This window comes from Chrysemys picta, chromosome 10 (assembly GCF_011386835.1).
Source record: "Chrysemys picta bellii isolate R12L10 chromosome 10, ASM1138683v2, whole genome shotgun sequence".
NCBI classification, from domain to species: Eukaryota; Metazoa; Chordata; order Testudines; family Emydidae; genus Chrysemys; species Chrysemys picta.
The window spans coordinates 5,338,818-5,479,128 of record NC_088800.1 but is presented as its reverse complement, the minus strand read 5'-3'; the positions used below and the strand labels follow the sequence as shown (position 1 = coordinate 5,479,128).

The 140,311-nt window shown below is 43.0% G+C and overlaps 1 long non-coding RNA gene across 1 annotated transcript; it reads left to right on the top strand.

Moving 5' to 3' along the window:
• Positions 1 to 52,633: 52,633 nt before the first annotated feature.
• On the top strand, positions 52,634 to 88,121 carry LOC135973835 (uncharacterized). The gene is made up of 3 exons (XR_010590874.1): positions 52,634 to 53,184; positions 84,122 to 84,396; positions 87,970 to 88,121. It is a non-coding gene; the product is annotated as an uncharacterized LOC135973835 (long non-coding RNA).
• The last annotated feature ends 52,190 nt before the right edge of the window (positions 88,122 to 140,311 follow it).

The following is a 140,311-nucleotide window of genomic DNA, read 5'->3' as shown; positions in this document are numbered from 1 at the left end:
AGCAGGAGACTCACATTTGGGGGTTAATCTTGCTCCAGGGATGGAGAAGGCCAAACACATCGTGACGTTAATATAATCTAGTGATGAGGTGGCTGCAAGGGGCACAGGTCCACCAGCCAGTCCACAACGGGGCTTTTAAGGCCACCTCTGAGAAGGTCACTTACTCCATCCTGTCAGTCAGAGGGTATATTGACATCAGGTGTATGTGTGTATTTATGGGATTCACCCAGCTCTCTATAAATATATACCTACTTTCAATAGTGGTTAGGACATACCCGTTTGTGAAGGTGCATGTATTAATTCTATACAGTGACAGTAAAATATTGCTCTTGAGCCCAGTGTTTCTTGCATTACCCCCTTGGATTTTTGGTAGAGCTGACTGAGTGTTGTGAGGAAGCAGCAGGGAGAATAGTGGAGCATGTGTGATGTCAGGAAGGTTGTTGCATTGGTGTTGGGGTAATAGTTTGTGCTGTTTTAGGGAAGCTGGTCTTTTTGGTGTCCGCCTAGATGTTACAATGGTTTGGATTGTATATAATGGCATCATATATTTGTAATTGGCTGATTCTTATTTTGGGCTAATAATTCACCTGGAGCTAGGGACAGGCACTAAATCAAAATCAATACCTTTTTCTTTTCCTGAGGTGACCACATCAAAGACAGCTGCAATGGTTCAAAAATAGTTTTTAAGGTTGTGAATGTTTGTCAAATTCTGAAAAGTATGCACCTACCTAGCTGCCATGAGTGTGCAGTGACACTTTAAATGTTATAAAATAAACACACTACTCAATATTATATACGAGAAATACATTTTTAGACAAACATTTGTGATTTCACAACATCCTTCCTGGACTGAATCAATTATCTTTTATAAAGAATTAAGTGCCTGTTAGAGCTACTTTTTGTTCTATTTTTTTAATATAAGCTTTTCCAACTACAGCAATGGAAGCAGCTAGTTTATCAATGCCAAACTATAAGTAGTAAGTCCATTTAGTTTAGACAATAGGACTATTTTAATTCCTAAAACACTCATCCATTTCCTGTACTGTAGGCTTGTAAAAATGATCTCCTAGCTTGTGTAGCATGCACAAGCTGTGACACCCTACCTAGGTAAACTCATTCACTGCATTACTTTTCTGCTGTTTTTGACTTACCTGTCCCTCTTCCTTTTCCATATGTTCTGACTGGGAGAGTCCTCCAAACTGCCAGAAATTTACCAGAGCATTTAGAATAAATTTACCTTCACAGAATAATCACATAGAATTCATCCAATTGCCACAAAACACTAGGAGAAACATCTAGTTGAAAACAGTGTTCTGTTGATTTAAAGCCACAACAAAACAGAACAATCCTTCTCTATTCAAAATCAATGATGCAGAAAAAGATTTAGCTTAACCAGACAAATCTTTTTGCAAAGGAGATTTTACTTTGTAAGCAAAGTTAATTTTATTAGAGTGATCATCACCTAACTGTACATGCCCCTGAGTTGGGGAGGTCTATGCAAGCATCTTTATACTGAACTATATTTGGTATCTGACTATAGGATTGTCACGTGGCCATGCGTTTCCTTTCATACTGAGTCATTTTGTTCAAGAATTTCAGAGGGCAGTCTTAAGAGCGTATATACTTCACTTTTTTCCCTGGCCACTGGATAGACCTGGGTTCTATTCCAGGCTCTGTTACTGACCTGCTGGGTAACGTTAACTTCACTTTTCTGTGACTCAGTTTTCCTATCTGTAAAATGGGGTTAATGGTACTGATCTTTTCTGTAAAACACTTTGAGATCTGCTGATGAAAGTGCTATATAAGAGCTAGGAATTATTATTGTTATTATGTCATTAGAAGTCTTCCTATCTTATTTGATAATATGCTCAGAAGAGGATGCCTTCTGCTGTCATTGGAACCCCCTGAAACTAAAGGGAATTGGGTGTAGAATTAGGTTGCTATGAAGATCTCAGTGTCAACTCTCAAGGTCCAAATACTGGCTTCTCCATCCATGTGTACAGTAGAAGAGTGGATCCTGCTTACAACTGCTGAGCCCTTCTCCCGACTCCACCAAATCCTTCAAAGTAAAAGGCCCTACCACAAAAAAACAAGTTTGCTTCTGCAATGTCAGCTCGATAGCTCAGATATTGCTGATATCATGGGCCTGCTTTTTGAGAAGTAATTCAATCACCTGAGACCCTGCCTCCAGAACAAAATAGCAGGAATAATAGATATCTGGAAAATACTAACATAATAGTTAACCTTTTCTTTATGTTGGAAAACAGCTAGCTCCTTCCCAGAATAATTGCATCTCTTCTTTTCCATTTGATTAGGTGCTCTTGTAATTATACCTGGGGGGGGATCTAGCATACATTAATAAACCAAGGCTTTATGCCTCATATTCAGCACCTTTGTCATATCATAAAATAGAAATTCAGGTGAGGGCCTTTTCCTGTGACTGTATCCCTTAGATATGTGAGTTAACCATGTTGGTGCTTTAGCAATTAATATTAAAACAGATTCTGCAGAAGGGTATTTTCCAGTTATGCATTTGCAGTATCTTTGGTTCTGTTTACAAAGTTCTGTAGAAACTGCCATACTTTTATTAATGAGAATTTGAAAGAAGACACCTTTATGGAAACTGTACATAGAAGCGATATTGATAAGTCACAAGCTAAATAAAGGATATAACCATCAGGAGTATAATCCCTCTACCTTTAAAGTACAGAAGGACAATCTATGGTAATTATAGTTCTATCAGCACACTATCAATTCACTCCTTCATAAGAACGGCCATATTGGATCAGACGAAAGGTCCATCTAGCCAAGTATCCTGTCTTCCGACAGTGGCCAATGCCAGGTGCCCCAGAGGGAATGAACAGAACAGATAATCATCAAGTGATCCATCCCCTGTCGCCCATTCCCAGCTTCTGGCAAACAGAGGCTAGGGACACCATCCCTGTCAATCTTGGCTAATTGCCATTGATGGACCTATCCTCCATGAACTTATCTAGTTCTTTTTTGAACCATACAATCATACAAATCTAGAGAGTCAGACAATGAAGGATTTTATGAATCCCACTACCAGCATTGCTGTAAACTATTAGTAACCAAAATGTAATGTTTATTCCAGGGATCCAACTCCAGATCCCCACTGTGATTTGAAAGGTTGATGCAGGTCTTCCTGCCTCTTCATTCCACTGTTCATAGGATATGTCACCTTTCACTTTCATGTGTTATGCCGATATTATAATCACAACATTAGCAACTGCATTGTCATTGTGGATCAACTATCTCCATCTTGCTTTCAGTCTCCAAAGTGCATCCTCCACCACCATTCTGCACCCGCTGAGTTACGAGATTGGGCTCCCATTGTGCCAGGAGCTGTACATACACAGAGAGAAAGACGGTCCTTGCCCCAGCAATTTAACAATCTAAAGAGACAAGACAGAAAAAGGGTCAGAGGGCAGAGGCTGCTCAAGACAATCTCCTGCCCTAGGCAGAACTTCAATGTGGCATCCCCCTCCTACCTCCTAGAACAGAGGTTCTCTCATGGAAGGGCATGTCCCCCTTGGGGAGTACATCAGACTTTCAGGAAGGGGCGAAGGGAGCTTTCTGATAGTTTGGTGGTTATGGTAGAAGTGGGGGCGGGGCAAGCCCCAGGTTGCAGCAAACCACTCTGGTTTGGTGTGGCCACCCCTCCTTTATGATAACGGGGGGCAGCTGGACTACACTTTTACAAGAAGTGTTGCAATCTGGTGCCCCACAGCATTGCTCAGTTTTGGTGTGGCTGCCCCCTGCTGCCGTAGGCAGAGTCTGCCACCCTAGGCAGCTGCCTAGTTTGCCTATAGCTAAAGTGTCCCCTGGGGAAGGGAAACAGACTTGCCCAAAGTCTCACAGTAGGTCATTGGCAGAACTGGGACTAGAGCTAATTTCTCCTGACTCCTAGTTCAGTGCCTAAACTACAGCTGAACTGATGTCTCTTGAGGTTTGTATAGTCTGTAAAATGGTTTTGTTAGGTGTGGGCAAAAGAAGGTTTGCAGGGTCACCCAGAATCACAATGGGGATGAAGATACAATGAATCTTAATGCTGCTCTCTGGGACTAGAAGATTCCCCACTGTCCACTCCTGCAAAGTCTAGAGTTTTTGAAAATGTCATTGTGCACTTTGCCTGGCCACCCTATGTATGTGCCTGGGGTCCTGCCACAGAGACTCTAAGGATACATCTGCACTGCAGATGGGGTGTACTTTCGGGCTCAGATAGACGTACCCTAAGGCTGTATCGCTACTGAATAGTTCCCTTTTTTAGGGGTTGGAAGTCCCAACTATTTAAATCCCACAATGAGCTCCGGCATGTTGGCTGTCTTCATCACATGCAACATGCTGCTTTTGCTATGCACACCTCCATGACAACAGCACCCGCTGTGGACTTCCTGACCACAAGCTGGTGCCCAAGTGACTAGTACCTCTCTGGGGTAGCCAATGTCAACAGGGCAAACACTGCTTTTCTTTCCATAGGGAGCAGTGATCTCATTCTGGTGGCCTGGCAGTGTAGCATTAGTGGAAGCTCACCTCATGTGTACAATTAAGTCTCCTTTCTCATGCAAGAGCTATGGAGCCCCTGAAGCTCATCCCAGGATTTGTAAACAAATTGGTCCTGCAGCCTTGGTTCTCACCCAAAAGCAGCAGTCTACCTCAGTGAACGTCATACTCCAGGACGGCATGGGACAACTTCTCAGGAGGTGAGCAAAAGCTGTTAGCTTATGGTCTTTGTCTCCAACTGTCTAAAGGCCCGCCTCACCACAGCTTCCTCAGATCCCTCCTGGCTCTTCTCAAAAGAAATCTTCTTGCTGAGTAAGGACAAAGAGGGGAGCAATTGTCTCCTCTGCCTGTTGAGAAAAGGTCTAGAAAATGGTACCAGCACCCAGCGACAAATGGGACCTTCTTCCCATTCTCCCACAGTTCCACAGGGCTCTATGAAGGATCAAAGAAGGCCTTTTTAAGCTATTCCAGAAACCACTGCATCAGGGAGCTGTGCTGGTAACAGGGATAGCTGTGCATGGTAATGCAGCTGCAATCATTGGTGCTCTGTGACTTCTGTTTATTACGCTGATCATAACTGTCTGCCTGATTATTACCTTGTGTTCCCCCATCTGGCTGAATCCTGTTGTCTTCTACCTAGATTGTGAGTGCAATGGAGCAGGGGTGGTCTTTTCATTATATTGGTATATGGTGTTTAGCACAGTAATACCTGGCCCTTATGTAGCACTTTTTTATCAGTAGATCTCGTAGCACTTGAGAAAGGGAGATCAACATTATTATCCCCTTCTTACAGAGAGGAAAACTGAGGCATGGAGCAGGAAAGTGACTTGGCCAAGGTCACCCAGCAGGCCAGCAGCAGAGCCTGGAATAATAGCCCGGTGTGCTAAGTCCCAGTCCAGTGCTCTATCCCCTAGGACACACTGCCTCTTCAATGGGACCCTGATCTTCACTGAGGCTTCAAGGTGCTACTCGGATGCAAATAAATAATAACCATTAGTAATAAAGTGTAGAGTCAGGGTAAAACTGCAACCAAAATATTCTGGCTATCACTGGTTCAATTTCCAGTGGGTCTGTTCTCTAGAGTATAAATGGTACCACATGACATAACCCCCAATGCCATTGTCAATGAATATTTTGTATGATGGCCTGACCCAAAGGTCACTGAAGTCAACGTTAAATGCTTTCTGCTGCGAGCTAACTCTTTTACTATGGACTTCAGGGGAGTTGTATGAGGCTACCTGAGAGCCAACATTTGGCCCATGGATTCTGGTGTAAAGATCATTTTCCAGTCCCAGCGCTTTGTCTGTGTCACCTCTCTCTTTGAATCTCTTCACAGGCTCCCTCTTCTCTCGTGTATGTAGCTACTTGTCTTCACTTCCAAGGTCCTTCGCTATCTATCCCCACCATCCCTATCATCTCTCATTTAGTATTGAAAGGTTGACTCCCACCTCCGATTGGCTCATGTCAGCCTCCATTGCCCACCTTTTAAATTTTCAGACTTCATGATTTCTCCCATGCTGCCGCTCGTGCCTGGGACAAGTTTCCTGTAAACATCCACAAAACTAACGCGTTATCTTTCTTCAAACCCCTCCTTCAAACATTCCTTTGCCACGAGGCTTTCAAAAACATTGGTATCAGGCTGCTTGTGTGCTGAGAGGCAGCCTACCATGCTGACCATATTTTCTCATTGTTTCCTTGTACAGTACTCCCCTGTCAGTCTGTCTATATCCATCCATCTCTTGTCTTGTACTTAGACTGTAAGCTCTCTTGGGGCAGGGGCTGCCTTTTTTTGTTCTGTGTTTCTACAGTGCCTAGCACAATGGAGTCCTGGTCCATGACTGGGAGTATGATAAGCAGATCTGCAGGAAGTAAAAAATGGTTGGCTAATGTTTAGGTTCCGAATCTGGTGGGAAAGCCCCCCCCCCCCCCCAGCCATTCTTAACTCTAAATTTGTGAATAATCCCAACTGAGTTCGTTGGGATTGCTTGTGTGAGAGAAATTATGAACATCTTTAAGTGGTTGCAGGATTGGGGCAACTCTGAAAGGGATGTCAAATGGCCAGGAAACACTGCTTGTTGGGGCTGAAAACTCATGCTTTTGGACAGTAGTTGCTGTTCACAGGGTATTTCAGGGTCTGTTCTTTCCTTTGGTATCCTGCAGAACTGGGTATTTAAATAATTAGAAATTAAATTTGTTTTTTTAAAGAATTTGTAATTCTTTGGCGGGAGGTGAGGGGGTATCAGACACTCGTTCCTTATTGCAAACAGATCTCCATGGGCAGATGTGAAGATTTGCTTTAGCCTAATGCTTCATGAAATTTTAGTATTCGTGTAGAGTCATACCCTGGAGCAAAGGGCCCTTGCAAAAGCAGCAAGGCTGCAAAGGGGGGAACCTTGGGTAGTGTACTACCTGTGCAGAAAGGGTTCTGGGCCAGCAGATGTTGGGACAGCGGGGTACTCACCGCACCACTTCCTACAGTTGGCACAGAGGGGCTGTGGTGACTCCTGTTCCATACTGGCATTGTGTATGGGGAGTGACTCATGCCCATGGAGCATGTTATGAGCTAGAAAATGGTGGGTTTTTAACTTTGCAGCCACAAAATCTGTAAGTAAATTCTCTTTATTGCTCTGTCTTGTATTTCTGAAACTGTGATTGGCTCCCTCTAGGACTAATTTCATAGGAGAAAATTAATGTAAAAATTTGTCATCTGGTTGATGAAACCTGGAATAAACCATAATATTGTACGTTTATATACTGCCTGTCATCCTGGAGGTGCTCAAAGTGCACTGAAACTATGTACATACAGCATACAGTGCCCCTGAAATGCAGCCACCTCTGGAGTGGAAGGCAGTGACCATGACCATGCCACTCACAGCATGTTGCAAAACGGGGGAGAGATGACGACTCCTGATCAATCTTATTATTTTATAATTATTTATACTATGTCATATATATGGTGGTTTATTAGCAGATAAAGACAAATACCCTGGCCTTAGGCACTTACAAATCCAAAGGTCAGTCTGCACCAGAAAAATTCAGTGTTGACAGCAATTATTAATATCAGTCAAGCTTTTGACACACTTCGTGTCCACACAAAGACATGAGCGGTGAAGTGGTGCACAAGAGTCACCAGTGCTCTCGCAGTTGCACTTGACTGTAGGAAGTTCCACTGGTTGGATTTGGGTCTGTGAGCAGCTGAGGGACTATAAGGCTGTTCTCACCTCTGTCTGGCTCCCCCAACTCTCTAATTCAGGGGTTGGCAGCACTCTGGTGGGCCGGGCCGGATTGTTTATCTGCCGCGTCTGCAGGTTCGGCCGATCGCGGCTCTCACTGGCCACGGTTCGCCGTTCCAGGCCAATGGGGGCAGCGGAAGCGGCGCGGGCCGAGGGATGTACTGGCTGCCGCTTTCCACCGCCCCCATTGGCCTGGAACGGCGAACCGCGGCCAGTGGGAGCCGTGATTGGCCAAACCTGCGGACGCGGCAGGTAAACAAACCGGCCAGGCCCGCCAGGGTGCTTACCCTGGTGAGCCGCGTGCCCAAAGGTTGCCGACCCCTGCTCTAATTCATCCCCTAACATAGGTAGATCATAAGTAAAACATCCCTGTAACATAGGTAAAATGGACTAAATCCCTGGCAGCATGGCACTCTAAAGGCTTTACTAGTATTCATGTGGGGTGACCTGCATAAGCCACTATTGAATAATTTATTATTTATATTGCAGTTTGTCCTCAAGGCCCCAACCAAGATCAGGGTCACATTGTGCTAGGCACTGTATAAACACATTGTAAGAAACAGTCCTTGCCCCTAGGAGCTTGCAATGGAAGTAGACAAGACAATGGGATTGCCAGGTGTCCAGTTTTTGACCGGAACGTCCGGTTGAAAAGGGAACCTGGGTGCGTCCGGTCAGCACAGCTGACTGGATGCTAAAAATCCGGTTGGCCGCAGTAACTGGCCTCTGCCACTGGGGGGTGGGAAGAGCAGCAGCTGTGGCTGGAGCCACATGAAGGAGCTGCTCTCTGCTCAGCTGCTGCAACCTGACAGAGCAGTGGCTGGTTTCCAGACCGGGCTCCGAGAGGTAGGTGCCACCACTGGGGGGGGGAGGGGTGTGTGTCTTGTCCACACCCCCCTTCTGCCCCACCATGCCCCAATTGCCCTGGCCCTCGCTATGGGGACTGACCCATCCCTGCCCCCTTGCTCCAGTGACCAATATCTGTCTTGCCCCCCCCAAAAATCCAATTTGATTCAAAGCAAAACTGATTTTTTTTGGGGTGGGGAGGGTCTCATTGAAATGAAAAGAATGAAAAAAAAATTCAGGTTGAACTAAACAGTTTGTTCAACTTGAAACAAAACAAAAAAACTGGTTTTTCATTTTGGGTCATTTTTGGGTGTTTTTCAACCCCTTTAAAAAAAATAGCTAAATTTCTAACCAAAACATTGTTTGGAGGCAGAAAGTCGTAATGTTTAGTTTCAAACTGATGAAATAAACCGTTATGTCTTTCTATCTTTTTGTCCATTTTTTCCAGCTCAATTTGCCAAATTCGACCTGAACTGGTAAATAGTTCTGGTGTCTCAAAAATGCATTTTTTTGTCAAATTTACTATTGCATCAAAAAAAAATGTGCTCAGCTCTAACAGAAATGCGGCCACACCAAACCACTTTTATCTCTGACTGTCCAAAAGATCATGCTCTACTTCCATCTCTGTATGTTGCTCTTTATCTGGACCCCTGCTGACCTGTTCTGATCTCAAGATATTTTTTCTTGGTTTCATTGTGTAAAACTCAGTTTTTAAAATAAAACTATTAGGGGTTAAACCACCTCAACTTAAGTAATGATGGGTCATTTACGTTACCGCTAGCGATTTGTCATTTTTTCCCCTTACTGTGTTTGCAACAATTTTGAAAAATGTAACAAAAATACAGCAAGACTATGTAATCATTTTAAAAGTATTTTATTTTATTGGTGAGTTAAAAGTATGTTAAAAATATTTACCCAGTGGAGTCCATCCAAAAATGTCCTGTGATGGATGTGAAGTAATATATTGGAAAGTAAATGATCTGATTGACTTCCTGCAGAATGCTGTGAAGTCAGGGGAAAGTCATGACTGTCTCCCATTCTAGGTTTGTCCATGAGGTACTTGTCTAGGACTCAGACAGGGCATTTGGGCTGCACAGACATTTAAAAATTGAGGTGCTGGACTATAGCTGTTCCAGTGTGCCTCTCATGTGCACGTGAGTGTGCGCGCACACACACTGCTGTGTGAGGCCACCAACTTTTCATTCGCTCATGCACTGAAACACTTTTTTTACTTTCCCTTTTGTTTCAAAACACTTTATCTCCAGATAAGCACCCAAAAATGGAGGCATCCAAAATTAGTGCATTTTTTAATTTAAATTTTAAAAAAATTGTGGCCATAATAACCTGCCCAGGTCAGTGACTGCATAGAACCCAGTATGCCTAATTCCCAGGCCCTTGTGCTAACCACTAGACTACACTCCCTTATTAGAATGAGGAACAAAACCCAGCATTCCTGATTCTTAGTCCCTTGCACTAGCGGCTGAGTTATATTCCCTCTTTGACCTTGGTTAGGCCCCTTTTATCTCTGTGATTTCCTTATGATTATACAGCACACAAAATGGCATGTAAGTGTTCCAAATGTGTGGTCTCAGCTTCTGCAACAGCCCTGACATATTTGAGATGTTTCTAAAACCCCACTTATAATTGCTCCTTTGAACAAGAGTGAGCGTCTGAGAGCACGACTGTAATTGGATCTGGAATAACATTTTTGTGTGTCACAAAATTACCACGTTTGTATCCTACTATCTCTTTTAGGAGGCATTTTACCTAACACAGAGCTGTGCCAGTGGTTTAGATTTGCTGGTAAGAAAAAGAACTCTGGAAGCAATTTAAATGATGATGTCTTGCTTCCCAGTAAATCATGTTGCTTTGACTTGAAGCACTTGGAGGAGCCTAGGTGTTAATTTAAAAAAGATGTTCTGAACCATTACTTGTGGCCCAGTGTATTCTAACAAAGGAAATGGGTATTTTATAAATGTGGGGGATGCATTTTATTGCCTTAAAAAAAATGGTTGAGAGAGAGCGCTGAAGGCTCATTCCTGTCTAAAGAACCGGTAGGCCTCGTTGTTTTGCTGATGCATGTCAGATTTACACACATGGTAGTGATCGCTCTAGAGCAAGAGCTAACCATTTTTTGGAACTCTTGTAGCTAAATGGTGATTTTTTTTCATGGTGGGTGATATGTCTTTAAGTAATGACCTGTGATGGCAACAAGTACACATTCATTTGAACTGGTAAGAGTTGTCTGAGATAAGTGGAGTTTGTTACCTCTGGTGTTTGAACTGTGAGATGAGAGAAAGATCAGTAGTGACACAAGGCTCAGTTCATATTCACCTCGCAAATTTCTAAACGATAATGAAAGCTAATGGCATAGTAATATTTTATGTCATCTGTAGCATTAAATATGTTTATTGTATTTCCAGCCTATTTTTTTTTAAGCTGGACTACTTATGAAGGACCAACTTATTTGGGAGTTTGCCATCTTTTTGCAGAAGTAGATTGTAATGACTGGGGAGGGTATGGGAAAATCTGCAAAGTCTGTTTCGGCTTCACTTTCAACTTCATTTTAGTTAAACTGAACATTTAAGGGCATATTTTCAAACAGGCTCTACACTGTGTCTGTGAAAAAACATGCTTTTATGTATACAGAGAGGTGCACAAATTCCTTCTTCTGCTACCCATACTGGGCTTCCAGCGGATTGCACCTAATAATAATACTTTGCACTGGTTCATTGACATTTTCAAAGCTTCCTAACAGATTTTTGATTTTAGTAGGTGATATTAAAAATCTGTCCTATAAAATATGGCAGATGATGGGTACTATATATATTACAGAGTGCAATTAAGAAGGCATACTAAACATTTGCCCTTAAAAATCTAATTTGACTTTTTCCCCGCTGATGGTTTTATACTAGCCATTGCTCTGATTTTGATATAAATGTTGAGAAACTGCTGAATTCACCAATTTGAATTTGCTTTTGTTGAAGTCCAATCCCATACTCTACCATCATCTGTTTGTGATCATACAAAAGATCCTAATGAATCCGGAATGAGAGAAAATGAAGTGATTTGATCAACTACAAAATACTAAGAATAACTTTGGCTGTTTTCCCATCACTGATTATGAGTGTGAAAAGGAAGACATAGCTAGGAATGTTTTGGTGGGCACCCCACAGGTGCTGGAACAAGGGGTGCTGCCGCACCCCCTGCCTTGAAGTGGGTTCCATAATATCCAGGGTTTACAGTTTGGTTCAATGGCTCTCAGCACCTCCACTATAAAAATTGTTCCAGCCCCCCGCCTACATTGTCCCCAATAACAACAACAATAATAATAATTAATAATAAAGTACTAATTTCTTAAATCTGTGAGCAGTGTATACAAACGAATCTAAATGCAAATCTGGCAATGATTTATAACTTATGCAGTAGCTCTGGCTTTGATGAGGTTGACTCAAATCATCCATATAAAATTCAGATTCTTCCCTTTATAGATACTCAATGTAGCTAATCAAAAACGCAGATTTGGTGCTTAGTATTTGTGGCTGTCCTATCTAAAAATCAATTTTATACTATATCACCCTACACATCTTAGCTTCTGAGTTATCCTCTTTCATAATGTAACATTACTATCTTTCATAATGAGATGTTGTGCAGGCCATCTGATATCTGGACAGCAACCATAAGCAGCACGGGGAAAATGTAATGCCTTGATAGTTAATGGTATTGGGCTAAATCTTGCTCCCACTGCAGTTACTAGGAATTTTTTCTTCAATGGGAAGTTTGGGCCCTTTAAAGTGTTCAGTTTTATTCCATTACGAGATAGCATTGTGTAGTGATTAAAGAAGCAGCCAGGGAATCAGGATTCTAATCCTTTCTGCAGCCCAGTGTCTCCCACAAGTCTTGATGTGTGGGCTGCTCCTGGAAGCAGATCAGCTTTTTGATGCAGCTTTTCTGGCCACGCCTCCCTTTGCTCCCGCTTGTGGCCAGATTCTCTGCCTCTGTGCTAGCATGGGGATGGTGTTTCAATGCTCCTGCCTTTTCATCTGCCTAAGGCTTTTTTAAAATTATTCTTAATCTTGGGGCAGTGGAGAGCAGCATTCTCGCTCCCTAGCCTCCCCTGCCCCGGGTCAGTTTTTAGTCAGGTGCTGGAACCCACCTGGAGCCTCAGCTGCAGTGCCTCCCTGTTGGCTCCTTTGCGCCTTTTAGGTATGGCAGAGCAGCCTAAACGGCACCGAACAAAATCCAAACTGAGCTCCATCTGTGAGACCGCCTGTGAGTTGTGCTCAGCCTGCACCCAGCCTTCCTTCCCTAACTCTGTTCGATACCGGTGCTATGAGTTGGACAGGCACATGGGACTCCCTCCCAGCAGAGCAGCCACAACTCCAACATGGGAAAATGGACCAGGAGTCTCTGGGCAGAGCAGCGAGAGGCTCCAAGGACAAGGAGGATCCCAAGGAGTCCCTGGAGAACAGACAGAGCAGATTGGGTCCTGAGTGCCCTGGAAAGAGAAGCAGCTCCCCCCAATTCCCAAGTCAGCCAGGAGGGCCCTGGAAGCATTTCCCTTCCCCACTCCCTGGGGGGAATGGGACCCAGCAGATGAGGACTCAAACAGATCTCCTGAGAGGACTTCAACGGAGTTGCTCCAGAGCTGGTACAGTAAGTGAGCAAAAAAGGGAAAGAAAAAGCATAAAAGATCGAGGCGATATGAATCATCTCATTCCTCCTCAAGCCTCCCTCTTCCAGAGAGGATGGTGAATTGTTGGGCCCTGACTCCGATCAGGACCAGGGAAAGATTCAGCAAAGGTTTTTTTCCTCTGAGGAATTTGAGGCCATGTGCAACAAGGTTGTATCCACTATTCAGATTCAGCTTGAACAAACCCCAGATCTTCAGAGCAATTTCTCCCCTCCGAATTCTCCCCCGAGGCTGCAATTCCCTTACACTCCTCCTTGGAGGAAATAATCAGGGATGAATGGGATACAACAGAGAAGGGCAAGCACATTAACAAAAATGCCCTTAGGTTCTCACAGACTTTAAGGTTAGAAGGGACCATTATGATCATCTAGTCTGACATCCTGCACAACGCAGGCCACAGAATCTCACCCATCCACTCCTGTAATAACCCCCTAACCTATGTCTGAGCTATTGAAGTCCTCAAATCATGGTTTAAAAACTTCAAAGTGCAGAGAATCCTCCAGCAAGTGACCCATGCCCCACGCTGCAGAGGAAGGCGAAAAACCCCCAAGGCCTCTGCCAATCTGCCCTGGAGGAAAATTCCTTCCCGACCCCAAATATGGCAATCAGCTAAATCCTGAGCATGTGGGCAAGACTCACCAGCCAGACACCCAGGAAAGAATTCTCTGTAGTTACTCAGATCCCACCCCATCTAGCATCCCATCACAGGCCATTGGGCATATTTACTGCTAACAGTCAAAGGTCAGTTAATTGCCAAAATTAGGCTATCCCATTATACCATCCCCTCCATAAACTTATCAAGCTTAGTCTTGAAGCCAGATATGTCTTTTGCCCCCACTGCTCCCCTTGGAAGCCTGTTCTAGAACTTCACTCCTCTGATAGTTAGAAACCTTTGTCTAATTTCAAGTCTAAACTTCCTGTTCTATAAGGTCCAGGAACCAAAGGACCCGATTACTGAGATACTAAAGGTTGATGCTGTTCTAGCATTCCTGGCAAGAGTGTTATCTCCTCAGAAGGGGAGTTCTGTCCTACAGACCCTACGAATAGAAAAATTGAGGCCACTCTCAAAAAAGACTTTGAGGCCTCCTTAGCCTCCCTCGGGGCACCCCTAGCAGCTTCTTGCTTTGTGAGAGCACCTCTCTCCTTTCTGGAAGATCTCAGAGCCCTTCAGGGTAGAGATCACCCTGCCTTCAGCTGTATTTTAAAGAATGTTTCCCTGGCAATCGTGTTCATTGCTGACACCTCAATAGATGCAATGAGATTCTCAGCCAAAGTAATGGGAGCCTTGCTTTTTGACAGCTAGACAAGGTAGTGTCGAACAACGCTGCAAAATCTAAACAGACCCTCTCAATGCCACATCATGCCTTTAAGAGACAGTACAGACTTGGCTTCAGATAAAGGCACTCCTTTCAGTCTTCATCCTTGCAGAAATGCCAATGAAGGGACAGCAGGTTCTCCAAAGGAAAGCTATGGAACTGTGGCTTGGGAGAAAAGTCCAGAGGGAGCCCTGCCACTCTCAAAGCCTCTTTATGACAAAGATTGCAGAGGTCTCCACGGAGAGCTGAAGCTAGGGAGCAGGATTTCCCATTTCCTGGAGGAATGGGTTGTATTGACCATGGGCCAGTGGGTCAAGGTTACTCCCTTGAGTTATGGGCTCTGCTCTGTTCATTTTCCATCCAGTCCTCAGTCTTGAATGACCCCCTACAGCGCAATGTAATCCAGAACAAGATTTCTCACCTCCTGAATATGGGAGTAATAGAGAGCTGAGCATTCCTGCAGAAGAAGGATTCTCAGGGTTCTAGTCCATCTTCTTTTTCATTCAGAAGCGTACAGGGGGAATCCGAACCATTCTAGATCTCAAAAGGCTCAACAAGTAGATGAAGAGCACGAAGTTCCAGATGGACACCTAACCTCTGCAGTGACATTTATGTTCAAGGGGGATTTTCTGACATAAGTGGACCTGGCAGATGCATACTACCTCCATGTGTCCTGATCAGACCCTGCCATCACAGATATCTTCCTGCCTATGGCAGGCAGCATTATTAATACTGAATGCTCCCGTTCAGCTTGTTCTTGGCCCGTGGGTCTTTACAAAGATGGTGGTGGTAATCATAGCCAGACTCAGGTCAGAGGGGATCCACCTGTACCCCTTCCTGGATGACCTCCTAATCAGAGCTCCACCCTCAGCAGCAGCACACAGAGCTACATTCCTGATTTTGAATCACCTGTCAGCACATGGCTTTACTATCAATGTCAAGAAAAGTGCCTTGATTCCGTCCACCCAAATAACTCAGTTGGACATCACATAGCCACCTCAATAGCAAGGATCTTCCCATCTCTAGAGAGGTTCCAGAAGATTCAGAACCTCCTTGCATTGTTTTGGAACTGCAAGAGGCCCACTGTAGCACTGAGCATTCAGAGGCTAGGCCTTCTAGTATCATGCATAGGGATCTCTCCCTGGGCGAAATCACACATCAGGCGCTTTCCAGGCTTCATCTTAAAGGTATGGTACCACTCCCCAGAATGCATGAAAGATCAAGTGAGAGTTCCAGCGCAGGTGGCCAACTCCTTAAAATGGCAGCCAGCCCAGGGCAATGTCCATCGAGGCACCCAGACCTATGAGGACAGATGCCCTATCACACACATGGCCCCAGGGCCTCCTCTATGGCATTTCAAACCATTGATGTGAATGTCAACGTTTTATGACTTTAGCCCATTGCAATTGTGATCAGGGCCTAGAGACCTGCCCTTTTATGACTTGAAGATTTAAAATGTCTTGATTCTCTCTCTCTCTCTCTTAGTTAAAAAAGAAGGAGCGAGACAAACAACATTGGTGTGGATAAGAAAATGCACTTATTATGATAAAACAGATCAGAGTTGAGATTAATAAATCTCAGAAAAGCATGAAGAGAGGTAATTACAGACTCTTTAAGATTACTGTCTTAAGTTCCTCCAATTGTTGGCACTAGGATGATTACATTGTATACCTTGTCCCATGCACTGGTGAGTTGAATATCCATGTGTGATTTCTCGGAGATATCAGACACAAAAATGACTAGTACCAACTGCTGGTAAGTTCTGTTTTCCTAGCCTGTCTATGAACATACTTGGAAAATTCCAACAGTGTTGTGCTGTGTGATCCAAAAATCCTCCTTCTGCAGCTCGAGCCTAATATAACTTTTATATTCACTCAAACCACCTATGGCAAATGTTACATCACCATTGCTTCCAAAGACTTCAGGCATAGAGGCAACGTGACGCTGACTTCTGCTTCCCTGTGTGTTACAAGTTTATAATCCTGTGGCTTGATGGAGAGCATCAATTGCTGGATTTATATACATTATTCTCAGTTAGGCCAAGGAACTTTGTACTTTGCCAATATTTGAATGTGAAGTTTAAATAATTTCATTTCAATGGGAGTTAAGTGCCCAAATACCTTTGAGGATCTTGCCCTGATCTTTGTTTTCCCATCTTTAAAATGGAGTTAATAATATAGTCCTCACTACGTCACAAAGGCATTGTGCAGCTTAACTGCAAAGTGCGTTGAGATCCTCACATGGAAGGGGCTAAGTATTGAGTATCCCATACAATATATTGTTTGGGGTAGGAGCCATCTTTTTGTTCTGCACAGCACAGTGGGGTCGTGGTCCATGACTGGGGTCCCTAGCTGCTACTGCAGTATAAATAAATAATAATAATTAATAACTAATAAATATGCATGGTATTGTGCAGTGGAAGGAGGTGCCAAAATGGGCAATGTTTTCAACCCCAAATGGTTTACAATCGACAGACACACAAAAATCAGGAGCAATATAAAAGTCCGTAAATTTGAACAGGCCCAATTGGACAACTCGGTTTCAGGCATTAATATAGCACGACTTGGAGCACTATGAAGGAAATTTGCTGTCACTCTTGGGTCCAAGGGTTCATCAAATATTGCTCATTCCCTCCTCTTAGTGGCTAATTCTTGGAATTGACTCTTTCAAAGTGCTGCTTGCTGTTGAGGATGGAGTGTTTATGAGAGGTAAACAAAGCTGTAATGTGGAAGTGAAGATGAATTGATCATACTGGGGGAAACCGTATCATGGTATGAAATGATGGGTGAGGGAGGCTAAACCTTATAAACTCTGCATGGAGTAGCCGTGATTTCTGAGTGTCTGCCTTAGGCATATGAGGCCTCATCCAAACTCTGTTAGAATCAATGGGCTTTGGATCGGTCTTATAATGTGTTCTTTTCAGGGAGTGTGCAGGAGGAAGAGATTGTGATTTGGACAGTACGGTCTAATACACTCAGGACAAATAAGAGGCCTTGTCTAGACTAGGGAAAGTTGCACTGGTATAACTTCAGGAGTGAATTTAAACTGATATCGTTAAATCAGTGCAAAAGGCTATTTGGACACTCTTATTCTGGTTAAGAACAGCTTATGTCCAAATCAACTTAAACTAAATCAAAATAAGTTGCTCTTAATCTAACTAACTGATTTTAAAAGACAGTTCAAGTTATCCGGGTGCAACTTTCTCGTGTAGTCACATCTTAAGAAAAAGTTGGGCTTTTTTTTTTTTTTTTTAAATAAAAGGTTGCTAAGTGGTGCTTAAAATTGTGTTACCTAATTTTTTTTTTAACACATCATTTGCCTGGTGTAAACAAAACCAAAAAGAATGTGAGCTGCACTTGTCGATGAAATACTCCAATGTGAAATAAGCCCAGCTAAACTCATTTGGAAAAAAAAATACATTCTTTACAACTAGATCTGTCAGTTATGCCCAAAGCACAAATTCCAGAGTATATTTGTAATAATAATAATAATAATAACAATGACACTAAAGACCCCAAATATGCCAAATTTCCAGACCTGTGGATATAAACTTTATGCAGTGTGCATTTTTCTTTCAGCGCTCATCTCTCCATTGAAGATGTTATCAGTGAGAAGTAGCTTGAGACAGGAGATGTCGACCAGAAGGACATAACGGGGGTGCCAATAAAGTAAGTAATGTTAGGTTTTCTTGGCATGAAGGTACTTAAGAATGCTTGATAGGTTTTAAAGAAACTTTTCTCTATCAGGTTGAAGATTCCAGAAGAGAAGCCCTTTGACTGATAGCCCAGTTCAAAAATAGAAAGGTTATTGTAAATTGTCTTGTTTGCAAGAAGAATGATGACATGGATCATAAATTGTTCAAGCTTATTTTTAATTTTGCTGATGGTTGAATGTTGGGTGACTGGTTTGAAAAAGAGCCCTAACAATCTGCTATTTTTATAGGTTTCTTGTTATGAAGTTTCTGTAAACTGGTGACAGAATGTCATCTCAATACCTTTGGGGGTCTCTGTGACATGCAAAATGCTGAATATTTTTAAAATTGCTGAATTAAGGCAGACTTTTCCAAATAGATGCTTGCTAACGATGACCTAATTTATACCCGATTGGACCAAGTTCCATGGCTCCAAGGTAGGCCTTGCACCTGAGTTGTTTGAAGGCCTTCAAACCATAAGAATCAAGGATAGGGTAGAGAAACTTTGCCCTTTGAGCCAGCCAAACCAGTGGAGGGAAGAGTTACTTTCCAGAATCTCCATGACTGATCACCTTGGGGAGAGGAAGTCATGACATCAATAACCAGGCCACTCTAGCCTTTGACCGATCTCTTTCTGCTCTCTAAGGAGATCTGCTCGCAAGAAGCAATGTGCCAGCAGAACATGCATGGTTCTTTGCCTGCAGTTCCAGTTTTTACTGTCTGAGAGTCCAGAAGCATTTGCAACCCCCCATTTTTTAAAGTATCTTATTTGTCTTTTTTTCTGTTTTTGCCTTGTTTTCAGTAGCTGGGGGAACACTAGGATACTACAGTGGTGAGTGTCACAGGAAACCCCACAAGGAAATCAGTAATTCTGTATTCAGTTCAGCACTTAAATTAGACACAATAATTGAGGCATAAGGCCATACATTGAATGATGAGGCAAAAAGAAATATTGAAAAGCTAACCATTCATTAAGCTCTGTCCATCCTGTGCATCCGGCATTTCCCAACTTTTGAGTGTGTGGGTTTTTAACCTTAACATATGCTTTTTGTTTGGTTTTGGTTTTTAACGTAGCTAAGTTGCATCTAATAGTATTTTAAAATATACTCTTGCTAATATCGTTCATCCACTTAGACTCAAAGACTGCTCTTTAAACTGAGGCAGAAATGACAACTTCCACCTTAAAAGGACCATTTTACTCATTGTGGAGGAAAAGCTCATAGCTGCCATCTTCCCTCATCTCTGATCATAAAACTCCAGCTGTCAGTCAAAGATCAACAAATCTTCTAAAATGGACAGGCGTCCCAAGGAAAACTGAATCTCCTCCAAAGCAACTGTGTCTGAGCAATGACATCACTCCACAAACATCTTAATCTTGGCTAGTCCAACCACACTTCGTCTATAACTAAGAGTAGAGCCAGTACATATGGACTTTTGTTATCGCTCCCTCGTAGCGAATATGTCTGCTAAAAAGACCCACTGAAAGTTGGTAGTTCTAAAAATTAACTGACTTTGACAGTTGTCCCATACTGAAGGACTTACTAGGAGGATTCTTGCTGTGTAGTTTTGTCCTTCAGCCAATTCTTGCTGCAATGTAGCTAATAATAATATAAAGCAGGCCTATGATGTGACAAACTCTCCCATTCTCAAGTAGCTTGATATGAGTAGATCTTCCCCGGCACAGTACTAACATTTAATCTTTATTGCATTGAGCTCACTAAAACTCACAGTGCATAAAGTTAACCATGTGCGTGGTTGGGGCCTTAGACGGTACTTCTTATCTTCAAAGTATTTTACAGGCAGTTAATGAAAGCAGCACGATCAGCTATCCACTGGGAATCAGGACTTTGGGATCTATATTCCTGCCTTTGCCACTGACCTGCTCTATAAACTTGCGCAAGTATTTTCATCTCTCTGTCTCAGTTTTCCCATCTGTGACATGGGGGTAATGATACTGACCAGCTTTTGTTAAGTGTTTTAAGATCTACAGATGAAAAGTGATATGTAAGAGCCAAGTATTATTTATTAGTAATTATGGAGATATCCCATCTCCTAGAACTGGAAGGGACCTTGAAAGGTCATCAATCTATATACATTCTTGTACCATGCTCATCACCACAGTTCTGAGCGCCTATTCTGTGAGCATATTAATTCTCATAACACTGCTTGGACAAAGTTTAGTACAGTTTATATATTGGGTTAAACCCCCTTCAAGTGCTGCCCTTTATTCAGGTTAAATGTAAGAAACAATAGTGGTCTCCAAAACAAAGCCAAGGCCGCTGAGGAATTCTAAGGACTATGCGGAGGGGTGTTTGCTGAGTATTCTTTTTTGGGGAGAGAGATTTGTTTGTGTCGGGAGGATAGACACAGAACAAGGGGAGACGTACTAGCCGCCGCTTCCAGCAGCTCCCATTGGCCTGGAGCAGCGAATCACGGCCAGTGGGAGCTGCGATTGGCCGGACCTGCAGATGGGGCAGGTCCACCACCGGCCTGGCCCGCCAGGGGCTTTCCCTACACAAGCGGTGGCCCCAGTTTGAGAAACACTGCTATAGAGGGCTTTTGAGTCAAAGTGCTGGTCCTGTGAGCAAGGGAGCTGCCTCCTGATTTTGTTTGTTTGTTTGTTTCCTCCTGTGTTTGGGGAAACAGGACTTTGTATATTCTTTGTAACTGAACAAGATTGAATCAGTGTACCTGCCTCAATTGTCAATATCTCTTCTCAAGTGGAATAACTAGCAGGACCCAAAACTTTGACTAGCCACTTGAGTCAAAAGGGGTAGCAGTACTATTATCCCCATTTTACTGATGGGGAAACTGAGGCACAAAGCGGGGACATGGCTTATCTAGGGCTATATAGGGAGATAGTGCAGCAGAATGGGATTAGAACTCAAGCCCCAAATACTCTAAACTACTACTTTCCACTCCTGAATAATGTCTCTTGGAGGGTAGAAGTAACCCTCCTCCCATCTCTCCCTATCGGAGTAATATTTTGAATCTGACTTCTAGCTTCCTGAAGTGGTTTTCATCTTGTCCTCCTAGAAGAACTTTAAATTTTTTGAATGATCATTTTCAGCTCCATATAATTTCAGATGTATAACAACCCCCCTTGTATTTACACAGTGCAGCAAAACATACCTCTAAGGAGAAAACATTGCTTCAATGTGACTATTGGTCTTTAATGACTATTAGAAGCCTTATAACTTGTGCCTTGCATTTTAGAGCTCTGATTTCAAGCTTAATGTGGTCAGGAAATATAAAAATACATTTATTTATGTCATCTACTAAAAATCTCAACCTATTTTACAGCTCGTCTAACCCAATCTGTGTTTATGTTGGAGATGAATGATCGGTCTGTAGCTGTCTGTATTTCTAGCCAGACTGAATGGAATGATTCTGCAGCAGAACTATAATTTTTTTTTTATTTACCGCATGTGGCAGCTATTTCCTTCCTCCCAGAACCCACTGCATAGTTCTCAAGGGCATTACAGCTGTTTGACTTCTAACAAGCTGTGTACGCGGAGTGATATGATTTATTAAACTTTGCTTGGTCATCAAAATGCTGGAAAATACTTCACTCCTGCAAATAGCTGTTTACAGTTGCGGAGTTGGACTTGCCTCACTATTCAGACTCCTTAAAGGCCATACATCAGCAACCGCCCCCGGCTGACGTTTGTGCGCACTTCATTTGTGTTTAATCTTTTGGCCATATGCTTTGTAAATAATTTCTCCATGTATATTTATGGCACCAAGAACATAATATAGGATGGGGCCCAAATCTGTTCCCACTGAAGTCAGTGGCACAGGATCAGACCTGGGACGTTTTCCAGTAGTTAAAAGCATTTTAAAGTCTGAATTTCAGACGTGTTCAGTGGCCTCAGCTCCCCGTTGAAATCAACCAGTATTGGGAGCTACACACCTTTGAAAATCAAGCTCTTAAGTCTTCTCCCAAACCATGCTATGGAATATATTCAGGATGCAACATTCTTCTCTATTAAACAGTACAAAACAAAGTGAAATAACTCCGTTAAATCTGAGCAGATTAACAGGGACGATGTGTCATGACTTCTGCTCAACATTGACCCTGGGAGTTTGATTATTTAAGAGCCCCTCTACCAGTTGTCTCTTTGTACAGTAGTACTCAGCATACTCATTCCTGTTTTACTCTACACCATCATCTATTGCTTGAGCCAAACCCCACTGGGAGATTTTCCAATTATATCAATGGGTATTGGCCTGTAGTCAATAGGAAGTTTTGAAGGAGAAGAAAGCTTTGAGATCTTGATGCAATATGCTCCTAGTTCCAGGAGCTAGCCCATTTATTGGCCATGCATCTCACTTTGTTTTACCCCATGTCTGATGGACCTATAGTTTCTGTGTCATTTTGTCTTATTCTTGTGTGAAGTCAAAACTAAGGAAAAGATTGACAGTGCTGGAGACTAAAGTCTCTGCTTAGCCACATAACTGATGACGCCTGGGCAACTGTGGAACAAGTTTCCCCTTCACTGCTTTGCCACTGCATCTCAGTCCTGACCTAGAAATAAGAAAGAGAGGTCCTCAGACTCCATGCTCTCTATTCTCCTCCGTCTCTTGTGCTTGGCCTCTCTTCTGAGTATTCCAATGAAATTGCCAATTGGTGCCAACTGTGGTGGTGGTTTCAATGATGGAGATACTTGTCCATGTTGAATTGGACGGAGACTTAATCTGAGCTGCATTTAAACTGGCAACATAGAGATGAAAATCTCCATATATCATTACTAATCCATTGAGTTATCCAGGTCTCTAATATAACAGTCTGGCAGTGTTTGTCTGAAAACTCACCCTGTTAGCCGTTGATTATTATTGACTCACTGTTGCAGATGGCCCCTTATTTGGTTATAAGGGACCTGGGAGTGGCTTTCTAGAGAGAGGACCTAGGGTATGAGCTGAGAGTTTTGGGGTAGGAACCCTGGGAGTAAGCTGGGTTTTGTGTTGCTTTATTTTTGTGATCCTCTTGCAAATGAAACAAAACGCCAGGATAGGGAGTAAGTTTTGAGCTGCTACAACTTGTATGGATTGTGTATGGAGCAGGTTGGGGAAGCCACCTGCTCCCACTCAAAGAGTTATGCTCATAGGTATATTTATACAATATATGCCTATTTATATCTTCCTGTTAAGACTAATTCATGCAGTGAGCTGAGATCATTGACCTCCTTGTGTGCTGGAATACAGACCTTATGCTGGTAATCATTTGCCTGAGAAAGTTGTTTTAAAAGTACCATGAATAGAGGAAAATTTGTGTCCTCAAGATGTAGGAAAGATTAAAAAAAAAACGAAGGTTTTTCTGGACCAGTTTTTGTGCTGGACCAGGTATAATGATACAGAATCTTGTATAGTCTCTCCTTTACACTGTGACTTTGACTAATTTAATGGCTATGGATATATAACAAATGTCTACTACACGCTCTCCATCATGCCATTCCATTGGTTGGCCATTCAGTCCTGAGCGGGGTTAAAATGTACCTTTAATTATTTCTTCTTTCCTCTCCTCCCTACAGTATAATTCAATCTGAAGCTTTGGAGGCATATTCACTTGGGCAGTATCCAGTGCTGCAACTGTTTGGTTTTGCTGGGTGCTTTGCAGTGTCAGACTGAATCTGAACGGGATTAATGACAAATATATTTTTGATATGTCCCATTTTAATATCGCCTGGGATTCCTTTTCTTTTATTGAAAAACAACAAACACCTTTCAGCTAGAGATGAGTTAACTGGTTCCAATGAAAATCCTCCAGTGACCGGCATGTTTGCCTGCAGCTCAAACCAAACCAAACAGGCTTGAGGACTGAAGAAGTTGAAATAACGTTTTAATAAAGAATTTTCCTTTTCACCTGCCCCACAGTTCCTGGTTCCAGCCGGCATTAGAAACAGATTTGTCAAAGGGCCCCTCTTAATCAATTCCAAGCCCCAGTTTGCAATCTCAGGTGGTAGTTGCCTATGTGACGTGAGTTTGATGGTCTAGATCCTAGTGGATGAATGTCCACTTTACAAAAAACAACCCTGCAAGTGGCATGAATTCATAGATTTCCATGCAAGAAGGAACCACCATGGTCATCTAGTCTGACCTCCTGCAAAATGCAGGCCATTGAGTCTCAGACAATGAGTTCTGCAGTAAGGGAACTGTTCTTTCTTACTGCATAAGCGAACGTTATTAAGCCCAATCACTTGTGGTTGAACTTGAGAATGTTTAGAAATGTTCAGTCTGGGTTTTGTTGACCTTGTTGGAAGTCTCTCTGGAGATGGGGAGATGGGACCTGGAGACCAAACCCCTGTCTCACCCTGAGAGTTGGTCCCTCTAGGTCAGAGTTGAGGCTTCTTGGTAGTGGAGTGGGTGGGAGGGGAAGCTTGCACTATTGCTCTTTGTGCTATAACTGCAATGTGGATTGAGAATTTGATCCAAAAGCCATTGAAGTCAATGAGATCTTTCCATTAATGTAAACAGGCTTTGGATTAGACCGAAATAGTGGACTTCAGTCTGCAGGGCTGCACATTTCACCAGTACTGAATGAAACACCTTACGTAGGAAAGACCATATATTTTTATTTTCATGAGCACAAAGAACTCTTGTGTTCTTTTCCTTAATAGATGCTTTGCAGGATGAGATTTCTCTGTTTAACTGAAGTGAGGTGCTTGAATAGACCGGATCAGATGGGCTCCAGCCCCCTCACTTATCCTCCAGCCTTTTACTTGTGCTTTATTCTTGTTTTTCATTCACTGGGTCTGTTTTGGGATGAAATAATATACACAGAGCTCTCCATTGAGCTTTCTAATACCAAACAAAACAGGTTAGATTCCTCAAAGCCCACAGAATGATGGTTTTTTTTGTTTAATTTCTTAGAACAGATACATTTTTGTAAATCCAAGAGTCACCATCATTACCAAGACCTCCTCTGCAAGGAGCAAGCCCTTTTGGCACAAATACACGTAACCTTTTTGTTACTGCTAATTTCATATCCTGTGTAGGTGGACAATGAATACTAATGTAGTGTAAATAATTTCCTTTTCAAAGCAAAGGCGCCCTGATTAAAAACATACCATCCAAGAATTTAGGGCCTGGTCCAACTCCCACTGAACTCAGTACCAGTTTTGCCATTGACTTCAGTGGGTGAAGGATCAGTCTCATATTTCCAAAATAGACTTTCACAAACAGCTGGAGTTATTTCGGAAGTCTAGGGTTGGCTATAAAATCAGCAGTGGAGGCTTGTGCATGATGCTGCACTAAAAGGCTTGGCCAAAAATCACAGAGTAGGGAAAGAGCAGAACTAAACATCTTTAAATAGGACAATCCCGGGATGAAGGATTTAGAAGTGTGTCAGAATAATGTGGTATGGGGCCAGCGGAAGGCATTAAGAGCCCTCTTTTGTTAATATAAGCAGGGGAGGGCTATTGTAAAGCTAGGAAGCTGGTGGTCAGAAGAGTTGTGGCGCTTCCACTAATTTCTTGGATTTTACATGCTCTGCGATGTGAACCAGGCCATTCCTGTCATCTCTATAACTCCCTGGTAAATGATTTGTTCAGATAATTAAAGGCTGCATCTCAAAGGACCAAGCTCCCTATTTTCTCGCCTGCAGAGAAAGTTGTAGGTGTCTCTTCCCTGGTTGCTTTCTTTGCACTGATCTTCCCTGTGTGTGGATTTTCTTTAGGGATCATGAAAGATCCAGGATTTGCTAGAAAGCTCGACTTACCCACCAAGAAGGGACAGCATGAGCAGTACAAACTTCCCCACTGCTTCCTAGTCCATGTGCCTCAGCCCTGACCCGGAGGAACCACTCCTGGAGGTGAGAGAATCGTTCATTTTCAAGGCTGTTTGAGCCCGTTGGATCACGCCTGACTGTGGAGCGACCTCACTCTGAGCAAGCTGGTGCATGGAAATGGGAGTGATGCAAGCCATTTTAATACTGTCAAGTATTTGGCAACTCCAAGTGAAGAGCATTAGCAAAATGATGTAGCAATCTTCTGGAATTCTTTCTGGTCCATACTCAGTGCTCTTAGCAGCCACTCCTAGTCTTTGCTAAATGTTATTCTCTGTGACTTGTGAATATTGCTTACCAATATGTGTATCCTCTGCTGTAAGGGCTATATCGTGGCCTTTAAAGCCAGTGCCGTGTTAGAGGCCTGCAGACGAGCCTACAGAAAGAACAGTGGGAAGCAGAATGTGAGGCTTATATGGGGATGGCAACTACTACACTTTTTACGAGCACAGTGTGTGCTTCCCCCAACAGTGCACTTGATGGATGGCCAGTGAGGAAAGTAGTGGGGCTACGGATGTGACTCCGCCCTCTGTGGGGAGCTCTGGTAACTCTGATTGTACTAACACTACTCAAGTTGCAGGATTCTGCTACACACTGAGTAGTTGTGCAAGTGGAAAAGGACTTTCTGCACCTCTTCTCTCCTCTGCCTGTCTACACAAAGGGATCCGGGAGCAGATTCTAGGGAGATGTCTGTTCATTTGTGATCAGTATTATTTACATACAAATCAAAACCACAAAAATAATAAGCATGCTAGTGGGAGCTCAAAGGCTGCTCTGATATCATAGAATCATAGAAGATTAGGGTTGGAAGAGACCTCAGGAGGTCATCTAGTCCAACCCCCTGCTGAAAGCAGGACCAACCCCAACTAAATCATCCCAGCCAGGGCTTTGTCAAGCCAGGCCTTAAAAACCTCTAAGGATGGAGATTCCACCACCTCCCTAGGTATCCTGCCCAAGTTTATTTGTTTACACTACATGTTACTGTAAGACCCATTGTAATTCTTTGGAAGGAAGTTTTACGTTTGCAAACAGCAGACAGTACTGAAATTATTATCTGTGACTTGAGCACAGACAGATCAGAGAGGCAGCAAGGTCCACCAGATAGTGCATTGTGCTGGCAGTCAGGAGACCTGAGATAAGTTCTTTAGGGTAGGGATTGTCCCTCACTCTGCGTTTGTACAGTACCCAGCACAACAGGATCACGTCTCAGTTGGGGTCTGTAGGTGCTACCCTAATAAATAATAATAATTTCTGGTCATTTAGTTGCTAAGCCATGTTAACTGAACTGCTTCTTGTGAATATCTCATGAATATCCCTAGCTACATGGCAGTATTACAGCCTTCCTGTTTTAAAGAATACATAATAGTCTTGTATTAGTATATATTAGTATATATTAGTTTAGGAAATGAAAATCCAGCTGTGCATTGGACAACTATTACACTATTAAAGTGCTGTTGTATCCTCTATAGCAATCACATGACACCACTATGACAGACATGGCAATTTCCTGCAATATCCTGAACAAACCTTATTGAATTAAGTTAAGCCTTATTGAACTAAATTACAGTATCTTAAGAGTTCATTGTACCAAAAATGCAATTGTTTGTGTAGTATTGTGGGATTGTATGTACCATCTCTGGGGAGAGATGTGACTAATGAAAACCCTGGGAAATGGTATGATCTTCAAAGGACTCTTTTAAACAATGTATCTCCCCCTCCTCTGGTTATGCAAAATTCCAGCGTTCTGAAGCTTCTCCTTGAGGAGGGGCCTTCTGTCTGCCCATCTGTTATATCAGGACAAGATCAGAGGCCCAAATTGTATAAAGGAGTGACTCAGATTCAGGGGGTGCTTGTTCTGAATCAAAGCAGTTATGAACTACGGAAAAACTCTGGGGTGGGGTTTGAAGGACTATTCACTTGCCAGAGCTGCTGTTGCAGTTGGGGTGATTTCTGGTGATCTTATTAGCATGCATGTAGGTCCTGTTTAAAAAAAAAATCTTTTCTCATAATTGCTTAGGCAGTCTACTTGGCTGGAGAACTCAGTGTAGGCAGGGAACTGTGCAGCCTGAAAAAACCCTGGTCAGGAGCAATGTTCCCTCTAATTTTTTACATCCATGTGCGGAATGAATTTTGTTATGTGCACCATATGTGGAGGGGGTAGGGCCGAGGGGTTCGGAGTGTGGTGGGGGCTCAGGGCTGGGGCAGAGGGTTAGGGTGCGGGGGTGAGGGCTCTGGCTGGGGGTGTGGGCTCTGGGATGGGGCCGAGGATGAGAGGTTTGGGGTGCAGGCTGCCCCGAGGCTGCGGTGGGGAGAGAGGACTCCCTTCAGCCCTCTCTCACCGCAGCAGCCCGGGCCTGGGGGAGAGCGCCTCTTCCCGGCCACGGCAGCTCCGGGGCTGAGGCCAGGGAAAATGCACCTCTCCCCACCTGCATGGCCCTGGATAGCCTGCTGCGTGACCACGCAGCTTAGAGGGAACTTAGGTCTCATAGACTCATAGACTTTAAGGTCAGAAGGGACCATTATGATCATCTGGTCTGACCCCCTGCATGCTGCAGGCCATAAAACCATCCCTACCCCTTCCCGGGACTCTGCTGTTGAAGTCCCCAATCCTGTTTTTAGTGACTGCAATCGGCAGAGACCCTCCTGCTAGAGATCCCTGCCCCATGCTGCGGAGGAAGGCGAAAAACCTCCAGAGGCTCAGCCAATCTGCCCTGGAGGAAAATTCCTTCCCGACCCCAAATGTGGCGATCAGTAAGACCCCGAGCATATAGGCAAGAGTCTCCAGCCCGACCCCGTTAGCCATTATACTATTTACCCACCATTGCTTGGCTTTCCTTGACTACTATGTTTTACCATTAAACCATTCCCTCCATAAACTTATCTAACTTTATCTTAAAACCAGACAGGTCCGTCGCCCCCACCGTTTCCCTCGGTAGGCCGTTCCAATATTTCACCCCTCTGACGGTCAGAAACCGTCGTCTAATTTCAAGTCTGAACTTCCCCACGGCCAGTTTGTATCCATTCGTTCTGGTATCCACGTTAGTACTAAGCTGGAATAATTCTTCTCCCTCCCTTGTATTAATCCCTCTAATATATTTAAAGATAGCAATCATATCCCCTCTCAGCCTTCGCTTTGTCAGACTAAACAACCCAAGCTCCTCTAGTCTCCTTTCGTACGACAGCTTTTCCATTCCTCTGATCATCCTAGTGGCCCTTCTCTGCACCCGTTCCAGTTTGAGTTCATCTTTTTTAAACATGGGAGACCAGAACTGCACACAGTACTCCAAATGAGGTCTCACCAGCGCCTTGTACAACGGAAGCAGGACCTCCTTATCCCTACTAGATATACCTCGCCTAATGCATCCCAAGACAGCATTGGCTTTTTTCACCGCCACGTCACATTGTCGACTCATAGTCATCCTGCGGTCTACAAGAACCCCTAGGTCCTTCTCCTCTTCCGTTACTTCTAACCAATGCGTCCCCATCTTGTAACTAAAATTGTTATTAGTCATCCCCAAATGCATCACCTTACACTTTTCACTATTATATTTCATCTTATTTCTGATACTCCAATTCACAAGCTCATTCAAGTCTCCCTGCAGGATATCCCTGTCCTCCTCCGAATTTACAACGCCTCCCACCTTCGTATCATCCGCAAATTTTATCAGCCCACTCCTGCAATCGGTTCCGAGGTCAGTTATAAATAGATTAAATAAAATGGGTCCCAAAACCGAACCTTGAGGCACTCCACTAGTAACCTCCCTCCAACCCGACAGTTCACCCTTTAATACAACCCGCTGCATTCTCCCCAGTAACCAATTCCTTATCCACTTCTGGATTTTCATATCGATCCCCATGTTTTTCAGTTTAACCAATAGTTCCTCATGGGGTACAGTATCAAACGCTTTACTGAAATCCAGGTATATTAGGTCCACCGCATTTCCCTTATCTAATAAATCCGTTACTTTCTCAAAGAAGGAGATCAGATTCGTTTGGCACGATCTGCCCTTCGTAAAACCATGTTGTAATTTATCGCAATTGCCACTACCCTCCAGGTCCTCAACTAGTTTCTCTTTCAGAATTTTCTCTAACACCTTGCACACTACAGATGTTAGACTAACAGGCCTGTAGTTACCCGGATCACTTTTTTTCCCTTTCTTGAAAATAGGAACCACATTAGCTATTCTCCAGTCTAACGGGACCACCCCCGAGTTTACAGATTCATTAAATATTATCGCTAATGGGCCTGCTATTTCCCGCGCCAATTCCTTCAATATTCTCGGATGTAGATCGTCCGGTCCTCCCGACTTAGCCCCATTAAGGCGTTCAAGTTTTGTTTCCACCTCGGATACGGTAATCCCCCATCCCGAATGCCCCTCTATAGTGGTGCTAGTAACCCTAATACCTTCATTGGCCTCATTAAACACCGATGCAAAATATTCATTAAGATATTGCGCCATGCCTAGATTGTCTTTAATCTCCTCTCCGGCAATAGACTTCAGCGGTCCCACTTCTTCTTTCTTTGCTTTCTTCCTATTTATGTGGCTGTAAAACCTCTTACTATTGCTTTTAATTCCCCTCGCTAGGTCCAACTCTACACGGCCTTTGGCCTTTCTCACTCTATCTCTACATTCTCTGACTTCACTTAGGTACATTTCCTTACTGATCCCTCCCCTCTTCCACTCTTTATACGCTTTCTGTTTTTTCCTAATCGCCCCTTTGAGTCGGTCGCTCATCCAGCTCGGTCTAAATCTCTTGCTTAGTAATCTTTTTCCCTTTTTTGGAATACAGGCCTCCGACAGCTCATGCATCTTTAACTTAAAGTAATCCCAGGCTTCTTCTGCTTTTAAATCCATTAATACGTTTGCCCAGTCCACTTCCCTTACCAGTCCCCTTAGTTTGTTAAAATTGGCCTTTTTAAAATTATAAACCCTAGTCTTTGATTTAATTCTGTTACTCCTTCCATGTATTTTAAACCGAATTAGCTCATGATCACTGGAGCCCAAATTGTCCCCTACTACCACTTCCTCAACAAGGTCCTCACTACTTGCCAGAATCAAATCTAAAATGGCCTCCCCCCTCGTCGGTTCAGTTACCACTTGATGGAGGAATTGATCAGCAAGCACTTCTAGGAACATCTGAGCCCTGTTATTGCTACTAGCGTTTGTTCCCCAATCTATATCCGGGAAGTTAAAGTCCCCCATAATTACACAGTTTCTGTTAGTAATTACTTCTCTAAACACATTAAATAGTTCCTTATCCATATCCTGGGTCGATCCCGGCGGTCTATAGCACACTCCAAGCACTATCCCCGGAGAGGCTCTAGTAGTCCTATTACCCAGGTCAGGAGGGAGAGAGACGTAAGTCTCTGCCCAAGAGAGATGATGGCTGGGAGCTGAAAGCCTGAGGTTGGTTGCCCTTTGTGGACCACAGGGGGAATACATCTGCAATTGCCCTGAATTGTGACAGCCACTATGCAATATGTGTCCACCAACTTCAACAAGTTATATTTTAAAAAAGAGTCCATTGATAAAATGACAACAACAGATCAGCCTTCCTAATGATTCCCTGCAACTGGGATAAACACTGACAGCTGATCTTTGTTCAGTGTTATGGGGAAGGTGACATCTCACTGCCAATATCCTACTGGCAACAAGATAACTAAACTGAGCATGTTCTCATCATCTTTCCAAATTTGTGTCTTGGCTCGATGGATGGGCAGAGGAAGTAGTCTGACAGCAAGAATAACTTGTCTGAATGTTTATAAAAAGTCCTTCATGAATTCTGCCCATGGGAGACTGTGAGATCATGAATACACTAATCCCTATTGACACCAGATTTCTTAACTTCACCATTTGTATTATTATCAGTTATTTATATTATGGTAGCACTACAATAGCTCTGATAAAGAGCAATGCCATTGTGCTAGTGGCTGTACAAAGCTAGAACATTGCTTCCTTGTTGATGCATAACCATGCCTTCCTTTTCTGTGATTTCTTCTTAGAATTCATGGTCTAACTTAATCAAATGACTGAAGTCCATGATTTCAAGGAAAGGTGCAGAGAGACATTTTGTCATTTCGGTAAGCTGCTTCTGATCAATAGATATAGCACATGTACATTTTAGTTGTTTACTTTCTAGTGCACCAACAAATCTATATGGTTATTTCTTCCAAGCTGTTCTAGCAAAGCTTTTATATTTGTTTCTTTAGCGTTAATGAAGTCAAGGACTGAATAGGAGCTATTTTGTCTTTAGATATTAGGATCCGTTGGATTCAGCACTGAATAAATCATTATTAATATGCCTTCTTCTAGGAGCAGGGTCATTTCGTCAGTCTGTTCCACTGAAGAGAGGCTCATTTACAGGTGTCCTCTATTAGGACAGGCATTGATGTCTTGGCCAATGGTCTTTTGTCAAGATGATAGCCTGAACATCAATCCCTGTCCTAATGAATGACACCTGGAAGGAAAATAAAGCTCTCTTTAATGAGAGAGACGACAGTCTTAATGACCCTTTCTGAAGAAGAGTGCTCTTGCATGAGCATTCGTCTAGGGTTGGTTATAGTGTAGGCTATTGCTCAAAGAAGAAGTCAGTCAAAGAACAGATGGCAATTAACTGTCACTAAAGCGAAGATTAAACCCAAGGCTCCACAAATGTCAGCCAGTTGTATTTGAGTGTGTGTGTGAAGGGGGGGCTGCCTCTTTGGGTTGCTGTTAAGCAAGTGTTGCCATGTATTTTTCAATGAGGAAACACTTTTGGGTAGCCCAATCCTGCAGTCTTTAGCCATGCAAAGTATGACTTACTGAAGTCAATGGGACTCCTTGCTAAAGACTATTGGCCAGGTTTTCAATGGTATTTAGGGGCCTGAAGATGCAGCTAGGGACCTACTATGTTTTGCAAAAGTGCTCAGGGGAGTTAGGTGCCTAACTCTCATTGATTTTGATGGAAATTAGGTACCTGACCTTCTTGGGGGATTTGAGAATCCCACCAGATGCCTATCTGTATCTTCAGGCATGTAAATACCTTTGACAGTCTGTCTGCATGAGGTCAATCTAATGTCCATTGAAGTCAATAGAAAGGACTCTGGATCACACCCCGTTTGCATGAATGAGTAAGAATTTCAAGGCTGGGATCTCAAGGACTGCGAGAAGCAATGTTCGTATAAACAGAGGAGCTGAAAGTAATGCTAAATACCATTCATCTTTGAAAAATAGGCTTCAGAGGTGCATAATTATTTAATTATTTTTGCCAGTGATGCCTAGCTCCAAATTAACACTGCTTCAATGAATCAGACATTTTAGCTTTGTTAACACAAAATACTTCTGGATTTACACTGCTTTCCTGGTTTTTTCTTTTAAAAAACATGAAATTCTGGAAAGATTATGGCAAGAAGCTCTTGCGACTCCTAATAATTATTATTAATAATTACGGTCTTACTCTTATTAAGCATAATTTATTGAAGGGGTTTAAACTAGGGTACTGATTCTGCAAACATTTACCCAGTCCCATTTTGATTGATAGGACCATTAATGTATGTAAAGTTACTCAAATGCATGAGTGTATGCAGGTGTGGGGAGGAATGGTTGGGTCATTACACTAATTGAACTTTTCCCCCCATGTTAAGTTCTCCTCGCACCTTCTATAGGTCATCTCGATTATCACTTCAAAGTTTTTTCTTCTGCTGCTACTGATAGCTCATCTCAATTGATTGGCCTCTTACAATTGGTATGGGTACTTCCACCTTTTCATGTTCTCTGTATGTATAAATATCTTCTGTCTGTGTGTTTCACTCTATGCATCTGAAGAAGTGGGCTGTAGCCCACGAAAGCTTATGCTGAAATAAATTTGTTAGTCTCTAAGGTGCCACAAGTGCTCCTGTTTTTTGCGGATACAGACTAACACGGCTGCTACTTTGTAACGTGTATAAAGCAATTGCTTTATCTACTACTGGAATGCAGCCACCTCTAGGGTGGAATTGTCAGTTCTTTACCTGCACACAGCATGTCTACTCAACAATTTAGGATGAGAAGTGAAGACTGCCGTGTCCAATTGAAGTCATATTTATACTCCACTTCCCATTCCATGCCCCAACAATGCAGAATGCATAAATGGCAGCCTGAATTATAGATATTCCTAAAGACAAAACAACCAATAATTCAAATCCACCAAGTGACTTTGTTTAGGAAGGCACCTATAATGCCAAGCCCTAAGGCTGCTTTAGAAATGGAAGGTCTTACATATTTTTGCTCCGAATGGAATCTTTCTGGATGATACATTTTTTAAAAGTTCTTTGACTTGGATAAGGATTCCCATGTAGGTTAGTTGAAAGGTAACCCGGACCTCTTGGGTTATGTTGCCTTGTTCTGCCACAATAATGTTGTCTGAGCTGCACTGGGTTGGGAAAAAGGCCATACAGGAAAATAGAACAGGCTCTTTTTGTAACTAATAACTTCCCCTAATTGGTAATTAAGCTGCCTGCTACTTATAAATGTCAATAAAGGTCAAAATATTTAGAAGCAGAATCATTTTAGTGGCCTCCCATTCCTCATTGTGTAAGCTGCTCTTTCAGACCACACACATACAGATTCAAATATGGTTAGGGTTCAGAGCCCTAATCTTCCCATCAAATTCTTATATATACTGGCCCATAAGGGGATACAGCAGCTTTAGTCAATAGGAGGAAGGATGTGAACCAAACCTACTGGGTGAGCATTCCGAACATTTTGCAATACCACCACAGGCACTGAGGTTGAATTAGGGAAGGGGTGAGCCAGATAGTGCGTTCATCTATTTTTTAATTCAAAGAAACAGTCTCACATCTGATTCATGTGCAAAATGACACAAGGAGACTGAGAGAAAAATTGCCTGGTAACAGATTAAATACAAACTGAACTTTAATACATGAATTTATTGGACTGAATTCTGCTCTGGTGTAAATCTGGAATATCTCCACTGGACAAGGAAGGATATGGGGCAGAGTCTCTGAGTTTGTTCACAGTCTCAAGGTAAAATTAAATTGTATTAATGATTTACAGCACAAGAGCCACTTTGCTTTAACTTTAATTCCCTGTTATTTGTGGGTCAGATTCTGTCCATTGAAATTACTGGGGTTGCAATGTGGTAAGTGAGGGCAGAATTGGGCTTAAAGAACACAAAGGATGGGCTTTGTTAGAGCTTTGTTCTTGTGTTGGTATTATTTACCTACTCACAAAGTCACTATTTGAAAAGTATATCTACATCTCCACTCTTTTGGGTTACAGTACCTGGACATTTATAAAATTAAACACCCCAGAGAGTGTGCTTTTTCTATTTCACTTTTTAAATACAATTTCTTCTTAATGTTTTTTCAAATACAAAAATGCAAGCAATTTTTATGATTTCATCTCACTCAGAGTTTTCCCTGGGAGACAACTACTTGAATTTTTAGGTGAAAAACAAGTAGAAAAAATACTCCTAATTTTTTTTTTTTTTTTTTTTTTTTTTTTTGGACAAAACCTTTCATGCTTTCTTCATAGCACATACAAAGGCAAAAAAAAAAAAGTGCAAGCCCCTCCTCTTGTGCTTTGGTTTCCTGGTCACCTTTAAGATAAAGGTTTGCCTGTTGAAGAGAGTCCTTAATATCAGTTGCGCTATGTATAGAAAATTTCAGCCACCATGGAATTAGAGCTACCTTTGGTGAGTCAAATACAACACTGTCAACAGCACTTAAAGACATTACAAAGGAGTTTAGTTCAGAAAATGAAGGCAAATCAGTATTGCAAGCCCCCAGTCTTCAAAAATCATGAGTCAAGCCCCCCAACTCATGATTTAAAAAAAAAATTGGATTCCTCTTATTTCCCTTCTGGTTTTTGAAACTGTAAGCTTTTCTCTGCAAACATGAGGACTAGAAACTTGGGTTTGGCTTTTTTTAAAGAAAGCTGAGATTCTCATGAAATAACATGACTCCAGAAGCTGGGGTTTTAAGAAAGACACCAAATATTGTGAGACTCACATTAAAATCGTAAGAGTTGGCAACACTAAAAAATGCAGGATCCAATGGCTACTGCTGAGGGAATTTCTATAGTGAGATCATAGGGTATGTCTACACTGCACACTAAACCTGGGTCTGTGGGACTCAGGCTTGTGGACTCAATGTTTCCAAGCCTGCAGTTGACTGGCCACCCTGCACTGCTCACCCGGGTCTCCTGGCTGTGCTCATACATCCAAAATACACCATGTGGGTCTGTGGCTTGAGCTGCATCCATGCTTCAAAATGACAGGGCTTGTCCCTGAGTCTCAGTGGGTCTCAGGCTCAGATCTAGCCCTCTAGCAGGATCCTAGGATCCGGGGCCTGAGTGCTTGCTGACCTGCATCAGACTGATTTGCATGTGGATGGAGGCAGTGTTTGGGATCAAACCTGCATCAGAGCCTGGGTTTAGTGTGCAGCGTAGACGTACCCGTCGTCACCTAAAATGAAATTTGGACAGGACACCATGGTTAAGACTCTTGCAAAAGCCCCACAACATTTTCAGTAACCATGAGTTGTCCAGAGGGCCTCATTCTTTTAATCCCATCCAAAAGATATCCCCTGTAGCAGCATAGCGCCCCCCGAGCACCACGCTGGGCATTAGTACCGTACTGTACTGATCCACGGGGTCGGGGAAAATACTAGAACTGAATCCCCAGCACAATTTCCTGAGGCACCTGGCTTTCCTTGGAGGCAAACTGGCTCTCTTAGCCCAGTGCACTCTGGGGCAAGTCATCTGTAGAGAGTTAAAGGGTCAGCATGATCGTTTGGTCCCACCGCTGCAGAGTGAGCAAGTGAGCAGGCAGGCAGCTCTCCTGAAGACTGGGAAGTCTGGAGGAAGTGAGGAGGGCCTATTCCCCAAGGTGATTAATGATTAGAGCAAGAAGGTCCAGTCTGCCACCCCAGGAACTTGACAGAGGGGAAGGGGTAAAAAGGCACTGGGCTGTCTTGTCACCTGGATGGCAGTGCCAGATAACTGTGGAGTCCAGGCCTTTTGGGGGTGGTAGAAGGAGCCTGGAGTCTTCTCTGATTTTCCCTCTGACAAAGAACAGGCATCCATGAGGGTTCTTCCATCTTGTCCTCCTGGCCAAGGGAGGAGCACACCGTGATGCTGGGCCAGGTAGAGAGGAAGGGCCCAGTTAGCTAGCCAGGTGGAGCTAAGAGTGGAAGGTGAATGCATCTCTATTGCTGCGTTGCCTAAAACGAAATCTGAGGGTGTTAGAAGGGTGCAGAATACCTGCCCCTGCCTCCCATCACCTCTAGGATAGCACCAGGCTAGGTGATGGGAGGACTGACCTGAATACCTGGCTCTGAAAAGTACCTGAAAGCAACATCCTGCTGGCGAATTGCGGCCACATTCATGCTGCTAGGCCACTTTATCATTCAATTGGCCCATCCCAGACAGGCACCATTGCATGATGTGTGTTATCTGTTAACTAATAAAACATGTTGCTGGCTTTAAATGTAGACATATTTATGCCATAAAAGTATCAAAAATGGAATGCACAGGGGTCAGTCATGCGATAGCTGAACGTTTCTTTCTTGCTTGCTTGCTCTCTGTTTCTGCCAGAGATTTGACGAAGTGTCTGTGAACAGCAATCTTGCTAAATCCCAGCGCAAGCATTCAAAAATTGTGAGGCTTGCCCCCGGAATCATGACTGTATCTTAAAAATCATGAGATTAAAAAACAAAACAAAATATCCCAAACAAACAACAACCAAATGTTTGATTCTTTTTATTGCCTTCTGGTTTCTGAGCCTTCGGGCTGCATTTGCTTTGTGTTTTCAAATTTTTCTGTGCAACAATGAAGGCTAGAAACTTACTATTTTAAACTTGAAAATTTAAATGATCATGCAATCCCTCAATTCCAGCAGCTGGGGCTTTAAAAAGATCACAGCAAATATTGCAAGACTTGCAATAAAATCACAACAGTTGGTAACCCTAGAACAGTAACACAACGTTTGACAAGCAGTTCAGTTTTTTCCATGCACATTGGAAGTCCATGTATCCAAGATACCATGTTCCCTGCATCAAGCATAGACTAAATTCTGTTCCAAGAGCCCTGTATTCTGCACACTCCGATACTGCAGATTGAGGATTCTGCAACTGTCTGGACCCATTTAAAATTTTAATATTTTATCGAATAAAATATTTAAATGAATAAAGCAGACAACCTTTGGAGCGCCCACTATGTATTTAATTACATATTAAATTTAGTTTGCTCAGGCTACCCTCTGAATGTTTAAATCTCTGTGCATTGCAGAATTTGGCATTGGAAAATTAATAATTGTACTTGAGGAATTCTCAGGGGGAAGATGGAAGTTATCGCAGTTGTGGATGGGGAATGCTTGAATTATGGAAAAAGAGGAGGAGGCCCAGAATATCAAGTGGCTTGCTTTAATTGAAACAGTAATGAAAAGAGGGCCATAAGACAGAAGTGTGGAATCCCCTAAAAGTAGAAAGGGGGCCTAGTCCCGCTAAGCCTCCCCGCCCCGTAATTTGAGCATTGGCAGAGGGACTTTGGGGCTTTGGGCACCTGGGAAGGTGTGGGAGGAAGTCTGGATTTGTGGGATAAACACAATAGTTGGATGTTAAAATAATCAGACCGAAATAGCTAAGAATGTTGACAATTAAACTTGCATCATTAGATTTCAACTACATTGAGATGAATAAGGCACTTCACACCTCTCAGAGCTATTGTTATTTCAGGCTGTCTGTAGACTCAGGCAGGCATCTCTGCAATGGTTTGGACTTGGTTCACTTTTGGAAAGTGATCTTTGCAACCATGAGGTCTAGAACTTCGATAAACTTGGATATAGGAGCACATTTTTGTGGCAAAGGATTGGGTCTGACTCAAAATTCCTGGCCATGAATCAATGAGTTTGCAGGACCCTGCTTATAACCTTACTGCACAGCTTCTTACGTGTTTACTCCTTGTTGGCTGGCGTTCTACATTGGAGTTGCTTAAACACTCAGTCTTTGGAGATAGTGTAAGGGCCTGTCTACGCATGAAAATTATTCCAGATTAAGTCAGGTTTAATTGAATTAAAAGTAGACTAGCTATTCCCGAATAACTGCATGTGTAGACAACCCTACACTGAATGTAATGTAACAGATGTGCTCAACGAAAGTCTTAATTCTCAGAGGATTGTCTGAGTTGGTTTTCAATTTCAATTCATGTTTCTTCATGGCCCTTGAATTTCACTTTAATTTCTGGGTTCATAGTGAACCTGAATCCCTAAAGCAAGCTGGATTGGTGTGTGTATATCTTGCTGATACACAAGCATTATTAAAAAATACATCAAAATAAATTATTTTAAAGCTCCATTTTATCTCATGGTTGTAATAGCACCATCAAGGTTCTCACCTTTGGTTTAATCATCATCTGAAACTCTCAACAATAAAAATACAGCGGTCTGTCAGTTACGTCAGTTACGGAAAGCTTATTGCCAGTAATTGTTTGTAGGCATCTTCCTGTCCCAACTCATTTCATTCCAACCAACTGAATTGCAATATGTAAATAATTGGAGGAGGAGCAAAGGAGAGGGATGACTTGTTACTAATATCATGGTTTCAAGGGTGCTGGAAAAATGTGTACAGTGGGGCGGGGGTGGAAGGGGTGCTGAGAGCCATTGAACCAAACTGTAAACCCTGTATATAATGGAAATGGAGTGAAGTAAGAGGGAGGAGGAAGAGGAGAAAAAGGGAAAGGCAAGAAAAATGAAGAGGGGACAGAGAAAAAGGAGGGGAAGGGAAGCTATATTTGAAGATCCAATCCCCCACTGAGCAGTAATGTGTTAGGAGAGTGGTATCTAAACAGCAGTATCTTTCTATACTGTGTATGTGTGTTTCTATAAAAAGATTACCATCTAGTGACAGATAATAATAGCGACTGTTGTATTGTTCATAAGTCTGTAGGTTCAATAAAGTTGTTATTATGCCTTGCAGATGGCTTCCTTTGTCCAACTCTTAGCAGTAAGAGGGCAGCGGCAGAGTTGACGTGGAGGATAAAGGAAAGAAGAGCAAAGAGAGAGAAAGAGGGAAAGAGATGAAGGGGATAAGGGAGGAAATGCAGTGCCACCTCCATATACCCATAGATGCTGGCTAGCATTGCCCATCTGTCTGTCTGTCATTCAGGGTAGAAAAGTTTAGGTGAACAACAGCAAAGCAGCAGAAATGCGTGGGTCTACCTGACTGGCAGACTGAAATCCTGCTAATAGCACCAGCATGAGTTCCCCTCTGTCTTCATTTGAACTACTTCTTGTGTCTTGCTGTAAGTTATTATGGCGCTGAGGCTGTAGCTGGCCTGTGGAAATACTTGTGATCATTCCTTAGGAATTCTTTCCACAATTCCTTTCTCTTCTATTTCACACAAACTGTAAATCACTGCTGTCAATTATATAACACTCAGCATCAGCAGTGCAGTTTGGCTCTTACATAACATCGAGCAGTGACAGCTACAGTCAACCAGCAAATGGTGCTGCACATTTTCCTATACAGTTTCCCAGCACAGAGTGTATGATTTAGATGCCTAGCTCCTAAAGTACTCCATTGGGTCTCCTTTAATATTGCATTATATTACTCATAATGCATAGTCAATTCCATTGGCTCCATTTACTTTAGCAATGATAAATGTCAGAAACTGTATGAGAAGTTTATAAATTTTAAGTGCTTTGCAGGCAACTGTTGCTCTGAGAAATCTTCGTACTGTTCATTACTGACAAAGTGTAAAGGTCATGAAAAATAGCTCCCAGCAACTCTGCTAACAGGTTTCAAAATGGAGGAAAATGCATGAATCCTTTATGACTATGAAGGATTTTAGTGTCAGGATTTCCCTCTCTGTGCTAAACAATTCCTCACAGTTAATATTTTAAAAGGTTATAAGAATTTAGCCAAAAAAACTTGCAACTCAGCTTTTCTCAATGTAACGTTCTCATGATGAAGTGTCAGGTTCCTAAAAACACTCTCTGTTCAAAATCAGAAATTGGCAGCGCTGTACTATTGAGCTCGAATGTCCTGGCTTTGATGATGTCCGTACCTAATGTAACTATTTACACTGTTGGAGAGAAACCACACTTCGGTCAGGCTGGTGTTAACACAAGTCTGCATAGCTCTCGGAATTTGTGTTCATAAGATTGCATTATGAAGGGAGTTGGAGGCTGTGCATCGTGGTCCTGCCAGCCCATTCTTTACAGGGGGAATGGGTTGGCCAACCGTGTGTTGCTGGCCCTCTGGCTGTTTGCTGTCCACAGATTAGCCTCATTTTAGGATGTAAATGGGTCTGTTGGCCTGCTGTCTCAGCTGCTGAAAACATTACGCAGCAGCTAATAGAGCTGGAAGGAGAAAAAAATTCAGAAAGCAAGATGCCAGTAGAAGAGAGTTTTGCAACAGGATAGTGGTCTTTTAATTTTGCATAAATGTGGAAGTAAAGTCCAGGCAATTAGCAAAACATAAGCATTAAGGGGAATTGGAAATGTTTAATTTTACAGCCTGGAGACATTGATTCTATGACAATGGAACATATTCTGTCCTGAGATTACTTGCCCATTATTACTTGATTAGAGTATTAATAGACGCACCATTCAACAGCAGAACCCCATTGTGGTAAGCACTGAACAACAACAGAGGGAGATATGGCCCACTGCCTTGAAGAGCTTGCTGAAAAAGGTGTGCTCAGACGTAAGTGCCACTGAACGCAAAGGAAGATGCACAGCTGCATTCAAAGATAGAATCGAGCAATAGCATTTGTCCTATGAAAGTAACTTTATTGCTATCTAACCAACTTACTGGTGCAGATTTGATTGTTTTATCTAATACACTGGAGAAACAGGGGAATAATGAGAAGTTCATTATCTCATGGTTGAGCTGTTACATTTGGCTGGCCGAAGCCTCTATGCCTCTGTCTTCACTGCACAGTTAACTCTAGTTAGCTACACTCAAGTTACTCCTCTTGGGTTAGCTTAACTCGAGTGAGAGCAGCCACACCAAAAAACCACTGGAACTTCCCAAAGGGATTAGGATACTGCAACAGTGACAGTTTAGCAGCTGAGAGTTGGGCTAACTGTACCTTTCGCCTACACCTCATCTGGGGTCAGCTAACCACCATGTTCGAATTAAAGGCTTCCATGTGTGGATGGAAATCAAGTTAGGGGCAACACTCGAGTTATAACTTGAGTTAACTATGAAGGGAAGATAAATCCTGATCTTTTTAGCCACAAAATCAGTCAGTAGGACTGAGCTACTCAGATGAGTAAGGAAGCAGGATCTTGTCTATGAGGCCTGCTCCCTACGCCAATCAGTGACCACCTTATAAATCACTACATGCATCCGACGAAGTGGGTATTCACCCACGAAAGCTCATGCTCCAATACGTCTGTTAGTCTATAAGGTGCCACAGGACTCTTTGCCACCTTATAAATGAAAGTACAGGTTTTGCTTTAAACTATGATTGAACTTGATTCACAAACTGTCTGCAACTTTAATATTTGTAATTTTATCTTTTATCTGTGAACGAGTGCCAGCCATAGATTCAGTCTGGTATGTAATTGTAATACAGCAATAGAACCATGTGGCTAGCAGCATCGGCAGCTTTCAAGCTCTGTGGTAAACTATTCCCCCACATGATGGCAGCATGGGAACAGCTCTCTCATTCCTGTGCCTTTGACCACCATCAGCTCTTCCAGGTTTATGGGATAAGCAACCACGTGCAGGAGAGCAGAGCTACATAGAAAAAAAGTTTTCAGCTGTATGGAAATACAAAACACCACTGTGCAAGACAGTCTTTAGCTTTGTGTTCTTTCCCTGTACGCTGTTATTGCAGTAGGTCAGGGTTATTTTACATTAGACTTTGACATTCTACTTTCCTGCTTTTTGTGGTTTTTTGTTTCCTTTCCCCCTCTAACAACTTTTAAGGAGATGAAGGATAGGAGTGGAGGCCAAAGTGGTAAAAAACAACACAATGAAGGGGCATATATCAGTGAGCAAAGGCTAATTTACGAAGGGCAGATGGTAAGCAGGTACAGTTCCATGCAAAGTCTCTGTGTGTCCATAATAAATATGCAATGAGAAGTCAGACCTGGTTTGTCACAGCTTTAGAATCTGTAGCTATGGAAGCATCTGAGCAGGAGGCAATGTGGAAGATCTTTGAAAGAATACAGTAAAAGTAATCAGCCGCCACCGGATATGATGCATTGCTTGCTAATTTCAGATCCCTTTGGTGCCATAGGGCGGCTGCATAATGATATCAAACCAAGCTTTCTGTCCCTTGCATATCCTACTTAAAAGATGTGCATTGTCCTCTTTGTGCATTGTAGGATTTGGCCTCTTTCATAAATGAGAATCTTCTGGCTGTCATTTGTCTATAGACCTCCCACTATGTGATCGATGATTGAAAATCTTTTTAAGTTTTTTTGCCAGGCTTAGTGAAATGATGATGGTGTATTTAGTGCCTTTGATCTGTCTGGAATGAACATTTTTATTGAAAGAGGCAGATGAGTCATCTTATATTTGACATATACCTGTCTTGCAATGCCTCTCTCTTTGCCTTTTCAAGCTCATCCTTTTTTATATTTTTTGCATGTGGCTATAAATATTGTGCTCTGTGAGAAGCATGGCTCCATGAAGGTCTTTTTTTTTTTTTTTTAATGAAAGAGCTCTATTCCAAATAGGAAAAACACACTTAGCTAAGGTTTGTGCAGTGCATATTTAGTGGTAGAAGGTCCTGTGTTGGCCCTGCCTTGCTTTTCAATACAATATCCTGCAGTGTGAAATGAATGGCAGTATTTAGAGGTATCTGGACGTGATGACTGATGTTTGGAGAAGTTACAAGGCTTTTCCTTTTCCACCTGAACTCTCCAACCTGGCATTTCCACAGCAGTGAAATACTTCTGGGGCTGAGATCATCTGATTATTATTTCCTGTGTCATGTGCTGAATTTATTATTATTATTTTAATATTACAAATATATTCTTAAACTGCTTGAGTTTTGGATTCTTCAGCAAAGTTCACTGGCATGACAGGGATATTGGACTTTCTCCCTTCGGATTATTTAGCTGTGATTACCAAATGAAAACTCCAAATGTGCAAAAAAGAAAAAAAAAGTCTCAATAAAATTGTTCCTTTGATACTTTGCCAGCATATTATACCGTCAGTTCTGCAAAATTTAAATTTGTGTTTAAAACAGTTAAAAGCCAGGAATCCAGAAATTGTATTTGCTTCACTGTCCAATATTTCCCTCTCCTCCCGTCTTTCGAAAAATTGATCGCATTTTGTACTAATCTAGCATTGTTGCTGGTCATAAATTTGTATGGTTGCTGGTGCTTGGACAGCCAATATTTGGTTCATTGTTGCAGAAATATTTTCATGTAATTCTTTTACTGCAGAAAAACAAAACAAGATCAGGCGTCTCACTCTGTCTCGCGCACACAGTACTAGATGTGCAAGTGCACACACATTTCTTATGGGACTGGTAGGGAAAGGATAGAGAAATTAGGAGTGGTGAAAGGGTTTCCTAACCTACCTAAAACTTTAATCTTCTTTAAGAAACTGTAATCCTCTCTAGGGCCTGATCCAAAGGCCACTAAAGTCAATGGGAGTCTTTCTATTGACATCTATGGTCTTTGGACCAAGCTACTGGTTTCACTTGTTCAGCTTACAAGCAACAAAAAAGTAAGAAAGTCTTGGGAGATAGATCTCTTCCAACCTGTCTTTTTGTAATACATATTTCTTCATCACTTGTTTTAGAATATTACGTGGTGTGCGGTTCTGCATTAGGAGATATTTTGTCCGTTGGATTTTTCTGCACATGATTACACAGTAGCCATCCGTTCCTAACATCTGTGTTTATGAAAACCTTTCCAATAAATCTGTGCAGAAAGGAACTGTCTGCAGTTCCTCAGCGTGCTGGGGCTGGGAGTGGAGCTGCAGCCAGGGGCCAAGGCTGGGAGCAGGGCCACGGCCAGGAGTGCCTCCATTCCTGGCCATGGCCCCAGCCTCGCCCCTAGCCTTGGGTCCTGACCGCGGCCCGGCCACAGCTCTGCTTCTGGCCCCAGCCTTGGCCCTGCGGCTCCACTCCTGGCACCAGCTTCACTCTTGGCCACAGACCTGACCCCAGCTGTGGCCCCGGCCTCAGCCCCTAGTTCCTGGCCCCAACCGTGGCCCTACTCCCAGCCACGGCGGACAGAGGTAAGGGGGGGATAAAGTTTGGGGACCGCTGCTCTAAGGGTAGTTAAGCTCTGGAATAGGTTTCCAAGGGATGTTGTGGAACCCTCATCACTGGAGGTTTTTAAGAATAAATTGGACAAACACCTGTCAGGGATAGTCTAGATATACTTGGCCCTGCTGCAGCTCAGGGCACTAGACTAGGTGACTTCTTGAGGTCCCTTCCAGCCCTACGTTTCTATGATTCCATTATTCTATGTAGACCTGGCCTTAGCCTATAGGATTGCTAATATGGCTTTAAAACCCCTTTCACCTTCCCTTCTGCTATTATGCTGAGTGCATCTTGGCCAGACTAGAGGATTTTGCCCTTGATGCTAAGACGATGGGAATGCTTTCAGTACAGAAAATTACGCTGCATGACCAGTTGCTCTGGTGGCTCTGGATTCTGGATGGGTGAGCCTACAGTTCTGCTCAATCAGATGGATCAGTGTAAACTCACAAGCCATTGCCCTCCCTCCAAGGGTTGAAAACGCTGCCTCTGCAGCATTTCCAGCTTCTGCTGGCTAAGTGAGGGAAAGGGAGACAAAACCCAAGCTCAGCCTTCAGCATGCCATCACTTGTCTGGCCCTGCCCAGCTTTTAAAAATGCCTCTAGGTTTTGCATTCAGGAATTACATATACAGCAGTGGTCATCCTAATGTGTGATTAGGCTATGGGTAATTACCACAAGCCACTACATAGACAACACTCTGAGTACTGCTGTGAGGAAAAACCCAGGGTTCCCGTGGATCTTGTTTATGATTTATTTACATTTCCAATCCAGCATTACAGTGACAATGGCTATATTCATTTTCTGTTATCCAGTGGAGTACAACCTTCTCTATGGAAAAGCGTGGGAGCATTCGCTTAAATTCAGGCAGAGTTCTGAGTAATTAAGTAGATTTCCAGCGGAGATAGAGGGACATGAACCTCTTTTAGATGACATGACTTTGAGTAGAAGGATGGTCTTGCGGCTAAGTAGCTGGAATGAACTCAGGGGAGCAGGGTTCAGTGCTTGACACCAGCACAGACTGCTTGGGCAAGTGATTTATTCTCTCTCTCTCTCTCTTGTTTCCCATCTGTAAATAAATAGATAAATAAGCTTCAAAACCAAAAACCCTATCCCAAACAGAGTTTTGACCCCAAGAAGAGGTAAGTGCCAAACTCTATGATCTCCACAAGGGACGTTGCTATCAGTATTTATTTTGTGTGGAAGGTGCTCAGATACTATGGTGGTGGGTGGCAGTGTAAAACCCTAAGATAGATAAATCCAATGGGCAAAATACTACTTCCCTGCTCCCTTTATCAGTCACATCTCTTTAGGGCAGGGACTGTCTTTTATGTATATCTGTTGCGCAGCACAAAGGGGCCCTGGACTCCACTGAAATACACATCTAAATATTTTTGGGGGGAACTGTGGTTTGATTCATCAAAGCAACTTTCTTGATTTAGGCTGCTGCGCCACTTCTCCCAACTTGTTTCTAATCCCATTCGGAGACAGATTTCATGGAAATGTGAGCAACCTGTGGCCTTTTATTTCTTTCAAACTGTGTAAAAATTACACATAAGAGGTTTGAATATCAGCCCACTCCCATCCAGGCCATTAAAGCTTCTAATGGCATCAAATAGGGATATGCGGTTGGGTGCTCTCTCATTTGGGTATTTGACATAGATACCCCATTTGGGGTCGTATCCAGAACCTACTGAAGTCATTGGAAAGAATCTCGTTCATTTCAGTGGGCTTTGGATCAGGCTCTATAATATCTGAAGGGAGTGTTTTTTGTTCTGTGTTTGTAGAGCACCTGTGGGGTCCTGGGCCATGAGTGGAGTGCCAAGGCACTCAATAATATAAATCATAAATAAATAGTGTTATCGATCTGGCTTCCTTGAACTCCATTGCTGTGATTTTTAGAATGTTGTTTTCCCTTTCTTTTCATGTGTGTTTTACATACAAGTCCCGGTATTTTGGTTTAGCCCACAAACAACATGAGGCTGGTTTGAATGCTTTTATTTTTCCTGCCTAGCACAAACCAGACTTTTCCCCAACAGTCAATTACCTAGAAGGGATTGCGTATGTAAAACCACACCAGAAAGTTAGAAAGTAATTTTAACTTCTCAAAAAAGGTTGTATTCAAGTGTGTGTGTGTGTGTGTGTTTGCGCGTGTCTTTGGGGTACATTGCTACCATTGCTGAATGGTAGCAGTTTTCAGGGTCTTGCAGGTTGTTTCCCCATTGCAGGCGAAATCAGTGACATGGAATCTGCGTATTTTCATAGTATAACATGTTATTTCTAGTATAGACACCAGTTCTGGAACAGAGGTGGTTTCAAACAGCACACAGGCAGTCCTCTCTTCCAGCCTCCTCAGACACCAACACCTGGTTCCTTGGAAGAAACTATGCCCCGAGAACTGACTGTTGTTAGAGAGATTAAGGCAGAGACTCAGGCAAACTCTCCTGCTACTTGCCACAGCTCTTCCAAAAGAAGGAGGCATCACAAATCTTACAACAGCACTCGTGTTTCTTCAAAGCCTGAGTTGTGCTCACACACTAAGAAAAAGAACTTTGAATATTATGTGTAGCAGCATCCCCTGGTGACTCCTGCCATAACACTAATTATTAATTATCTGTATTGCAGTAGTGCCTAGGGGCCCTGCTCTGCCAGGGGCTTTAAAAAGACAACAAGACCAGACACAACAGGTGGATACAGCAGATGGGTGGAGGAGCACAAGGGAACAGTTTCAAAATTACAAGTGGAAAATAGGTTTTCTCTCTTCAACCAGCTCTAGAGACGACAACTGAGGATTTAGATTTCAGGTTCATGTTGGCAGGATAGTTAATCTCTCCAACAACACGGACAGCATGTTTTAAACCGATACTGTCAAATAAAGGGTTAAAATATTTTGTTTGCCTCTTTTTCAGCTGTCCATGGGGTTTGCTGCAGGACCCATATCAGCCGTGCTTGGGTAACAGGCTCTTCTAGTAAATGCTGAGTTGCTGCTGCTGGCAGCTGCTGAGAAACAATCCTGTCATGAATCATGTTTGCAAACACAGCTCCATGATGTGACCAATTCTCAGCCCCCATCATTAACAGCCAGTTCCTTCCTCTCACAGAGACAAAAACTCAAATGGCGGAAAGAAATGCATGTTTTGGGGAGTAGTGGGAGCAGATGTGCAGTATCAGTTCATATGTCCGTGCACTCTTCACAGACACAATGCAATACTATGGGCCAAACCCAGCCCTGTCAAGAGTGTCTTCCACCAGTGTTGAGTTTGGACCTCTGCATTCAGATGAAATGAGGGATTAGGCAATGTGAGATGGGGGAGAAAAGATTAATTATAAACCATATGAAGATATGGCTATAATCACAGGAGGCTGCTGCAGGTTCAAACTGGTTCACCTAGGTAACTGTCCCCATTTGTGTGTGTGTGTGTGTGTGTGTGTGCGCATGTGAGAGACAGAGAGATAGCTGTATAATACCACAGCCACAATTCAAACCAGGATGTTTGACAACAGTCCTGCCTACTCTTCTGCTTAGCTAGTTGAACCAAAACTCAGCTTTTTTCATCTGGAATTTGTGTGGTGGAAACCAATGTGGTTTAGAAGACTGGGTTTGAGAATGAAAGCCAGGAACTCATGAGCAGAGCTGGGATTGATTAATTTATTTAGCAATTTTTCTCCTCTGCATGAATTATCTGTTAACAGAATTGATTCCTGCTGATTTGTTCATTATTTGTAACTGTACAGCGATCACTTCCTGGGAAAAGACAGCAGCCTAAGGGCTGTTCTCAAGTTATTTGTTTCTACTGTTTCTTTCACTGTTTGTTTTTTGTGTTATCTTATTGTCACATGAGTCACATCATGATGATTCTTCTTCCTGATTGGCTGACAGAAATTTTATAAGCAGGAAGAATCAAATCAGGGATTTGGACACGCAAACACTCCCATATTGAACCTTCACATGCCAAACCAAAGCATTCAAAAATCATGACTCAGGCCCTACATACCATGAGATTGGCACAAAAGTCATGTGATTCTAAAAAATAATAAATGTTGAGTACTTTTCATTTGCCTTCCTATTTTTGAGCTTTTAGGGTTCATGGTTTCAAGTGTCCTTCCACCATCATGAAAGCTAGAAACTTACTGAAAAAAATGGTAACTTAGATTTATATTAATCACTTGACTCCAAGATCTGGGACTTTAAGAAAACTATCAAATATCAGAAGGTTTGCAATACTTGGCAACATTGTGACACACATTCACACAAGTATTTGGGAGACTTTTGCTCTCAGTCATATACAAAATTATATATGGAAATTTGCAGACAGATAAAAAGGACTGTGAATGCCGTGGAAGCAAATGTTCATTTTCATTTGAATGCATGTTCCTGACTACTCTTTTGCACCTCTGCTTTTGAGTTTTAACCCCAGGTCTGTCACTGACTTGTGTGGCTTTGGAGAAATCAGCTTTTCTGTGTCTTACAAAATGGGGGTAAGAACACTTATAGGAGGTTTATGAGCATTTATTAGTGAATATTTGAATAGTTCTATGAAGATTTAAAGGGCAAAATATTATTATTGGTGTATGTAGGTAGGTATGTCTCTCTTCTGTATGCTGCCCCTTTAAATGGGAGGAGTCTTGTTGCTTCTCTGCTAGGTGGGGCTGGGATGAAGGCAGTTCAAGATGTCTGGGGTTGTGGAGTGAGTCTCACACACTGTGCTCTCACAGGGAAATTTTACATTTGCGTTTTTTTTCTTCTTTTGGTGTTTTCCTCAATCAAAAAAGAAAAAAGTCATTAAGGGTGAAAGTCTGCATCCCTCTTTGTCGTTGGATAGCATAATGTCTTCAGTAGTGATTCGTGACCTGAGGCACCTAACAGATCAAAATGAAAAAGGAATTCAGCATGTTTTCTTTCCAAAAGCATTCTGTAACTGTGCAAAATGAAAGTGACTGTCAGATTTTATAGCATGTTTATGTGATCATGTGACATTGAACTATTTCTACAGTTGAAAATGTCAGTGGTGATAAAGCAGGAATGTAGAAACACATCAACCTGCTACTGTGCCAGCCTGATCAGAATTGAATTCCAAAATACATAATTTGTATAATTTCCCCAAGGTTTCCCTTAGGTTGATTTACCTCCCGGAGCTCCGAAAATGTTAGGAAGGATAGTGTGGGAATTTTCTTTTGCGCTACTGCACTCTAATAATTCTAGTGACATTCTGGAGTTCACTAACTTTATAAAAAATAAATGCAGAACAGACCTGCGGGCTATCTGGCATATAAATTCAATTTTCCAGATAGTGGGCAAAATTGGGCTGGAAAACTAATGAGATCAACTTTCTTGTGAGATTTCCAGACATGCTGTCAAGTGGGTATGTCGTGAACAACTCTTCTTGCAGAATATTTTGGTTCTGGACAGTAAATTTGGCTTTGATTTGGTTTTTTGATAGATTCTCAGTTTATCTGAACCAGCTTGCCCATCCGTAATGAGAACTAGATAATTGAGGCCAAAGCATGAAATTGCTGCACCCGCAGAACTCCCACTGGCTAGGGTGGAAGCCTGTTGGCGGCAGTGACTGCAGAATGAGGTTCATGAAGCAGAACGGCTGCTTTAAAATATCTGCGTCCCCAAGCTTTTCAAGATTATTAGAATCATTCTATTTTTAGGCTGCGCTGCCCAATGACATCCTAGTCGTTAAAACAAGCAACAGGAAATACTGCCTGTGAGTCACCCTTTCGTCTTAGTGTTTTCCAAGGATTTTTGGAATTGCTTTTTAAAAAAAAAATGGACATTGACAAAAACAGCCGTATAAAGAGAGTTCAGTCTCCTGAGAGCTGGAATACTTTGGTCTAATTATTGGCGTGGTGTGGGTGTGGCTGGGTGACATTTAGTGGCCAGTGATATACAAGAGGTCATACTAAATAATCTGGTGGGCCTTAGACTTTTTGACTCCATGAGAGTGTATGGAGAAGAGCCCAACAATGACAGAAAGTGTGTGGTCTTGAAACATTTCCACGGCATAAGGGTTCTATCTGACATAATAAAAATAACGTATCTAGCAGCTCTATCATATTTCCTCTACAGCTTTTACCTGAGAGCAAGCTGAATTTTATCATCTGGTTGAAGCAAAAAACACTGGTTATGTGGGACGGGTGTTGCTAAATGCACAGATGTGCATGAAAAGTCTGCTGTTGCTTTGGGACCTACCCGGGTTTACCGTATACAAGGATTTATCACATGCTCACATCTGGAGTTTATACAGGGCTTTGACAAATAAATTAACAGTAGCTACCACTTAGCTGTGGTCCAGGGGCAGAAAGTAAACAGTTGTGGTGTACAAAGCTGGAGGTGCTTTAAGAGAATTTAGGACTCAGCATCATGCAAATGCACTCTGAACGTTACAAGAGATTTCCAGGCAGTGCATATTATAAAGTCAGAGTAAATAGATTTGCATGATTCCTTTGCAGTCTTATAAAGGCAGAGTTTACTAGAGCACATACAGATTGGGACACTGAAGACAATCACAACTCTACCACCTCTGATTCTAGAATCTTGAAACGGTTACGTTATCTTTCTGGGCAGTCTTCCATTGATTAAATAGTTCACAGCCATTAATACATTGTCACAGCTCCCCCACTTTGGCCCAGATCCTCAAAGGTATTTAGGCTCCCAACTTCCATTGATTTCAATGGACCTTTGTGATTAAAGATGGGTGAGTTGGTATGAATCAAATAAGAACTGCTCCTCACCCTTATCAAAAACTTAAACCAATTAAAAAAAAAACTTTTTGGTTAAATTTGTTTTTCTCCCTTTCATTTTCCTCTCCTTTCCACGTGTTGATTTTTGGCCAGAAGCAGAAGAAATGAAACCCCAAGACAGATGCCTCTCTAAGCTGTCTGAAACCAGAGAACACAAGAAATCTTGGGAGAGGACTTGTTCTCATGAGATTTGCAGTTTGCTTCCTGTGTGAGATTGGACAATTACATGTGTGACTTCAAATAAGAGAGTTTTGACTGTTGGAAAATATTTTAAATAAAAATGACAGTAGATTCTGACAGGTATCGGAGAATGCAGAAGCAGTATTGCCAACTCCAAGCATCCAAAAATAATGAACCAGACCCCCCCCCCCAAATGATATTCGTTTAAATATCATGAGATTTTTTTTAAAGTTGAGGTTCTTTTTATTTGTTTTCTGGCTTTTGGATCTTTAGGGTGCAGTTGGGTCACATTTTCAAGCTTTTCTTTGAAATTGAGAGCTAGAAACCTACTTTTTTAAGAGTGAAACCTGAGATTCTCATGAAATCACAGGTGACTCCAGGTGCTGAGATTTTGAGGAAAACATCAACTAGCATGAGGCTCCTCATAAAATCATGAGAACAGGCAATTCTGCAAAACTTGTCTGTCCCTTTAACTTCTCAGCCCACCCAATGTACATCAGGATGCGCACGCCTCCATCCCCAGCCTCTGCAAGTCATGCCCTTGCGACAGGTGCAGAGGCACTACCTGGGCCTAGTAAGGGTTAACACCAGCTCATTTGCCTCCTCCCATTACACAGGTGCTCAGGGACTGGCTGATTAAGAAGGAGAGAAGGAAGGTGGGGGGCTCCAAAGCGGGGGCCATACAGTGTTGTAAGTACTTGTGCTATCAGGCTGATGTTGGGAGGGTGCTTTTGAACAACCACAGGCCATGTGGGAATTTTGCCTCACTGCCTGCACTTCCCCTGTAGCTGCTGGTGGTGACTGTGTCGCACCTGCTGCAGGACTGGGTGGCACCTGTGTGCTGTGAGAGGGGCAGAGCCCTGGGCCAGCCTAGCTGAGCTGACCCTACCTTTCTCCCAAGCAACTCAGCAGTAGCTACCTCCTCTCACCACAGCACAGGATGGGATAGTTAATGGAGGTAGGAGGCTAGAACAAGCCACATCCTCTGCAGGAACCAGCCTGGGGGACATTTAGGGGCAGGGCTGGGGTGAAGGGCAGGGGAGTGGAGTCAGGTAGCAAGGACAGTGGACAATCCGGGAGGGAGAGTGGGGGAGAGAGGAGGCGGGGGGTGAGTTGGTACTTAGGGAGTGGGGCCTGTATTTTTTGTGTAGGCACATTGGATTTATATGGGAATATTCCCCCTGTAATTGTTGAACACATGCCAAGCCAGGGCGTGGAGAGTTCAAACGCCAGGAGACTAACCAAAAATGTGATTTATTTTTTGAAAATCGTGTGTGTGTGTGTGTGTTGGGGGGTTCTGATTTGTGATTTTTTTTTTCAGCCCTTGGGTTGGTGATACAGGCTGTGGGACTGGGTGAACTCCAGCTGCTGATCTGTCTGTGTGTACTATGTTACCTACCTTTGCTGCCTTAGTATATACACTAGCCCTTGAGGAAATGACCTGGCTGTCTGCAGCTGTCTGATTGTTTTTATGCTGGGTCACTTCACTAGCCAACAGTTGTAATTTATAAATGATTGTATGTCAGCTGGTGAGGGGGGAGTACGGACCCTGTTCTGTGGTTGTCAGTGGAGGGGTTAACCCCTTCCCTCTCGCTAGAGGAAAACTCTCAAGGGCTTGTCCTGAGCAGCAGGTTGGGTGTGTCTGGCCATGTGAGACAGTGAGCAAAGAGCTCTAGGGAAGATTTAGAGGGAAACTGGGGGAATTTTTTCCCCCCTCTGGGGAACTTGGCTGCTGTGAGCGGCCTTTGCTTTGCACGTGGCTGACACAAGCCTTGTGCCTTGACTCTGGCTCAGGAAGTCCAATTGTAGCTGACTGTCCTTTAAAGTGGTAGTATGTTCTTTATAGTTGCATTAGTAAAGCATGCCACAAAGGTGTTTTCCACACACAGGGGAAGCGCATTCTTTCCTGCTCTTAGTGGCCTGTCAGTCGAGAGACCTGATTCTCTATTCATGATTCTTATGATTTTTTTTTTTTTTTACAACAATCTGTAACCCACTTAACCCCCTCTTTCTGTCCTATGACTGCAGAGGTGTCAATGGGCCGCTCTACCTTGCATGGTCGCTTAGAATCTGTGTTAACTACTTATGCTAAACAATGTGTTCCACCTTGCATTTAGCTATCATGCTTGAGTCCCTTTCCAAAAGTGAAGAAGAGCTATATGTGGCTTGAAAGCTTATGTCTCTCACCAACAAAAGTTGGTGCAATAAAAGATACTACTTCACCCACCCGATCATTCTGCTCTAGTAACATTTTATTTTGCACTAGTGTAAATAACTGTGCAAACTTCAGAAAAGCAGAGAGTACAGTAAGCCCTTATACTTATCATGTACTACTTACATGTATGTGTAGAAGGAAGTAGTGTTTTAAGTTTAAAAAATGTGGAATAAGTCTATTTTTGTGTTATCTGATTTTATGTGCAAATTGCACCATGAACCTGCTCAAGATACCAGTGTGAATAGATGCTTCATTGGATTTCTTTGCAGTTCCTTTGTCAACAGGCATCACAGATGTTTAACCCACCCCATACTTGAAAAAGAATGTTTGTTTAAATAAAATGAATTAATAGTTGTAAATATTTGGAGGTTTGGCTAAACACCCAATCCGTAGGGCATCTGAACTTTGGTTTAGCCCAGCGGTTCTCAAACTTTAGAGACTGGGGGACCCCTATTTTGATTTAAAAATTTTCAGGGACCCTCAAGCCCCCCTGGTCAGCCCTGCCCTACCCCTTCTGTAAGGCCACGCCCCCTCCCTCCGTCACTCGCTCTCCCCCACCCTCACTCACTTTCACCAGGGGGTGAGGGGGTGCGGGCTCTGGGCTGAGAGTTTGGGTGTGGGAGGGGGTGAGGGTGCAGGCTCTGGGAGGGAGTTTGGTTGCAGGCTCTGGGCTGGGGCAGGTGGTTGGTGTGCAGGAGGGTGTGAGGGGGGTGGCGCTTACTCAGGCGGCTGCTGAAAGCAACCGGCACAGCCCTCTGATAGCAGCTCCTGGGCGGAAGGCGGCCAGGGGGTTTCTGCACGCTGTGCCTGCTCGCAGGCACTGGCCCCACAGCTCTCATCGGCCGCAGTTCCCGGACAATGGGAGCTGCAGAGACGGTGCTTGGGCTGGGAGCAGTGCACGGAGATCCCCTGCTCCCCCTCCAGGGCTGCAGGGACGTGCTGGCAGCTTCCGGGAGTGGCACAGACCCAGGGTCCTCACTCCTGCCCCCATCTGTTCCCTGGAGTGAAGGAGGGGTTGGGAGGGAGGTGGAAGAGTTGATCAGTGGGGGCGGGGCCCATGGACCCCCTGGAGTACCCTCAGGGACCCCCAGGGGTCCGTGGACCCCAGTTTGAGAAATGTGGTTTAGCCTACGGGTTAAACTTTTCACTGATCTAGCTCTGAGATAACTAGAGTTGCACTGGTGATGAGGCTGGCCCTGTAAGAAGAGGCTTTCTCAGGTGGTGAAACTTAGGATCCTGAGTCAAGAAGCGCAGAGGTGGCAGAATACCTTGGCGGAAGGTTTTGACTTGGTTCAAGAGATGAATGCAGGTTCATGTCCGTTCTTACTTTGTCCAAACCAATTTGCTTATCCATAGGAACAAATCTCATCAAAATAAGGTTCCGTTACTCTCTATTGTTGTTTTCTGGACTTACTGCACAGAAAGTAGCAAAATGTCCCCAGCTTATTCCCAGTATTTGTCTCCGTATTCTGTTTCTAATGGACATACACTCTGTGGATGACTTAAGCTTTATTTGAAAAACATTTCCATGCTTCCAGGGTCAGCTCCGCCCATATGCACGCAATTAATTTACTATGAATGTCACCATCCGTTGTTTCCCAACATAATCTTTGGAAAGGTTAATCATAAAATGAAAGAATGTGCCCTGGCTTCTGACACAATGCCCGACAAATATTTTCAACAGACCACCACTAAAGAAACACAGGTGTGGTCTTACTCTTAATGGATAATGTTGTATCTTTGGAGAAACAAAGATAGATTGAGAGCTTAACCCATTGGCTTCTTGTCTTCTTTTTTTTCTTCTTATTATTAAATTTCTATTTGTTCGGTCGTTGCTCACCCAGAATTCCCTGGAGGTGATCGTATTTCAGAAGGCTGAAATACTCTGGGCTTGGTTTTGAAAAATGCATGAAATACATTAGCTTCTTTCATGATGCAATAGGCTTTATCCCGGGGAATTCAAGATGATGATCAGAGTTGTAGTGGAAGCTCCATATTTATGTAATAAGCTTTAAACTGTCTTGGACCTTGAAATAAATGGCTTAAGGAATTAAAAAATCTCAGTGAAATGAGTTGTGAATTTCTGGACCTGATCCTGCAGCCTTCACTCAGGCAAATCTGCCATTGCAGTGTTTTTGTTTGAACTTAAGTCAGGAAAAAGGCACCTTTAAAATTCCTTTTCTATTTTTGCTTCAGAGCCAAATGGCCCACATGTATCTGCCTCTAGTATTTGGTGACTTTTATTTTAAAGCATTTACCCTTTTTTTTTCGTAGTGTTTCCTCCTTCAGTCTTGGATCTTGCAATTAATAGATGTTTTGCTTCTTGAGAAAGTAAGGTATGGGGAAATGGAACACTGTACTGACATCTGAGAAGCCTTTTGAGGCCTGATTCTGGCTTTGGACATGGCTTCTACTGAATTTTGTCGTATTGCTGTGCACTGTTAATAGTTTGCTTCACCCTAGAGGAGACTGCCTTTCAGGGGTTAGGATGATTCCTGTGTATAGAACCTATTGGCGTTGTAAGTTCATACAGCCCTGTTAAGTTTTTTGCAGTTATGTTGTATTAGAAAGATGAAAGCTCACTTGATTCTAGGTAGTGAGAGTTGCTAAATGCTCTCAGCTCCCTCTGTTGTTGGTGTTGAAAGCACTTAGCTTTTTGAAGGTTGGGACTATAGACTTTGAGGGCAAATATGAAGGACAAGGAAATACTTGTTATCTTAGCCTTTCTGCAGAAAGTAAAGCTATAAAATCTTCCTGTAGGGGGCACTGTGCTGCCTGAGGCTTTTCTGGTGGAGAAGTGGAACAGAGTTCCTGACCGCTTAGCGATGCTAAACATCTCAATGCATTCTCTGTCAGAACAAGAGTTTTAAGCCCAGCGTGCTGGAGAAAGGTCAACATGCATAATTTCACTAAGCCTCCTTTAAATTCCTCCTGTACTTTCCACTAAAAAGCTGAACATACTTTCTATTGTAGATTGTTGCTGTGCATCAGTTAAATAGCTGCTGTGCTGCCTGCAACCCAGAGGTGGCTGCGTTTCAGTAGTGTATTCCTCTGTACAGGTTATATAGCAATTTAGGCTCTTTCAGTCTGAATAGTCTGTCAGTTTTAGGCACTTATCTGGCCTCCATTACTATGCTATCTGAGTGCCTCTAATCTTTTAATGTGTTTATCCTTGCAAAATCCCCATGATTTAGGAAAATACTATTAACCCCATTTTGCAGATGTGGACCTGAGGCATAGAGAAACTAAGTAACTTTGTCAAGGTCACAGGGGAAGTCTGTGGCAGAGCAAGGCATTAAATCCAGGTTTCCCAAGACCTGCTGTAAGCCCTAGACTATACCCTCCTCCCTAGCCATGTGGCTAGAGCTGAACAGAGCTCTGAATAGCTCCTCTCTAAATGTAAAGTGAGCAATGCTGAAAGTCAAGACATTCTTTCAAGAAATATTAACAGTATCTTGTATTTTCTTAACATTTTGAGCCCTTTTTTCCCCCGTGCGTGAAACCTGCGTGAGTAGAAATCAGATTGTAATTTGGCTTTGTGGATGTATAAAACTAGAACTAACAGGTCGTCATTCAAGTTGTGATGTAAACTGCCCATTGAATAGAGATGATCATTCATTCATCAGCATATAGCACAATCATTTGTTTTGGCTCCCCTGGGAAGGCCGCCTTCCAAATTGACATTATGTGGCACTAGATGATAGTTAAACTGAATGAAAGAAGAGGTTTATTTAACATGTGACTGGTGCTCCCTGGCCTGTTTCTGAGTTTTCATCTGGGAAATCTCAAATCCCAATATTGGAGGGTTAATTGCTTTTAGCTTTGTGTAGCAAAACAACTTGTTTGTTAATGCTAAACAGTTCTATATACCAGAGTGAAGTCAGAAACAGATGTCACTCTAGAATAAAACAACATGCTCAGAGATTCAATATTGGTTGTATTAATTACTAAAAACCTGATCTTGATCATATGTCTTCACGCTGCCAAGGATACTATTTGCCTCATACACAGGAGATTCTTGTTTAGCAGGCTACAGTTGGATTTAATATGTGTGGTTATAAAATTACTGATACCCTCAGAACTCTGGTTCTGTAATGTACCAATGTACAAGCTCGGAATCTGATGAAAGTAGCTTTGAAATGTGTGTTTATTGCATTGCTGTGAGGCCAGAGAGAGCTGTTCATCTGAAGCGCTCTTTAAAATACAATGTATGTGGGTCTGGATTCTTGACAAGTACTGTACAATAACCATGAGCAAGACACTTTGGCACAACTAGCACCGGTAGCTAATTTCCATTTGGTTCCATGCGCATCCTCTCACTCTCTTCAGCGCTGCAAGTGTAAATGGAAAGTTACATGTTTAGTAAATTGTGATTTTTGTTTCTTTAATCAACATTAATTGCATTGAACACAATACAGTGTGGTGGGCAAAATACATTTTTTCATGGTTAAAAGTGCTTGGCTAAGAGAGAGAGAAACTGGTAAATGTAATTGTATGTTAATTTGAAAAAGATACTTCTATTTAAAATGAAATAAGCAAGCTGGATATCTCTGTTAATCTTACAGTGATGTCTTACTGATCAAGAAATGAAATATTGGGGAATACTGTAGCTATTTGAATTATGCTGTAAGTAATTCTTTAGGATTAAAGTTTCGTTTGTGGTAGACTGTGTCTGCAGATTTTGCTAGTGCCTCTAAACTGTTAATGCAAACTTTGCACTTACACCAAACAGCAACTACATGTGCAAATGATTTAAACACCCACTTGCTCTCTGTGCACAGAAGAGGAGTTTAGACTTTAATATTGAATGAGCTTCCTTTTGGGGCCTTTTTTGCTCCATTCATGAGGAGGCCTGCTGAAAATCCGGCCTTCAGTATTTTGTCTTTATTGCAGATTCTGGAGTATGTGGTGTATAGTGTATGTAAGTAACATACATCTTACCAATAAAACCTTTATTCCACACTTTTGTCTGTATATGTTTGGGACAGCTCTGTTACTTATAGTGACAAAACTTGAAGGGGTTATGCAGGTCACACCAAGCAGGCACTGGTAATTCCTTTACACTACCCATTTTTGTAATCTGTTAATCATGTGACTTATGCAATATATTTTAGCAATTTTTAAGAATTTTAAAAAAACTATATTGATGCTATTTAAAATCTGTTCATTTGGATAGAAGAGCTGGGCTAGTTACCATTAGTCCAACTTTATAGGACTCAGAGGGAGATACAAATATATTAGTTATAATTTAAAAAACCCTAAACATTTTTTAGCTTCAGAGTCCAGTATCATCTTCTTCCTGGATTAGAAGTTGGTGCTGTATTTCTTATTGGTAAGCTGCACCCCTTCACATTAAATCAAGTTCCCATCTCTAACCCTAAAGGGCTGAGAGATATTGGCCCTTAAACTTGTCCCTAAACTAGGACTGAATATCAACCTTCTTGGGGTTCAAGCCAGCATACTTTTGGGGAAATTCCATATTTGGGTGGAAAGAAGCCGGGTTTTGGAGCTGTGCTCCGGCTCCGCTCCGGCTCCAGGCAAAAACCTGCAGCTCCACTGCTCCGGAGCTGCTCCGGGCTCTGCTCTAAAGCCCTGGTAAGAAGGAAACTTCACTATAGCAGGACCGTTTCTCCCCCCCCCCCTTTGAAACAAGTCGGGGATCAGAATGTTAGAATACATCCCAGCTGGATGGATTAATGGGCAGAGTGCGGGTGAGGTGATCAAAGACCACTACATAGTATCACTACCATCTGTGTGTGCAATATGTTATGTCTATGTCATCGAAAACAATTCTGCTGCAGTTAATCAGCAAGTTTAGATACCTTTTAAATAGACTGATTCTGATGTCTGTGCCAAAAAATATGGCCCCAAAATATGGATGTTCTTTTGCTTACTCTGTTGAAGCCCATGCTCCGTGCAACTGCCAGATGACCTGTTTTTGCATCGGGATCAGCAGCACAAACAGCTGTACATGCTGAATTTGGAACACTGCCTCTTCACATTACAAATGGTAGCAAAGCCATGAAAGTAGTTGCCTACTGGTATAGAGGCAATCTGAGTAGCCCTGGGTAATCCTATTCCACAGTGGTGTGACGCTGCCCTCTGTCAGACCCACCCCTTAACCATGTTAGAGCCTGCCTAAAGGAGTAAGTTCTCTGTAGTTAGAATTAGTGTAGGATACCCCCTCTTGGGACTCAGTTCACTTGTGTAGAACAGGAGAATTTCCCCAGCCTCTCAAGGTAACTTGGCTCCTGGGGGCAGCAGTAGAATATCAGGGTTGGAAGGGACCTCAAGAGGTCATCTAGTCCAACGCCCTGCTGAAAGCAGGACCAATCCCCAACTAAATCCCCAAATAATCCCCTCAGGAATTGAGCTCCCAACCCTAGGTTGAGCAAGCCAATGCTCAAACCACTGAGCTATCCCTCTCCCCAGTGGCTAGAAGTGAGAGAGAACCTCCTTCCCGCTACCTTTCTGGTCATTACACACTACCTGATGGGGCCAGCTCCTGCCCCTGGAATCTTCGGTCAGAGCCATGAGGTAGTGTGGTCTGTGCTGAGTCAGTGACCTCTGTTGAATCTGCTGAGAACTTTAAGGGAGCCCATTCATGCTGGTAGCCCTGGTTATTTCTGTGATGGGGCTAGCAGAACTCTGGGAATAGGATTGACACCACTAACTCTTTCACATAGGCCACTGACCAGCCTTCCAGTGATGACTTTCTGCTACTGTTGACCTGAACTGAATCAGAGAGACCTAGAATCGAAAAGCTTCACCGCCCTTTGGTTGGCTTAGGAGACAGATAATCTCTAGCGACACCATTTTTTAAATAAACTGAAGGGAAAAATCTGATATGTCATGTAATTTGTAAACCTGAAAGTGGGATTTGGAAATCGTTTCAGCATTGGCTTGGCAGTCGGTGTGAAGCTAGTCCACACTTCCAGAGACTAGAAGTTCCTTTTTTCAGCTGTAATTAAGAAATGCAGGTTTGAAGCAAGATGGCATACCATGTTAGTAAAACACATTTATACAGATTGGATTAGTAAATTTCTTAAATTGTAGCCCTAGCCAAAATGCGAGATCTTGATCAATGCCCTGACTAAAGGCTTTAGGTAGATAAATGCAAAGGTATTTCCATCTGCCCTCCTCTCTTTTAGCCTTAACAAAGGCTGTATGGGTTAGTGAAACTCATCATGTGACTTCTTGTGGCATACAGCACACCTTACAGTCCTATTTCATATGCCCTCTACTTGCTTGTTGCAGATGCTCACAGCTGGACGCTCCTTGAATAACAATTCTGATATTTGAAAACCACAAAGAGTTGTCTGAGTTAGGTATGTCACCAATATCACAGACTTCTGGATCTCCCGTTCTCTATTTTGAGCTATTTTGTTTCTTACTGATAGCTGGAGTCGGTATTGATTCTGGTCCGTATCTGTCGTAGACTACAATACCAATTAATCAACATTCTTGGTCTTCCTTCATCACTGTAACCCGTTTGAGCCCCTCTGCTAAAAGAAAATTCTGTCAACTCTCTATGTAAACTGAGCCATCACTGCTGTGAATAGCACTGGAATTTTATTTATTAAGTAGAGGCGCTTGGATTTCTAGCCTTTGCTTTGGAATGGCAGCAGTGAAATACTACCTTCCCGTGCTTGTCTCCAGAGAATGGAAGCTTGTAGTAGAGCAGGCAGTAGGGGGTCAGGGGTCAAACTCATGAGCTAGGTGGCCCAACCACAGCTGCATATTGAAGGCACACTTTAAAAAGTAAGGAGTATCTTCATGGGGCTTAGCACAAAGTCCTCCATGCCAATGAAGAAACATATGCTGAAGGAATTATATGAAATACACAATCCCAGTTGCTTTCCTCTTGTCATCACTATAGGATACCTTGATCCTTATTCCACAGTTGTATTTTTGTCACCAGTCCTGTTTCTTTGGCTGGGAATTAGTGCGAGGTAATGATTTTTATGAACAATGAAAAACACATGTATGTATTTCCACTGGGAATTAAAAACAAATAAATAAACGTGGCGGTCAAGACCCTACTGAAGACTATTCATGTGAGTAAGGCAATCAAGATTTGACTTGCTATTTTGAAATCTGTCCATTTATTTTTTTTTAAAGGCAATCCTACATTAAGACATGGCAAAACTGCAAGTGTGATATATATATTTTTATTACATTACAACTTGCAATTTGCAGGCAGGTATCTTGAAAGCTTAATGTCTATAGAACTCTCTGTGATTTGAGAGAGTCTAACACTATGTTCATTAATAAAGCACAGGTTTGGATTTTTTTCTCTGTCTTTGCAGTTCATGGGATCAATTCTACCATTATGAAAGTGGTAATTATTAAACATGTATATTACATTTCTCTCAAAATTGGGAATTCTGGGGAAAAAAAACAAGCCAATTAATGCACCAAACTAAACACCATCCAGTAACTTTATTCTTTTCTCTGTTAGAGCTTGGGCATAGACAACTAGTAATTTGGGGGGCATTAGCTTCCCCAAAATTTAGGGATTGCGTTAAGAAAAAAAGAAAACACTGATTTTGGAACAGAAGCTCATTTATCTCACTTTATTAAAAGTGGGAAAATTTAGTCATGGTACAAAACTATTCTTTAAAGTCGTATTCAACAGCTATTATATTGTTGTTGTTTTTTAACTCTAGCTCCCCCAAATAAAAGTTGTGTATGCCTCTGTAGTGTACGTGTATGTGTGATGCTTACTGGTATTACTCCAGAAAGTAATTAGTTGTACAATACACACTAACGCTGCCAGAGATTGTGAAGAGTAGTCTACGTTATACAAATCAAAGGTTAAAAGTTAAATACTCTTAAGCTAATTTTACTTCCTGTATCTGTTTTGGTAAGAACACAAATGTGATACAAACGCTATTGACCGAGGCAAGATACAAAATAAGATGCAACGCTGATCTCTTCCAGTGCAGTAATTTTCATGTCCAGTGTTAGCAAATCTGAACTAAAATGATTGCCTCATCTCACAAACCACTTTCCTGTTTTTTATTTCTATTATGAATTTGGCAGAACACACATTTCCAAGCCTTGTTTTGTTTTAACTTAAAATTGACTAAAAATATCCAGTTATTCCAAATGAGTGATCATAAGGTTAATGGAGACATTCTGTCTTATAATAAGGGTCACATTTTAAAAAAGACGCATGAGTTTCACTTGTATAAAGGTATGTCTGTATTTGCGCGCACAATTACTGCCATTGCATGTGCAAATCAGGTGTTTTATGTGAAAGAGGCTATTTAGGTGTCTACCTAGCCATATGCACATGCAAACATTTGATTTGTGCAAATGTAATGGTCAATGCATATGCAAACAGGTGCAATATAGCATTCACATTCTCTGCATGTTAGACCTCTGGCTTTCCTCTCTCAATTATCGTGCTAGAAAGTCTGCTGTATGTTCTTCTGACACATGTATTCTTCATAAAAAGAGCTGTTTATCAGAAATGTCTTTATAAAAATGTCAGGCCCTTTCAAGACATTTATTCTATAGTACTTACTCTGGCATATTAGGCTGTGATACTATATGACAGCAATTTCTCTCCTGTAGCTTTGAAGAATATAGATTTCTCCAGAGAAGCACAACTTCCTCCAGTAAAGGTTTATTTTTTGCACAGTACAATAGAAACTGGCAAACCCTCTGCTGAGGCGACATAGCAAGACTATAATACCCAAGGCTGCAATTTTCTCTGTGTCTCTGGAAGAATTTTCAATCTGAGTTAGCACTTTATTTTGGGTTTTGCCTCTGACATAAATAGAGTGGCTTTGTAATCATTTGTGAATACTGGATGTTGACCTGGTTATTGGGAAGTTTATTGCATGAATATGTTGGTTTAGCTTAATAGGAGACTTTCAGAAAAGCAAGCAGGAAGGAAACAATGGCTCCTGATAAGCCACCCGTATTAAATAATTGAGCGTAATTATGGGACATCGACTCTAAGAAGTCTGGCTTGATCTCTTGCTGAGTCTAAAGAAGTGGTTTGGACAAGCAGGGCCAAGGCCTGGGAACTGAAAAGAATGAAGGAAGCCCGGCTGCATTATAAGGACTAATTTACCAGAGGGTGGTGGTTGGTAGGGAACTGTTCGGGGAAACTAGACTGATCCAGGCACCCGCTGGGGGGGGGATCTGAAGAAGCCAGGCCTATCTAGGCTGCCAGCAGGGGGGGTGGTAAATCTTTGTAAGAGACAAGCAAGTAGACTGTTTTCTCCAAATGCTTTGTTCCTACAGCTAAAACTAAACAATACTTTGGTTGAAGAAAGCTATATGCTCACTCTGTTGACCACTGGTCACAGACTCCAGAAGAGAAGAACTGCGGATGCAGCACTTCCCTGGGCCGGGGTGATAAGCATGGTTGATACAGGGCCTGGTCTAGGAGTGGGAGAATTGCATGATTTCCACCCCAAGAGAGGTAAGGGCATAAGGACTGACCCCTAAAGGGGTGCACTCAGAGAGACCAGGAAGGAGCAGAGGTGCAGTTAGCCCTGCAACCATGACAGGCTTCTTGGAACAGCCAAGCAGTGGCTGATATGTGGCCATGTAGCAATGGATTTTCCTAACCAGAAAGTATACGCTGTTGCTATCGGAGCCTGAGACTGCTCTTCTAGCCACGCGTTAACCCAAGGGTTTATTGTGATGTAGTGTCTGTCGATGCCTCATGCCTGATCTTGAGGATATTTCATTTCACTGTTAAAAATGGAAAGTCTTTAAACCTCACCTTCAATTGGCTAATGTAAAGGGGCCAAATCCAGACAAAGTTCCAAATCCTCCACCTCTGACTCACGGTCCCCCATCCCCATTCCTCTTGTTGCTATTGTTCATGGAGGGCATCGGGAAACAGCAATATCTGACTCTGACCTACTTTTCCAAGTCCATCCCTTACGTAGGCCCAGATTCATCAAAGCAGTTGTTCCTAATGTTGATAAATTGTATCGTCAATTGCTCGACCACACGTTGGTTCATTATTTTGTTATGAAATATACTCAAGACCAAATAACCAATGTCAGTCAGATTTATTAATCTGGTACAGGAGAAAGGTTCTATATGATGCCAGTCTCCAAAGCGCGTTTCCGTGCAGCGGTGTTACATTCACCTTACGCAGAAGGTGTGCTCCCCAAGTTACACATTTCAGCTGGCGTTATTTATAGGATTTTACAAGTTACACATTTCCTTACACGTCACTAAAATCCAACCAATGTTTGTTACAGTTCCCTGACTTCTTGTTCTGTTCCTTATCTTTAGACTCATAGACTCATAGACTTTAAGGTCAGAAGGGACCATTATGATCATCTGGTCATCTTTGTTTTGGATGCAAACATTCCGGGTAATGGTCTGTGAAGGTGCTTCCCTAACTTGTACTAAGACATAGGAAATTTGTCAAAATCAAAATACATTCATTCTATCTGCTTGTGCCAAATGCTTACTTCAGCAAATGCAAAGTATCAATACTTAGGATAAGTGAGCAGGACCGTATTTTTAAAGCATAATGTTGAACTATTTCATTAATTTTAGCAGTGTTTGCACTGTTGTTTCTGTTATAGCAAATGTTTTTTAATACTTTAAAATACAAAGGTAAAATGACACCCGTAATCCAGCAGGTAATCTTTCCCGCAGTTCTTAGAACCGTAGGTGTTGGATCAAAGCTTATGCACACCTTTGCGAACAGTGCTCTGATTGGTCTTGAGAAGAGCTCGTTTACAGCTCTGAACTAATGCTGCAAACCATGTCTTAGGGTACGTCTATACTTACCGCCGGGTCCGGCGGTAAGCAATCGATCTGGGATCGATTTATCGCATCTTGTCTAGACGCGATCATTCGATCCCGGAAGTGCTCGCTGTCGACGCTGGTATTCCTGCTCCGCGAGAGGAGTACGCGGAGTCGATGGGGGAGCCTGCCTGCCGCGTGTGGACCCGCGGTAAGTACCTTGTAGTTCGAACTAAGGTACTTCGACTTCAGCTACGTTATTCACGTAGCTGAAGTTGTGTATCTTAGTTCGAACTGGGGGGTTAGTGCAGACCAGCCCTTAGAGAGCGTTGTCATTTGTTCTACGAGAGCCACTAACCCCTTTATTGCACTGCAATAGCAGTGCACATTTGTTATATGAAAGACTTTCAAGATGGTTGCATCTGTTGTTTATGCTAACCTCCTGCCGGCTAGTAGGAGTCATAGGCAAACCTTTGCTGCTTGGCACCTGACATAGCAAAGAAAAAGAGATGTAAGGGTGTTACATTGTAAACCATGCAGACAGCCTGCCAGATATTGAAGTGACATCTCAGAAAGGGGACATGATTGACAAATGTTTCAGTTGGGATCCACAGGCATGTGGCTCTCTGGGGCCTCCAGTAGCAGGTCAGAGAATTCAAACTTATTAGTTTGCTGAAGGAACATAAAATGATGTTTCATCATTTACTAATGATTCCGTAGGCCCTAGCCTGCTCCCTCGAGCCCGGCTTGAGCAACTGGGGTGGATATGGGAACTCCAGGAGGACAAAGTGAGGGAGGAATATTCCTCCTCTTTTTCCACCCCATTCCCAAAATCCATGCGGAGGAACTGGAGCCACTCTAACCTTACTGCCCTGGAGCCTGCTCCAGCCCTAGAAGTCATCCTCATATGGGAACTGTATCTGAGCAGTGGGGAGGGCTGAAAGAGCCATAGATGGTTTCCCTAAATCCTACCCAGTGGAGCTGCGCTGCTTCCATTGACATGGAGCCCTTCTGCCTGCCCGGAGGCAGGGACACGGTTTACCTCCTAGCAATGATCCCAAAACTAGAACACACATCTACAAATTAGAATCAAGGATTTACGAACCTTGGAATACTTCAGCCATGCTTCTAAACTGCCAAGCGTAACTATTCCTGGGCTGCAACCCAAAGTATAGCTTAGTGAAATTCCACCACTTCTAATGGAGATTTTTCTAAAACAATATGAAACATTCCGCCATCCAGACAAAATTATATTCTGCATCTGGAATTGTTGACATTTCCCTGCGCTGCTCAGATACATAATATTCTGTGAAACGTTCAACAGATGCCATCACATCCCAAATATCTGTTAGTGTAGGTTGGTTATATTTCTAGCAATGGCAAAGATGGAATACCCCAGGACACGCTATGTTGGACACTGTCCTAATCTGTTTCCTTAAATAGAGCTGAGGGAATAGTTCAAGTAGTGTTGCTATGGGTGCTCCACTTCAGGGTGCGCATGCAACCTGCCTCTTAGATTGGAGATTTATGATAGCAGTGCCCCTCTGGCCTACACAGGCGCCCTACACATCCTCGTGCCCATACCGAAGCTATATAGGGCAGTGCGGGCAAACTGCCCTTCATTCCTTCTGAACCGCCTGTGGCTAGAGACAGAGATTAGTGTGTGCCTGTTTTCTCTTTAGCATTAGAATAGTACATAGTGTTAGTTCTTTAGTAGTTTATAAGATACCTAGTGCTTTATAGTTGTTGGGACTGTTGTTCCTGTTTTCTCTCCCCCCCCCAAAACACATTGTTTCCCCCCTACTGAGGGGTCTAATTTTTTTTCTTAGATTGGGGATGCCAGGCTTTGAAAGGTTCCTCTCCTGTTGAGAAGCCGTTCCTATCAGCGCCAGGCATTCTCAGTGTATACATTGCTTGGGAGACTCTCATATCCCCAGCAAGTGCAATATTTGCATTTCGTCTAAGGGCTGATCCCATAAAAACAGGGAAATTAAGTATAGACTATTAATGATGGGGCAAGCTTTAAGAGCGGCTTTAGACCTGTGTACAGAGAACCTCCCCCCGCACCCGTTCTGTTAGCGCCCAGTCTGCATCAAGATCTTGGTCACTGCAATCTTCCAAGGTGAAAGCAATGTCAATACCCTGGTTTCTGACATTCTCCAGGAGTAAGGTACCTGTAACCTCTCCATTGATACCACTGATACTCAAAGACTAAGGATGGGGATAAGAAAAGCAGAGCGGAGAGTTTGTCCTCAAAGAAGATTTGGTCACTGGAGACCTCAGGCCCCAAGAGGAGTGTTAGTGAGGCTCTGAGCACTTTAAAACTTCATCTCAGGCCCATGCCTCAGTGGTAAAGGGTGTGGTACCAAAGACCACTGCTGCTAACATCAGGGCCCGTGATTGGAAGAGAGCAGCCTCATTGGACTCCCTTGGCACTAGTGCCTCGGACAGTAGTGTCAGGAGCAACTTTAGTGTCCGTACTGAGCTCTATTGTGCTCTCAGCGCCGCAGGAGTTCCGGTATCCTAAAGACTTCATGGTACCGAATGAGCCCAAGTCTCCCCTTCTTGGGACTTCCACACATGTCTTGGTGCTGAGATCTGCTGGGTCACTGACTGCATTTGTAGTGAGACACACGACTTCCCTGACTTCTGCTATTCAGAAAGAAGGGTTGTCACGTCCTTTACAATAATCGGAGGAGCATTCCGACTCAGACTGAGAGTTTTCGGTTGAAGGCTCTCCATTTTACTCCAGGAGACATTATTCCCCGCTGTAGATGCAAGGAATGTAGGAAACAAGACTTCTGCCTGTAAATACTTGGATGACCAACAATGGCTACCTCCCTGCCCAATGCCTTATGGTACTCTTTATTGAGACCCTGGGGCAATGTACCACTAGCAGTTTTGAGGGGCCCCATTTCAATCCTATAAGGAACATAGAAGACCTTGTTCCTCAGTACCATTCATCCCTCCCCTCCACTCTGAGTCTGCAGAGGAGACGTGGAGGCACAAGAAGCTAGGGTAGATCAGGAGGTCACGCCCTTTACAAATATGTCACCACTGCCATCATTAGCTGATGACTTTCAGCATTTCCAGGACCTGATGAAGTGAGTCATGGACTCGATTCAGATTCCCTTGGAAGAAGTCCAGCATCATGAGCTCCTGTACATATTGCATAGTTCTGCTTAAACACAGGTGACACTGCCAATTAATGAACCTCTTCTTGAGCCAGCTAAAACCATCTGATAAACTCCACCAATGGTCCAACCCCCCCACACAGGTCAATGTGGTGATTAAAAAATACTATGTCCCCAGCCAGGGATTCCAAGTTTTTGTTTTTAGATCCGGCACCAAATTCTTTGGTTGTGGATGCAGTTTATGAAAGGGGGAGACAAGCATATTCCAAAAGCTACCCATATAACAAGGACCGGAAGCATCTGGACTTTTAGGTCATAAAAGATACCCTTTGGTGCCATTACAATTCAGGGTAGCAAATCACCAGGCACTAATGTCAAAATATGGTCCGGCTCTTGGCAATGATGTCTTTGCAGGGTTCAGTTGACGTGGCTGACACTGCAGCCAGGTCTATTTCCACCACAGTAGTGATGAGATGAACTTCGTGGCTTCAGTTGGCTGGTTTCCCATGGAAGATACAATCGATCGCTAAGGACTTATCATTTAATGGCTACAGGTTCTTCATGGACTTCACAGATCACTCTCTTTGTACCCTAAAAGACTCTAGGGTTACACTTAGATATTTGGAGATATGTACGCCTGAAAATAAAAGAAAATTTATCAGGTCTCAATTGGTGCAAAGATCCCATCCTGCTCAGTTTTCTGCCTTCCGTAGGCCATCTGAACTGCTGGCTAAGAGGTCCAGATTTTCTACAAAGAAGCCAGTGACTACCTTGACTGCTTAATCCAAGCCATTTTGATGGTTTGGTTGAGAGTCTAAACCACTTGATAGTCAGGATTACTTGGGTGCACTATACCACCCCATTTACTCAATTTGGACACCGCCTCTCTCTATTCCAACAGGCATGGGAGGCTATAACATTGGACAGATTGGTATCCGAGGCCATTACATCTGGTTATACAATCCAATTTTTCCTCCATTCCTCCCTTCCACTGTTGTCAGTTCACACAACAACTTTGCTATTCCACTGTTCTTGAGAAATAGGCTTTGGCTCCTACACAGTGAATACTTTTAATAGGAGTGTTTCTGGATTCAATGACGGCAGGGCTTATTTCCCGCCTGACAGGTTCGCTGCTGTAAAGAAACTTATCCAAAGAATGCAACTCAGTCCTCAAGTTCCAGCAAGGACATGTCTGCAACTTCTGAGAAATATGGCCGCTTGCGTTTTTTGTAACACAAAATGCCAGGTTACATCTTTGTCTCCAGGGGTGGCTCCAGACAGTTTATGTACCCAACAACCACAATCTGAACAAACAGTGCCCATTGTAACATCAGACGCTTCCCTTTGGGGATGCATATTTAGGTCTTCGCACAGCCGAAGGCACATGGTGACAATAAGAACAATGTTTTTATGTCAATCTGCTGGAGTTAAGGGTGCTCAGAAATGCTTGCTTTCCACTTTCTTCCCCTAATCAAAAACAAGTCAAGATCATGACAGACAATATAGCTTAGATGTATTATATCAATCGTCAGGGAGGAGCACGTTCCCCCTTGCTAGGCACTGAAGTGATAAAGCTCTAAAACTGGTGCATAGCCAACCAGATAGTCATTTTGGCTTCTTACCTCCCAGGTAGGCAAAACACCATGGCAGACTACATCAGCAGACTTTTTTTCCCCCCTAAATAATGAATGGGAATTGGATTCTTGAGTCCAACAAAACATTCCTAGTCTGACCTTTTCACTACTAGAGCCAGCACAGGGAGCAGAAAATTCTATTTCCAGAGGAGGCCTCAATCCCCAATCTCTAGGAGACGCCTTTCTCATTACATGGGCAAGAGGTCTTTTTTAGGTGTATCCACCAACTCCCGTTGCTTTTTAAAGGTTCTCAACAAAATCAAGCAGGACCGAGCCAGGGACATTTTGATTACACCAACTTGGCCAAGACACTTTTGGTTTCCTTACCTCTCGCCCTCCATAGTGGCTCCTGATCAATTCTCAGCTGTTGTCTCCGAAGGCAGGTCAAACACTTCACCCAGTCTGAAAGTTCTGCAACTCCAAGCATGGCTCCTCAGGGAGTCTCAGGACTAGAGCATCCTGTTCATTGGGAGTACAACATGTGCTGTAAAATGTCAGGAAGGAATCTTCAAGACACACTTACCTCCAGAAACACAGAAGAGAACATCTTTGGTGGAATCTCCATCATTGTTTACCTCTCCAGCTGTCTCTTTCCACAATCTTGGATTGCCTGTTGCAATTGAAAACATCAGGTCTCTCTATGAGTTCCATCAGGGTCCACTTAGGAGCAGTAACTGCTTTCCACTCACCAGTAGAAGGTTTTTCAGTTTTCACGCATCCAATCACAATGAGATTGCTGAAAGATTTTACAAATCTGTTCCCACAGATTAGATCTCCTACTCTGCTGTTGGAATCTCAACCTTGTTCTTAACTGCCTCATGAAACAGCCTTTTGAGCCACTAGCTATGTGCTCTGAGTTACATTTGTCTCTGAAGATGGCCTTTTTGGTTGCCATCACTTCTGTGCGAAGGGTTGGGGAGATGGGGGCTCTAGAGGCGGGCCCTCCATTAACTCTTGTAACGCTGAGCCAGTGCAGGTCAAACTATCAGCAAGCTGGGTGCCCGAAAAGCAACCCTTAAGGGTTATCAAAAGGGTATAGAAATGGTAAACAGGGCCATTCCTTCTAGACAGTTATCAAAGCCATAAAGACTTGAATCTTTAACATGTTTACCTGTATTGTTTAGAGAATCAAGAGTAGATGTTAAGTGTAGTTGTCTGTGTTTACCTGTATTTCATTAGAAATTTAACAGTGTGATCTAACTGGCTTGTAGATGCTAAAATACTGTTTCTGTCCTATAATGCTTCATTACTATATTCTATTGACTCAAAGATGTAAGAAACTATGGGGATTAATAATATTATTTACATTGTCTTCAGTTTAATTATCTATGCTATATGAAATGCCTTGATAGTTTGAATGGCTAATTGCTTTATGTGAATGAATGCAGCTAATTACCTGTGTATGCACAGGAAACAGATTAGCTTCAAAGCAACAACATACATTGCCTACTCTTCATCTGAGGAAGGTCCTGCTATGACAATTGCGGTCAAGAGGCTTATCAGCTTGCTAGAAGACTCTAAAGAAATTGCCCCAGGCCTGATCCTTTTTATCTCAGGTCTGCTTAAACTTTGACAGGGAAGGTCTAAGCCACAAAACTGAGGTCTCCAGGTTTACTCTGGATTTATTCTGGAATTCTCATGGAAGAATTTGAACAAACTCTGTGCCTGGATTGCATATTGAATTATAACCTTTTAAATTGATTCTAGAAAGACTTTTACAAATCAGCAGCCTCACCATCTCTGCTATGAAACGGACCTAAGCACTTCTCACATATCTATATGTATATTGATCTCTTAACCACTACAACTCTCTTCCTGCTTTTTATATTAAAACCTTTAGTTTTAGTTACAAAAGGATTGGTATCAACATGATTATTGGGTAAGATCTGAAGCTCATATTGACCTGAGGATCAGTGTCTGGTCCTTTGGGACTGGTAGACATAACATAAGGTGAATCTGGTTTTCAATAACTACTCATTATAATAGATGTGGCTGTCTAAATGGGATCAAGGGCTGGAGTGCTTAAAGGGGACTGTATTTTGGCTTCTTGGTAACCAGTCTGGTATTACAAAAGTTGTTTGATTACTGACTTGCTGAATCTATTAGAATAAACAAGTTTGGAGGATTGTCTGCCCTATTCCTGCAGTTTGCCCAGAGTAAACATTCTCAGTGCACCCTCCAGGCACCCAGTCGCAACTGTGTTCTCCAAGGAGAAAGAATCATTACAACTCCATCCAAAACTTTTAACAGGGCTGCAATGGAGCCTGAATAGGGCCCTTTGGTACTTGAGTGAAAATACATAGTTTGCAGGGGAGAATGAAACGGAGAAACTCTGAGCTATTTCCTGCCCACAATTCTACCTGTGAGGTTTTGTGGATTTCTGCAGGGTGTGTAACTGTGTGGATAACTGAGCGCAGCATCTGGCCCTTTGTATCTTTCACAGTTGTACAATGAAGATGCCTTTCAATTAGGGCTTTCCTGAGGGTAATTTGACAAAGCTGAGTGCTGCTTGCCTTGAAGCTCAGGTTCCAAATGTGTTTGTTGAACTCTTCGTCTGTCATCGGGAACCACTTTAACCTCAGGTGAAGAGACAGGCCCATAATTCAGAAATATCCCCTGGCCCTATTTGTTAAAGCAAGACAAGAAAGGCAAGGAGGCAGTTTAAAATATGTAGGAACTAAAAGGAAACAACAGGCCTACATTAAACTTTAATAACCCTTTATTCTTTATACAGGCTGGAGAGCAAGGCTTTATGACCATAGATTACTGGGTATCGGTTGATATATTGGCCTTGCCTTCCAGTCAAAGTCTTGAGGTTAAACAGAACTACACATCCAAAAGCAAACTCCACACCAAAGTGTTTCAGGGGTCACAGAAGTAATTTAGGATTACATAAACTATCCTGCTAGAACTGTACAGTAGCCTTAATAGACGCTGGGCTGTACAGTCTACCTTGTTCTCTAGGTCTGACAAATATACAGAGTATTTGTATGAAATCTTTGTGCGAGCCGTACATGATCTGAAAATATTTCTAAAGCGTCTTCCAGCTGAGGCATTTAGGGCACTTGATCAACACCAATTAATTCAGTATTCAAAGGGCTTCGGGCCTTAAGGAAACTTAATCTCAGTAAGCAGCTGGGGAAAACTGAGGCACAGACCAGTCACATGGTTTACCCATGATGTCACAGAAAGCAGAGGCAGGCTATGCTACAAGGTTTGCAAGGCCTTAAAGCAACTGATCATTTATTCTCACCTGCCTGCCTCTGCAGGGCATTTGGCATCTTGGAGCAACCGAGCAGTCATGCGTGATGATACCCAAAGTGCTCACTCGGCTCATAGACTGACTGACTCCAACTGGAACAATCTGGTACGAGGTGATTTAGCCAAAGGGCCATGGTGACCTGGATATTTCAGTTGAGAGCAGGGCTAGAACTTATATTCATAGATTCTAGGACTGGAAGACTGGAAGGGACCTCGAGAGGTCATCGAGTCCAGTCCCCTGCCCACATGGCAGGACCTTCTGTTTTGGATCCTTCTGTTTTGGAAGCACAGCTGTCTGCTACTTCAGTTAAACAAAAATCTCCCTTCGCTGTTAGCAGTATAAGGCCTATCATACGGGTGGCCATTTCTTATTCCATCCTTACATGGCAGTGGATTACTCACCTGCCAGTTCATTACACGATGTTAAATACGTAGCTCTTGCATAGCTCTCTTCAACCATCACTCTCAATGCACTTTATGGAGGAGGTCAGGATCCTTCTCTCCTTTTTACAGATGGGGAGAAGTGAGCTTGAGAGAGGTAAAGTGACCTGGAGGATGCTCGCATGCCAGTGGCCGTGCTGGGAATAGAACACAGTTCTTACGAGTCCCAGATCAGTGAGCCATCTGCTAAGCTACGTGATCGCTCAAAAATAGACATATACAAGACAGAGGGCTGCAGGTAAATGTCTGTGTCTCCAGGTATCGAACATGCCTGTCACTTGGCGTATTTGAGAACGTATGAACAGGACAAAATGCTGCCAAATCCAAATACTAGCATTTTTTCACCTACTTTACACAGGGTATGAATGATTGTGCAATGTAGTAGAGATTCTGGCCTCTTTTGAGGGTGTTGGTGAGAACATATACAAAGAAAAGATCCATATTCTCAAACTCTGAGGAAAATGCTGCATTGCTTTACTAATGTATTTTAAGAATTGAGAACGTGTTGCTGAAAAAAGAGAGAAAAGTGCAGTAATCCTGGATGGGCATCCTACAATAAGCAGAACACTCAGCTGCCCCCTTGTTTTCAGTTGGTGGAACTTGGGGTGGCTATTGCTTAACCATAGCTATGGCTGATGATAAATAAAAACCCAGTTCTTTTTGCTGTGGGATGCTGAAGTCAGAAGTCTGTGCATGCACAATTACATGTGCATTTCCATGGTTGGTGGGCCAAGTCTCGAGACAGAGGACATATTTCTTACAATTTGAAAATATATAATGCTTTTAGGCTATAAGAAACTGCAAGGACGTGCAGTCAACTGGCCAAATTCAGACCTCGTAAGCAGGTGCAGCTCCATTTACTGCAACAGATGTTACGATTTTGCCACTTCTCAGTTTGGCCCAGTATCTCTCTTATTCCAATGAATATCACCAAAAACCTCACATGCAGTATTAGCTACAATTTTACCTCTCTCATAGCTGAGCCCAAAGATGTGCATATATCTTTAAGCCCACTGTTTTGTTGGTGGTGTGTCCAAAATCTGAACGGACATCAACACTTCAGGTATAAACATCGTTTCCGTGATGCTGTAGTGTGCAAGCTTTTTTTATTTAATAAACCATGGCAGCTGTGACCTCTCCTTTGATCTCCTTTTTGCAGTGAGAAACTACTTGCTCTCCCACTGTCCTGCATAGTTGTACGGTCATCCTGAGATCTCACATCTGAGTGACAAATTAACAGATTTTCCTTATATCCATGCTAGAAGGCATTTTGAAACACCTCTTCTTCTCTGCATAAGCATAGGCTGTTTTGTGAGGCAAGGCATCCCCACTGCTTCATATATGAAGATGTAGAAGAGTCAATTGCTCATATCATGTGATTAACATTAGATATTGGCCGAGGGAAGGATCAGGACATTCCTGAAATGCCATGGAGGGGGGAGTGTGGAATAAGAAGCCTTTCTTCAGTCCTATACTAAGCAGGAGAGTTCTGAACTGGTGAGAACTCTGCCTTATGAGCGCCTCATTTCCTCTCTTCATTACTTTCATAATTTGCTAATTCAAAGATACAGTAAGGGAGAGGGATTTAATTACAAGAGTTGATTGCTGTCAGGTTGCTTTTAAGGGTATGAAATGGCCTTTTGTTTTACAAACCCACATGGTTCATTTTAATTTGCCTTTTCTTTCGTTGGTTTAGAACAGTCAGTCTCCAGAGCATCTCGCTCTGGAGTTTAAAATCGGGAGACTGGGATGCATATGCCTTTATTTTTGTTATGGCAACTCCTAGTGACCCTAATCAGGGATTGGACACCCCCCCCCATTGTGCTAGATGCTGTACCCCAATAGCAAATAGATAGTCCCTGTCCCACGGAGCTGAAAGTCCAAGGCCCTGATTCGGGAAAAGCATCCCTGCTCAGGATAGGAACTTAAGCTCATACTTTACATTGAAGCCAATGGGACTTAAGCATGTGCATGTACTTAATCATATGCTTAAATTCATCCCTATTTAGGGCAGTGTTTAAGTGCTTTCTTGAATCAGGGTCTCAGTAACATCCTACAATCTGAGTTTACGATCGGAGTATATTAGAGTTGTGCATTCATTAGAATGCTAACTTTTTATTACTCGTTCCAGAGCGAACCAGCTACACCCAAGCTCTTGTTGAAAGACAAATGAATGCTAAAAACGTGGCATAAAGCTATAAATCCGTGATACTCACATTGAGGCTCACAAGCTGCAAGTGGCTATTTAGTGTGTCTCCTGTGACTCTTTGCAGCGCACAATGTTAAAACACTGTGTGATTCAATTATTAACCAATCTGTGTTTGATTAAAATAGTAATACTTGGTCAGTCATTTTGCTGTGAGAATAATATAAACTAAATATGTTCCCTGTCATACCGTTTAAATATGTATTTAACAATGAATTCACACTGCTGTGGCTCTTTGGGTAATGTTTAGGGTGACCAGATGTCCCGATTTTATAGGGACAGTCCCGATTTTTGGGTCTTTTTCTTATATAGGCTCCTATTACCCCCCACCCTCTGTCCTGATTTTTCACATGTGCTGTCTGGTCACCCTAGGTAATGTTGATTGCTAATTTGGCTGAGTAAGCTTGGATTCCTGATCTCTTTCTTGTGGTCCCTCCCCCCCCCCCCCCCAAAAAAAAAAAGTTCGGATCTCTTCCAAAGATGGGGGGGAAAGGAGGCAGGCAGGGCGGGGAAGAGAGAGAGAGAGAGAATATGAGTGAATATGTACATTGTGCCCTCAAACTTTCTAGGTTTCAAACATCTATTGTGAATCCTGTGTCTGGGACTTTTTTTAAGGTGAAGTTAAAAAAAAAATGTGCTAAACAGATGGAGCCAGATTTTCATAAAGTGTGGCCCAATATCAGAGTGCATAGTCTTGCTCTTGCATGCCGAATGACTGCAATTGTGTTTGCAAGTTGGATTTTGCGCATTCAGCTGTGGTAAGTCCTTTTCTTGCATGCCTACTTTCCTGCAGATCTCAAGTTTTGCCTTGAAAGTGTGAAGGTTAGTGTCTGTATTTTTAAATAGTTATTTTAAAGTTATACAGACATAATTAATTACATATATACACCCCCACTTATTTAGAGTGTATTTGATTGAAAACTTGTCCATACATGCTGCAATTTTTAAAAGCACTTACATGATTTAGAAGCTTTTGAAAAGTTGATCCAGAATCTTTTACTTATGATTAAAATGTCTGGCAGTGTTTTACTGGCAGTCACTATTTGAGTGTGAATATCTGCTTGCATTACCTCAGATGTAGGAAACTGTAGCTATATGAGAGTTTTCTATCCAAACAGGTTCCTGCAATGTGTGTACATTATGCTGGCTGAATTTAGCCATATAAAATCATGACTGGAAGGGTCATTGTTTAAAAATGTTTTCAGAACTTTGATAGCCCATTTATCAACTGATTCACATGTTTAACTAGTTTAATAGGTTTTCCTTTGCAGCACATGGGAATTTCTTTGTTTATGTTAACTGAGTGGCTGTTTCTGCAGTGGGAAGAACTGTAATTGATTGCTAATCTATTCAAATATGTGGAGTTTGCTTTTGTGATGCAGTCATATAGACCAATGCAGCAAACCCGTATTCACGCGAGTAGTCCCATTGATCTGAATGGGACCCCCGAACTGGGCTTGTAGTGATCTGGATGCGGCTTCAGTATATGTTCATAGTTAACCACAAATAATGTAATACAGTAATTTCTTTAGGGCTAGTCTACACTGGCAACGCTAAAGCGTGGCTTGTGTGGCTGCGGTGCAGAACTGGGGGAGAGATCTCCCAGCGCTCTAAGAAAACCACCTCCATGAGGGGCCTAGCTCCCAGTGCCAGTGCACTGTCTACACTGCCGCTTTACAGCGCTGAAACTTGCTACACTCGGGGGAGGGATGGGGGTGTTTTTTCAAATAACACGAAACAGCTAGAGCAAAACTCTTCTAGATTAATCTATATTAATATTAACCAAATAACAAAGTCTCATCCTTTCATGATTCTATCTATCTATCTATTGTGACAGGGTCAGGCCAGATGGCTACAGGAGAGTGATAGAAGGCAGATATATTCGTCCCAGATTAAGTAGATCCCCTTTCCCTGGGTAAGGTAACAGGGGCAGTTGCAGAACAAGCAGGAACTTGCTGGAACCAGTTAAGGCAGGTAGGCTAATTAGGACCCTGGAGCCAATTAAGAAACTGCTAGAATCAATTAGGACAGACTGGCTAATCAGGACACCTGGTATAAAAAGCCTCTCACTCCAGTTAGTGAGGTGTGTGCGTAAGGAGCTGGGAGTGAGAGGTCGTGCTGCAGGAGGACTGAGGAATACAAGCATTAACAGACACCGGGAGGAAGGTCCTGTGGTGAGAATAAGGAAGGTGTTTGGAGGAGGCCATGGGGAAGTAGCCCAGGGAGTTGTAGCTGTCATGCAGCTGTTACAGGAGGCACTATAGACAGCTGTAGTCCACAGGGCCCTGGGCTGGAACCCGGAGTAGAGGGCGGGCCCAGGTTCCCCCCAAACCTCCCAATTGACCTGGACTGTGGGTTCTTCCAGAGAGGAAGGTTTCTGGGCTGTTCCCCAACCCACATGGTGAATCTCTGAGGCAAGCAAATCCGCCAATAAGTGCAGGACCCACCAAGATAGAGGAGGAACTTTAGCTAGATAGAGTGACAATCTATCTAATACTTTCTGTTTATTTCTGTTATGGGAAAGTACTGTAGAACTTAACAACAGCTCTATAGCCTTTGTAACCAATTTAATAGAGTTATATTCCTGCTATAAAATTTGATAAGATGCTTCAGAAAACCTATAAAAAGGATCTCCTTCTCTATTAATTTCTGTAGATTTTGACAGTAATTTCCTTAGAATCCTATACATTTCTATAGAACCCTTCAACATTCCATCACTTTGGTGCTGTTGCCCAAAGAAAACAAACTTTTGCTGGGGTTATCTGTAGAGATAGTCAGAAACTCTCTGATGCAACTTTCTTCTGTCAGAAAATGCCAGTTTGTCAAAAGAGAAACATTTCATGGAAATGTATCAATATCGATGAAACTTTGTTTTGGGGGAAAATCCTGAATGGAATATTTTGATTTTCCATTTCAGAATGGCTTTTCATTTCAATTTTTTAAAATGTTGTATTAAGTAATACAACATGTACCAACGTTGAAATTGGAACCAAACATAGCATCTCACATAGTGAATGCCAGGGAAAATGAGGCAGGAACAGAGGCTAAAATAGGGAAAGAACAAGTTAAAACTAACTTGGACAAGTCAGATGTCTTCAGGTCACCAGCGCCTGATGAAATACATCCTAGAATACTCAAGGAGCTGACTGAGGAGATATCTGAGCCATTAGCGATTATTTTTGAAAAGTCATGGAAGACGGGAGAGATTCCAGAAGATGGGGAAAGGGCAAATATAGTGCCCATCTATAGAAAGGGAAATAAGGACAACCCAGGGAATTACAGACCAGTCAGCTTAAGTTCTGTAGCCAGAAAGATAACAGAGCAAATAATTAAGCAATCATTTTGCAAACATCTAGAAGATAATAAGGTGATAAGTAGCAGTCAGCATGGATTTGTCAAGAGCAAATCTTGTCAAACCAGCATCGTTCCCACAGCTCCCATTATATATTGGAACTATATTTTACGTGTTTTAAGAACGGCTTTATGTTAATTGAAAGGCAAGTTTAGTATAGCATTAATAGCCTCGATGCCATAATAATTTTGTTTTAAATTAGGAAAAAGACTTGTATCCAGGGGCCTGACAGAATCTAATGGTTCTGGGCCCACAGGAGAGTTAATCCGGCCCTGTCCAGAGTCTGTACTTGCAATGTTTTCTTGAAATGCAGGAAGAGGCAGAAGAGTTCTCCAGCTCTTAGGCAACTGGAAGCTCAGACATTCTTAGGAGATCCATCGGCATGGAGGGTCGGCTTTCAACCTGCATGCTGCTCCTGTGGCAGCAAAGCTGCTGCAAAATTCAGTCTTGTCAACTCTCATGATTTTATCGCAAGTCTCATGACATTTGGTGTGGGTTTTTTTTGTTGTTTTTTTTTAATAAGTTCCAGCTCCTGGAGTCAAGTGACTATATGAGAGACTCAGCTCTTGTTTAAAACAAAACAAACAAAAAGTATGTTTCTAGCCTTTATGGTTATAGAGAAATGCTGGAAAATGTAAACACGAAAGGCTCAAAACCAGAAGGCAAATAAAAAGACCCAAAATGTATTATTTTTTTTTAAATTCCATGATTTTTAAGACTCATGATTTTTGGGGCCTGACTCATGATTTGTGTATGTGTGAAATTGGCAATACTAAGCACAGTTCCTGTAGACTACCCCTTGATCCCCTAGTAACAAGGTTTTCACCTAACTGGGGTCCAAACTATATCCGTTATATACGTATATCCTCCAACTTGTACCCCAGGACTGGGTGAGGAGACAAGAGGATGTTCTGGAGAGCACCTGGCCCTGCCCCGTGCCTGTCTGTGGAGAGTGATCCCAACAGAGGATGCACTGCTGGTCATCCCAGGTCTGCATGATTATGTGATTCCCGGCATGCTGTGCTTGTGGCACTGCTCCAGAAGCGCTGATCTATGTAGGGGGCATCAGCAGCTATAGATCATGAGCAGCATCTCTCAATTGGAGTCTGTCATGTCTGCATCGTCCTTCTCCTTAGACAGGTGCCTTCAGTAGGCTAGAAAACGCTGCCGAAATGCCCACCAGAATCTTGTGGATGCTCTGTTTTTTGATACGGAAGTGAAAGCACAAGCAGGATGAGTTCTTCTACGTTGCTGACTCTGGTTCCTGGGAGCAGGCAGACCCAAAAGATGGCTCAGCTGAATGTGCTGGCAAGCTGGGACAACTTCTGGAAAAGTGCCTTGGGATGCACAGTCAAGTTTGCCAGGAACAAAGGGCTGGAGAGGCTATAAACACAGAGCCTGCGGGCTCGAGTCCCACAGAGCTGGGCTTATGTTGCAGTACCACCACACCCATGGAGGAACTTTCTCCTGCTTTTGGAGGGAGCTGGGTCAATGCTATGGATCCATGGCTTCCTTCCTTTGTGTTCCCTGGCCTAGGTCTGGTGGCTCGTAGAGGTGGAGTGCAGAATTTTCCCCAGTGTTAATATATTGCAAGTTCCCATTTTCCTGCAAGTCAAAATGTAATAAGGCCAGTCTGCCTTCCTGTTGGTATACAAACTTTAGCACCATGCAGTGTCCTTCACCAATAATCACAAGGACTTCACTTGCTTTCTACATGCACTGACAATTGTCATCAAAAATGCAAAGTAACAAAGTTACAAAAAATATTAGCTATAAAAAGGGGCAAAAGGACAACTCGGGGAATTACAGGCCAGTCAGCTTAACTTCAGTACCCAGAAAGATAATGGAGCAAATAATAAGCAATCATTTAGTAAATGCCTAGAAGATAATAAGGTGATCTGTAACAGTCAGCATGAACAAATTGTGTCAAACCAACCTGATAGCTTTCTTTGACAGGGTAACAAGCCTTTTTTTTGTGGGGGGGGGGGGGAGCAGTAGACGTGGTATTTCTTGACTTTAGTAAGGCTTTTGATACTGTCTTGCATGACCTTCTCCTTGACAAACTAGGGAAATACAACATAGATGGAGGTATTATAAGGTGGGTGCAAAACTGGGTGCAAAACTGTTCCCAGAACGTAGTTATCAGTGGCTCGCAGTCAAGCTGGAAGGGCATAACGAGTGGGGTCCCATACGGATCGGTGCTGTTTGATATCTTCATCAGTGATTTAGATCAGTGGTTCTCGACCAGGGGTCAGGGGCCCCCTAGGGGGCCTCGAGCAGGTTTCAGGGGGGCCTCCAAGCAGGGCCAGCATAAGAATCGCTGGGGCCCTGGGCAGAAAGCCGAAGACCCACTGAATGGGGCTGAAGTCCAGGTCCCTGATTCCCGCCGCCAGAGCTGAAGCCTGAGCAATGTGGCTTTGTGGGGGCCCTTGTGGTATAGGGTCCCAGGCAGTTATCCTGCTTGCTACCCCCTAACGCTGGCCCTGCCTTTTATATGTAGAAAACCAGCTGTGGTGGCACAGGTGGACTGTGGAGTTTTTATAGCATGTTGGGGGGGGGGGCTCAAAAAGAAAAAGGTTGAGAACATCTGACTTAGATAATGGCACAGAGAGCACACTTATAAAGTTTGTGGACGATACCAAGCTGGGAGAGGTTGCAAGTGCTTTGGAGGATAGTATTAAAATTCGAAATGGTCTGAAGAAAATAGGATGAAATTCAATAAGGACAAATGCAAAGTACTCCACATAGGAAGGAACAATCAGTTGCACACATACAAAATGGGAAATGACTGCCTAGGAAGGAGCACTGCAGAAAGGGATCTGGGGGTCATAGTGGATCACAAGCTAAATATGAGTCAACAGCATAACACTGTTGCAAAAAAAGCAAACATCATTGTGGGATGTATTAACAGGAGTGTTGTAAACAAGACCACGAGATGTAATTCTTCTACTCTACTCCGCGCTGATTAGGCCTCAATTGGAGTATTGTGTCCAGTTCTGGGTGCCACATTTCAGGAAAGATGTGGACAAAGTGGAGAGAGTCCAGAGAAGAGCAACAAAAGTGATTAAAGGTCGAGAAAACATGCTTTATGAGGGAAAATTGAAAAAATTACTGTAGGTTTGTTTTTAGTCTGGAGAAGAGAAGACTGAGAGGGGACATACCAGTTTTCAAGTACATAAAAGGTTGTTACAAAGAGGAGGGAGAAAAATATTATTCTCCTTAACTTCTGACGATAGGACAAAAAGCAGTGGGCTTAAATTGCAGCAAGGGCAATTTAGGGTGGACATTAGGAAAAGCTTCCTAACTGTCAAAGTGGCTAAACACTGGAATAAATTGCCTAGGGAGGATGTGGAATCTCCATCACTGGAGATTTTTAAGAGCAGGTTAGACAAACACCTGTCAGGGATGGTCTAGATAACGCTTAGTCCTGCCATGGTGAGTGCAGGGGACTGGACTAGATGACCTCTCGAAATCCCTTCCAGTCCTACAAGTCATGAGAACATAAGAATGGCCATACTAGGTCAGACCAAAAGTCCATCTAGCCCAGTATCCTGTCTTCCAACAGTGGCCAATGCCAGGTGCCCCAGAGGGAATGAACAGAACAGGTCATCATCAAGTGATCCATCCCCTGTTGCCCATTCCCAGCTTCTGGCAAATAGAGGCTAGAGCTATGATTTTATGATTGTAATAGTGTCTAAATTTATCTGGCTTGCTGTTCTGGATGATGTTCAGAGATCCCTATCTACATACTTTGGAGTCAACATACAGTACAGCTTGGATCCGCAAAATATTTATTTGATAAGGACAATTTTTGTGATTAGCACCTCATTTGCATGTGTAAAACAAGCTGCTATTCATTTTTTATCAATACAATCTGGCTTCTGACTAGATTTTTTGTGTTCTTGTTGTTGCACAACAGAAATGTGCTTGGAAGAAGTCCTGATAAACTGTGAATCAGAGCTCAAACATCGGCGCGTCAGAAATGAAAATGTCAGAAGCACGTGTTCTTAGGCATCTCCCTGAATGGAGTTAGACACCAGTCTACTGGGAGAAAGTCAACACAATTTGAAGGACTTGCACAAAGCCCACCATGGCACTGAAGCCTGTTCTGTGGGGACCATCCCGACTACCCGTTATGTGGATTGTGGAGACCGAAAGAGAGACTAAGCAGGAGATGGAGACACGTGTGCCTTGGTGAGTGGAGTCTGGTGTAGGGTAGACCAGGTACTGGTGTTGGAAGGAACAGTGGATAGCAAAATGCATATGGCACTCTGGCTGGGTATGTATAGGTTGTGCCTGGCTCTATTTAGCTTCATGGTTTCCCTAAACTTGAAGCTGTAGAGTACTAGAGTTTAAGGCCGAAAGGCAACGCCAGATCATCTAGTCTGACCTGCATATCACAAGCCACTCGATCCCAAGTCACCCCTGTACTGAGCCCAATAACTTGGACTGGACTACAGTATTACACAACTCCTCCTGAGGACTACCACTGGCAGGGCAGAGTAGGGACTGAGGTGCTCCAATACCCAGGGACCCTGCAATGGCAGGGAACTGGTTGGATAAGATTGACCTAGATGATCCTAGCAATGTGACCTGAGCCCCATGCTGCTGAGGAAGGCAATTCCCCTCCTCAGGGCTGGCTTTAGGCCGATTCCCCTGAATCGTGCCCTGCGCCGAAGAGGGCCCCGTGCCCTAAAGAAGAGCGCCTAACTTAGGCGCCTTTTTAATTTTTTTACTCACCCGCCGGCAGTCCAGGTCTTCGGTGGCACATCGGTGGTGGGTCCTTCACTCGCTCCGGGTCTTCGGCGGCGGGTCCTTCAGTGCCGTGGAAGACCCAGAGCGAGTGCAGGACCCACCGCCAAAGACCTGGACCACCGCTGGGTATTCGAATTGGGCCCCGCCCTTCCTAAAGCCGGACCTGCCCCTCCTCCTGCCTGCCAATCTGTCCTTCCTGATAGCAAAAAGCCAGCACTGACTTGTCTCAAACTAATCTGCGCCCCTTTATTTTTTATTTGCTGCCTTGGTGTTTTGTGGCATATTGGCCTTTTCTTCCTGACTGCCTGGTTTCAGTGTCTCCGTGTGTGGGGAATTGTGCTTGGCTGGCTGAGGAGGGTTGTAATCTGTTAACTTGTGTTACACAGCTAGCACAATCCGCCTGTATAGAGCCTGACAAGGCAGGCCCTGCCCTGAAGAGTTTACAGTTAATCTAGACAAATAACACAAGGTAGATAAACTGCATCGCTTGGGATGGGAATGGAGGAAGAGGGCTACCAAAGGAAAGGGGAGAAGAGAATGCTGCTCTTGGGGGAAGGTTACATGCCAGGAAACTGATTATTTTGATTAAAGGGTTTTTTGTAAATATTATTTACTAAACATAAGTCCACAATAACCTTTATTTTATAGCTTGTTACTAGCTGACAACTAATTTGCATCATTCTGTATTTTGCCTTTCTGAAGCTGATACGTCTTTAAGACCTGGTTAGTCTCTTTTTCTCTCATTTTCTCCTCCTGAGATAGCCCTATATAGAGGTCAAATCTATCCAGTATTTCCTTTAATTCATGCCCTACATTCTGTAGAATTTTAGTTTTCACCTGGCTTTGTGCAATGGCCTGGAGGTAAAACAATTATCATAATTATATACAGTCTTCAGAAAGTGATTTTATTATTATTGCTTAAAATGCTTGAATTTCTTTCAGCTACACCTTAACAGTTCTGACTATGTATTGTATAGAGATCCTACGATTATATATATTTTTTTTCTTAAACACTGCTCTGATACATTGGACAGATGAATATAGTATATTATGTAGCTTGAACCCCTTGGTTCTTCCTGGTCAATATTCTGTTCTCTTCTCTTCTTATGCTATAAAATCCTAACTGCTGGGAAGACAGAGTAGATAAGGTCATCTCATCCATTACTGCAGTTTTCTGAAATATAAACTAATTCTGTAGGAACAATGTACCCATAGACAGGAGCTAATTATTAAGATAGCAGCAAATAATGCAGTTCAGAAACAATTTTTGTGTTGCCATGTTGTTTAAAACACTATAAATGTATATCAACCACCGCTAAATGTGCACTCGAGCTTTTGAAGCCAGTGAATTATGATCTAAATATCACCAGGCTTAATCTAAATATTATAATATTTTCTTCTGTCTTTGACTGTAGACAGTTATCTCGTGTGTATGGCTGAGTACAAATATATACACAGAAACACACCTTTAAATATAGCTCAGGGAAATTGTGCTTCTCTTATGCTCAATAAAGCTTGCAGTTACTGCTTCTCTTTCTTCAGATGCATAAAGAAAAAGTGAAGTTGATAATTAGGTAAAAAACATAAGATCCATGTCTATAAGGCCAGCATGGCCCAGTACTACTTTTATTTGTGTGAATTTCCTGTACAAATGTTAAAGATCTTGGTGACTTAAATTGGTTGCTAGGCTGCACACAGAGAACATTTGGGTTAATGACCGTTAGGCCCAAAGCCGTCTGCTCAGTCTTGCAGGCTCTGAATGGAACAGACAAGCATGCTGGAGTTGTCAGAACTGTGGCCGACACCAGAGGCCACCTGCACTGCATGATTATTAGAACATTTCATGTCAAAGTGTTTGTGGCGTTGGAGCAAACAGACCCAATTAACAGCCCTGAAAGCCCCTCTCCAGCCAGCCATCACTAACACTCCAGATAAAATTTGACATCGTCTTTTTCCCCTCACAAAACTCTAATTAATTTAAATGGTTTTTTACTAAAGGACCGTGGCACTGCTGAAAAGGCAGAGGACCCTGCTTGGGTAATCAGCTTAAATATTAGTCCATTTCCTGCCCTTGTTGCTCCAAACTTCCCATTGGGAGACATACATACTTTAGAAAAATCTTTATCTCCAATTTCCTCTAGCTCTTCTAATGCGTGTTGTACAAGATTCCATTTCAAAGAACAGGATGGAACAGCTTGTAAACTTGGTGTAGACAGGAATCTTTAAAGTTAGAGTTGGTTTCCTTATTTGTGGGGGTGGGTTTCACATGAAAACAGTTCATCTTCTCTGACAGCAAGAGGCTATTCTTGATGGTGATAATTAAGGAGAAATCCATAGTTTTACCTTTATTTTTAAAACTCTCAAACATCCTCACTAAAATATGCACTTAGCTTCCTGTAATGGCAGCTGCATGTTCTCTGGGCTAAAAATTTAACACCTTGTTAGTATATTCAATAAACAGATCAGCAGAAATCTAAAGTTAAACCAACTATATAGATGTAAGATAAACTTTGAGTTATTGGTCTAAGCTCACACGCAACCAGTTATCCCAGATGGATGCAGCATTTGTGAACTCTCTATGTCTGTGAATGATCAGCTTTTGCCTAATCCAGAGTTCTCCCACTGAGTAGTCATTACTCAAGCGGAACTACCACTGAGCTGAATGGGACTTTCAGTTGAGTAAGGGCCTGAGCCTGTAAAGATTTATGTGTGTGCTTAACATTAAGCATGTGAGTGATCCCCTTAAGTTTAACTGAACCGTTCAAGTGCTTGAAGTTAAGTCTTTACAGGATCAGGGGCCAGGTAAGGACTTCATGATTAGGCCACTCTTCATTAACGGTCTTTTGTCCTAAGTAGTCGCCTGCTCAAGTTGATGGGGAAACTTTGTACTCTTTATGGACTCCTGTATCAGCTAGAGTGGGCAGGTGGTGGGGAAAGATCCAGCCTGCTACAGATCTCTAAATTCACAATTGACATTTCATTAGCTCAACACCCTTTATTGTCTTTTTACAGAAACGACATGCCTAGAAGCCAGGCTACCTTCCAGTCTAAGATCACATGTCATGGTCTGACCCAGCATTCTTTATAAAGCAGATTTCAAATAACCTGCATAGATGGCAACAGTCAGCAGAGATGGAGGTGGGGCTGAGAAGAAGCAATATAGCAAAGGTGTGTGTCTGTCCCAGAGGCTTGTTCATATCTGGTGTGCTACCCTTCAAAACTCCCTCTTAGTTAATTCAAGAATCTGACTGAAAACATCTGGGGCTTTAGCAGGGATTGTAAGCAGCCTTGCATTGCACACAGGAAAGACTGGTTCTCCGATGCTGGGATAATTCAGAACATAAATCTGTTACCTTCCAGAGCTATCGGGAAATGTCTCCCCCTCCTGGCGGTGCGCATGTTCCCAGGATTTACATGCCTAAATCTGGAGTTTGTAAAAATGCATTTGCCCTTAGGTGAACGTGTGTCAGACAACCTGGGCTGCTACCTTTACTTCTCGACTCAAAATCAAAACAGAATCTCTAAAGGAAGAACATAAATATTGTACTGCTACTGTGATATTAGATGCAGAAATGGCTTATGGGGTCTGTAAAGCCTCCGTTCACCCCATGAACATAATGTTGATCGTGCCAATCTGAGTATCCAAATGGAGAGGCTGGATTACCCATATTAGAAACCCAGACTGTCATTTGGGACCTGATGTCAGTGGGACTTGCATTAGGCTTCAAAGCCAGAATTTTCATAAGTGCTCAGCACCCAAAACTGGAGAGGTTCCCTCTCATTTAGGCACCGAAATAAGTGGCCAGATTTTCAAAACGTGATGCTTGGCCAGACGTGCCAATATGGGAGCTGCTGAGTGATGAGCACTTTTGAAAATCTGGCCCTTATTTAGTTGCCTAAATGGGAGTTGAGGTCTTTTGAAAACCTGGCAGTTAAGTGGCTAAGGGGTAAAATCTCCTCTTCACTAGGAAAAGGCCACTCCCAACCCTGTTGCTCCAGGAGAAGCATGTATTTGCTTCCCAATCTGCAACAATCTGTAGCCTCTCTTTTTGTCCTATGACTGCAGAGGTATTAATGGGCCATTCCACCCTAAATGATCCTTTAGAATATGTGCTAACTACATACGCTAAACGATCTGTTCCCCCTTGCGCTTAGCTGTGATGCTCAGAGTATCTTTCCCAAACCTGAAGGAGAGCTCTGTGTGGCTTGAAAGATTGTCTCACTCACCAACAGAAGTTGGTCCAATAAAAGATATTACCTCACCCACCTTGTCTCTCTGAAGCCATATGGCTACAACTACGCTGCATATTCCTCTAATCCAGTCAGTTAATGAGGTCATCTAGCACTAAATAACTAACACGAAATAACAAGGAGTCCAGTGGCACCTTAAAGACTAAGGCTAGGTCTACACTACCCGCCTGAATCGGCGGGTAGAAATCGACCTCTCGGGGATCGATTTATCGCGTCCCGTCGGGATGCGACAATCGATCCCCGAATCGGCGCTCTTACTCCACCAGCGGAGGTGGGAGTAAGCGCCGCCGACAGAAAGCCGCAGAAGTTGATTTTGCCGCCGTCCTCACAGCGGGGTAAGTCGGCTGCGATACGTCGAATTCAGCTACGCTATTCACGTAGCTGAATTTGCGTATCTTAAATCGACTCCCCCCTGTAGTGTAGATGTACCCTAACAGATTTATTTGGGCATAAGCTTTCATGAGTAAAAAACATCACTTCTTCAGATGCATGGAGTGAAAGTTACAGATGCAGGCATTATATAATAACATGAAATAGTGACATCTTGATTAGTGTGTTTGATTTTTGTATTGCATAATTACAAATTTTTTTAAATGTCACTTTGGTAGTTGCTGAGATTTCTACTTAATGTTTCTGGCTTGAATGCTACTATTTCTCCAGTGCCTCTTGCTCCTCCAACATTGCTTAATGATGAGTCACAAAAACCTATAAAAATCTGAGGGGTGGTGGGAGAAAGTTTTGAGACTCACACATCATTGGCCTACATACTCTTAAAACAGCTTTTCTATATCACTTCCACATCATAGGCAGAGAAAAAGCGGATTGAATTAAATTGAGCCATTGTAGCTCATTTTCTGTTGCCATCTTTTGTTTTGCTCTAGTTGCCATGGCAATGAAAGATCAGTTTTGATAAAATAAAATATTACAAATTGCACTGTCAGATTACCTCGTTACAGGAGGCCAGCATTTCGGACCACAGCGTTACTGAAATGAAAAGCGTGCACGCTACAGGAATTTCTGCTCTATGGAAAAATGTTATTGTTGGATTCCTTCAGGAAGGCATGCATATAAAACTCCAATTCCCTGATGAGTGTCTAGTGACTGAGACCTGCACGATTCGCATCTTAATTTTTGATTGTGGTAAGCTGCAAGTGACAGGGCTTTTATGCTTTTCTATTGAACAAGTAGGTAACTGTATTAGCAGCACTGCTATGTAGTATGGCCCTGTTGTTTCCTTTGTCCCGATACCATATTGTCTGTATTGCTTTGCAGAGGGAACTGTAAACATTACTTAAATGAACTGCCCTCTGTAGAATGGAATGAGAACACGCCCTATGCCACTATCCCCTAATGGAGACTCCTTTAGCTCAAGAGGTAGGGAAGTGGTGCTTTTGGAGCAAGAACTGACTTTTACTGTCACTTTCAAGATGAAGTTCTCAGTGTCCTTTGTGTGCAACATATGGTGACACCCATGAAGACCTAGGCATGCATGGGTTTGTCTTTTTAATGCCACTGTCACTCCTGCTTTTGCCAACTTGCAAAATTATGCCTGGTTGGAGGAATTTGTGTGGTCTGTACCAGACAGACAGGTTTGCTTCTACTCTGATTACTACAGGGCTGTTAATAACGTATCAGTAAATTGATAACTTCCCTTCTGTTGGTTAACTTGGAACATCAATATGCTTGTGTACAGTGAGAGTCTGTGTGAATCAGTAAATGGTTTGATCAGTTTGTTTTTCTTCTGGCTGGGAATATTTCTCTTGCTATCTAATCTAGAGTTGCCAGTTGCAGGAAAGATACAAATCCAAACCAAACACTGCAAGGAATTTGACTAGAGCAGAACCTTAGTTTCCATTTCAGTGCATCCCTATCTCTTGGTTTGTTAAATTCAAGTGCTCCCATTTGTCAATGTCGTGACTGCCAGGAACTCTCTCCAGCCATCTGCTTTTTTTGGTAATCCTTTGATTTTGTTCCTAGTCCATTTTCTGTCCAAAATTAAAACTGGCTTGAGGCAAACAACTGAAATAAAACCGATTGCTGAATTGATTCTCAAGAAAGAATATTAATATTCTATTTAAACTTTTGCTAAATACTTGGGACTGCATAATAAAGAATGGATTTGAGCAGCAGAACTTGAGTGGGGTTGGTACCACTACAAAAAGGAAAGTCACAACTGATTGTCCAATCCAGCAGCTAGGATACTGAAGACACGCACATTCTCATTGTAGTACAATTCGTGTCTGAGAAAGTGTCATACAGTAGCTTGGTTGAATTTCTTTTATAACAACCTACAATTTCTACGCTATGGTTAGGAAATGGTTGCAAGAGCAGTAAAAAGCACAAGAGAGAAGTTTGACTTCAAAAGTGAAGTGTAGCAAGGTGGAAGTATTGCACCATGCTTCTTCAGCCTTTTGGTGGTACCATAAGGACTTGTTTGGTCAACCAGGGAGGGCGTTGCTGTTGATGGTTATGGTTCATTTTGGAAGAAGGAGATGAGGCAATCTATGGTAAGCTGGTGAATTGCGTAGGAAATTTGTTATGGAATTGGCAGACAATAATAACAGATTCACATTAAGGCTGGGCATAAAAATGCTAATGATGTTTGGAAATTAAGCTAAAATTCACAGGACAGGAGCAAAAATTAGCTTTTGGGCAACTTGGCTTTATTCAGTAGTTTGTGAAGATGGAGGTCTATTGAAATGACATCTGCGAGAAGTTGGCTACTCTTGGAAGTTTTGCAGAGAATGCTGCATATCGTACAGAACCTTACAGGTGAAAGGTTGGCCCACCACTCTGTGCTGTGGCAGCTCGATGTTTCTGACAACTCCTGGAAGCCGGTAAGGCTCAAAGGTCTAGACCCTGCAACTGGATCAATAGGCAGGCCCAGCAGGGCCTAACTGATTTCTCTGGGACTTCACGTGGGCATAAATATCCTTGCCCACAGGGATCCAGCTCCAAACACTGGGGCCTCATCACCTAAACAAACTGCCATGTAGTAGCCATACAGTGTCATGGGTGGAGGAGACAACACGCGAGGGCTGCTACAGCAAAGTAGCATCAAGTGACCGGTAGGGGAGCGTGTTTCGGGCACTTGACCAAGAGATCTTTCTGGAAAAGAGAATGTTAAAAGAACATAAGAACGGCTGTACCGGGTCAGACCAAAGGTCCATCTAGCCCAGTGTCCTGTCTACCGACAGTGGCCAATGCCAGGTGTCCCAGAGGGAGTGAACCTAACAGGTAACGATCAAGTGATCTCTCTCCTGCCATCCATCTCCACCCTCTGACAAACAGAGGCTAGGGACACCATTCCTTACCCATCCTGGCTAATAGCCATTAGTGGCCTTAACCTCCATGAATTTATCTAATTCTCTTTTTAAACCCTGTTATAGGGCAAAGATTACAGGAAATGGTGAGGGGACATCCTAGGATGAAATAGGTTGCATGCGACAGAGTAGATTTAATAGGAAGCACTTTTGAACCCTGGCATAAAGGGTCACCTGCCTTTAGAGATGGTAACCATACTAGATAATGATGAATGTTGTGTAGTCCATGTAACTAATATTTAGTTGGAAGGGTGGTGAGAGAGAGACTATTTCTTTCCTTCTTAAGAAAAATGCATCAAGCTTACCTTGATCTGAATCCAACAGCTTCATGAGAGAGCCAAGAGCAGCAGATTAATGTTGAAATCTTACAGCTCTGTCTTATTCAAAGAAGTTGGGGTATTTTTCCAGAAAGAAGATAGTAGCCACTTCTGTTACTGGAGAGACCAGGGGGAGATCCTCTTCAAAGGCACAAAGGAAATGGTAGTTCGACATCTAATTCCCGTCTGTGCCTTTGGAAGCGTCCCCAAATTCTATGAGAGGGTATTTTTAATCATTTAATAATTTTACATTGAAAATCAAGTTAAAAATCTCTCTGGTAATTTTGGAGGGCACCATAACATCATCAGAATAATGGGGCTGCCTCGAACCAGACACAGCTGGCAGATCTGTGCCCCTTGACTTGCCGCCCGTAAACTGAGAGCTACTCTCAGATGTCCGTGTCGGGGTAATGGTAGGTGCTCTATTCTGAACATGCACATGCTTAGCACTTTTACTCTTAAATACCAATAAAGTAGCAAGAGGGAAAAAGTGCAATAATTATTTGAGCAGGGGCGACGGGAAGAAATTAGGTAATATTTTAACCAGTCTGCTGAAAAGCATTCAAAAATACAGAGATTCTGAGCCCAACCGTTCTCTCGCTGAAGTCAGTGGAGGTTTTGCCATTGACTTCATGGCAGCAGGATTGGGCCCCTTATGACATATTATTTGTTTTTTATGTGGTGCTATACATTACTTTCCCACCACTCCAAAGACATTAAGAAATCTTTTCAAAGCACATTGTGAAAACCATTGTACTGTACGTGCCTTTTAAACTGCTTATCCATCTGGAGGATAGTTTTAATACGATGTATGGCTTTCTTTTCGCTTTCCCTTCATTTTTCTTTGCTTTTGCCAAACGTTGGCAAACTCCGAATTCCTCCTTTTTATTTTTCAGGTAAAATAATGGCAAGTGCACTCAGTTGTATATTATAGGAACTGACTTACTGGAAAGATGAGTTTAACTTCCTGTCTCTTTACCAGAAGACTATTTTTTTAAATGCATTTGTAATTTCCTTTAAGCTACTTTTAAAAAATAGAGTTGTTAGGTTTTGACTTGTCATTTCATGGTAGGAATGTTCCTTTCAGCTCTCTATTCACCTCTTAATAATCAAGAGAATATAATGACAGGTTTCAAAGTAGTAGCCGTGTTAGTCTGTATCCGCAAAAAGAACAGGAGTACTTGTGGCACCTTAGAGACTAACACATTTATTTCAGCATAAGCTTTCGTGGGCTACAGCCCACTTCTTCAGATGCACCTGAAGAAGTGAGCTGTAGCCCACGAAAGCTTATGCTGAAATAAATTTGTTAGTCTCTAAGGTGCCACAAGTACTCCTGTTCTTTTTTTTCAAGAGGAATATATTGATTCTTCAGGGTCTGGATGTAGCAGCAAACTGCTTGCTAAACAATCTAACTCCACCTGAACTTTTCCACGCTTCCTTTCCTACTCTAACTACACAAACATTCAGTCAATTATTTCTTTGCCCCGTATGGTGTTTTGGCATTTTGTTAAGGGCTTTCATTCATTGATTTAGTCAGCTGGTGATTGTGCTCCTCAAGGAGGTTATTTTATTCTAACGAGACACTTTTCTTTTGGGATGGAGAGTAATAACAATGTCCTGCTCCATCAAAAGTGACTAAAGATGTCATTGGAAAATGAAAAATTCTTGTGTTTTCTAGGTGGTTTGTGGGAGATGAAGTTTCCAATAGTTTGGCTGAAGTGCTGAGAGCTGATTTACACATACACACTTGCAAAGAAACAACTAAACTGGTTTTTATTTACATCTGTAGTTATTTTGGTGCAAGACACCACGCATTTTGGATGTTATTTTGGATTAAGAGAGCCCTCTTTTGATTTAGTTTAACACCCTTAATCTGAAATAAGAATGACCGTATACAGCCAGGCACGAATAACAAAAGACGTGAATTAAAACCTGATTTAGTTGTTTTGGTGCAAGTTTGTGTGTGTGTAGCCACCGTGTTCCACAGTGACCCCACATACCTTGTTTTAAATGTTCTCAAGTGATGACACAGCCTCCTGGTAGGCTGGAAAGACGTGGGTGGGAGTTTTGAAGTAGGTGGGAGTTTTAGTAGGACATCAATGGAAACAGAGTTAGGTCAGTACTGCGCACTTTTGAAAACACCACCCGTAATGTCGTTCTGGCCTCATAGTAAGGTTGACTGGCTCTTCCATTGTGACCTTATGTGGGGTAGTTACGGTCTGGAAAATATTTAACAGCCTGAAAATAAAATGGGGAGGGGTGAATATCTAGAATGATATAAGAGAGAGACAGACACACACACACACGATTCTGAACTGCATACTCCCGTTGGTAAGCAGTTACTCAGTCCTGTTCATTCCAATAAGATTACTCGGTTGTGTAGATGCTCAGCAGTGGGAGTAAATAGTTCTCAATCTGGCCCATCGTGTATATAGCATTCAATCTATACATTGCTTATGACACACATTTGACTGGAAACTTGCAAAACACTGACTAATCTTCTAAAGAAAAATATAATTTACTATTACAAGCAAATGTACCAAAGAAATTCTGGTTTCTAGTATTTTCCATTCTTTCTGATGAGATTTAAGAAATTTGGTCTGGGTCACCAGTGGTCATTAAATATCCATAAGGTGCTAATCCTATTTTGGGGGCCTAATTGTAATGTTGCAGCTTGAAAGTGCAGGTGGAATGTGGGTAGACAGTCAAGATATTCTTCATTTCCTTTCTTAAACCACTTCATACTGTTGCTATGTGGTGTTAAACAGTTGCTGTGTTTCAGCCCAGAGAAAGCTGCAATAATCATTTGTATATTACTTTGTAAAAAGCACACACAACTACTCAGCACTGTAATGTTTTCATTGTATACGTTTGTCCTGGGTTAGCGATGCAAGGAATCATTTAAATACCTGCATGAATTTTCACTAATATCTTGTATCAGAGCGGTAGCCATGTTAGTCTGGATCTGAAAAAGGCGACAAAGAGTCCTGTAGCACCTTATGGACTAACAGACGTATTGGAGCATAAGCTTTCGTGGGTGAATACTCACTTCGTCAGATGCATCTGACGTATTCACCCACGAAAGCTTATGCTTCAATACGTCTGTTAGTCTATAAGGTGCCACAGGACTCTTTGTCGCTTTTTACACTAATATCTTGGTTTGGACATCTCCTTGGACAGAGAATAGGCCTGTCATGAAAGGCATTGCAGCATATGACAGTGTCATGAAAGAGATGATCTCTAGGAAGTATGTAGTGGAATGTAAAGATCCTTGAAAGTAAAACATGAATTTACTTTTAATGCTTTCTCCCCATTAAGTGTAAGATTTTAATGAAGGAAGCCCACAGTTTTCCAGTCAATTTCGTTCCAGATGGTGATAACCTTCTCACGACCTGTCTCAGGCATTTTGCTTTCACCTGTTAAAATAAGGGCATCTAGTTTAAAAAAAGTCTACCAACTCCATGTTGTTTTACAGGCATAAATCTACCACTTCAAATGTATGAACTTGTCAGTGAATTTCTGACACCAAGTTATGTTATTTAATGAGTGCTATTAGGTAGTTCTGTCACTTAATAGGATTGAGGGTTGGAAATGCCATGTAATATCACTTCACCAGAAAAAAATCAACAAACAGTCCTCAGTAAAAAACCTCCCATTTCTTTTGATGTCAGTAAGATCTGCTGTCACTTTGGAATGGAACCCGACAGGGCTGTTTTCACAGGGCTACAGCTGCCATTTTAGGAGTGGAGGCAAGTTATTCTTGGCAATTTTACCTCAGGGCACCCAAAAAACCTCCCTAAAACAAAATACAAAAACCCTCCCTATGTCTGAACAAGAGTGAAGAAACGTAGGATATTAAACAATCAATTTTAAGCACCTGGCGGATGATAGGATTATAAGGAATAGCCAGCATGGATTTGTCAAGAACAAATCAGGCCAAACCAACCTAATTTGCTTCTTTGCCAGGGCTGTGGCCTAGTGGATTGGGGGGAAGCTGTAGATGTGATATATCTTGATTTTGGTAAGGCTTCTGACACAGTCCCACATGATGTTCTCATGAGCAAAAGTAGGAAATGTGGTCTAGATTAAATGACTATAAGATGAGTGCACAACTAGTTGAATGACTGTAGTCCAAGAGTAGCTGTCAGTGGATTGCTGTCAAACTGGGAGGGCCTATCTAGTGGGGTCCTGGCAGGAGCCAGCCTGGGTCTGGTGCCAGTCAGTGGATGGCACCAAGTTGGGAGGGGTTGGAAGCACTTTGGAGGACAGGATTAGAATTTAAAATGACCTTGGCAAATTGGAGAACTGCTCAGAAATCAACAAGATGAAATTCGATAAAGACAAGTGCAAAGTACTTCTGTTAGGAAGGAAAGATCGAGGGCACAACTACAAAATGGGATATAACTGGCTAGGTGGTGGTAATGCTGAAAACAATCTGGGGGTTATAATGGATCGCAAATTGAATATAAGTCAATGTGATGCAGTAGTGAAAAAGGATATCATCATTCTGGGGTGTATGAACAGGTGTGTTGTATGTAAAACACGGGAGGTAATTGTCCTGCTCTACTTGGCACTGGTGAAGCTTCAGCTGGAGGACTGTGTCCAATTCTGGGTAGCACACTTTAGGAAAGATGTGGATAAAGTGGAGAGAGTCCAGAAGAGAACAACAAAAACAATAAAAGGTTTAGAAAACCTGACCTACGAGGAAAGGTTTAAAAAAACTGGGCATGTGTAGTCTTGAGAAAAGAAGACTGATATTTATGGACATGGAGAATAAGTAATGGACTCCCTCTGCAGCAAGGGCAATTTAGGGTAGTTATTAGGAAAAACATTCTAACTATAAGGGTAGGTAAATTCTGGAATAGGCTTCCAAGGGAGGTTGTGGAATCCCCGTCACTGGAGGTTTCTAAGAACAGGTTGGACAAACACCTGTCAAGGATGGTCTGGGTTTGCTTGGTCCTGTCTCAGAAGAGGGGCTGGACTTGATGACCTCTCGAGGTCCCTTCCAGCCCTACATTTCTATGATTCTGTGATAACTGGGGCAAAGGGTCACTCTCAGGCTTGCGGTCATAAAACCGCATTTAGTTTTAGGAAATAGCATTTTTTACAGGTTCAGATGTTAACTGGCCATTACTATTGTGGTTTATATTAGGATTGTCCCACCTAAATGCAGGGTCCCATTGTGCACTGTGCCAATAGTAAGAGACACTCCCTGCCCTGAAGAGTTTACAATCTAAGTAGACGAGAGGTGGGTGGGGAAACAGAAACCCTGAGGGGTGAAGCCAATTGCCCAAGGTAGCACAGTAGGCCAGTGGCAGAGCTGGGACTAGACTCCAGACTCCTCATCTGATGCTCTGTCTGCTCGTCCATGCTGCCTTTTTAATGGAGCTCTTCAAAAATCCCATTGTTAATCGCAGGCACATTGAGGGCTGAGCACTTCCTACGAGATGCTGAATGAGTTCACCTCTCATAGAAGCCAGTAGAGATGTTTGTTTACTCTGGGCTATTTTCCAAAACATTCCTACTCTTATCTCCAATAGTGGTAGCTACCATAAAAATACTAGTGCAGGCAAGGCTTCCTGGGCCCCTGGCATGTTCAGCACCACTTGTCTAACCATGCTTTGAGCCGATGTAGATAACAGGGTGGTAAAAATGCCACTTTCATTTTGAAAATGCTACCTGAAAGGGGGTGAATCTAGACTGTTCTCAGAGGTACCAGATGACAGAACAAGAAGCAATGGTCTCAAGTTGCAGTAGGGGAGGTCTAGGTTGGATATTAGGAAAAACTTTTTCACTAGGAGGGTGGTGAAGCACTGGAATGGGTTACCTAGGGGGGTGGTGGAAACTCCTTCCTTAGAGGTTAAGGTCAGGCTTGACAAAGCCCTGGCTGGGATGATTTAGTTGGGAATTGGTCCTGCTTTGAGCAGGGGGTTGGACTAGATACCTCCTGAGGTCCCTTCCAACCCTGATATTCTATGGATTCCTGTTTACACTAGTCCTACCATCAGTGGAGCCCAGCTGTGGTAGCCAGTGGTGGGAATGGGGAGGAAGGGTGGAGAAAAGGCTAGTGGAGAAAAGGCCATAGAGGTGAGTGCAGCATATGTTAGTGGAGGTTCTGTTTTTGATACTAGCATGCAGGACTGTGCATTTGGTCAGTTTAGAAATCCATACAGTGCCTTGGGGTCAAAGGCATTAATTTTTATCCGTTAGGACTAAATGATGTTCTCTGCATGGCAGAACTTGCCACCAGTTGGAGGGTAGCATATCAAAGTCAGCCTACCACATGGGCCTGAGAGGAACAATTCTGTCTTTACTGTCCCTCAGATAGGGAGCTCTGTTCGCCACACACCAAATGGTGTTAGAGCTGAGTGTGGTTGGAAGAAGCAGTCCCTGCCTTTCATCTGGGGAACCCCTTCTAGTAACACTTCACGTTTACATAGCTTCTCTCCCAGTCATGGGAGCTCTCCAATCTCCTCCTATCTGTGTAAGTCCTGGTGGCACGGCACTGGAGTTGTTTTCCCTTTGGAGCAGGCTGATGTGCCAACTCTAATGGAAGTTACGTGAATAAAAACATAGGTACCACTTAAATGTTGGAGAGTTTAAAACTTGTTACCCATTGGACTTTGCATCTTCCCTACTAAACTGAACATAAGAACGGCCATACTGGGTCAAATCAAAGGTCCATCTAGCCCAGTATCTTGTCTTCCGACAGTGTTTTCCCATGTGCATTACTTTGCATTTATCAACATTGAATTTCATCTGCCATTCTGTTGCCCAGTCACCCAATTTTGTGATATCCTTTTGTAGCTCTTCGCATTCTGTTTAGGACTTACCTATCTTGAGTAGTTTTGTATCATCTTCAAGTTTTGCCACCTCACTGTTTCCCAGATCATTTATGAATATGTTGAATAGGACTGGTCCCAATACAGATCCCTGGGGGACACCACTATTTACTCCTCTCCATTCTGAAAACTGACCATTTATTCCTATCATTTGTTTCCTATCTTTTAACCCAGTGGTTCTCAAAGGTGGTCCGCCACTTGTTCAGAGAAAGCTCCAGGCGGGCCGGGCCGGTTTGTTTACCTGCCGCGTCCACAGGTTCGGCCGATTGCGGCTCCCACTGGCCACGATTCGCTGCTCCAGGCCAATGGGAGCTGCAGGAAGAGCGGCCAGCATGTCCTTTGACCCGCGCCGCTTCCTGCAGCCCCCATTGGCCTGGAGCGGCGAACCGCGGCCAGTGGGAGCCGCGATTGGCCAAACCTGTGGACGCGGCAGATAAACAAACCGGCCTGGCCCACCAGGAGCTTTCCCTGAACAAGCGGTGGACCGGCTTTGAGAATCACTGTTTTAACCAGTTACCAATCCATGAGAGGATTGCCATGTGATTACTTTGGGTAAATCAGGGGCTGGCAACCTTCGCCACGTGGCCCATCAGGGTAATCTGCTGGTGGGCCGCAAGACATTTTGTTTATGTTGACCGTCCGCAGGCACGGCCCCGCGTAGCTCCGAGTGGCCGCAGTTTGCCGTTTCCAGCAAATGGGAGCTGCGGGAAGCAGCAGTGGCCGCACATCCCTGCTCTGAGTAAATTAGACTGTGCAGAATGCTTGTTTCTGTACTTGTGACAACTGTTTTCTGGAGCCCGAGGCAGATTTTGGTAATAAAGCTGGACCTGAGGACTGAGATTCTTCCCCGGACTGAACTGTTTAAATTTTATTTTATACACCTTAGTTTTACAGAGCGTCAAATGAAAGAATTGGCTACTGAAATCCTGATCTGGCTGCTGATTAGCATGTGTCAAATTCAAGTGTTTTAAAGCAGGATCTCTGCCGTTAGAGGAAAGTATGTTGTGTGGCCTGTCCACTTGCAGTTGCTACCACTTTACGTTGAAAGGTATTGTAGACAAAGACACTCAAGACACATAAGGCTCTCCCTGGATTCAAGGTGACACGTATTTTAAAAAGGAAAGAGGGCTTTAGAAGGTTTGACTCTTTCAGCCTAAGGAGGGTTAGTATTATGTGGAGAATGGGGCTATGAACTACTGGAGAATTACTGGGACTTTGACATTGGGAGCCAAGCGAATGGTGCCTCAGGTCAACTAAACTGGAGTCCTGCCGTGAGGGGTCATTTCTGTGGAGTTAAACCGAGCATGAATTTGGCTCTTTTTCTCTAACTTTAATGCAGCTTAAATCCCTGGATTTTAAAAAAGATCTAGACTTTCAGAAATGCCCTTGCAAAAAAATGTGTATGCACGTTTAACAGTTTCTGCAACTCTATATGAAAATGATGTAGGTTGGTGTTTTGTCTATGCATTTCCTGCAGGTATGCACACAACCGTGGCAACTATGCACAAAAAATAACCGTACTTGTGCACATATTCTGACATGTTTGCAATCCTGAAATCTTGGAACTCTGTTTTCCTTTGTTGTTAGGATGCTTAAGTGAACATTAAGTTGCAGAAACAGATGCTGGATAATGCTTTGCAGTTGTTTCCCATATAAACTGAACCAGCTGAGTTGAAAAAGTTACTTCACAGCCTTTGCTAAGAATGTTTATCCAAGAGTTGTTTATATGTGAGTTTCTGCTTCCTTATCCAGAAGATACTGTATCAGTGGCCACTTATATTCTGACACTTAGTTGGTTCTTATAAGGGAGCAAATGTTTAGTTTACCTAGTGCAACATAAACTGTGCAACTTAAGACTTCACCCTGATGGGGCAATGGTGTATGTTTGATTATAACAACCGTTAATATTATTTCCATCATAATATGAGTAAACAAAAAGTCACTACATAACTTAAGTGAAATGCCAACATTTTATACTGTGTGCTTTAAACACTAGATTTATGCACATACAGTATGTGCATAAGACTTTGTACATACACTGCACTAACTCTTTGTTTTAAGAGGTATTAAAGGTATTAGAGGTAATATCTTTTATTGGATCAACTTCCATTGGTCAAAGAGACAAGCTTTTGAATTACACAGAGCCCCTGAAGTCTGAGAATGATTTATATACCTACTACAAGCAGCAGGGGGCACCATTTATCAATGAGTAATAGAGTAGCATAACTTTAAGGTGTGTCTATTCACAAAGAAATGTTGTCTGAACACAAGGACTCTATTCCTGATTTACTAAGAAATGTATTTTACTCTCACTATGATTAAAATAAATTTGTGGGACACCCTGACTTTGACATCACAGACAAGATAAATAGGACGTCTTTTAAAAAAAATTGATTAAACCGAAATTCTGCATCCAAATACTCCACAAACTTGTTCTTGTTTTTTTTTTTGGAATGCAGAATTGAATTTTCTGGGTTAAACCCATCTCTAAAAGCTGATCTCTGTAGTTTCATGAAGTCCAAAATTGGATGTCGTAACACAAAATACTTTTTAAAACAAGGAATAAAATGTTTAGAAATAGGAGGAAAAAGGCAAGTTTTTATACTGATATTTAAATTTAGAACATGCCTTGTAGTGTTGAGATGCTGTATTGAGGAAGGCCATAAATACTGGGAGAGAATGACCTAACATGGTCAGTCTGGCAATCCGCAAGGATGCTGATGTATAAGATGGACACGGGATGAGTACTTTGTTCAGGTAGATAAATTCAGAAATGGTGCTTAAATTCCTTCAGCAGATCTTCCTTAAATAGAATGAGACTAGACTAAATACAAATAACCACAAACTAGATCTATTCTGTTGTGCATTAACAAGGAATTCACAAAAATCCTTGATGGTTGGTGGGGAGAGGGGTAGTAAAATTTTCCCACAAAGATCCAGTAAGAGGCCATGATAGGAGGTGAATCAGAGGAAGCTCAAAAGCCAGTTCTTTCCCCGCAGGAATTTACTCCCTGAGTGGGTGACTTTTACAAGACGAATGTCTGAGGAATATCTGTGCCACCATTCCCAGGCCCAAGTGCTATATGTGAGAGCCACTGTCTCCCTCAGAGAATTAGCATTTTTTCCATGGGCATCTGGCTATGAGAGACAGGTTTCTTCACATCCTGCTGTATCTGCATGGGAATGGCCTTCAGGGGGAATGCTGAGACACCACAGACCTCATAGAGAACAGCTTTGGTGTGGGAACTAGGATCAACCGCTCTTTAAGGTTTTGGACAGTTTCCCAGGACTCTGGTGTTTAGGTTCCTGGGATGTCCTTGCACAAGGCTTGAATCTATTTGGTAGTTTGTACCTCAAGGATCAAAGTGTTCATATAAGTTGTGTTTGCTAGGAAAGCAGCCTGGGTCTCTGAGGTGGATAAACTCATTTTTGAACCAAATGGAGTGATGCTTCCCCTATTTGTATTCTTCATTTAATGGGAAGAATTTCCTTACCCTGAGACTGTTCTTAAAGAAATTGTATATAATACAAATGGCGTTTCAAAGGAAATTACTTTGAAGCTGCTTCCCCTCCAGAGCAGCTGATTAAACATATTCATGGATATTATTCACGGGGGAAAATGTATCGTATTTCAGATAATTTCAGATGAGCTGTAAAATAGAGATCCTGGTTAATAAAAATCCAGTGGCGCTTCTAGGTACCTAGATACCATATCAATAATTGGTGGTGAAAGAACCTGAATGGAACAGAACTTTTTGCTAGAATTGTTAACCCTGAATTCCTGGCTCAATTCCATTCTGCCTGCATGACATTTTCCTTTGTAGTTTCAATTGGATAAGATATTAATCTCCTTTTCCTGTTCCAAAGTAGTGTTCAGTGTTGCTGTGTGCTCTTAAACAGCTGCCATGTTCCACTCCAGCAGTGGTCGCAGTTCAGTAGTGGTGAAGTGAGTCCTAAGGATAGGCTGTGATTTTTAAAGCCACCGAGGGAATTTGAACACCAAAATTCCGATAAAAACGAATGAGAATTGGGTGTTTAAATCCCTTCAGCAGCTTTGAAAACCTCAGCCATGGTGTACTGTGCCAGCTAACCTAACAGCCTTACCGCTAGCCTAACTTGCCGCTGGCAGCTTCTAAGTCAATTCCTGTATTGTTCTTCTCAATTATATTATTTCTATTTAAGCCTATTTAGACCAGAGTAACTACAGCCTGTTGTCTGAAGTTCCCGGATCTATCCCTGCAGTCCAGAGCCCTGCCTTCCAAGATGGAGGATGGCCTTTCATCTCTATAGCCGCATACCCGATTCTTACACAACAATGACATAAGCTCTGCACCTCCCTTTGGCCCAGTGTAAGGGAACATGGCTGAAGGATAAGGGAGGTGGCTGGTGCATCTGTATTCTCTAGCCAAGTGAACACTGGCTACTGGAATGGCACTTCAGGGCATAGGCAGTCAGGATAAAGTACGGCAGCCCTAAAGCTTGCTGCTTTTGGCAGAATTGTCATAAATTCTCAACTCTCCAAGATTCAAAAGGCTCCTAGCAAATAACTTTGAAGCTAACTGTTCAAACGTCCCCAAAATATTCAGCGGCCACAGTTGTTGCAGAGAACAATTGGGGGGAGGGATAGCTCAGTGGTTTGAGCATTGGCCTGCTAAACCCAGGGTTGTGAGTTCAATCCTTGAGGGGGCCACTTGGGGATCTGGGGCAAAATCAGTACTTGGTCCTGCTAGTGAAGGCAGGGGGCTGGACTCGATGACCTTTCAAGGTCCCTTCCAGTTCTAGGAGATGGGATATCTCCATTAATTTAATTTAAATTTAATTTAATTTAATTAAATCAACCGGAGCCGGTGTTTGCAAACCAGGCTGGTTTTGAGAGCTGTTATTCCAAATAAAATTAGGAAACTCTTGACAAATGTGAAATCGCTCTAATTATTAAATGCTTGTGCCTCATGAGCAATTTGTGAAATCTCCTTCTGATTCCCACAGATAGTTTCTCCTCTGTAGAAGTCCACACATGAGCAATTTCAGGTGACATATTTTGTTTTGAGAAAGTCAGGGGAGTTGCCCAAATAATTTTTTTATGGTGAAAAGTTAGTTACAGTTTATACAATATATTTTATATCTCTGTAGTTAAAACTGTAACTAACTTTTCATCATCATAGCACTTAAAAAGTGAATTACAAACACCGGCTCCGGCTGATTTAATTGTTCTCTGCAACAACTGGGGCCTTTGAATATTTTGGAGACTTTTGAATGGTTAGCTTTGAAGATATTTGCTATGAGGCTTTTGGGTCTTGGCTTAGGAGCTGCCACAAACTGCGTTTGTCTTGTGAACTCCTCTATAGGCCCTATTTGGATGACAGGGAGTATATAAATTATCATTTGACTCTAAGTAATAGCTTACAGCGTGTCTGATGCACTTTTACAGAATACCTAACCTTACAAGTGGCAAAGCTATTTCACAAATGGCTATTGTTCTCCAGAAGTACCTTGGAATCCTTTGAGATACAATATGTGCACACACCACTAGTTATCCACATACGTTTCATTATTTGTGTTTGCCCAGTTTAGTGCAAACTCATTACGTGCTAGTAAAGTCATCTGTTGACACGAAAAGACACCAGGGAAATATAAATTTTTACAATAAACTCTTGTATGTATACGAGCCATTTCACGGTGGTAAAACAAAATAAAATACCTGGGAGCACTAGCACATGGTTTGTGAAGGAACTTGCAAACCCATTCATGGCGTCTTGTACAGTACATCCAGCACAGGGGACCGTATAACCAAATAACAGGAAACTTAGTACGTTTAAAAAGTCCATATGCCACAATAATAGGATAAATGGCTCCATGGCTTTGAAAAGCTTTTTAAACTTAAACAAGCTCTTTGACACACACAGGATGAATAACTCTAAGAAACTGTGAAATTAGTTTACCTTTAGAACAATACATTGTACTCCTCTGAACTCAAGGCTCTGAATCATTGAAAGAGCTTTGTTAATTTTTATGAATGGCAACAGAATAGTCAAACTGAATTAAAGCCTTGTATTCCGTCAAGGGCCCTGATCTTGTATCTGCAAAACCAGGGCCGGCTCTGGTTTTTTTGCTGCCCCAGGCAAAAAAGCCTTCCCCCCCCGCCCCCAGTAGGGAGCGCGGCAGGGGAGGGCGCCGAGCCCGGCCACGGGCCCACTCTCCCCGGCCGGCCAGAGCGCCGGGGGAGGGCGGCGAGCCCGGCCGCAGCCCCGCTCTCCCCGGGTGAGCGCTGCCGCCCTCCAGGTGCCGCCCCAAGCACATGCTTGGTAGCTGGTGCCTGGAGCCGGCCCTGTGCAAAACCTTTAAAAATGAAGTAATAAGAACAAGCCTTCAGTTGAAAAACAGCAGCCTTTGCCAGAGCCGGTCACAGCTAAGCTGGCTTAATTCTAAACCACATAAAGGTTCTTCATGATTAATTGCAGACTTTGTACTACAGAAACATTATTCCATCCCTCCACCCCTTGTAGTCTCTCATCACCAGAGTGTCCACGTGCCTCCCGATGCTCAAGAAGAGATGCTGGGATTTTCAAAGATGTCTTAGGTAGTGAGGTGCCCATCTCCCATGGATTTCATTGGCATTTGGGTGCCTAACTCACTTAGGCTTTGTTTGAAATTCCAAGACAGGAATAACAATCTCTCTCTAGCCAACACTGAAATTTCATCCCCTATTTTAGAGGCACCTGAGTAGTAATAGCAGCTCACATGTAAAACCCTAGTGTTGCACAGGTCCTAAATGTCTACACTAGGGGTTTGTGCTGGTGCAGCTACTGTGGTGGTGTTGAAATCCCAGTGAAGACAAGCTGTCTCTTCCCTCCCAGGGGTTGGGAGAAATATCTTGATTAGTTGATGGACTGTTTCTTTGTTCACTTGTTTATGTGCAGGGGCGTGTGAAGAAATGAGCAAGGTACGCTCAGCTGAAGTGATGCATTTTGCATGTCATTCAGAGTATGGTCAGGTCATTCTTCTTTCTGCCAACAGTGAGGTTTATAGTCCAAAGTTCTGTCTGCCACACTCATGAGCTTACCCCCTGTTGGTCAACAGGTTCATGGCTGAGGAGGAGTGTTGTTGTCATGGAAGTTGTAGTCACAGAGAGAATGGCGATCTCTTCGTTTCCCAGGGCCGATTCCATGAAGGACTTGGAATATCATCCAGTGCAGAGAGTAGTGCACTGAGATGATGTGGTCATGGTGACTGCTGCATTGTGTGCCACTTACAGGTTTTTCAGGGTAGCTTCATTCTTGGATGTAATGGCCCTAAAGCTTGGGTCTGGCCAAGCTGCACTCAGCATGGGAGGCAATGGTGGCTTTATGTCACCTTTGCCCTGGACCCATGGTGTAAGTTAGAACAGCCTCAGGGTATGCATAGCACTCAGAAATGGCTCAGTTGCACTGACTCTTCTGACTCATGCCAGCATCTGTGTTAATGTGATTGCTATGAACTATGATCTTAAGACAGTGAGTCTGATGCGATCACATCCATGGCCTGGAAACTTGAGAAAAGAAGGTATGACATGGAAGTGGCCCAGCTATGACAGGGTGGCTCCCTTGAGCTGTGCTCCAGATTCCGTATGCTGGGCTCTTTCGTGGGAGTATTCATTTACTGTCTGATGATGATGAGGACACTGCCCTTTGCTTGGCCGGCTGCATCAAGTGTTCATCCATTAATAATCATCGCCCCCTCTAACGGCTGGCATTAAAAGGAGCTCTACTACTGCTAGACAGTTGCTTGGAGATGGTCTTAGCTCAAGTTGCAGAGACCTGTGTTTTCTGGAGTCTTAGATCATGAGTTCTTCTCAGGAGGCCACATCCATCCAATTAGCCAGTGAGGTGTGTGTGTGTGTGTGTGTGTGTGTGTGTGTGTGTGTGTGTGTGTGTGTGTAATATATGTGACTATGGTTCATTACAACATAAGGGAATCCCATTACTATTAATGGGAGTTCAGTAACTACACTGTGGGGGACTCGACCGCCTTGAAGTTAAGACGTATTAACTGTGTGGATCACTGCAGCAAGGTGTGAATGAGGCTTGAAATGAGCCTCCCCCATCTCCCATGTTCAGATAATTTTCTCACATGGCTCCATTATGTCACTTGCATGTGAGCTGCATGTAGTCTGGAGATGCAGCATTCAGCTCTGATGCAGCCAGAGAAGCCTCCAAACCCAGAAGCCCTCCAAACAACTAGGATAATTAAAAAAAAAAAAAAAAAACACACAACAAAACCAAAAATATATAGAAATGTGTTTGTTCCTGAGCCTCTGGGTAATTTTCCAAACTGCCCCCGTCACCTCCATCTTTTCCACCATTGTCCCCAGGATCCTTTTAAAATAACAAACTTTGCAAGGTTATTTAAATGAAGTTGTAAATTTGACATTTCAAAAAATGGATGCAATGAATAATAGTCAGCAGCAACTTAAAATAGCCGCTGGCCCTGGTGGAAAGTCAGGGGGAGGGAATGGCTTTGAAGGCAAGGAGAAGCCATATCAAAGGCTCTGCCTTTATGCTATGTTTTCAGGGCCATTTGGGGCAGCTATTATTATCTTACCTTTAAGATTCTGGCAGCTCATAATTGCTGTAAGGATAGATATGGGACCAAGCCTCAAAGTTTGGGTGATTTTAGTTCAGGTCTCTCTGGTTACGGGAAAGATACTTAACCTACCTCTGGGTGGAATGTGACATTGATGCCCCATATTCAGAAGGCACCATTTCCCCCCCGAGACTGACTCTGGCTCTAGTCCACAGCAAGTATGAGCGGGGAGGAGGAGAAACATACATGGGTATAGTGCATGTTGTATTCTGGAACCTAGCACAGACCTTGCCTGACACTTGCTGCTAAATTTACAGAGAAGAAAGGCACTACATGCCAAAATTACATACATTCCATTGGTTTCCTATAGACTAAACCTCATATTCACTAGGTATGGCTACTTCATCCTCCCCTCCGCACCCGGGGAGTGCACAGGCCAACAAGCTGAGCCAAAAAGGGGTTTCTTGGTTCCTAAAACTGCTTATGCTTATTCAGTGAAATAGTATGCGAGTGCATAAGTTCAGGTGGGTGGGGGGCATGGTTGGCAGCTCTCAATTCTGTGCTTGCTTATTAGGCAGCTAACCTCTTAATCCTTTGATTAAGGCCTACTGAGGGGGGATGTAGTCAGTGAAAGGGAATTATGCACCCAATGTGGGCTATGTGGTATGTTAGTGAGTGAAATGGCAAATCGCAACACTCTTTACATGCACTGTCACTTCTTAAGGATGAATGGAAGCATCAGAAACCTCCTGTTAAGTTACTGTGGTTACATTATATGTTGCTTTCGTTCTTTAGCAGGTGCCCGGGATTGCTGTCGACGTCTCACTGGGACAGCGTCGTATGTTCCACTCTGGTGAGGGTTTTTGTTACACTTGTGTGGAGATCCTTGTCCATGTAAGGACAAGGAAAAAGAAGCCACCTTTGGTGAAGATCTGCCCAGGTCATCAGGAAATAGAGCATTTTCTGTTACTAAGTGACAAACTAGAGCTTTCCAACTGAACCACAAATGTTCACTTCTCTTTTTTTGGATTATTTCAAAATATTTTGGCTTTTTGGTGAAAAACCAAGATCTGAAAACATCTCAATTCTTGAGTTCCCCACCTTTTGCTCCCATTTCCCCCCTTTTTCCAATGGGGGAATAAAAGGTAGAGAGATAGAGGGAGGAAAAATTCCCCAAAACAAAAGCTGAAATTCATCTTTTAGTTTGCCAAAGAACTGAAAAAAATCCATGAAAAATTTGTGAATTAAGTAGGAAAAAAAATTCATTTACATTTTTTCATGAAAAAATAATATTTAGACAATTTACCTGTAGTTGTCAAATACATATTTTCAATGTCCTCAGCTGTCCTAAGGGATCAAAGACAAAGCAACGATTATCCTTTTTGTTGTCTTTCAATGAGCCAGTTCCAATCTTTTAACCCCTGCCTGCTCCTGCTCTGCAAGCTCTATAAAAACTTAGGTCAAGCTCAGAGAATGAGTTGTTTTTTCTGCGGGTGGTGATGTCTGTGATATCTCTATGAAAAATAAGGAATCTCCAACATGCTGGTACCCAGTGATCCATGAATAAGAAGGGTGAACACTGTGTATTTTGTAAAGCCTCATCTTTAGCTACCTACCACCCATGGTTCTGAAGAGACTGCTCCACTCCTTTCATCATACCAGACTTGATGTATCTTACATTTTTTTCCTCACCCTGTGCCTTCCTGCAGACTGCTCATACACCTATTTGTCAAGCCATCCCTCTCTCTCCTCTCTCAAATCCTTCCTGTGAAGTCACTGCCAGTGGGAAGTGAATATATATACATCTAGTATGAATATAATAGTTTAGTGGACCCATCAAGATATGCTTAAGCCTTAATGAGTGATCTTACTACTGTGACCCTTGTCCGACCTTTTCTTCTCCCCTTACCTCTTATCTTTGTTGTGTCATGTCTGCATTGGATTGGAAGCTCTTCAAGGCAAAGGCTGTCTTCGTTTTCTGTGAAGAACCCAGGACACCTTTGGGTGCTCAAGTAATAATAACTATTAATTAATAATTAGGCTGCAATATCCTTGTGGAGATAAGGGCCTTTATGCTTAAAAATCTGGCTTTCGGTATGCCTGGGTCTTCATCGTTGGACTAGATGGATTTTTTTCTCCTCTTTAATTTGCCTAAAAATGTCTGGCAGCCAATATACCTTAAAACTTGTTCTGAAGCAAATTCCTCTTTATGCTGTGACATATTTGCGTATTTCTGCCTTGTATGAGAAGGGATTAGGCTGCATCGGTCAGTGGGTTTAGCTGGTAAACAAATGCTTTGATGAGCAGTAATGTTATAAATCCAGGCCCAAGGAAAGTCAGATAATGACTTCAATTCTGGACACACACACATCTTTCTGGTAAGCTGCATGAAGATAAAAGGGTGATACATGCAGTATCATGGTTAGCAACATATCCATAGCCACTTGCCAAACACTTAACCCGTGTTATGTCCTGACTTGGAATGTCATTTTTTTCCCAGTTCATATTACTGGTCGTGATCATAGATTGCTTCTATAAAAGTCAGGGGGACTTCCAACTGGATGATTGTTCTCTCTCTCCAGCTCACCTTTCTCTTCCAACTCAACCTCATGCTAAACAATAACTATTAACAATTTTAATTTTAATATATTTTAAAAATATGCACAGAACCGTGTACAGCCAAATAAATTGACCATCCTTGGTCCCCCTTGCCTACCTCCGCAGTTTTGATTAGATGTTATTTGCTTAATTTTTATATTTTGAGTTTTTCAGGGTGGGAACATGTCTTTTTCCTGCCCTGCAAATCTCTAAATAGACATAACAATTGACTCCATTATTCTGACTTCTGTAGAGAGCCGTATGGCTCTCAAATCAATCCAACTTCTGGCACAGCGGAAGTAAGAGATTTTGAGGTAGCTTCTGAATCCAGGTGTTTTGATCTTATATAAGTATGTTTAAGTTTAGCTAATACATCCAGCTATGCAAAGTGCTGTTTTCGGGTGGTTAGAACAGCAGGCTGGAAGTCAAAGCTTCTGACTTCTATTCCTGATTGTACCACTAATTCTCTGTATGACACAGGCAAGTTATTAAATCTTTTAGTATTTGCCTGGAAAGTGGGGATTATTTTTACCCTAAGGGCATCCTTAGGTTTAGTTAAATGGTGTTTTCAAAGTACTTTTCTGTCCTCAGAGAGGACGTACTGAAGAGCAGAGTATTACTGTGTATCACAGATAGTATACATAAACACGTGTAAATTGGGAAAATTTCCTGAGTGCACAGTCCTGGGCAAAACCCCTTCCGTGCGCGTTCACAGTACAATAGTATTTCCCTTACTATACCAAGTTGGCTCACCTCTTGATTGCTGTTGTTTTGTCAGAAACCTGAAAGTATAAATGATACAACACCTGTCTGAGCCTAATGGCAAAAATCCTGTAGCTAATAACAATTATTGATGATGATAAAGACATACTTGTGGTTAGAAGCTGATAATGTGCATTTTATGAGCTGCTTCACCATGATAAATATCTGATGGAAGGGCATCCAAGCTCAGAATGAAAGATGATGCAGTCATGCAGGAATGCAGTCATCTGAAGACGTACCAATGATAGATGAGGAAAAAATGCTTCATTCTTCCATAACTAGGTCTTTCTAATGCTTCTCTATGATCAACATAACACATGTCAGAAACGGAGTTTACGTGGACCAAGACTTGGCAGTTCTTAAAGCCAAGGGATCAGCCATTTAGTGCCGTGAAAAGCTGGCAAGGTGCTCATGCGAGCAAAGCAGCCCATGTTTAGGTGATAATTTATGGCCACCTGTAATCTCTAAATAGAAACCATTCATACTCTCATTTGGGAGGCTAGAAATGACCAGACAATATGAGTTCAGCCAAACCAGCCCTTCATACTTTGCAAAAGACAAATGGTTCTGCTGCTGCTATTAACAATAGCGTGGGCTCTTTGGGGGGTAGGGGAGAAAGTGTTCACATTTAGGTTTTATTTTGTAATTTACTCGCATACTTGTGGAGATCAGTGATATTTTGCTAATAAAATCTGAAAGTGAATTTTTACTGCTGGAGGCGGTTTCTAATGATTTAAAACCTAATGGGCAAAATTAATCTCTAGTGGAAGCCCGAAGAAGCCAGTGCACTGTCATCAGAGAGGCGTGTGTGTGTGTGTGTGTGTGTGTACGACTAATAGAGACTGTAATGTCTTTGATTGGATCTGTGCTTTCCCTCTGTTCAGGAGTGCTTGGAACTGGGGTCTGGTCTGTCTCATTATAGAGACCGGGGATCCAAGGTTGAGGGTATTCAGGTTTGGAATTTTGTCTTACACCATTCTCTGCTCTGTGTGTTTGTGTCAGTGGTTCTCAAACTGTGGGTCCTGACACAAAGGGATGTCATAAGGCTATTTGGGTGAGGCGGCGGGGAGGTCAAGAGATCACAAAAAATAGGGTTACAGTATGTCCAGGTTTTCCTGGACATGACCTCTTTTTTTGGCCCTCTGATCTCTGTCCAGGCAGACTTTTGAAATATGAACAAATGACCATGATTTTTCCTTGCTTGTCTGTTTTCCTTGCCTTCAGAGCTGGGTGGCCATAGAGTAGTGGCTGCTGGCGGGGTGCCTAGCTCTGAAGGCAGCACCACCACTCTGCAGCGGTGCAGAAGTAAGGGAGGCATGGTATGGTTACTTAGCTCTGTAGGGATCTGCACTGATGCCACGAAAACTATGTCCAGTACCAAGAGTGAATGTGTGTGTGTTGGTGGGGGCGATCATCACAGCCTGAAATATTTTCAAAGGGGGGCCCAGCAAAAAAAAGTCTGAGAACCCCTGGTATATGTTGTTGATTTCTACGCATACTTACTATACGTAGGTTGCTACCCTTTGGCTGTTATTTGCAGTTGTTCTTTTTTAATGGCAATATCTTACCAAATCAAATATAAATGCTATTACAATTTATAATAAAAAGCAAGTTCCTGGGTCAAGGGCCATTTCTTAATTATACATGTGTACAGTACCTAGCACAATAGGGCCCTGATCCTAGATTTTGGCCTGCTAGGTGCTACTGCAACTCAAATAATTAATCACAGTAGATGTTTTAACCAGTAGGGGAAAATTTACCTGTCTCAAAATTCCTTCTGTTTTACTAATTTCTCTTCTGTGGAGCAACTAGTTGGATTAACTTTTCAGAATCGAATTCCTTTTATAAACCAGCTAATCAAGTCCACCTGGAGCTATGAAAAGCTCACACACTGTACAGCTGACGTCCTGAAAATCCCACTATTCCATTTTTTTTTAAAATCTGAAGGAAGAAAGATCTGGGTGAAATCTTTGAGTTAAGATTAAGAATGAACCCTGTATGTATTTAAACGGGCAGAGATTGCAGTCACAAGGTAAGAATCTGAAGACCACATTTGTACAATCACAGGGTGGAAATATAGCCTACTGCGTCTGCTGGGATGAAAGAGCCTGTTTAAAATATGAATAGGGTGAAAACGTGCACATCAAAGAAGTTTAAAAACATTACTTTTCTGGGGGAAGGGCAATGGCTTTTGGGGGGTTTTGTGAGTCCATTCCCTGCTGATAACCATTAACAAGACACTTCCCCCTGCAAAGGATAAAACATCTGCTTTTAATATAAACGAAAACTTACTCTAACCAAAGATGTACCCTCAAAAGTATTATTTCAGGAATAAGATAGAGGTAAAGACTGAACGGAGTAATCCTGGCAACTATAACACAAACTGGGTGACATCCTTAAATCAGACAGTAGAAATATTTTGATCTTTGAATGAAAAGTGCCATATAGGGTGTTTGTATTGATATGTGCGTGTATATTTATTACTAGCTCCATCAATGGGTATTAACCAAGATGATCAGGGATACAGCCCCATGCTCTGGATGTCCCTAAACCTCTGACTGTCAGAAGCTGGGACTGGACAGTAAAGGATGGATCGCTCAGTAATTGTCCTGTTCGGTTCATTCTCTCTGAAGCATCTAGCACTTGCCTCTGTCAGAAGACAGGATATCGGGCTTAAATGAACCATTGGGCTGACCCAGCATGGTCATTCTTATGTTCTTAGTAGTAATTCCCAGTTTGGGTTATGGTTTTGGAAACTATTAACCCTTGCATTATTAATCTAGTTATTTAAGCCTTTGAGTGCATAGCCACGTTACGTCAAGTGCAGTACATGTGCCTCGTTGACTGCTAGAAAAATGTTCTAGCTACTCTTCCACATGACCTGCTGTCATACCACCCATATAGGGCTGAGGTGAAAAATTCTGAATTCCTGTCTGTTGACTGTTACGTACTCTAGAGACAGTCTGTGCCCATACAGAGGTCAACAAACTAACCCTCACCCTCCTTGACTGAACTAACCTCGTTATCTCCAGAATGATTCTTGCCTGCATATTTATACCTGCCTCTGGAAATTTCCATTACATGCGTCTGATGAAGTGGGCATTCACCCACCAAAGCTTATGCTCCAATACATCTATTAGTCTATAAGGTGCCACACGACTGTTTGTTGCTTTTTATAGATCCAGACTAACACGGCTACCCCTCTGATACTTAACCCTTGTTTGTTATGATTTTTTTTAAGATCATGATGTTTAGTGGCTAAAGCAGATAATCATCTGAAGCAAACCAATGGCAAATGCTAAAACACACAGTAGGGCTGAATCTATGTTTAATGAGCATTTAATACTGAAGTCTGATGTCATCTGAATGTTGTCAGAGTAGAGAAAAATGCGCGCACATGTGAATGTGGTTGGCTACATTATTGAATTATGACTTTGCTCTTGTTTGAATTAGGACACCAAAGTGTGGGGTTGTTTAAAAAGAAAAACCTCATGATTTTGTTTTCCTTTACGTTGCTATAACACACCGTATCTCGGTAATAAATATACAGTAAATGTAGTGTCAGCCCAGGAAGCTTGTGCTCTACAAGATTTACTGTTTCATTCCCATCATATCTTTAAACCTCCCAAGATTGGAAGGGTAGCAATTCCTGGATTGCAATTGGACCGGTATACCTAATCTCCTTTCCACTAGCAGAGTGAAAGGAGTGATTTATTGAATTTTTTTTATTGCTGCCTCCTCCGTTTGTAAGTCACATTCCAAACTACAAAGCCCAAAGGGTTCTGTTCTGAGGAACCTTGGAGGTAGAGGAATAGTGTCTCTCTTCAAGAGCGGCAGGTCGGATGCTACCTATCCCCTCTCACTTCTCCCTTCAGGAATAACTCGCATGAATGTTCTTCACTCAGATCAAAAATTGCTATCCACATGACTTACGAACAGTTTAAAAAAAAAAGTGCTTGTCATTGTCAGAGGCAGCTTAAGATTTATTGGGGCCCTGGTCACAAAGAACATTGGGGTGTTTCCCCCCCCCCCACCATGGGGCCCTGCTCCTCCCATAACCCCCGTGGCCCTGCCTCCTAGCCTGTCCGGAAGTCAGGCCCTGGTAAGAGCTGCCCAAGGAGCCTGGGCTGCTGTGGGGCCCCTGGATCTTCCATATGTGCTGGAAGACAGGGACACGGGCCGGGGGCTGCTCTCAGGCACCCCAACTCCTCGCCCAGGGCAGGTGGAGGGTCCGGGACTCCCCACAGCTGCCCAGGCTCTCTGGGCAGCTCTTATTACAGTCTAGGATGACCATACGTCCTGTTTTGGCCAGGACAGTCCCCTTTTAAAGCCCTGCCTCCGGACGTCCTGACTTTTTTGGCAAAACTGGGCTTTTGTCCGTCATCAGTTGGCAAGAGAAAATGGGACAGATAACCAGTTTTTGCCAAAAAGGGGCTCCGTGTGGGGGTGGGGGAGGGGCTTGGGGCTCAAGAGGCCCCTAGAAGGGAAGGTCTATTTACCAATACAGGGACCAAAGGAGCGCTGTGTATATATATTAAAAAGAGGGGAAATTTTGACTGTCTAAAAGGCCCATTCAAATAGGGAAGGAATGAATCTGGGTGAGAGTGGAGCAAAGACTAGATAGCTTATATATAATCAGGGCTGGCTCCAGGGTTTTGGCCGCCCCAAGCAGCCAAAACCAGAAAAAAAAAAAAAAAAAAAAAAAAGCCACGATCGCGATCTGCGGCGGCAATTCGGCGGGAGGTCCTTCACTCCCAGGCGGAGTGAGGGACCGTCCGCCGAATTGCCGCCGAATACCTGGACCTGCCGCCCCTCTCTGGAGCGGCCGCCCCAAGCACCTGCTTGAGAAGCTGGTGCCTGGAGCCGGCCCTGTATATAATATACTGGGCTGGCTGGAAAAGTCTTTTTAAAAAAAATAGCTATGCGGGAAAACCAGCTATTTATTGAAGATAACAAAGGAGCCATGTACTGGTGGCTGCATTACTGCCTTTGCTGTTTTAAACGAGTTAGAACTGCCTAGCTTATGGCAACTGGTTTAATAAAGAAAAACAGGTAATGATTTAAAATACTTCAGTTATTCCTGTTTAACTTAGATACGAGATGTACATTTTCCTTTTTAAGTGGTTTGAGAAGCTGATGTAGTCAGAGCGTCTGGGCACAGGCTGTGGAGCCAGAAAAATGAATTCTCTTCTCGCTAGGTGATTGTTTGCTTGTTGCATAACTTTGCATTGTCTTGAGTTTCCACATCATAAAATGATTTTTACTTACTTACCTCCCAGCAGGGAGTGAGGATTAATTATTTAGCTTTTATAAAGCAGCTTGAAGTTTAAAAACGCTAAATATAAGCGACATATTTATTGGGAAAATCCTAGAATGTAAGCTGCTCAGGGCAGGAACCTTGTCTCTTTACCTGTCAAAGAATCAAACCCCAATATAAAATAGGCAGCATAGAAATAAACATGAATGAAAATAAATGGTTCAATGCACTAAAAAGGTGGTTATCTTAAAGTTGTCATCTTGTCAATAAATTGTTTGGTTTAGAATTAATAACCCTGCTGATACTTGTGACAATAGTTTTGGCGCCTGTAGTATCAGGTAAGCGAGTGTGGACAGCTGCAGCAGTCTGTACCCAGAATACAGTATTATGCCAGAGAACTCTGCCTAAGTGCCAAATATTGTATTAGCTGAGACATGAGGTTTGTTATTAAAACAGTATTGTCTACTGGTAAGTGTTGGAGATGGGCAGTCAGGACCCTTGAGTTCTCTACCTAGCAGTGGTCCTTGATTCACTTTGTGCTTGACTGGAGGCAATTCATGTAACCTCTGTGTGTTTCACGATACCCATGTGTAAAATGGGGAGAAGCAGAAAAGCTGGTGGCTGAGGGGGAGCTCTGCGTGGGCAGGAGGAGTGGAGCTGGGGGGGCAGTTCCGTGCAGGAGGGAGGGAGGAAGGAGAGGAATTCGGGGAGGAGGGCAGCTCAGTGAGGCAGGGAAGGAGACGGGTTGGTGGGGGGCAGTTCCGTGCAGGGGGGAGGTGAGAATATCCTCACCATATAGCTCCTCCTGCATAGGCTGACCAGATCACAAGTGTGAAAAATTGGGATAGGGGGCGGGGGCTAATAGGTGCCTATAGAAAATAAAACCCTGACTATCAGGACTGTCCCTATAAAACTGGGACATCTGGTCACCCTACTCCTGAGTCCGGCCTGGCCCGGGGGGCTCAGGCGGACAGGAGGAGCAGGGTTGCAGGGCCCTGGGAGAGGGAGAGGAGGAGCAGGGGGTGAGGCCGGAGTTCTGACCTGTGGGGCCCCCCAATTGTCCGGCACCGCGGGCACGAATCCGCCACTGGTCGTAGTCCTTTGTTTGTGGCTACAAGGGGATTCTTCATTCCCACGTCAGCTCTAACCTGAAGTGCATTGCATAAAAGTACATGTAAAACTCTTAAGGAGAAGTATCCAGAATAGAAGGGCAGGGTCAGTTCAGTTTATTATTTGGGATCAGCAGGGCCCTTATCTCTAATTACTGAAGAAATAGGGTTAGTGAGTTAAAATACACAGTGACCATGACCTAAATCATTTCCACTCTGCATACTAGCCTGAAATTAAAAAGGAGTTTTCATTAGCACAGCACAGATTTAGTGTTGTGGGACACAGAGGTCACTCTTCAGAGGAAATGTGATCAATGGGCCATTACATTTTGAAATGGGAGGAAGGCATCGTCTATTCTCAGTGCTGTTGACAATAAATATTGGGGAGTAGCTCACTGCAGATTCATGATGATAATGCCAAAATCATTCAAGTAAACGCACTATGTATGTGAACAGTGCATTGGCATAATGTAATGCTCCCTCCTAGGTTTCACAGGAAGTCTTTCATTGCAGCCTTGGAAGATGAGAAATTTGCTGGGAAATCTAACCTAGCATATAGACGGAATGATAATTATTTGTATTGCAGTTTTTCCCAGTTGAAAATAAAATGTTAACATTAAAAACACTTCAACTTTGGTAGCTTCCCACCAAGCAAGATCATCTTAACCTTTTGAAATCCTTCAGGATGTGCACAGTGTGCTGGGTGCATTCCATGAAAAGATACTAATTGAGGCCTCATAGCTATGTGCTGTATAGTAAGTCATTGAGAGCCATACTAGCACAAATCAAATAAAGGCTCTCAGAAAGTACGGTTGTGGAGTGCCAAGAGATTTGACACATAGTAAGGTTTAAACTGTAGGGCAGGAAAAACTATTTATACGTTCTAATGAGCTCACACATTCCTCTGGTGACAGTCTTTTTCACATAGACTTTGGGATATAATTTAAACACACATGTCATTAAGTGTATAATATTCCTTAAGGATTGAGTGCTCAAAACTGCCTGGGGAATTTAGACAACCAGTTCCCATTAGAAATTAGGGAATATGGATGCCCAGTTCCCACTAAGGGGCTTTGAAAATCTTGCCTGGATCTTTTACAGCAAAAGCCCCCTTCAGTTTTTAAAAAATATTAAATGGGCAAAAGTTTTAGTTGTAGATACCCAGTATAAATATAAGTCCTCAGTGGTTGCATCCACAAACCCCACTTCTGAGCCCACGATGCAGGTACAGATATGATTCTATGATGCTTTAACTGTTTTGAATGGGCAGTATCTTTGTGTATTTTGCATTGTACAGATGTAAGCAGGGTCTGAATGAATGCTTCTCTGACAGCTAGCTGGGAGGAGGAATGACTTGGGTGTGATTATGTAAATACAGTTTGCTCCTGCTCTGCTTACATATTCAGCAGATAAAGTGGTGTCAAAGTGATCAACTTTTGTTGGTGTTGGATACAGATCACCTTAGTTCTGAATGAAGAGGGTAGTGAAATATGGATACCAATGTTGTAATTAATTTAGGAATACAGGAAAGCAGAACTGTGCTTAACTGAGGGCCACCCTCAGTTGAAAGAACCTTGTTAAGCCAGGGGCTCGAATGTCAGAGCCCTGTGAAAGTAAGAGGGGTGGAGACTGGTATCCCCAGCCAAGAGGCTGCACACCCTCATCAGTGGTCCTCCCTACACTGGTTTAACCTGGTCCTCCCCACTGTTCAAAAAACAGAGCTAAATAGGCTTCATTAGGAGCCTCTTTTTGTTATGTTAAATGCACAATCAGAGCTGAAATCAGTTGTGGTAGGACTATGTTTCTGCCTTGCCTGCTAAGAGCTAAAACTCACTAAGAACTGAAATCACTTGAGATGGGGCAGTGTTTCTGTCCAGCCTGCAAAGAGCTGAAAATCATGAAGAGACTGATGTGCAGAGGTCACAGCAGAGAGGCAGGTGGCAGCAGAAGGTGACTGACAGTCAGCTGGTGAACAAGTGGCTGGTGCGGCAGAGAGGCGCTATGAGCGGCTAGCATGGTGGCTGGTGGAGAGGCTGAGTGAGCAGGTGGCCAGCAGGGCAGCGGTGATGAGCTGCGATGAGCGGCTAGCATGGTGGCTGGTGGAGCGGCGCGGTGAGCAGGTGGCCAGCAGAGTAGAGTGTCTGGTGGAGAGGCGCAGCAAGAGCGGTGAACAGGTGGCCGGTGGAGGCAGCGAGTAGGCGGCCGGCAGGAGCGGCTAGCAGGGTGGCTGGCATAGAGGGACGGTGAGCGAGTGCCTGAGCAGCGGAGTGAGTAAGGTACCTCTTTACCCCACCCAGGGAGGGAGGTGAACTCTGCAGATGCACCTCTGGACTCTGGGTCTGCACTGACCAAGGACAGCAACTGTGAGTGGGGTGCAGAGGAGTGTCAGGCACGTGAAAGGGACTTTTGGGTTGCTGGAATTAAGAACCTGATGGGGAAAGGGCACTGCCCAACTTACTTGGGGGTGAGTCTTTTACTCATGGTTTATGTTTATGAACCTTGTTTGTGGTGTTTTCCCAAATTAACACCGAGTGCTTCCCTCCTTTTATTAAAAGTTTCTTTTCTACACTCACAAAAACAACAAGGAGTCTGGTGGCACCTTAAAGACTAACCAGATTTATTTGGGCATAAGCTTTCGTGGGTAAAAACCTCACTTCTTCAGATGCATAGCTATGCATAGCATACCCACGAAAGCTTATGCCCAAATAAATCTTGTTAGTCTTTAAGGTGCCACCAGACTCCTCATTGTTTTTGTAGATACAGACAACATGACTACCCCCTGATACCTTCTACACTCAGACTCTGTGCTTGCGAGTGGGTAAGTATTGCCTCTGAGGCACCCAGGGATGGGGTGTAATTTTCCCAGGTTACTGGGTGGGGGCTCGAGCCGGTTCTGTGTTGTATCAATGGAAAGGAACCTCTAGATATTGAACCTGGCCCTGGTTGCTGCTGGCTCCACCAGGCAGAAGGGTTACACAAGGCATAGATAATTCCTGCCCCAAAACACCTACAGTCTAAAAGACAGGCATAGAATTCCAGAGGAGGGATAACTGAACTTCCGTCACACACAAAAACAACATTAAAAGAACATTATTAAGGTTGCAAAGCCAAGCACTCAAAAGTTGGGAAATGCCAGAATGAAGGTAGCCTGTTCAACCTGAATTTTAGCCCCTTTTTGTGTACGTATTATAATACAGTCTTTAATTACACGATCACATACTGTTTTTTCCATAGGACTCCTGCCTCGCTCAGTGCACAGAGCAGACAGAGCTCATTTAATGAGCGGCTATTAATATTTTATTTTCCCTTTGTTCAGTGTATGTACCCATGTCTAATTTACTGCACGCTATTCAAACCCTCCTCTGAAGACGATTATTATTTTCTTCAGGGCATTGCTATAGTACTCCTAACTATAGTATGTGAATACTTGACATGTATTCATTTATTTGCCCCACATCTCTGTGAGAAGAGGTGGTATTATCTCCATTCTACAGGTAAGGAACTGAGGCATAGAGGGATTAAGATCAAAAGTATTTGTTAATTTTGGATGCCCAATTTCAGACAGCTAGGACGTGGTTTTTCAGAGTACCTAGCATTACATAGTCCTTTATATGTTCAAAGCATAGATCCGATGGTCTACAAACCAGAGGCCAGGGTCTCAAGTTGGGCACCCAGAAAAAATAGGAACAAACAATTAATGACCACCTGTGAAAAGTTTGGTTAAGTGAGCTACCTCGCGTCAGACAGAACTCTTTGACAGAGGCTTGGATAGAATCTAGTTCTTGAGGGCTGCATTCCACTGCCTTAACCATCACTGTGTCTTCTTTTCCTGCAATCCTCTGCCTCGTTCACTATGTTCCAACTTCTGCAACAAATGAGAGAAGGGTCTATAGAAAACAGTCTCCTTCTCTACACAACCCTGATTTTTTCCCTAGAGCAGGTCCAGCCTGAACACTGAATGAGGAAGGGGTCCTATGGAAAAATACTGTTTAATCATGTAAATAAAAACTGTATCATACTGCATAGAGTTTGCACAGACAACCTTCATTCTGGATTTCCTAACTTTGGGGTTTTTGAGCTCTTGACTCTGCAACCTTAATCAGGTTTTTTAAAATAGTTTTCCTTTTTGTGTGTGTAACTTCCTAGGTTCTTTAAAAAAAAAAACCTCCACAAACTGAAAAAACAGATTCCATCATGTGGCATCATATTGACACCACACATGGGGTCATCAGTAAGGTTGGAAGCTTTAGATCCACAGACCTCTGCCACTTGAGTTAATGGAGTAACAGATGAGTAACTGATAGAAGTAGTAGGTTGTCATCCTCTATGTGGCCCTGTACTAGAGGGGACGGAGACATTTTGCCAGTGAGTTTAACAGATATTTGCTGACAGCAGAGGAATAGTGAGACTCCGGAATCTTGGGTTCTTTTCCAGGTTCTGGGGGAGAGTGTGATCACTGATCTTTATGCCTCTTCTCTCTAAGCCTCATTATTTTGCTCTGTCCCCTACAACCTGTCCAGTCATTTCTCTTCCCCACTCCTGACTCCTTGTCCCAGTCCCGGTCTCCTCATCTCTGAGTTCCATTCTGTATTCCTCAGGCTTTTCATCCCAGCCTGTCTCCTTGCCCAGCCAGTTCTTAGTTCACAAGATCAACAAAAGGCCTGGCACAGAGCAACCCACCTGCTAAATCCCAAGTTCCTGCTCAAAAACATGGGGAAGCTAAAGCTTCTAAAAACAAAGTTACCAGAATTTTTTAACATGGGCAAAACAAAGTATTTTCTCATAGCCTGGTTCTAGAAATGGCTGAACTCTTTTGACTGAAATTTTCCAAAATAGTTCAGACTGTGGAAAACACCAAGCACGGAAAATTTCAGTTAAAGCTTCAGTTAAAAGTTCCTGAAAACTGGCTTATAATGGAAAGCCTCAGTAACCCTTAATAATAGGTAGTGCTACCAGCCCTGTCCATAGTTATTCTGAGTTTATAGTAACAATGCATCAGCACCAAGATAGACACAAGCTGTTTGGTTTTTGGAGGCAGAGGAGTGCCTTTCTGAAAAGTTGGCCCTATAGGTATATGAAAAGATTGAGTGCAGCTGAATTGAACTATATGACCTCTGTTTTCTGAGGGTTCTTTGACTCTACAGTTTTAATCACAGAATCATAGAATATTAGGGTTGGAAGAGACCTCAGGAGGGTAAGGACCAGAATGCACCAGAAAGGGTCTACTTTAACGTTTCTTAGACATCAGAATCTCCTTCCACAGGATCTCCAACTAGTTTCTACTCTGCAGAAACCACCGCATGTGCGTAAGCCAGAGAGTATTGCCAAATCTGTCCCTAATAGATTTTCTGTGGCCCATGGCCTGACTATTGGAATTATGTAAACTCCTGGGCCTTTCCTGTATTCTATCATTCCCTGAGATCTGATTCTGGTTACTATGTAAGCAACACTAGACGCATAAAGCATTTTTTTAAAAAGCCCTAGCTTGATCAATTTATGATTATTTCTACTGGTTATTTAACTCTCAAAGAATGCAAAACTGCTACTCCGTTAAATTACATTAAAGTCTGGTTTTCTTCAGGAATGGTTTTGCCTGGCAGACTTTCCTCACTTAGGTAGGCCCCATGGGAGTGATGTACTCATTACATGTGGATCTAGGAGAAGCAGCCATTCACTCGCCCTGAATATTGCTTAAATTAAAAAAACAAAAACAAACAAAAAACCCTCTCAAGGGGGTGAGATTTTTCTGACAAAACGTCATCCAAATGAGGAAATCAGGTGCTATGTATGGGTGAATTTACCCATGAAACAGTAGGTCAGCAGAAGGTCCTCCACCCCTCTTAGGGCCCATGTGAAGGCTGGGAGTCCACAGCTGCATACTTCCTACGTATTGTGGAAAGGGTTGTGACAGGTTTGGCAATTTTCTTCAATATCCTTGACAAACCTTATTGAATTAAGTCTAAGTATCTAGGGAGCTCATTGTATTAAAAATGCAAATGTTTAAGTGTTCTTGTGGGACTGTATGTAACTTCTCTAGGAGACGTGATTAGTTTAAACCTTGGGAAGTGTGATGAGCATCGAAGAACTCTTTGAAACAATGTGGTAGACAGACAAAGCTAAGTGGGGTGCCTAAGAAATAATTGGGAGGAGGGGAAGACAAGTTCTCACTTCTGCTGATCACCTGGTATGTGAGGACCAGACTAGAGACCCAGGCTGGATAAAAGAATGTCTCCCAGATACATGGGGTGCTTGTGCTGAGCTAACAGCTGTTATGAACTGGTGACCACTGAAAAACCCCTTAGTGGGGTTTGAAGGACTGTTCACCTGCCAGAGACCTTTTTGGAGTTGGGGTGATCTCTGGAAAGCTGATCAGCACATGTGTAGGTTCTTTTATTGTTTTCATATGTTTTCTCTGTAATACTTTTACCTTCAGAATAAATGTGCTTGCTTAGAAAGGGCTATATGGTGACTTAACTGTGGGAAGTTATACTCTGAGGAAAAGGCAAAGCAGGCTTGCTTAGGCAGTCTGACTGGCTGGGGAATTCACAATACAGTTAGGGAACTATGCAGCCTGGAAATACCCTGGTCAGGAGGGAGAGAGACAAGTGTTTCTGCCCAAGAGAGGAGACTCTGAGGAGCCAGAAACCCGGGTGCTCTTGGTGGACCATAGAGGGAGAGTACATGTGCAGTTGCCCTGAAGTGTGACAAGGGTATCTACTGTCTCTGCATAGGCTGGCCTAGAATGCCACAATAGGGATGTACCAGGGGCTTTACGTGGACATATATGGAGATCTCGTGACCCTAGGGGCCTGCACACTGGCACAAAGAGTCTGTGGCTGCTATTGTAGCCCACAGGCTGGACTAGCAGCTGCTGGGTTAGCGAAGTGGGCTGTGCAGCAGCCATGGATTCATGCCCCTGGATGCTCCCCACTCCACTTGCATAGGGCTCAAATACTCTGACTTTTTGCAGGTACAGAGGATTTCAGTCACCAAGAACATGGCTTTCTGTGCTTACTAACTTATAAAGACAGTAAATGGGTTTTAGCTAGGCTTGATTTATCAAAACCAATACATAAAATCCCGCATTATACTGACTCAAAAATGTAACCGCTCAGGAGAAAAGTCTGGAATGCCTTTTGGAGTTAGCTTCTGCTTTGGTCCATGAAAATGATTCGGCCTTGTCTGGCGGTGGCTGTGTTCCTGCAGGTCCAGTTGTGTGAGCTGCTGAGTGCCTCTGGTGCAGGATTGGGATTCAATCCCACATTTCTCAGACATTGGATAAACAGAAGGTAGCATCGAAGGGGCGGCCTGTGATGTTAAGTCCTGTGTGAAGAATTTCATAGGGCTGGGCTAAGACCATAGGCTCCTTCGACATACCAATAACATGAGTCTTTATTATGCAGCCAACCATTCACTTCTCATACCACACTGGCCATGCTCCATCACACAGCATGTACATTATATACTCATTTTCCAAAAAAGAAAGTAAACCTGAATACTCAGCCTCGAAGCAGGAGGGGAAGTGTGTGTGAACTGTAATCAGGTACAGTATGAATGTTTTCAGTCTCTGCAGGGATACAGGTTCCCAATACCCATAGCATACTTTTCATTATGTTTCCCTCCTCCTTTCTTTGCATTATAAAAAGCCCAGATTTTTTTCCTCCCAAATTTGTGCTGTGTTTACAAAGTGGATTGGAAATGTAGGAGTGTGTAATGCAGTCCAGAGGATTTCCATACATACTTAGCTCCTTAGTCTTCAAGATTTGGCCCTTTATTAAGTTCTTACTCCGGCAAAATTCTGAGGCTAATGGGAGTCAAAAATTGAAGTCAATGGAGTTTTTCCTGAGTAAAGGTCAAGTTTTCAAAAATTTGATTCAGAATTTGCAGGTGGAAATCTTGCTTGCCCACACAGCATATAACTGCAGCATCGCATAAGCGTGTGTTCAGGCTTAGCAGCTGCTTCTCCTGAGGTCAGAATAAATCACAGGAACATTGACTATATCAGTCAGGCCCACAGAATTACCTTGGTAAATTGATTGCATCATACAGTGAATACTGAATACTTACGTTACAATTGCATTTGAGTTCCACCTACAAAATCTGGATCCGTCTTTCAAATGCTCCAGAATTCCAGGTGAGTTCATAGCTAGGCCACTTACATTGAGACCCAGATCCGAGTTCAGATTTTTGAACCTGGCCCATCCCCACAAAATTCCAAGGTCTTTTGTGCTAGAGTTTTGGTTCGGACCCAATTCTAACACTAATGGAGATTCCCAGCGTGAGTGGTAGGAGTAGTGGTGAGAACTTGAGGGAGCGGAAGTGTTGAAGGTCACGAGACCATTTGATATGGCTCTGAGAAGAGAAAGCAAAGTAGACTGTAAAGTGAAACCGAAAACGTTCAGTCCAAAGCAGAAGAGTGTGGGCAGTTTAAACCTCGGGACCTGAGCACATTTCTAGTTTATTCTGGGGAACAAAAATTCTCAGTGGTTTGAAGGCGCAAATTCTAGGTAAGGACATTACCAGTTGGCACTATCTTGGACATTATATTGCTTTTGGTATAAAAATAAGCCTCATGAGATTCATTGGTAGAACTGCGTAGGGAGGGAACTTGCATAGTGCCTGAATACTGCCTGGATCTGGCTGGGGCTTCCCATTCTGGAACAACAAATTCACACACACAGTTTGAAATTAAGAAAAAAATTGTCCCAGCCCACCAAAATCCAGGGTGCTGCAAAATTCTTTTTATGGAATGTAAATCCCTCCTTCCAGTATTGATATGCCTGAAGCTTTGTACAAAGAGTTAAGTTATTGTATATTTTAGTTTTTTAATTGACTCCATATCTGCTGGCAGCAGAATAGACATTGATCTGTTTTTTTCCTTGCTTTATTTAGGAAAATACAGCACATAGTGTTTATTCTGCCTCCATACAGCATTACTTTGTAGGGTGAAAGGGAGGGCAAGACCACAGTGAAGAATTCCCTCATTGTCAATTTTAAAGGCTTCATAATAAATGTTACTTTTTTTGGATTGGAATCTGAAATGTTTTCTCGACAGAGTTTTTCTTAACTTTTTGTACTCAGATGGGATTTTATAGACTCTCTTAACTTTGTCCTTGTTGATCATTTATACGTTTCCTCCTGGACACCAATTACTTGACCGGGTACTTGGGGGACATTGAATCTGATTTCTATTAAAGCTGAGTTTTAAAGATTAAATTGATGTGTGGTTGTTAACTGAAATATACCTTTTATGTGAATAGGCATAATTCTGCCTATTGGCATCAATGGCAAAACTCCCATTTTAGTGGGAGCAGGATCAGAACCCATCCCCTTAATTCTGCATCCCCTACTGAATCAGAACTCTCATTGGATTAAATAGGGATTGGGCCCAATCCAATCACATGTGCTATAAGAACCAAGAGAGATGGATAACTGGAATTGATGTTTTTCATGTATACAAATGTAACTATCCACTGAAGTCAACACAGTTGCACTGGGGTCAGATCAGAATCAGGCTCATAAACGTTATAGTGCTTATTTCCTGATGACTAACTGTGTTGGATCACCTTATTTTAAAGCTGAGCTCCTCTCTGTCTCCTAGTGAAAGTGTAATGAACTCTAATTGCTCAAGAATTGGGTTTTTTTGCAATAGGTATGGCCTACTAGCATGGAGGTTATGTACTGATGCGTGACTTTCCATATTCACTTAGGGTGATAGTGCCTCCTGGAGTTTATCAATCTCTCCAAGGCCCCAGCTTGCCACCAGAGTGTCTAAATAGCACCAGTCCTTTTCTGGGTTACTCTTGGTTTCCTCTGAAAACCATCCAAACTCTGTTTGTTGTGACAATTTTTTTCTTGTAGTGTTTCTGTAGTTTAAGGTCTCTGTGTTTATTTTGCAGGCGGCCCTGGGAAAATGTCTCCTGCCTGTGTATTGTGCTTGAACAGGCTTCAGCAGTTGCATGCTTAAAATGCGGCTTTTGGCCTTTCTTGTTTTATGTTGTGTGTGTTTAGTAGTTACTCACTGACAAAGATTCCACTGTATGTAATGCTTTGAGCATCACCAGCCCTTTTGAAGGCTCAAAGCTATAACACAAGTGGAAGGTTTTGCTCTTAACGAATGATTAGAAATTGAAACACGGATTGTCTTTTAGGTAAAGTTAATACTGAGGTTCTAGGCCTTCTTGAAACGACCAAAAATGATAACACTTGTTTCCTTCACTTCTCTTTAAGTTCTAACACTTCCTTTGAAAAAGAAACCATGTTACCCTTAATAGTATGCAAACCACCCACAGTGCTTAACGAGACAACTGCGGAATTGCTAGGGTCATTGTTTATGCGTATAGCAGAATAACAAACTGCTGTAATACTTCTTTTGCTTGTTTTGCTGAGTGCTACCTTGGAGATTTGCATTATCAAACAGTGCCATGCAGAATATCACTGGGTGTCCTGTACATTCATCAAAGTAGAATTTTTAGTCTGGATGTTCAGCTGTAACTTAAAACTAGTTCACATTTTACCTAACAAAGTAAAATCAGCAGAGATGCACATTGTTTATGACTCAAATCTGTGGCATGCCCCAAAAACCTGCCTTGATTGGAGCTCATCCTATTTGCGTGTTTCTTTTCATAAAACTGTAGTCAAAGCTAGAGGAGACCTTCTTTGCTCTGTGAGGATATGTATGAAGATTCTGAGGCTTTGGTTCCCTGGTACATTTTGAGTTTGAACTTTGTGCGTTACAGGCAACATACTATTTTCCAATAAACCTATTCTGTCCATTTCCAGTGTACTCTTTGCTAACCCCAGTAGATTAGCATGAACCTATTGAGCATCAAACTCCAACCTTGCTTATGACTTCACAATTAAATTTGACCATGGGAAAGCCGGGGGGGTTTAAAGCCCAGAATTGGACGGCTAATGTAGAAAGTCTAAAGATTTCGGAGCCACTTTTGTGGTGGTGGTGTGTGTGTGTGTGTGTGTGTGTGTGTGTGTGTGTGTGTGTGTGTGTGTGTGTGTGTGTGAAGATTGAGAATAAGGATAAATAATGTGTTTACTCTATGCTTTTCTTCCCCCTGTTAAATCTGGGTTTTTTTTCTCAGTGGAGGTGAGTTTGCCCTTCTCTGGCACAGAAAAAGGATTGGCTCACAGTGCCCTAGAGCAAAAACGCATGTAACGGGAGGGAGGGGATGAAAAGCAAAATCAGTTAAAACCCATTTTATTGATATCAGTTTTGGCCCTCCAAGTACCTTGGATAGGGTTTTCAGAGTTCATATTCCAGGCACCATGCCCTGTGGCCTGCTGTTGGCCCAAGGCTATGCCCCGGGACATAAAGGTGGCCCATGCACCCCATGGTTGTGCTCTTTCAATTGGCCTTGTTTGTAAGGGGCTAGACTTTGACAGGCTCTTGTGCGGGCATGGGCTGGTGGAGAGCGTGAGTGTGTGAGGAGTCTTCCCATGTCAGTTGCAGCCTCTTACCTCGGGGAGGGAAGGGGAGACTCCCTTGGCCCACCTTTGGAGATGAACGGCTCCCCAAAGATGGAAGGTGGAACAGAGGGAAGTGAGGGCCAAGCCTTAATTCCTCCCCTCTCTCCAGTGGCCCATGAACAGGGCAGCTGAACAGGGCTGCCCAGAGGGGGCAATTTGCCCCAGGCCCCCACGAGAATATACTCACCCGGCGGCACTTTTACTGACGGGGCGGCGCTCCGGGTCTTCGGCGAGTCCTTCACTTGCTCCAGGTGTTCGGCAAGTCCTTCACTCGCTCCGGGTCTTCGGCGGCACTTTGGTGGCGGGTCCGTCACCTTCAGTGCCGCCAAACACACCCGGAGTGAGTGAAGGACCCGCTGCCGAAATGCCGTTGAAGACGCAGAGTGCCGCCGAGTGAGTAAAAATTAAAAAGGTGCTTAATTAATTAAAGGGCCCCCGAAATTGCTTTGCCCCAGGCCCCCTGAATCCTCTGGGGGGCCCTGCAGCTGCACAAGGACGGCGCAGACTCCACAGTCCCCCATGCATGTGGATCTGCTTGGGGAATGGAGGAGGGGGGAAGGGGAAGCAGTTGTCTTCATGAGAAACAATCCCTGCCTGAGCTGCTGTGGGGTAGCATGGCTCTGCTGTATGCTGGTGGGCAAAAGCATTTAAATTGGGAGGAGAATTTCCAAGCTATTGCTGGGTCCATTAGTGAGAGCTTTAACTAGAGAATTACCTCTGCTGAAGAGCACTGTACAAATAAACATTGCAAACATCACCCCTCCTTCTGCTTTGAATGTGTTTTCAGCAGGCTTTGAATTAACCAACTGTCCAATTATATGAAGACATGGTTTTCAGGAGCCATCCAAAATATAATTAGTGGTGGCTCAGCTGATTCAATGAGTGTGGGAGGGGAAGAGTGGTGCTTCTGCATCTTAAAGAAGCAGCACATAGTGTAACCCATCCCTAGCATCTGAAGAGAATATGCAACCAACTTGACTAAGAGGATGTACAAGTAGCAGGGATGGTCTTGTGGTTAAAGCAAAGGGCTGGGAATGGGGAGACTTGGTTTCTAGATCTGGCTGTGCCTCAGATGCTCTGAGACATGGGAAAGCTAGTTAGGGGCACATCTAGGGCTGGGTTCTGGTAGCTTCTCAGTAGATACTGCCATTCCGTTAGTCTCTGCAGGCCCTTATGTTGTGGTCCTGCTGAGGAGAGGAGGTTGGGGAGTGTATTGACCAGTGTTCCGCCATTGTCACACAACTGTCTTCACCAAGGGACTTGCCAGCCAAGTTGGTTTGCGCTATTAGTGCTGGTAGATCTCTTGGTAAACTCGGTTACCTTTCTGAATACTGTCCCCAGTATTGGGGGTTGGGCATTTACAATAGGAAATGAAATTAATACTTGCCCTCTGAAACGTTTATCCAGTTGATATATGGCTTTTTGTTACCTCATCTCCTGTCCATTTACAAGATATTCCATCAGGACATGGGTTACAGGTTTCCCACAAAGCTTTCTTACATGCTAGATATTTAAAAGAACAAATGCACTTTTTTTTAATAGTCAGGGGTATCTGCTGTAATTCTTGGACTGGGAAATAAGCTGACCGGAATCTTTTCGATGCAGATGGCAGTGGTTCAGTTACAAGTATTAGTGTTATTTTTTGCCAAATAACCAAATTAACATTGAGTAGTTTGGCTCAATGCTGAAAAATTCACTTTTTGGAAGCCAATTAGGAATTTTTTTTTAAAGCTCTGGCACTAGTTGCAAGGGCCTCAAAATTGGAAGAAATAAATTTGGATGGTCTTCAAAGAACATTTTGCTGTGGTTCTGTCGTTTTTAACTTTTTACCTTGCTGTTCTTTCTCCCTGCCTCTTCCCTCGGGAACTTAAGGTAAATGATTGATATTTTCTCTCTCTCTCTTTTTAAATCTACCTTGGCTAGACTCCTCCAAAGTTGAAATATTTACCAAAAGGGAAGTCACAAAGGGGTGGAGGGAAAAAGGAGACATTAGAAGCAAAACATCGACGCTCAGCAGTCCAGGTTGGTGACTTGGTCGGGGATGGAGTTTGAATTGTTTGTAGAACGTATTGAGATTTAGGATTGGGAAAAAGGTGAATTCCCTGCACTTCACATGCTTTGCAAGGGGAACTTTCATCATGCTGCTGTTTGTGTTATGCTAGTGTCTTAGGGGCCCCATTCTTGGTTAGGGGCCCTATTTTGCCAGGTGCTGTACATGGTAAGAGACAGTGCTTACCCCAAGAGCATACAGTCTAAATAGACAAAAGGTGGGAAGAGAAACGGAGAGAAGTGAAGTGAAGTGCCTTGCCCAAAGTCGTACAATAGGTCAGTGGCTGGTCTGGAACCCAGCTCTCCTGGCTCCTAGTCCCCTGCCCTATCTGCTAGACCACGCTGCCTCTGCAAGGCCATTACACCACATAGAAAAACAGGGCATGCAGTGACCTCATACCCAAGCATAACCAAACATTCTTGATGGATGGTATTTATAGTAGGGATTGGGTTTTAAAGCAGTGCTGAGCTGTTGTTTCCCATTGCTTGGAGTGGCTGAGTCTGTGGGTCAAATGTCTAGCCTGGCTTCCAATTGTGTAGGGCCAGCTTTGCAGTTCAACAGATTGAATTTAATGGGAGGTGACTCAGGCCTGCCCAGGTGCCACCTCTAGGTGCACTAATGAATTGGTTCTGTATTTACTTGTACTGGTAGGCATTCAGTTCTGAGAATGGATCCAAAATTCTGGCTGCCCTCCTGCAACTTTATTGGAACTCGTCCCAAGCTTTGGGGTCTAGAAGTGGGCAGGACATCTCTGTGGGACTAACTTTCATTTGAGAGTCTCTTGTACCCTTTCCTGATTCTGAGTGGGTTCGATGCCCAAACAGAACCAGCTTCTCCAGCCAAAAATAAACACAGATTTAACTAGAAATTTTCAGAGCTTAAACTGGTTTGGCTTAAGCCTGGGGCAAAAGTTTGAGGCATTTTTTTTCCCTTAGGACTAATTCTTTAGCTATTAAAGCCAGATTCTTCTGTGAGGAGGCGTTATGAGGGAAAGAAGCTCTGTGAGGTTTAGCCCTGGTGCGGGGAAGTGGGTGTATCCCAGTGGAATGGGAATGGGATCACTAGTCCTGTGGTTTATAAGATCTCTGGGATCCACTGTAGGCCTTGAGGCTGCCATTTTGCTTCTAGGCCCCTCTGCCCGCCATTCAGGAGTTCTCTGCCTGATACTGCTCTCGGGATCCTGTCTAAATGGAGGTTTCACAGCCTGGAGACGGAAGAGTTATTCTAGATTCCATTCAACAACTTCTCAGGAGACTTCCTGCAGAGGTGGGGGAAGGACATTGCCCTGTAGGACCAAGCCAAAGGTTTACGTTCTCCAAAAGCAGGTGCAGTTTTTGTTATCAGGATAACAGGTTGGGTTGCTTATTTTGAGGCACCCTGACATAGTGGACTGAGCCCTGTGCTGGCATAAGGGGACCCTGAGTCCTAAGCCCAGCTCTTTCACCGACTCATGGAGTGGCCTGGGTTGAATAAATTAGGCCCACCTTTTTCTTTTAAATCTGAATGGGAGATTCACTTTCTGACTCCCACCACACCATGAGTTTGGTTCTGGGCTGGGCTGTTTTGTATGTCACTGTGGACAACATTGTGCCAGATCCGTTGTGGCAGGACTCTGCTTGCAGCCCAAGGTGCAGGAAGTTGCATCTCTGATGTTAAGTTTGATATTCAGGAGGCCCAGCAAAGCGTTTGAAAATTTTTGTTACGACTGTGTGAGTCTTTAGTGCTGCGTAAGGAGGGGTTAATGAGAGAGTACATGACATTATCCTGTGTCAATAGAAATACATAGGCCTCCATCTGGGAGACAGGGCTGGTGCTTGATACGCAGGCTGGGAGACAGGGCTGTGCGTGGGAGTAAAGATTCTACCTCCCTGTTGCTACCTGGATCTGGGGTACTGGTCCTCAGCACAGTGGGCTCTCCGTTCAGCTGCTCCTCCCCTCCTGAGTAGGTGGATGGGGAAGAGCGGGGAGTAGATGAGTCATGGCTTCACTCCTGTTTGTGCCAACCAGGGGGCTAGGTGGATTCAGTGTGGGCTAATCTGCATGTGATAATGGGCGAACACCTACTTCTCCCACGAGTCGGGAGAAAACGTGCCTCAGAGGGGGGTCTTTGGAGCATCGCTCCTTCTGGGGCAATGCAGTTCATACACCACCCCTCACTCAGGGCTGTGCTAAGGGCATGATCTAGCCTTTAATTATTATTTTTTAAATCCCCAACAAACGCCGTCTGGCCTGCTGTACAGCCACTTGATCTGAAAATGATTCCAGTGTTTTTTATTAAGCTGAGTGATGCTGATCAACTTAAAACAAAACCCCAAACACTTCTCTGGAAGAGTTAATAACTTTTTTTTTATATATATATATAAAGCGAATTTCCTCCCCAACCATTTGTGCATTTTTTACAAATCATTAAGGGAGTTTCCTCATTCTGTGATGTCAAGAGTCACCTAGATCAAAGCATTTACTGATATTACAATTAAGCACTCCACAACGTTAAACTCACTTTCCACACTGTAATTTTTATAATGAGTCGGAAAGGAGCTTCAAGGTTTGATTGCATTCCAACTGTGGCGCCAGATCCTGATTTCTCATTAGCTCCTACACCGAGGTTTGTGCAACACTGAAGTTAATAAGGAGTCTGAATTAATATTAGGCTGGCAGGCAGCCAGTTGAATAGTGTGTGATGGAGTACGTGCTTATGGGATGACAGTACAACGATATGTTATGTTCAGGAGAAGGTATCAGCTTTCAGGATAAGAACCTTGCAGTCCTTCCTACCTCCCCCAAAAAACTTTCTGAAGCAAACCAATAGGCTGTGCATACCAAACAATATTGCACCCTGCTTTATGATTTTACGTAAGTATATAAAATACAGAGATGACACTTAATTAAGGGAGAAGGAAGCTTATCTGAAGATAAATATTTCAGTAAAGTAGCAGAGGAAAAGAGAAGTAAACATCTTCTCTTACTGAGTGATATAATTCAGTATTGATTATCATTGGAGAGTCTTCCATTGGCTTCCTTGCAGGTATCTAGAGGGAATACTAAGTGCTCACCAAATGGAAGGGTCATTGGATTGCCTTAGGTAGTACTATAAGTGAGAACAATCGTAGGGGTCTGCGCAAGCGTGTGTGTGTAGAAGGTGGGTCGGAGGGACGTGGGGGTATGTGTACTCCCACCAAAGTTAATGGAAGTTACATTAATGCGTTGGGCCAGATTCTGATTTCATTTATACTGCTGTAAATCCAAGAGGACCTAGCCGTATTGCAGATTTACATGTATGTAGCTAAGATCAGAATCTAGCTCAGTGAGAAGAGACTAGATCCATGGAGAGTTGGTAATCTAAAGTTGGTCTGAAATATTAGCCTGCATGGATTTCTCTGCATAGCGGGATAGCTATGGTAGGGTGGGTGTTTCTTGAAAATCAGTCAAGCAAATGTCAGAAAAGCTGATCCAAAGAGTGTTTTCAGGCAAATATTTGGAGATACGTAGAGCTACATTTCTGCCTGGAGCCACAGAAACAGAGTGCACTGCCAGCTGTGAAGCACTATGGTTTGAGTCGTGCAGTGTAATTGGTAACAGATGACGTTTATTACCCGCATTTCTGAAAGGAGGCAGATATTTAGGGAGAGGGAGAATGGACATTTGACCAGCTCTGACGCCAATGATTCACTGATGTGTTTTGCACCTTCCTTCGAAAGCTTGCACTAAAAGCAGCAGAACTCGCCAAAACGAAATACAATGCATTCCACTGACTTGGGACAATGTTTAGAGCATATTTCCGTAAGCATGAACCACATAGTCATACAATATATGCGTTTTAAGTGGCGGCCGCAGACTTTGCACTGAAAAGCATCCAAAAAAGTGATGTCAGCTGTGCATGTCTAACATGTTTGTCCTGGAAGATCGTTTTCCAGTGGGAGTGGTTACCCATGGCCCCAAGGCAAATTAAAGCTGCTGCCAGGCAGGTGCTGAGACATCTGCGACTCCAGCCAAAGTCAGTGAAAGTTGCGGGTCCTTGGCACTTCTGCAAATCAAATTCCTGGTGTCTTAGCTTGGGACGCCAATGACGAATGGACACCTTTGTAGCGTTGGGCCTAGCTGTGATTCAGTGTCAGAGCCAGGATTAGGGAAAAAATACATCCTGGGTTCCTGGCCTGTGCTCAGTCCATTACACCCTGTAGCCTTTGCACCGCAAGGTTGTACTTGTGGTGTTGTTTGTCTTACCTTCATGGGAGGTAGTGTGATGCTGCACCACTAGGGGGAGCTCCATGAGGGATTGTCTCCAGAGCACATCAACTCCCTGGCACACAGGAGGAGTGTATATGCCATGCTACCCCTTTGCATGATGTAATCTGCTCCCCTCCCATTCAGAATGGCCAGCCTGCTCCCTGGGCTGTGGGAGAGGGGTGAAGCCATGACCTCACCCCCTTGTGCCCTCTCCTGGGTGGCGTGCACCCCCGCAGACACTAGGACGGAGCATTTCCTGCTGTGCTCCTTCAAGTACAGACTGCAGTTGTAGCCTGTCTCTGAATGGGGGGATTGGGAGTGGGAAAGGCCCCCAAGGCAGGAGTCCAAATTTCAATTTCTCCTCCGGAATCCAGGTGGCACCAGTAGCATTATCCATGTCTAATGCTCTCTTAATTCCCCCAGGGAGGTTCACGCCACGGTGATTCTCTGGTGACAGAAAAGGGGGCTAGGGGTTCTTACATAACTCACCTCACGGCTGCTGACTTAGCAGGAAAAAAGGGGATGTGGCTAGAGAACGGGTGTGCAACATGTGCCACGCCCTTCCTCAAGTGCTTGTTCACTCTCCTGGGATCATCTGCAGCTGATTTAAGTCAGAGCAGCCCCCAGGCTACAAGGGACCAGAGAGGCAACAGGAACAGGCGTTAAGCTACCTCTACACTCTCTCCTAGCTGTTCTTTGCAGTGCAGCTGTACGCCCAGCATTGCCTGTTCATATGGAGGATCAAGGTGACCTTCGGAGGACTGCTGCTCTGTGTCCCCATTCCTTGCGCTGAATTCCAAGCTTATCTGTTTCTTCTGTGCCTGCTGTTGTCAGAGAACGAGGCCATGTGCCTCAACAGCTAATACAGGAGGCTGGAGCAATGCTGTCTCCGGCTGTTACAGGTCCTATCAGTAATCATACTACAATGACATGCGTGGTATTGCATGCTAGCTCTTTCAAACACAAAGATCTGTGTTTGACAGAAATCCACTGGAAACTGTAGCGTAGCCTTCTGTCGTTTTTTCCCCCCCTGCACATTCCTGCAAGAAGTAGGATGAAACTCCTTCTGTTTTAGGCAAAATATTTCGCAATTTTCCTAAAATCTTGCCAAGAGGAAAATTATTTCCCATATATCATGGGAAATGTCTGATTTCTCACAGGGCTGCAATGTTAAACCATCACCAATAAACGACTATTTTGGCTGGAAGTTTGGAGGCAGGAACACTGAGATCTTCTGGTATGGCACATTACGTGAACTTCTGATTGTAGGGTGCCAAAAACGTCACCCCATTTTAAACTAGCTCCATTTTAAATCAGTCAATGAACCAACATTTGAATTGAAATGTGTTTATTCCAGCAAATAAGAGTGTCAGTCCCTGCATTGGGTTTACATATCATGATTGCCATTTTGATAAAAGTTTTTCAGTTTTGAGTTAACAATTGAGTTACTTAATCATCTCATGAAAGAGCTTAGTTAAATTCTGCAGGCCAACTGGCTGCGTTATGGATATTTAGCGACTACGTGTTAATGTTGTCTTGACTAAAAAGTGTCCTGCCTTGCTTATTTATGCTGATTGCTACAGAGGAAGGATGGCCTTGTAGCTAAGACATTGGAGATAACATGGGAGGGCTGAGTTCAATTTCTGCATTGCCTGTGTGATTGTAGGTAAATCATCTAATCTCTCTGTGCCTAAATTCTCCATTGGTAAAACTGAAACAATAGTATTTCCTTTCTCCCATCCTTTGTCTGATTTTAGATTGCAAGCTCTAGGTCAGGGATTCTCTCTTGCGATACATTTGTACAGCACCTAGCAAAAAAGGGCCACTGAGGTAGATGCTATAATAATATAAAAACAAATTCATAATAATTTAGTGTTTCACTTCTATTTTTCAGACCAATCAGTGGTCCTAGTTTCCTACTTTAAATTGAGGAAGATCCAAAAGAAATATATGCATGATGGTGACATTGCCTGTTTCTGTGTGACAGCCCAGTTCGCTAGCAAACAGTGGAGCCAAGAATATGAAACAAGACCCTATGAAGTGGCATTGCAACTAAATCTATTTGACCTCCCTCCTGTCAAGGCAGCTCACACTAGCGAAGGCAATTGGGAGTCATAAAATGTATAACTTACATACTTGGTGATTTAAAATGGCAAATTTCCCAAAGCTGAAAACAATTATGAGCAAAATTGATTCAGGAAAAATTTAAACAAAAAATATAATAATTGGGAGTTGTTTAAAAAACTTTACTGATGCCCAAAAAGCCACAATGGAAGAAGGTTAAAAAACCTTCCTGGTTAAGAAGGGAAGTGAAAGCAGCAATAAAATAATTGCACCTGTATATAAAACAAATGGAAAAAGACAAAACTTGGAAACAATCATGAGCAATTACCGTAGCAGTTATGAAATAGTCAGTTGATAAGGGAAGCTAAGGATATCAGTGAAAAAAATCTATTACCAGTAGGGTTAAGGGCAATAAGTAGGATTTAAAATCTATAACAAACAATATTCTAGAAAATTTATCTCTGTTACTAGGTAGGGATGATGCAATTGTCAATAATGATACAGAAAAGGCAGAAGTGTTCAATAAATATTTCTGTTGTGCATTTGGGAAGAAGCTGGATGACGCACTCACAGCTTATGGTGATAATAAAATATTTTCTATTCCAACAATAATTTAGGATGATAAACACCATCTGCTAAAGTTAAATACTTTAAAAACTGCTTGACCAGACAACTTGCACCCAACAATTCTGAGCATTGATGTCAATATTTAATTAATTTGGGTATAGTGGAGAAATTCCAGAAGACAGGAAAAAAGTTAATGTGTCAATATTTAAAAATGGTAAATGGGATGACCTAGGTAATTATAGGCCAGTTGGCTTGACATTGATCCTGGACAAAATCATGGACAAGCTGATACAGGATGCAGTCAGTAAAAAATTAAAGGATAGCAGCATAATTAATACTTATCAACATGGTTTTAAGGAAAATAGTTCTTGTCAAAGAAACTTGATGTTGCTTTTAATCAGATTATAAATTTGCTTGACAAAGGTAACTGCTGACATAATATAATTCAACTTCTGCAAGGCATTTGACAATACCGCACAACATTCTGATTAAAAATGTAGTACCATACAAAATCAATGTAGCACATGGGAAATGGATTGAAAACTGGCTCATTCATAGATCTCAAAAGTAATTGTAAATGGGGAGTCATTATCATCCAGTAGGGGGTTTCTAGGGTCCCACAAGTATTGGATCATGGCCCAAGGCTATTCAATATCTTTATCAATGATCTGGAGGAAAATATAAAATCATCACTGGTAAAGTTTGCAGATGACACAAAAATCACATAGTACTTGATTGAGAGTTTGCTCTCAGCCCTGAATTACAGGTAGTACATAGCTGTTCTAGGAAGGAGTTCTAGGAAGGAACTGTGACTTGGAGACACGTCTCTGAGTGACTGTTCTTCTGGAGAAGAAGATCAGGAAATGAGTCAGGGAAATAGTGGGGCGGGGGGAGTAATGCTGTGTCAGCCTATTACAGGAGGTAACATGCTTCCTCACCCATCTTGGCTGTGCTGGTTGGGGGGAGGGAAGGGCAAAGCCATGGCCCCACCTTCTCCCTACCTCTTCCCCACCCACTTGCTGATGGTGGGGAAATAGCAGCCACACCAAGCATGCTCACACCCACTCCCTGGACTTCTAACCCAGGTCGGTTTTGGATTGCCGCACGGGGCCCGTATGGGTGGGTGTGAAAGGAGGCTTTAGGGCCCTGTATGAAGGAGTCACAACGTAGCTGACAGTAAGGGGCTATTGAAAGGGAGTAAGGGTGGCAGAATGGAGCGCTATAATTTTTCAGCATTAGCGCGGCAGTACTCAGCCATGCTCCTTGCAGTCCTTCGGGGCTGAAACTGCAGTTTAACTGTCCACGTTGTTCCTTGTTCACTTTGCCATTTTCACTAACTTTAAATCTAGCTGCTCTTTGCTGTTGGGGGCGAGCGGGGGCTCGCGGTGACAGAGCGGGTAGGGTGGGTCCCTTGTAAGTCTGTGGTGAAACAACTGCTTACCCTTTCCCTTGGGCTCGGTGCCCCTCTTCAGGCAATCCTGCGGTGCTGACCTGTCTGGCAGGTCCCTTAAGGAGCCTTTCCTGTGCTATTCTGGTGGTTCTGCTGTAAGTACAAGGATTACCCTGCAAAAGCTCCTGGAAGTGAAGCGTGACATGGAATAGCAATTTTTAAAGCTAGAAATACAGCTAGGCACTTAGCTTTTAACAGTCACTTGTTCCCTGTCCAAATCCAGTCCCCAAAATATCAGAGAATGGGGAAGTGTAATTTGCTAGCTAGAGTGAGCTCCAGGCAGGTCGGCATGGCATTTAATGAATTTATCGACACTTGAAAAGTCAACAGTAAAAATGCCAGGAACAGATCTAACATTGTAATTGGGCAGGGAACGCTGCCCACTAAAAACACAAGCTAAACTCCAGGTATTACTAAAGCAAACCCAACTCTCGCCTGGAAAACTAATTAAATAACATCATCATCTCAGTCGCAAGGAAAGAATTCAGTTCAAGAGA